Source organism: Ursus maritimus, unplaced genomic scaffold (genome assembly GCF_017311325.1).
Source record: "Ursus maritimus isolate PB19 unplaced genomic scaffold, ASM1731132v1 scaffold_4, whole genome shotgun sequence".
Classification (NCBI taxonomy): domain Eukaryota; kingdom Metazoa; phylum Chordata; class Mammalia; order Carnivora; family Ursidae; genus Ursus; species Ursus maritimus.
This window is the reverse complement of record NW_024426552.1, coordinates 38,748,807-38,892,985: the sequence shown is the minus strand read 5'-3', so window position 1 is coordinate 38,892,985 and position 144,179 is coordinate 38,748,807. Positions and strand designations below refer to the sequence as shown.

The 144,179-nt window shown below is 34.6% G+C and overlaps 1 protein-coding gene across 1 annotated transcript; it reads right to left on the bottom strand.

Annotated features, from left to right (window-relative positions):
• Window positions 1-103,257: 103,257 nt before the first annotated feature.
• LOC103675617 (casein kinase 2 subunit alpha' interacting protein) lies at window positions 103,258-105,423 on the bottom strand. The gene has a single exon (XM_040621713.1). It carries the CDS (start codon window positions 105,421-105,423, stop codon window positions 103,258-103,260), a length of 2,166 nt encoding a protein of 721 aa, XP_040477647.1.
• Between the last annotated feature and the right edge of the window lie 38,756 nt (window positions 105,424-144,179).

Genomic DNA, 144,179 nt, shown 5'->3' with positions numbered 1-144,179 from the left:
AGTAATGAACAATTTACAACAGATTTACATGAGGTTGTCATACTGGTGAGTTTTCATGACTACACAATTAAAAACACTTGGCATTTTTGTGCTGATTCATTCGATCACCATTCCAGCACCTGCTTTGTGCCAGGTGCTCTCTTATATTCTAGAAATTTTGCAGTGGAAAAACAAAAACAAAAACACCCTTCCTGTTTCCCGCCCTTGTGGGACTTAGAGAATCTGAGTGAATGAGGATAGTGAATGTACGATTAAGGCAAATAATGATTGAATTAAGTGTTCTGTGAAGAAAAAGTACATGGTACGAGGAGAAAAAGTAATAGGGTTGCTAATGTGAAAGTCACCCTTCAGCTGAGACAATGACTAGGAGTTGTCCAAGGCAATGAGAAGCAAGAGTGTTCCTGCCAAAAGGGACAACACGTGCAAAGGGCCTGAAGCAAGAAGGACTGTGACTTGACTGGGAAATTGAAAGATGGACCGTGTTATTGAAATAGTTAAGTATCAAGTAATAGAAGTAGTATGAGATAGAGTAAGAGCGAAGTTTCCAACACTAAATGTCTTGCTTCCAAAATCATCTTCCACATTTGTATTTCTTAGTGCCTCCTGATATCACAGCCTCTAAGAAATCATTAATCAGTGTACACATATATAAAGTTCATCTTCCCAAAACACCTACTATCGTTTACCCAAGCATTTTCAAGTATTTCCTCACCCTCTCCTCTGAGCATGAATGGTATCCATTTCCCGGAGGACAAAATCCTCCACAAAATTCAGGCCAGACCCAGCATCAAACACAGAAGCCCTCCGATTCCTTATCCCTCTCCCCAGGCGTCCAATTGCCTTTTCGCTCTCTCAGTCTCTTATCCTACATAAATTGTTAAACTCCAGGTGGCTTAATCTTTCCTTCCTTACAGAAAAATGATGTGGTTTAGAGCAGGAAAGATAATTAACACATTTATCAGAAATAATTGATTCCTAGAAGCCAGAAGTCAATCCAGAAATCTCTACATTCAGAGATTAGGATGTCGCTGACAAATAGAAGCAACTATGTAATTAATTTAAGTTTATGCCTCAAAACCTCTTCCCACAAAATCTCTGGAAGCACCAAGCTTAGTTGTTCGACAATGTAGTGTACTGCTTAACCGTCCATTCCTCCTATCTCCAGACCCCTTGTTCACTCCTCAGGAGTAAGCTTCCCTAGTAACCTGTTCTCAACTCCGTTCTTCCCCTCTGCTCTTTCTTTTGAACTGACCATACCAACAAAATTTACTCCATTGCATCTTTTTAAAAAATATTTTTATTTATTTATTTGACAGAGAGACACAGCGAGAGAGGGAACACAAGCAGGGGGAGTGGGAGAGGGAGAAGCAGGCTTCTGGCTGAGCGAGCACCCCGATCTGGGGCTCCATGCCAGAACCCTGGAATTATGAGCTGAGCTAAAGGCAGTCATTTAACTGACTGACCCAGGTGCCCCTAATCCATTGCATCTTAAACTTCCCATTCCCTGGTTAACAAACAATCTGCTTCCTCGCCCTCAGAACATTCTATCTACCTACTGGTCTTCAGTCAAACCTGGCTCTTCAGTGAAGATACAACTTTGTATTCTCAAGTCCAAATTGCTTGTTCTCTGGATGCCTCTCCCCTCAGGGTGAGAATGACGTCAACCCCAAGATGGAGAGATCCATATTCCTCCACCTTCACGTATATAAACCTTTGCATCCTCTTAGCTGACCCAACCTCTATTCAGACACCATCAGGTATCAGGTTCTCTGCACTTTGCTCAAAGATTTCCTCACCCCAAACCCTGCGGTCGTCATAGGTTATTTACTGTCCAGCAGGTTGCTAGGTTTGACATTCTAACCTCTAGCTCTTCCACTTGCTCAACCTTATTGGCTTTCACCCTTTGCCCCGTGTATCAACCCTTCTGTGAGCCACTTCTTTTTTCATTCAGCTTGGGTCCCATGACCCATAGCTTCAACTATTCTTTTTTTAATATCCACAACTTCCTGCACCCATTGTCTTTCTGTCAACCTGTCAAGAAAACCCCAACTCTTGATGCATTCATCTTCACCCAGCTTGCTGGATAGAGATGGAGAACTTGACAGCTGTTCAGAGTATCCACATCAACAATGGCTATTCTATGATCTTTCTCTGATCTGCTTATATCCTCATTTTCCAGTGGGATCATTCCAAGTTCCCCTGTTTTCACATAAACCCCAACTCCATCAACTCCTCCATTTCAGCAGATAACTTTGGTTTCTGCTTCAGAACAAAGTTCAAGCCAACAGGAAAGACCTGACAAATCTACATCTTTACCTGCATCTGCACCTGCCATTTCCTTTTGTTCCAGTTGCAGTAGAATCTCTAGGGCTCATTCTCCCTTCGTCTCCTACACTCTCCACAGTCTTTTCCCTGCATCTTCAAACCTCACTGCTCACACTTGAAAGATCTTCCTTCTATTCACGTTTCCCATTAGGCTTCCCCTCGATTTCTCCCTTCCCCTTTACACAAAAGTATTGAAAACTTTAATTTGCTGACTGTCTTCAATCCTTACCATATTATTTATTCCTAAATCACGGCATCCTTATTCTTACCTGCACAGCCCCCAACTCCTTAAAACTGCTGTCTCAAAATTCACCTGATTCTCTTGCCCCACAATCAGTGGAAACTTCTTAGGCTTTAACTGACTTCTCTCTCGGAGGCACTTGACTCTCCTCTCTAAGCTCCTCATTTTTTATTTCTATGACATGATACTATCCTGCCTTCTTTAAATTTTTGTCTTTTTAAGTAACTGATTAATCTTACAAAAATATGTCCTCATTTACTATACCTTGTAAATCAAATAACTATCTGTATATCAGTATTCAAGATGTCAACATTCGATAAATATTTATATCACTGTTTACATTTTTTAATAGCTATTTCATTCTTAACTTTCTTATTTCTATTTTCTTTAATTTGGTATACTTATCTCTAGCCTCATGTATCTAACACTTATGATATGTATTTTTCAGTCATCCTTTTTGCTCTTTAAGCCTGTTTCCCTTCTGACACATCCTGCAGGCTGTAAGAACCAGTATATTCATTGATACTTATAGTAAATATTCACTATTTTCAATAGTGTTTTCTCTTTGGTGCAAGAGTTAATCATAAAGATACTTCTTATGTTTCCTAGACAATAAGAGGGGTAACTATTTTTATTTTTGTGCCTGAAATCTAATTTGATTTCAAACGTTCTCTTGCTTTCTTCCTATTGCTTTATTCACTTCTTTTCAAGTTGATTTGTGGCTCCTTCTTCATTCCTGATTTTCATGTATTCCTTCTTTGCAAACTTTAGTACTTGGCCTGCTTTTGTCTATCTGTAGACTTGCCCCCAAGCAGTATACTCATTTCTGCAGCTCGAATAAATATTTTCAAATGAATGAGTCTTTGAAATGTTCAACATTGGGATGACTTTAAAAAAAATCCTGACAACATAACATTTTAGTGACAACATAACATTTTAGTTGTTGAGCTGTTATTTATTCAAGAATTCAAATATTGAAATACAACATTAATTTTAATCCTTACTTTGATGACACACTTTTTAAAAACAGCCTAATAATTTCCTTAACTATTCAAAATATGCCACCCTAAGTAAAATGGCAAAATTAATATCTGCATTTAATAATAAGCTACTGTTATAAGAAACAATTTGGCTATAACTTTTTGAAATAATATTGTACGATTACTCCTGGTTACATAAATGGAGACTTCGATATTTTTATCAGCAGGCAATACAAAATTTTCAAGACCCAATGGTATTTTTTCTATTTTCTCATATTTTTTGCCTGATCTACAAAGTGCAAGATCGTGATAACTTTGAACTATGCCACACAGCTCAGGAATGAAAAGAACAAACTTGGCATATAAGCTAGATATTAGATACTCTTTCTCAAAATGTTGTCCAGGGAAACTTCACATCATCGGGGGTAATTTTAAAAAAATACATATTCCTGGATGCCAATCTGAACAAATACGACAGAAATAGCTGGGGATGAGGTCCACAATTCTGCATTTTATAAACACTACAGTTATTCTTATGCATTTTTGAGAAGTGTTATAATAAATAAATTATTATCTGGTGAGACAACTGTGCTTGTTTACAATGTATCAGAATATCCACTATTAAGTTCTCAATTTCTTTATAAAAGCTCTTTTTATATTGTAAGGATAAAATGCATACATTTACCACTAGGAGTAGATTTCTACGACTTAAAGTATAATGACAACTTTCTACACAAGATGGAATATTATAGAGAAACCCTGGCATTACAAGTGACTTAATTCTGAGAGTTTAGAGTTAGTTTCAATGTTATACAGCAGTGCTTCCCAAACTCTATGTGCATAGAAATCAGCTGTGGAATTTGGCAATCTGCAGATTTAAAAGGAGCAAAATAGGGATGAGATTCTGCATTTCCAACAAGCTCCCAGGTGAGGTCACATTTGAATAACAAGGTTATAAAAAACAAACAGCTTATGGCAAAAAAAAAAAATTAAACTCACCTCTTCTAATACTCTTGGCCTTCCTCTTAAAAATATTTAAAAACTCTTTCAATTCCATAAGATCAAAAAAATAGGATCTTTGATTAAAGAAAAAAATGGAAATGAGGTGTTTTGAAGTTCTTGTTGATTTTGAAAATCTCAATTACAACATCTTACTTCTACCAAAAGATACCCTTTCTCTACTTATGATATAAAGTCCTTTAAGCACTAAGCAGTGAATATTAGTATATCACTAGGAGCAAATACTTCAGGAATGAGAACACATAACACAGAATTGCTTTAGATAATTTTTCCTAGAATGAATAATACTTTCTGATAGTGTAATTAGAAAAAATGCATAGAAATAGTTAATAACTATTTTAGGACTCAAAGATTTAATACTTTTTTTTTAAAGTAAATCCCAAAAAGCTATCTCAATGCCTAATGAGAATTACCTCTTCAAAATCAAATGTAAGCTAAAAACATAAATATTGAGCAGTTTGGGAGTTTGAATTTTGTCCCAAAGGAACAAAAGTGCATAGCATATGGGAACGTTCAGATTGAAGGCTAGTGCAGGCTATTTGGGAAAGACGAAATCCCAGAGTTTCCAACTACAGTAGCTGGGGCTTGGTTTGGAGTAACCAGAGGAATTGGCTATTATTCAGACTAACGACACTTTTAAAGGGTAAAGACCCAGAAAACCCAGTAATGCTGACTCATAAGCATACATTTGTTCTAGGCTTCTAAGAAAATTAGGCATGCAACTCCCATTAACATTAACAGAAGACAGAAGTTCTATATCTAATTTCCTTCTCAGCGGGCTGGAAACAAACCCCATAATTTGGAGGATTTGCAGCTTTAAGCAAGCTACATTGTGATCAAGAATTGCATATGATGAAATGGAAATGATGGAAAAAATGCCTTATCCTTAATTTTAAATGACCTTGTGTTTCACAAAGCATCTCAGGCACAAATTAAAATAAAGAACAGTTGTACTGCAGAGGGGCCTTTATTCTTAGACATGAGAGTTATGGCCCCAGTGCCCTGATCTATTAAAAGTGGTGAGTTCAGCTTCTTGAAATGCCACTTTGAAAATCCGTTTTGTCTGAATTGTACAATTTCATCAGTAAAGCAGCTCAATCTGGGTTTACAATGTAGAGTGGAATATAATGATTAAACAAAGAATTGCAATGCTTTCCTTAAAAGCGAAAAGAGAAATGCCACATGTATATAAAAATGCTAATGATTTACTCCTAATGTTGTTATTTAAATAACATCTGTGGGGCTATCTTTGTTGAGTTGCATCATGATACAGAAGAGTTTCCCTTCCTTTTTGACACAGATGCCAACCATTACAGACGCATGGGAGTTGATGGAAAATCGTGCTAAGGCAAAAGACAGTATTAGTCTATACAATCACATGATTCAAGAAACAAGCAAACAAGTAAAAATGCCACTGCAAAAAAAAAAAAAGGTTTAAGATACTTGTTTCCTTAAATTCTTTGTTTAAAAACAAACAAACAGAAGACAACTCACCAGTTTGAAGGACGGTATGGAAATTGGAGTTCAGTGCCAACTACTTCAGGTAGAGGAACAAAGTGGCATAACTTACATCTTGCAACTTCACTAAAATGCTTTTCTGAGCACAAAAGGAGTTTCAACATAAAATATTAAAATACAGGGGCACCTGGGTGGCTCAGTCGGTTAAGCACCCCACTCTTGGTTTCAGCTCAGATCATGATCTCCCAGTCATGGGATCTAGCCCGCCCCCGCCCCCCCCCATGCTCAGTGGGGAGTCTGCTTCAGATTCTTTCTCTCCCTCTCCCTATCCCTCCAGATCTCTCTTTTTCTCTCTCTCTCTCAAATAAATAAGTAAATAAAATCTTTACGAATATATTAAAATACAAAAAAGGGATGTTTCAGGAAAGCAGTAGTAAAATGTGTCAACTACTGAGATTTTTGCCAAATTCAGGAGGCTTTTGTCACTCATCATCGCCACGGATTTCTTATCTCCTTTTCCACTTATTCATCACTCTTACGATGGCTCGATACTCTTTATGTCTCTGCATGTAGACCCTCCCTTTTTGTGTGTGTGTTGCTTTTGCTCCCTTAAGAAGTGATATATATAACCTTTGAGAAAGTTCATGAATGATGTAGCTGTCGTTATTAGGAACAGATCGGGAATTCTGCACGTGCTGATTCCATTCCTCCCACACTCTAATTGTGCAAGTACTCCGACATGATGTTTTTGGATTCTAATTACAAGAATTTCCCAAGTCATTATCTCTTTCTTCATTTCTTTCTGCCTCAATATTATAATCCACCAAAAAAATAGACTGACTTTTTAAAACAGTACTTCGATTAAGACATCGGCTTTCTCAGGAAGCTTCTATTACTGGCCACTTGCTAACAGCATAACATATACTAAATAACTTGGCTCTCGTTTTATTTCATAATGGGATCGTCTCTACACATCCCATGCTTCAGGCAAGGCAGACTATTCCTGCAAAAAAAAAAAAAAAAGGTTTTCCATATGGCTTTCCTTCGACAGTGCTCTTCCTTCTGCCTGCATTATCCAAAGCCTTTCAGTGCCGTGTCCCTCAGCTTGGTAGGACCTCTCTCAACTCTCCTAGCACTCAATTGTGACTTCCATTTCAAAGCGTTTTTCTCTTGTATTATGAGTGTTGGTTAACGGCTTTATTCTTCCTATTAGAGTCTAAGTTTATGAAGACAGAGGTATATGCTAAGTATCAATATTTCCTGAAGTTTCTAGCCCAAAGTCTGGTAACTAGTAGACACTCAGTAAAGATATGCTGCAAGGTAAATATGTGAGGTGATCCTCAACTTCATTGTGGGAATCCTTCTTCAGTGTAAACATACATCAAATCATCCCATTGTACACCTCACATATAAAGGTATGACAATTTTATCTGTCAAATATACCTTGATTTAAAAAAAAAGATACGGTGTATTTTAAGTGTGCTTTTTAATTTTTAAATAAGTCTAAATATTTAAATGTCATTTATTACAAAGTTTTGTGTGAAAATCTAAAAGATTCATTTGGAAAATCATCACTGCATTCAGTGTCTAGAAGAACGCTAGGCATATAGGAGACATATAATTAAAATGTATTAAATGAATGAATAAACATATGATTAAATCCACGTAATTCTCATTATTCTTTTTTTTTAATCTCACAATTTGTACCTTGTACTTCTAAATATATAATTCTGTCCAGTCTGATTGAAAATCTAAGTACCTAGAGCCTTTTCCCAGATAGATAAAAATTTAAATAGTATGGAAAAACAAGGGTTGAGAATATTTAGATGAAAAGTATTTTCATTACTATATGGATGATTTGTTAGTATTATTCATAACACTGGTGATGATTTTGATAACTATTGATCACCATTCCTGAATTTAATTTTTAATTGAAATAGTTTTGTCAGAGTGCTCAGTAAAGAACATTAATTTTAAAGAAAATGCAAAGAGGTTTTTTAAATCTTCTTAGATGGTCTAAGAATGCCAAATTATAAGATATATAACTTTTTAGGGGAGAAAATGCCTATTGTGTGAACTGTTTTATGTAATACATCTGGGATAAATGTCTGTTGGGTGGGATGAAATTTCCTACAGCTCCTCGCAGCACACACAAGCTGGCACCTTGCCACGGGGACCCTGCAGATATTCTTAAGAAGACCCATGGCTAGAAGCAGTCAAGACAGAGATTTTGTATCACCCCTTTCATGCTTTGAAATGCAGTAGATTTATCAAAACCCTTAGATAGAGCCACAAAAGAACTTCATGTTATTTTACTAGAGTCACAGAAAAAGAACCTAAAAATAAAATTCCCTCGCTATTCCTGGGGTGTGAGCACTTCATGTAGCTTTGTGATTTGACATCACATGAAATTCCAGGGAAGGCTGTGCAGGCAGGGAGGACGCCGGGGTCAAGGAGCAGTGGGATCCGAACCTGTGCTTGACTTACTTTGATGATCTTATTTGTTATATCAAATGGAGCAGAAAAAAGGCTCTCCAAATGAGCATAAGAAGCTACTCTTGGTTTTAATTCACTCCCTTTGATTTCCCTCAGCCGCACAGATTAGAGATGGGTCTTTCTTTTCGCCTGGTGTGTCTCGCTGTGGATGCACTAGGAGAAAGAAAGAGCCAGCTTTAAAGGATTCTTTGTCCAGCATGGTCTCTTTAACCACTGAAACATCTTCCGGAATGAAGTGCCACGGTGTTTGATGGTGGCTGAACTAGAAATCACTTTCCGTCAATCAAATGCAAACCCAGGAACTGGCCGCACATTATGAAAACCCGAAAAAATGATAGAGAAGGGGGGAAAATCTCCACATTAAAAATTCAGTTTTGAAGTACCTTACTCCATTCATTTACATAAATATGAAATGAAGTGTCAAATGGAAGAAATCATTAAAACAGTTCAACTGAAAGAAATAGGCTCAGGATTGTTATAAGACGGTGGGCTCCAGCTCCCCGGGCACACGTCTTCCATAAAGGCTCGCGGCCCGTACACGCATCGGTTGATAACGGCAAGGCCGATGTTTCCAAATCAGCGGCCATTGTCAGCGCACAAGAGCGAATGTGTTCTAACCATATGTAAACATGGGACAATCACTCTGTGTACAACAAGTGCATCTAACACCATGTATATGGCACTAATAGACCCCGAGAGCTGTGCTACAGACAGATAACGCAGCTCCCAGATCATTGGAGGCTCTAATTCTCCCCTTATGCCTCACAGCGCTTTCCAAAAGTGTGTTATCTTCAAGTAACACACCCTTGGCTTGTGCCTTATTGCTTAATTATAATCCCGAAAACGTCAGATCAGAATAATTGCCATTACCCATTGTAGGCTTTCTGACTTAACCTAAGTGAGCATTTGAAAAATATGTTCAAAGTTTTGTTGACCTTGGAGGGAGAGATTCCTTTACTCATTCCTATAATTACATTGTGGGCAGAAAATGCCTGGGGAGAGAAGCAGAGAATCAAGGAGTTGGATATTTCTATGCTTTGTTTTTAATACAGTCCAGCTTCATAACTTTACCTGCATTCCAGAGTGCACGCTCTCCACTCCATCGGTGTGAAGCCACGAGTGCATACTGCTAACACTCACTTAGCAGAAGCAGACTTCGCCTTTCACCGGCAGATCACAAGACTCTGAGTTAACTCCACAGATTGGATCTCTAAGATGCACTTTTGTCCTCATCCATACATACCATTCGTTTGTACCAAGACGGGGTTGGTACACGCTGCAGTAAGTGTAAGAGCCTTCCCTACCAACCACCATAATGAGTAAAACATCTCTCAGTGCCTTGGCTTAGTAGTATTAAAGATCCATTTTGCCCAATGCAAGAGCTTCCCAACTAGATTCCCTACTACAAGGAATCCTCTCTGCAATCCTTCCTACAATCATTATCAGAATAATCTTAGATACAGCTCTGTGTCATTTACATTCTGGAAAAAAAAATGTTTAAAAAAGCCTTCTGAGGCTGCCAATTCCTTTTAGAATAAATATCTAAACTCCAATCTAGAATTAAAAGCTCTAAACTATAGGACCTCAATCTATTTCTTTAAATCATTTTCCAGTTCATACCCCTCCCTCATGTCAGGATTAAACTAAACTTAAAAACTTGCTGTACTCACCCTATGCTTTCCAACGGCCATACTTGCCTTCTGTGCTGTTTCCACTTGCATGAATTTGTTCTCCGCCTTGCTCTGAGTTCACATTTCTTTTCCTTTTTTCATTGTTTAATCCAGTTTCATCTATTCCTAAAATTCCTCTCTGATTCAGTCTCTACCTCCACTTTGTCAGACACTCTACTGGATGTTCACATGAGAAAACAAGCTCAAAAAACGCTAACATTTACCAGGTCTTGAGAGAAGTGCTGTGACAGAGGCAGCCCTGGGGGCAATAGGTGCCCAGATGCGGGTTACCTAACTCAGTCTGTGTGGTCAAGGAAAGCTTCCTGGAGGAGGTGGCCTTTAAGCAACAATTGGAGGAAGAGTATAAGTTTGGTCAGGGAAAGGAGAGGGAAGGACTTTCCAGGTAGAGGGGATGGTGAGCCCTGCTGGACCCAGAGTCTCTCCATACTCAGCGCCTTGGCCCTGCTCAAGAACTGTCTGTCTCTTACTCGGGCTCCTTCAACAGACTCCCTGCTTCCCCTCCACTTGCTGCATAACTCCCAGAGAGCGTTTCACAGAGATTGACTGTAATTGCTTTCTGCTCTGGTCCTATGGATCATTTCAATCTTCCCCTGCCCCATTGGGCACATTCACTATTATTCCATCTGAATCGCATGCCTTTACTGTCATTTTTTCGTTAATTCCATGCAGTCCCTTCCTTGTACTTCACAAAGCAGATTTAGTTGATCCCACCTCTGTGATCTTATGCAAGTTGTACATCCTTTTATCGTAACACTTGCTATTTTTGTAGCCAATGGGAATATTTCCTTCAAGCACTTCCAGTGTATATGAGGTTGTCCTTTCCGATGTTGCCTGGCTCACAAATGCTAGCAGCCACCTTTCAAACTCTGCTAAGAAAAGTCAATTCAATGAGTTTTATTTTATTGATTTAATTTTTATCATGACATAGTAGCTAAAAAGATATAGTTATCACTTAAACTCTTCATGAATTTAGGGGGAAAAATGACCTGACCTGTATTGTAAGCTACTATATTCCAGGCACTGTATTCAACATGTGACAATGGTATCTCCAATTCTCTCCTCTGTCTCTCTGTCTCTCTCTCCCTCTCCCTCTCCCTCTTTCTCTTTCTGTCTTTCACACACACACACACACACACACACACCATCACCATCACCATCACCATCACCATCACCACCACCACCATCCCAATGACAACAACAAAGACAAAGGCAAAGCGGGCATTTTTCTACAGATAAGGCATAGAAATCATGAACCTTTTTTTCAGAGGCACAGCTTGTAAGAGGTAAAGCCATGCACAAGCCCAGGTCTTTTGGTGCCCAAGGACTTTGCCTTTGCCTGAGAGTACACACCATATTAAAGGTTGTGGGATTTTGTGCTATATTTTATCATGTCTCCGTGCTTCTTATTGTATCTTACTTTTCTTAAATTAAAAATTATCCAATCTTCTTACCATAGACAGTAATTCTCCCAAGCCATTCATATTACAAAAGGGAGAATGAAGACTATACTTTGGGTTCGTCAGTTGTATCATGAAATCCATCATCTTCTTTCTCATAAAATTTCTGAATACTTGAGATATTCTGCTTTATATTATAATGTGGGATAGATTTTAATCCTCCTAATTTAACTTTGAAGGGCAACTTGTCCCCAACTCAACAATCATGGTCTCTGTTAGACTGGGTTACACTAGTCTATATGAAGTAAACTCTAAATTTCAAAGGCTTAAAAAAATAGAAATTTATCTCTTGCTCACCAAGGAATAACATGAGTGCTCCTACTGTTGGGGAAGTGGTGAATCTCTGCACTATAGAACCATTTGGGTTGAAAGATGATTAACTTATAATGACCTAAATAATTCCCCATAAGACATTTAAAACTTTTATGTATACATACATATATGCACACACAATTATACATACATGTAATTTATTTTTCTAATGTTTCACATTTTATTTTTATTATAAACCAATTACGAACAAAAATATGTGTTATAGACTATATTAATCAGGCCAAATTTATATAACATTTATTTAAAATGCCCCAATGCATATGTGTGTGTATGTGTGTGTGTATGTGTGTGTATATATATAAAACACTGTTTTTATTTGTTTCCTGATTGTGCCATTTAGTAGATTTGAAACTGGTGGCAAGTGCATGGATCTATCTGAACATTCTTTCCTCATCTGCAAAATTGTGAGGACAATACCACCTTTTTAGGGTAGTGATGAGCATTACGTGACATAACGCTCTGCATAGAAGCTAGAAGAGTCAATGTTCTATAACGGCTATTTTTTTTTTGTTTCATAATTATCAATATCATTATAATTTTAAAACCTCAAGTATTATAGTAATTTCATATCAGGAGAACTTAAGAACCATTAAAGGATGCAGTTACAGCACACCTTAAATTGGGTTGTTTTCTGTGTTCTGCAATAACAAGTACTAATCCTTGATATCATAACACTCACCAAGAATTCTGTTCAGCAGTTTCCTACCTTAGGTCATTTAACCCTTTGAGAGCATTGTGAGGAGATATTATGCGCATCATATAGATCTGAAAACCAAACTCCAGACTAATTTGTAATAATTAGTAATAATTCTTATTACTAGAATAATCAAATTATTTATAAGAATTATATACACTTACCAAATGGTAGGTCATTAATTTACAACCATGTGTACCTGAGTTTAATGTTTTCTGTACTTTCTCTTATTTGACTATAATTATACCTATTTCTTATATTCCTTTCATGTATAATTCTATATTTAGAAATGCCAATTAACAAAAATTTCTCCAAGGAAAATTTTTATATCTACAACATTCATAAATTATAATATGTTGGTGCGCAGATTCTATTTCATATATTTTCATGTATGCAAACAATGCATATACTACTAAGTGACTCATAAATATTTTTACTGAAGGATTATGTAAATGAAAACCAAATGAATGAGAATATCCTAAATTAGTAATGGGGCAAGAGGTAAAGATAAAATTTTATATCTTTATCCCTAATGTTTCATTATTTCCTAATAATTATAACTGATAGGAATAAATCCTTGACAGCCTGATTTAAATAGAAACCACACACATGATCAAGCTTTGCTAAGATATAAACATTATTAAGGGTAATCTATAGATAGATAAGATAGATGATAGATACATAGATAGATAGACATATATCTTATATAAATATATCTTATATCTATAGCTATAGCTATAGATATTTACCTTCCTCAAGAGCCAGAGAAATGATTGTGAGTCCAGGTAGCCCAAATCTCTATGCATGACGATATCTGAAATAAGACTTTTACTAAAGATGCTATCAAGTTTCCTGAATAAGAAATGTAAGGAAAAGAAAGAACAATAACAAATGCTAGAGTGTATACAGAATAATTTCCGATGGCAGCTTCTGGTTTCTCCTAAAGATATAGTAGTTACACTTAGTTTACTAAGGCCCAATCTGGCTTTTTCCTCTAGTTTCGGCAGATTTTCCATTCAGTCCTATGCTGTTGTGTCCCTTTACGGCCTTTACTTGCTACTGTCAACCCCAGAGAGGCGCCTGTCTCTCTAATGTGAGTACTCCAAGTTGAATCCATGTGCTTTCCCTCCATATGTTTGCATTCTATTGTGTGATGGAGATACTCTACTCATGTGGGTGGAAACATCACTCTCTAATTCAGAGCAGAACACTAAAGAATTTCCATTTGTGGGGCAGAAGTGTGGGTCTTCATCAACATACTCCCTCCTTTCTGCTGGAGAGAGGTTTGGAGTGCATTTTTATTTAATGATCTATTGCCCAAGGAACATCAAATCGCATAAAGCCTCCTTGACTGGAACGTCTCAGACCTTATGAGGGTCCAGTATTTGCTCTACTATTTAGCTCTGCTGATATTCTGCTAAGTATCAGCCTCCTACTAGGAAACTTACAGGAACAACTTATCAACAAATGGTAGTGACCTTCATGGAAAGGTACTAGATTATACCCAAATCAGAAATGTCTCCTTGAATACTCTTGATAAGCCATAAAAATGATCTGCTAGGTTTTAGCAAAACAAGACTCAAAGACATAGCAAATTTATCATTTTGAAATTTTATTGTAACATATTCATCTGTAACATGCTATAAGGAATATGTGAAAACTATTACTGGGTTATTATTTTATAAAAGAAAAATGTCCATCAATTTGACTTTATTTGTGAATATGTTGAAATTTCTCCTAGCTAGCTAAAACATAAATAAATTCTCTTTAATTTAGCTGTGTTGGGAATCTTAACTGAGCACTGATCACTCATTTTCTCATTTTTTGCTCATAAACAAGCTATTCAGGCTTTCAGGGTGCCGTTGTTCTGCAGTACCCATACTTTGGATTTGGCCTGCTTTAACAAATATTCAAAATGATGGCATGCTTGTAAAAATTACTATTCTTTACAAGGAAGTAAAAACTAGATGAAGGTACAATATTTTTCGCTAATTATGGGGATGTATTCATTAATTTTTTTCTACTTGAGAGCATTTCTATCATTTTGCTTCTTTTCATATAAACTCCAAAAAAAAAAAAAAAACCATGTGGGAAGTTAACTGAAATAGAACTGAAGTGCTGAGTGTATGAAATTATATGACTATGGGCAATATAGCCCTAAATAACACACAAGCAAATACAGCAAGAAATTTTTTAAAATATATCTCTGTGCTCTAACACAAAAGTTCCACTTCATTTTCACTACTGTTTGAAGATTATTATTCTATGGAAAAAGAAAAGTCCCCTTTTTTCTTAAAACCCAGATATTTTTATTATTCTTACTACATCATGTTTCTTCTCAAAGAAAAACCTGTAGAAAGTAAACACTATTCTATGGACTCCAGAGATTATGTAATGGTACACCTTCATTTGATAAGAAAACTGAAAAAGGTAATTGGTGTCTCCTACCTCAGGGCTTTGGCACTTCCTGTTCCTCCGACCTGGAACATTCTTCCCTTTACTTCTGTGTAGATCTTGACTTGTCACTTTTGGATCTTGGCTCAAACATCCTTAGAGAGGTCTGCTATGACCACAGTATAAAACAGTACCATTCCCTATCCATCTCCTCAATTTCTCTATCCCGTGATCTTGCCTTTTTGTCTTCTTTGCAGGTGACATATGTGTCACCTTTTTATTCATTCATTTTCTGACTCCCCGTACTAAATGGTTAACTCCATTAAAAATAAGATTTTTTTTTTTTACTGCTGCGTCCTCAGTGCCTAACACACAACCTATCCAACAGTAGACTGCAATAAATATTTGTTAAAAATAATAACTGGATAAATAAATAAGTTTAAAATGTTATAATTGTGTATACCATGTTTACTAAGAATCCTTCAGAGTATAAGTTATTGGTTGTGTTTTCTTTACTAACTCTATTGCATGGTCGTTTCCCTCCGTACTCTGTATACACATATAGCCATGAATTAATTCTAACTTTTCTAAATTACCAAGTATATAACTTCAGTGTTCATACCTATATCTCAACACAGAATGTTTGTTCTACCACCCCCCATCCCAATTCCAACTTCAGACACTCTAATCATCTTTCAAAGCTCAGATTAAAACACATTCCCTTTAATTTTCCCAGTCAGAATTAATCAATTGTTTGCTCTCCATTGCTACTGCTATATTCCTGTTAAAATTCTTACTTAAGTTTTTGCAACCCTCTGTCCCCAGCTAGATACTAGAATTCAAACTCTTGGTTAGTAAAGAAGTTCATTGATTTCTCAGTACCACGGGTACAATGCATTGCATTTTTAAGATATTTAAAATATTTTGTGGTAGAAAAAAAAGAACAAATAAATCTAATTTAATGTTTTCATTAAATGTTCATAATAATATTTAGGGTCAAAGAGGTTGTTGCTAAAATCATTGCAAATTCTATTTTATTAATTTGATCTACACTTAAAAACATGAGTCCAATTGAAATTGACCAACTTAGGTAGAATAAAAAATAAACTTACAAAGTTGTATCTTCCCTCCAAAAAAATTCTACCCATGCATGAATCTGAGGGAAGCATGTTTATAGACAGAATGGTGCCTACTTTAAACAGGAAAAATATACCATCTGCAGAAATTGACATCCTGATGTTTTTGTCTCTGTAATAATTCACGTGTGTTTTAAAATGTTGAAACTATTACGTGTAGCCCTTAGTTTGCCGTCGCATGTGTTCAATAACATAGATGCTCAATATCTAGGCCAATGAATACATGTTGAGTGTATGTCTAGCCCGATATATATCTATCTCCTGGTGATAATGAGGAAGCCTCAAGAAAGCAGCTGAAATGGTTTCCTTTTCATCCAAGACTTCTCTGTTTCTAAAGCTGCTTCCTGATGGGTGGACAGTCAAGAAGTACCAGCACTGCCAACATCCTGACACAGCGGCAGCTCCTGCTCTTTGTGGCCATTTCTTAACGCTGGTGGGGAACAGCACCTATTGACACGGGAATCTATTTAAAAGCAAGGTTCCTGACAACTAAACTTCAAGAAGGCAGAGCCTTTAAAAATGCACACAGGCACATTTTGTTGACAGCAGGCACTATTGACTTTTCCCGCTGAACAATCCCAGGCCAAGGGCTCAGTAAAGGCACGAAGAGCCTTGGGGGAGAAGAGTCACTGGTTTTTCTTAGAAACTACCGGCCGTCAGTCAGTTTGGCATCATTTGGGGCAGCAGGTGCTCCACAAGATAAAAAGAAAGATCATTAGAGAATTTTTTTCCCCTTTTTTTGACAATTCATTGATGGTGGCACCTAGTTGCGATGAAAGTTCAGTTTACCTTGACAAGGTAGCTTTTTCTCCAGGCTATTAACCCAATCATTGGCCTGTGACAGATTAGGGAAAGGGAAAATATAGAAATCTCACTTTCCTGTCTTTAGTCTTTTTTTTTTCTTGTACAGCAAGCTATAGCTGGGTAGATAAAACCATGACTGCATTACAATACAGCTTTCCAAAACCAATTACTATGTAAGTGTTTTACTTCTGTGGTGTTTTTAAAATTTGTCCCTTTTGACATCTCGGATCTATAGGAAGATCGTACTTTGCATGATGCTGCTATGCGCATTGTCTGAGGTGGATGACCTGGTTGTAGGTAAGGTCAGTAGATTAAATGCATGGAACTTTGTGTTACCATATTGGACATAATTTATCAACAGGAAAAAGTGATAATATGCAATGTCACTATTTCAGAACTTGAATTCTCATTCTGTAGTGGTAATAAAAGTGTCTGGATTAGCGTCTAAAATGGTCTCTGTCTGCAGAGAGGTCAAAGTAAAATTTATGAAGGATGCTAAAAGTGATAGAATGTCAAATGTTACTACTACCGGAAACAGTGGAGAACCATGGATGCATTTGTTATTTACATAAATATTATGTATTAAAAAATAAAACAGATGATGAGGGCATTTGGTTTAAGCAATGAATTAATTTTAAGTCAAAGCTGTCACTATCACAGCTGAAGAAAAGAGAAAGACTATAAAATGCTCTCGTTAAAAGTGGATTAACAAGGGAGAAAAAGGCAAGGAACCATATGTAACAAGCAAAATCAAGACAGATTAGATTTAAAGCCAAACTTGTCTTCATTTAATTATAATAATATGTATATAATTGTGAATATGTAATTAGAATAAAATAATTCACTACAAATTGCTAAATTTAAAATGCTGATAAATACTACAAACAACACAAAACCAAACATAGCATGATATTCTGAATAATTAATTTCCTAATACTTTTTTCTACACTTTTGGGCCATATTGTCCTTGGTTATCTCTTCGTATGACAGTAATTTTGTAATGTCTGTTTCTATAGAGAGAATAGAAAAATAGGAGAGTGTTTCCTCTTGCAGAGTTGATCAGAATTTGTTCTTTGGATTTGATACTTTGGACGCAATTCCTCCAGCTTCACAGCCCATTGGTAATGACCTGCCTGGAGTTGATCTGGCCTGATGGGATGCATAAAACATAGAGCTTCCCACACAGTCCTTGGTGTTTGTCATACTGCTGCAAGGTTGTGCTTAAAGCACAGGGACCCTGCATAATTTCCATCCTAAAAGGAAATGAATGCATGGTGTATTTTCAATTATTTATACTGCATTGTCAGGAATATTCTTCACAGGAAGTACCTTTGCAGGCAGCCACGGGTACCAAATTCTTCCTGAATTGTCTGATGAATGAGATGAATTTTTAATAGACCAGTTTTGGTTTCTGTGTCTGTGCTGGGAATGTTGAAGAAGTGGCAGGATGTCTGGTTTCCCAAAGATGAGGTTGAGGAAATCCAGAGGTCAGGTTGAGAAGCTGGACTTACTATGGTGGCAGTGGACTGGTCAGGAAGTTGTTTTGTTTTTTTAAACAGCTTTATTGAAATATAATTCACATACCACAGAGCACACCCATTTAAAGTGTACAGTTCACTATTTTTGTTGTTATATTCAGCATTATGAATCATCATCACAACTGAGTTTTAAAACATTTCCATCCCCACCCCACCCCCAAAATAACTCATACCATTTAGCCCTCACTCCTATCTTCCCTACCTCCAGCCCATGACAATTACTAATCTACTCTCCATCTTGGGGATTTGCTTATCCAGGACATTTTATATTAATGGAATTATATTCTTTTGTGTCTGCTTTCTTCCAATCAGCATAACGTGTTCAAGGTTCATCCAGGTTGTAACATGTGTTAATACTTTGCTCCTTTTTATTGTTGAGTAATATTTCATTATATGGATATACTATGTTTCATTTATCCATTTATAGTTATTGGACATTTGGGTGGTGTCTAGGAAAAATATTTTTTTTCCTTTACTATAAATACTCAGAATGCCTCATCTCTGATCACCAAATGTGTGAGGGTCTTTTTCACACCAAGAAATTCTCTACGACACCAGCTGGGTATTGTGCAATTCAACTCAATTCTGACACTAACCAGAGTTAGTGTCAATCCCCTAGGTTAAGGGTTGACAGCTTGATAAGACAGCTTGTGTCCCGTCCACCCCCACCCCCACTTCAGACAAGTACAAATCCAGGTTGTCACTTGTGCTTCATTTGGCTATAAATGGGGGTTCCCATGGCCCCCTCCTTAGGTTCAATAAATTTGTTAGAACAGGTCACAGAACTCAAGAAAACAGTTACTTATGTTTACTGGCTCAGCCTATGATAAAAGATACAGATGAACAGCCAGATGAAGATATACATGGGGCAAGGTCCGAAGTGTCCCAAACACAGGAGCTTAAGTTGACAGTGAACTTATACCTCCCGCCCTGGTACCTAGATATGTTCACTAACCCTGAAGCTCTCCAAACCCATACTATGGGGGCCTTTATAGAGGTTTCATTGAGTAGATGTGATCAATCAGTAGCTCAATCTCCATCCCCTCTCTGCTTTCCAAAGGTTAGGGATTGGAGCTGAAATTTCCAAGCTTCTAATCATGGCCTGGTCTTTCTGGGTAGTAGTCCCCTTTCAGGAGCCATCAAGGATCCCACCCAGAGTCACTTTATTAGAACAAAAGACATTTCTATTACCCAGGAAATTCCAAGGGATTTAAGAGGCTATATCAAGAACCGGGGTCAAAGACCAACTAGCAGAGCAAAAGATGCTCCTAGCGCTCTTATCACTTAGAAAACTATGAGTTTTAGGAACCCTATGCCAGGAGCCAGAGGTAGAGACCAATATATATTTTCTATTTCACAGATGGTTTCCCCTTTTTGGCTATTATGACTTTTTATGGATGTGCATTTTCATTTCTCTTACGTATGTATCGAGGAGAACTGTTATTTCACATGGAAACTCTATATTTAACATTTTGAGACACCACCAGACTCTTTTCCAAAGCGGCATCACCATTTTATATTCCCACCAGCCGCATATGAGGATTCTGATTTTTCCACGTTCTCACTAACACCTGTTATTACCTGTCACTTTTTTAATAGTCATTCTGGAGGGTGATTTTATATATAATATACGTAATATTTTTTTTTCTAATCTGTCACTCACCTACTAATTTTCTCAATGGTGTCTTTGATGAGCAGAAATTGCCATTTTGAAAAAGTCCAGTTTATCAATTTTGTCTTCAATAATTACTTTTGTTGACCTAATAAATTACTGCAATTGTAAATTGTACTTCTAAAACTTTGTTTTTATTTTATTTACCAGTAAAAATTTTTGTAGCTTTTCTAAATTCATTAGTAATTATATTTTTGTAGATTCCAAAGATTTTCTATGTAAACAATCGTAATAACCACCAAAATAGATGATTTTACAATTTTTCTCGATTTTATGCCTCATGATATATTTTCTTCCACATGAGCTTGTAATTCCCACAAGATTTTTATTATTATTTTGGATAATCAATTATTTATATAAGATACATAATACATGTATACACATGTATATATACATATTATTAAAGTACATGTGGTATATACCTATTAAATACATATTAAATATTATATATATATGAATGCATTTTATATTTACCCTTTTTGGTGTGCTGCATTCCTTGCTAGAGATGTGGGCATTAATCTAGTATCATTCTCTGTCACCCTTAAGAACTTTTCTTATAATTCATTTTAGCGAAGAGCCTAAATAATTTACTATCTAGCCCTTTACAGAAAACATTTGTCAACCCCTGCTCTAAAACTTAGCCTTCAGCTTTCCCAACACCAATAGATCTGTTTTCCATTGTGCTTCTTAGGTGGCTGAAATTTCTTTTGACTTTTCATCTTCCACTTACCCTAGGCTTCGCTGGGCTAGTGCATTGCATATGATGAGAGCCCTGTGTAACTCAGAATGTGAAATGAATTTCTCTTAACTCCACAGTCTTGCCCCAACCTCTGTGCACTACAGATCGCCCATGAAAAAGTTTAGTCAGAGACAGAGTTGCTTTAGGGTTGGAGCCTCTTGGGATTTTAATCTAATCTTTTAACACCTCATACCAGTGTTAAAAGTTTTTAAATGTTCTGCTAGATTCTCTTTTCCTTCTGACATTCTGCCAGAGATGACAACAGCCATGATTTTCCTCTCTCATCAGAAAGATTCATCTTTTTTCAAGAATTTAGTGCATTCTCGTCCCTTTGTATGCTCAGATATTTTAAGGTTTTAAACAAACAATAATTATAATTTTATGGCTCATCTAGTCTGATCTTATTGTCAACGTGTGAGCAGTAGTCTCTTGTGACTTGCTATATCGTAATCAAAAGCAGAAGTCCCCAAAGTTTTATTTTTAAAAGTATTGAATTACCATCCATTTAAAATGCATAACATCGGGTTATACTATTTAAATTCTTCTTAAGACTAGAAATCTAGTTTTCACTTGTGTTCAATTGTTTTAGTCAAATTCTTATGCTAAAAACTATACATTATTGTTCTAATTATATGAGGGGCATTTTTTTCTTTCAGTGCTTATTTTTTCTGTTCTGCAACACAAGGGCCCAACTGTGGTTCTCAATCCATTCATTTTATTCACATGTACATAAACATACACATGTACATACAAGTTTTTGTTTGCATGATTGATATGGAGAAACTTTATTAAGGAGAAGTGGAATCTTTATTTTGTGGTAATGTCAACTCTTACTAGTTAAATATTAGCTATTTATAAATGAGAGTTTGACATTAGTAATTACCACTGTAATTAACAAGTCACTAGTTTTGGGGGGGGGGGGAAAGGTCTACTTGGGATACCTGGTAAACTGATTAACAAAGCTTCAGTAGATTGTGAATTCCTGATGGATGTTACTGACTCAGAGCTTTTTTGTTTAGACACAGGATGTTGACTTAAATAGGAATACATAACTATCTTACTGTATAAAAATGTGGTGGCAGAATAATGGTTCCCCAAAGGTGTTCAAGCCTTGCAGAGAGGACAAAGGTTAAAGAACTTGAGATGGGGAGAGTATCCTGGATTATCCAAGTGGATCCAACCTAATTAATTACATGGATCCTTAAAACTGGAAAACCTATCATAGCTGTGGTCAGAGAGAGGAAGAAGTAACTATCAAAGGATGGTCAAAGAAAGATGATTATGAAGAATGATCAGAGATGCCATGTTCCTGGCTTTGAAGATAGAAGAAGGATGCCAGAAGCCAAGGAATGTGGATGGCCTCTAGAACCTGAAAAAAATCAAGGAAACAGATTCTCTCTTAGAGACCCCAGAAGAGAACACACCCTTGCCAACACCTTGATTTTAGCTCATTGAGACTTGTTGAACTTCTAACCTATAGAATTTTAAGGTAATAAATTTGTTTTAAGTCATTAAAGTCATGATAATTTGTTATATCAGCAATAGGAAACTAATATATTAAAGAGGTGTTTTAAAATAAATCACCAGCATTGTAAAAATAAGGATTGTTCATAGTAGGATTGCTTCTCAAGCTGAAAAATCAGACAACACAAATGGCCAATAATAAGGGATTACTTAAATATAATGCAATAGCCAAATTACTGAATAATAATCATTAAAATGGTTATACAATTATATGTATATATTTTTAAAAACTAGGAGAAATACTGTGAAATTTTAAAAAAATGAGTTCAACTCATTATGCTTAGTTCGACCATTTGGGGTTTTTTTTCCTTTCCATCACACTTCATGTATTTTTATGGGTGTGTTGTTTCCCTGATGATTACAGAGGTAATATTGAAGTTAACATGAAAAATGAGAAAGTTGTGTAGTTGATAATTATTATAGAGAAATTAACAAATAGAATCCAGATGTTCGTACCACATTTTAATCTATTTATCACCTACTAAACAAAGTAATCAATTAAGTTGTTCTAATGGTGTATTTTCATGGAAAGAAGTGTTAGATTATTTCTTAATTCAATTCTGTGCTAATAGCATCAACTTGCTTGAAAGACAGAATTTGATATTGGTTTATAGGATGGGCAGGTTTAGATACATTGAATGATTGCTCTCAGGATTTACTTTCATTTTTTCTGCTATCATAAGACTTTGCTATATTACTAAATCTAAATTCACACATCTTGTGAATTTAGTACATTTGTTGGAGACAAATGGAAAACTTGCAGTATATTTATTCAACAATATATGAGAGGGTAAAGTTTATCTTGCTTGCTCCAGAGTTGTTAAATAGTAGAATGTCTACAGCGTCTCTACCATAATGCTTCAGTTGTTAGAGGGATAGAAGTATGTCAAATAATGAGAAAAATAATGTAGAACTTTTTGCATATAACTTAAAATACATCTTTAAAAAATTATTTCTGAGAGTGAGAATTACGGAGTTTTAGCACTTTTTCCTGTACTAACTCAATTTTGAAACTCTGGCTTCAAATAGACTGAAATCCACTGGTGGCCAAAGAAAAATGTTATATGTTTCCTTTTAATTACTGGCATTACAAAATAGCATAGTGAGAGAAAAATTAAATAGGTGCTTAATTGATATTACTCTAATGTTTGACTTCCCTTTTCCACCTTGGTCTCTCTAATAAACTAGCCCGAAAGACCTATAACTAGTCTGATTATGTTAGACAACATTCTGATAAGTATTTTCTTGTTACATCACAGATTCTAGCATATATTATACCTACTGTCCAATACTATTAGGGACCTAAGTATTTTTAAAGACTTTTTAAATTGTCATTGTTATTCAAGAACTGACAACAGCCTAGATCAGGGGTTGGCAAGCTATGGCCTGCATGCCAAATCTAGCCATAAAAGTTTTATTGGAATACAGCCATCCTCAATCATTTACTCATTTTTTATGGCTGTTTTTGCCTATGATGATAGAGTTGAGAGTTTTGACTGAGAGTCCACGGCCTGCAAAAACTTTAAAATATTTACTATTTGGCCTTTTATAGAAAAAGGTTTGCTAAACCCTGGTTTAGATGCAAAATAAAAATAAATGTTGTAAAAGTCTCTTCCCAATAGACTCCCATCAATTTAAACAAATGAAGAGAGCTAAGCGAATAATGAGTGGAAAGTTTTCATTAGGAAAAGTCATTAAGTAGCTCAATAGTAAATTGTACTTAGTTTAAGAAATCATTGGATGATTGACTATTAATAGATTTTGCTGGAATAACTTTTTCAAAATACTTAAATTATATATTTAAGAAATAGAGTTAAGTGGTGTTAGTTACAATCATGCTGCAATGAGAATTAAAATCTGTCACTCGGTAAATATTTAGTATCATGGTGATTATTTTTCTCTGTTTAGAGAGTTGTTTTCAAAAGCACGTACTACCATTTTCTACCCTAACTAAATAAGTGTGTGGTTAGCTTAATGCATATTGACTTATTTAAGAAGAAATCAAATATCCAAAGTCAGTTGCCTACATAAGTGGATTATTTTAGTTACTTCTCTTTGGACTATATCCCTCTTTTTGTCCCCCAATGTAAGAATAGGATATGTTTTAGGTCTAGTCTCGAAATAATAACATAATGAACCCATCAAAATTAATTGATGTCTATTTACTCACATAAAGCTTAGAAATATATTTGTTTACCTTCACTTCATTTTATTTTTCAGATACACTAATGAATATTTGGGTTAAGTAAATTTTCATTTTACTGCTTCCCTACAGTAAGTTCCTATCTATCTATATTTCTTTAGAACTTGACTAGATTTAGTACCATCTTCCAGCTGATAAATATCTACTAATTATATTAGTTTCCTCACTTACGAAGATATTAAGAAAGATCAGATTTAACTTTGATCCCAATGAAAATATGCTTGACAATTATGAATACACATTCATCTATTATTACAATTCAACTAATTTTTCATCCATTCAGCAGCCTCTGTGCAATTAATTTGAAATACCAGCGAAACAGTATAAAACACTGCTAAATCATGTTTTACAGGGGCGCCTGGGTAGCGCAGTCGTTAAGCGTCTGCCTTCCGCTCAGGGCGTGATCCTGGAGTTCTGGGATGGAGTCCCACATCGGGCTCCTCAGCTGGGAGCCTGCTCCTTCTCCCTCTCCCCTGCTGTGTTCCCTCTCTCGAGGGCTGTCTCTCTGTCACATAAATAAATAAAATCTTTAAAAAAAAAAAAAAAGACAAAAAGCTTTAAAAAAAATATCATGTTTTACACCTAAAAATTCTTTTAGAAACCAAATTTGACCATGTTAAAACAAAAATCAGATGAATTTACATTTATAATTGTAAGTATAATACTTTTTACCTTCTCTTATTTTGAAAGTACGTGAATACATACATTTTCTGCTGTGTGATGGTTAATATACTAAATACAGTTTTTTTCTTTAAATAGATTTAGATATCTTTCTCTTTTCCCTAGTTATGATTCTGAGTCTCGTCTGTAAAACATAGAATGTAATATTTAACCTAAGTTGTTGAACATATTAAAATAATATGTATAAAAGCAATTTATCAACTGTAAAGCAAGAAGAAAAAATTATTAGTTGACATTTTTATGACCATCATAGTTATATTTTGTCCATCATGGCAACCAGAATTTATAACACAGAAGTTGCTAAATTCGAATACTAGAATTTATTAGGATTAAGTTTATTATTATTTATATAATTGCTTTAATTGAAGAAGGTTTTTGTTCTTAATTATAAAGTATCAACATGAAAGAGGATAAACAATTTTGCTTAATATCTACCATGCTAGGCATTATGTTTGGTGCATTATTCAAGAAATATAAATATACTTGGGACACCTGAGTGGCTCAGTTAGTTAAGCATCTGACTCTTGGTTTCAGCTCAGATCATGATCTCACGGGTTGTGAAACTGATCTCTATGTCAGGCTCCAAGATCAGTGGGGAGTCTGCTTAAGTCTCTCTCTCTCTCTCCTTCTGCCCTCCCCCTAGTCACACTTGCTCTCTTTCTCTCTAAATATAAATAAAAATCTTAAAAAAATAAATATCTTCATTTCTTATTAGCTTATGACCATACAATTAATGCCATAGTAACCATTAAATCTAATGCTATAAATCCTTGTCATGCAGGACCTCAAGCCCCATGAAAAATGCTCCTTCAAGTTCCCAATAGATATTTTGGAAATATCCAAGGACCGTCTTTGTTATTTTTATAAATTATCCTTGGTCCTATCTAACATGAGAAAAATCATTGCCATCTCTACTGAGCTAAGATTCTGCTGAGCAAAGGTTCTGCACACCTGGAAATCTACAACTATAACTGTACTTTAAGGTACAGATTTGCCAATACCAGTGGGGTGGAAAGCCCTGTCATTAGCCTTCCATGACCATTAATGCACTTGACCCTCATAGCACACAAGATAAAAAAGAAGCCTCTTATACAAGTCTTGACCTAGGGAAACTTCTGGGTTACATGTAGGTCCTGTCATACCAGATGACATAGAGTGGCACTAAGATGGCTCAGACCAGATTCAAGTGTGAGCCTTTTAACAGCAACTGGAACCTCTACATCCTTCTGACCTATTGACCTTCTAGCTTAGTCTAGCTCATTATAAGAGAATTATTTCTTGTGACTGTGAAGGTCTGGGACATTCCATACCATATAAAAACATTTCCTTACCAACTTCTTAGCCCCACATCAGTCCACCAACATGTGCATGTATGTCTTAATCAACTCTATGAGAGAACCCCCCTTTCCTTCTTTTACAAGCATAAACATATTCTGAGCCACCATGTAAATCATGAAAAAGAAAGAATTGATCTCTGCTTAAGAGGCTTAGAGAGAGCTTTAGGGAAGAGTATTATCTAAGCAAACATACCAAATGTATCTGTATCTCAAATCTCATTTAAGTGTGCCTTTTCCAATTTTATTATCCTAATAGACTTATTGCTAGGTCTACTATACTTAATATTTTAAAGATAATGAAATTGAAGGTCGGAAAACTGTAAATCATGTGTTCATAGTTACATCATATGAGAATTAAGATTCTAAGGCCTATGTAAGTTCCAAGCCTGTGTTTACTTTTATTATATTAGAAAATTAGAACATTATATGTACCATTCATACATGTTACATAAATACATACATATAACATTGGACACATATCATTATTATTACTAGATAATTTAGGGAGCACTGAGATTGTTTGCTCCCTCTCCCCTGATATTCCTGAGTGTTTTGGAGAGAGAGAGTGTGTGTATTTATCTATTTCCATGGCTGTGTGTGCTCATTTGCAGCAAAGTGAGATGAGAGAGGGAGAGGGTGCCAAGGAAGAGATGCTAATCCTTCAGGGAAGAAGAGAGAGCATACAGAATGACACAAAGTGGCTCACTGCTATTCTTAGTACCTCTGACCCTCTTCCCACAGCCTAATTACATTATGCAGGAGTTCAAGTTAATGTCTGAACGCTTCTTCTCTGAAAGCTTTAATCTGAAAGCATGTTACCATGCTACATGCACCTAGCATCAACAATTGATTTTTTTAAAGGTGCCTGGTCTATTTTTAAATGCACTATGTGTATTATAATAAAATTTCTCCTGAAATATGAATTTTCCCTAAAATCAAATTCCTAAAAGAGCAAATAATAAAGAATAAAGTGCCTGAGACATGCTCGAATTCAAAGGAGCTATCAGGTTATTAGCAAGACTTATACAAATATCTTTGTTGAATCCTCAGCAGCACAATACAAACTTGCACAGGGCTCACATGATGTCTTGATGTGCAGGACCCGTGTTATAAGCTGCTAAGGAGGTATGTTGCATGTGGGTCAGGGGCAGTATTTGTCATAATATTATGCCACATGTTTTTCAATAGTCAAGTGCTAGAGACTGACTCCACATATCTAGGCCTTGACAAGCTCAGAATCCAAGCATTCCAGTGGATAATGTGATTCCCATGGACAAATCATATAAACCCTTCTTCCTTTCAAATCTTTAGCAAGTAGACTCCATCACTCAGAGAACCAGTGACCTCTGGGTCAAAATTGGCAACAGTGCTGTCAAACCTATTAACATATTACCATCATTTTTTTCCTTTCAAGAGGCTCGGTTTTAAAGAACACTCTTTCACCTTTGGACAGCTCTTTCTCCCAGTGGTCTTCAATCTTACAATTCCTACAATTATACATGACCTTAGAAATATGAAAGGAAATTTATCTGTCCCCAAGATATTTTTCCTATGTATGCTGCTTCATTAAAAATAAAATAGAACACGAAACAATAAAAAAAATAAAAATGGCTACCAGTAATTACAAACAATATTGATTTTGTTATACTGATCAGAAAAAAAAGAAGAGAAAAGACCAAAAAAATCATGTCTATAGTCAAAAGAAATCATAAGTTTTTAATTTGTATATGCTTTATTTGTTGTTTAAAGACAAATGTCCTTTCAAATAAAAAATAAATGCCACTCTCTTGTGGTTTTTCTAAAACACATTTTTTTAAAAGAATTTTTATTTATTCATTTGACAGAGATAGAGACAGCCAGCGAGAGAGGGAACACAAGCAGGGGAAGTGGGAGAGGAAGAAGCAGGCTCCCAGTGGAGGACCCTGATGTGGGGCTCGATCCCAGAACGCTGGGATCACACCCTGAGCCGAAGGCAGACGCTTAACAACTGAGCCACCCAGGCACCCCTGTGGTTTTTCTAATCTTGTATTCCTTCGTTTTTTACGAAAGGAGGATATTGGTGATATAATATACTTTAAAGTAGTAAATTCAAATCACCTAAGAACCTGTTGAAATGCTGTGCTGGTGTGAGGTCTGATAATTTGCATGATGTCACACTCTTGGTCCAAGGATCATACTTTAAGTATGAAGTCCTAATCAATAGTATAGAAATCGCACTTGCTCCAGACAAACAATATCTGTCAGACCATAAATATATGTAATTGAGATATCTAGTTAACAAAGTACTTCTTAATCAAGGAATACAAAACATAAAATCTTACGTTGGTGAACAGTTTCATTATATCATGGATTTGTGAAAAGAGTAGTGAAAACTCTACCCTGTTTAATTCACTCATTCATTTAATAAATCCTCATATAATATGTATATAATTACATAATGCTTATATAATATAGTCCTTACATAAACCTTCATAATAATTTATGCATATGTCAGGCCCTTTTCAATATCCTTTATGGTTATGAACCTCTTTTCTTCCTTATAATAACCCTATGTGGTAGGCACTATTTTTATCCTCACTTCACCAATGAAGAAACTAAAATATAGAGTGGTCAAGTGACTTAACATCACAGCCTATTAACTATAGCATCTCATGCCACACGCCACTAAAAATATTTCTAGATTTTCTTTATAGACTGAAAATTCCACTATGCTAAAATATTCTTACATCACTAACTAAAAGTCATATTCAACTGTTTTTTATTTAGTACCTAATATGTGCCTAGTAATGTGCTAGTTTTTCCCCCTCTTAATTTTAATAACCTTGTGAAATATATAGTGTTATCACTAGTTTGCAGATAAAGCCAAAAAGACCAAAATGGGTACAGTGATGATGTAAGTTATAAGTCATTGGCAGCACCACATTCATGTCTACAGAATTCATGCAGACTTCATTTTTTAATGTATGTTATGTTGCCCCTAAGTAAAAATCACTCAAAAATTCTAGCAAATAATATAAAAAATAATAGAGTTTCTCCTGGAAAAAGTGAAATTTTAAATATAATTATGATTTAAAATTTTGTATCTTACAGAATTTAATTAAGTTGATATTTTAACTTATACTAGTTAAACAAGTACATACGTCAATGTCCAATAATTAATTCATTGATGCTTTTCTTAAAAGACAAAAATTATTTTCTGTTACTTATAAAAGATTTTTAAAATAACTTGAAGATAAAGATATTTCAAATTATTAATAAAGTGGTTTGTAAATACCTCAACTACTTTTAAGTTTAACGAAACTAAGCCATGTGGAGTTTAATGGATGTTTTCTTTTTTAGGGCACTATTTTGAAAGCTCTTGGTATTTAGTTACTAAAATCTGGTCATATATAGCCGAATTGCTTACTAGTGATTTAATTATCAAAGCTTTCTGAGAATTTTGAGTGGGAAGAGACACTAGGAAAAAGCAACTATTGAAAACATGACTGGTTGTAATAGAAATAAAATTGTATTCATACACACACAAGGTAAGAGGGGACAAAATCCTGGGGAGGCCAGAGTCATTAATGGATCAGCCAGAATGGGAGGTACAGCTGCTAGATGTCTTTTACACTGGGATGGTATTACTGGGGACAAACCAATCTGCAACTGTCAGTCAAAGACATCACCTTCACACTCACCTTTTACATCCTCCTCATAATGGCATGCTTGCCCGTGGATAGGTACCAGGAGTGACACCTGACTTAAAAGGTTAATCCACATTCTAAAATAAATGTCTCATACTGATGTTATAAACACTGAATGGTTTCAGGTGTTACTTTTCCCTTTTTTATACTTTATTCCCCAAAAATAAAGCTGGATTTTTTTTTAAAGATTTTATTTATTTATTTGACAGAGAGAGACAGCCAGCGAGAGAGGGAACACAAGCAGGGGGAGTGGGAGAGGAAGAAGCGGGCTCCTAGTGGAGAAGCCTGATGTGGACTCGATCCCAGAACGCTGGGATCACGCCCTGAGCCGAAGGCAGATGCTTAAGGACTGCGCCACCCAGGCGCCCCAAGCTGGATTTTTATCTCATTCATTCATTTCCTTTCCTCCTCTCTCCTCCCTGTCCTTGCCACTTCTTTTTCTTTTCCCTTTTCTTCTCTTTCACCTTCCCTCAGGTTCCGGGGAAGGGCACAGGATTAGACAAAGACAAGAGGACACCCAAGTAGACTTATAATTTTAAAGCTTCTGCAAACAGATGAACTGTGTATATTTTCCCAACATTTCTGGGTGGGTCTTAAGAACAATTGATTTTATCTATATATAAATTAAAACCCTTTTTATTTTATGTAGTCCTTATACAGGTTGTCTCCCTATGTCCTGGCTCCTCCCAAACAAAGCTTCCCTTCTTAAGAACAGTGACAATTGATACAGATTCACCTATTCTATTAAAGAGCTCGAGAGGGAACTGACTAACAAAACACACAATTTTGTTTTTTAAAAAAAATTCTCTTAGTGTCTATATGTTCTCAGCCTACAGGCAGCAAGCTTCTGCTATCTCTTTCTCCTCCAGCACTCAGCCTCTGGGCTCCCCATTCCTCTTTTTGTATCTCACCTGCTCTGAAACTTCTCAATCCTTTCATCTTTTTGTCCCCACCTAATCTCTAAGCTTATATGTATGTGCCTAGCACTTAATATTGTTTTTAGGTATAAGAAAGCCAGTAGAGAAGAATGAAGCTATAGAAAATAACACTGACATAAATTCCTTCAAACCATCTGGAGTATGTATTTAGGAAGTGGGAGGGGGGAGATGGAGACATTCTAGCACCCCAAGTCTTCAAATCTTAAGAGGAGTGGTGGAATATTCTAGGTCAGATTGATTTCTTTAGCAATAATCCTTTTGAGAACTGTGTACAAGACTATTTCTGTAATTACTGTACCTATTGGATTAAACGAATAAGTATGTATATAAATAGATGTTACATTTCTTAAACTGCTTTGTAATTAGCAAGATGAACTCCCTTCTAGTGGCATCAGTGAGTCCTATTCTTATGTCAAATGTTCTTGGATTTCTGCTACTTTTTGAGGGAGACCTGAGAAAAAGGGAAAGTACTCTATCACCTTTCAATGTTTGCTCTTCTTTTAGAAAGTTTTATTTATTTAAGTAGTCTCTACACCCAACACAGGGCTTGAACTTATGACCCTGAGATCAAGAGTTGTACACTTTTCCAACTGAGCCAGCCAGGTGCCCCTCAATGATTGCTCTTTTTTTTTTTTTTTTTACAAGAAAGACTCTGTTTGCAAATCCTAGTAAGCACTTTAAGCAATTTTTTTTGGTTATAGTCTCCAGTTTGTTGATGTGTGGTAGAGGTATGGGGCACTGGAGGGACAGAGTCACCAATTATCTAATTATATAGGCAAAGTATGGCTCCTGCTATTGTTTAAATTCATATTTTAACCATACATTCTTACCAATTTAATTTCAAATTGTGAATTTTCTGGCCATGAATTTTGCTCATTTACATATTGTGGCATTAATAATTTTTTTATCTAAGTGAATAAAATATTGTATTTGATGAGTAAATTTAACCTCTCTTTCATAGTACTTGCTACTGGTCTATGTTCTCATCCATTGATTGTATTTGTTTTGATTCTTTTTTCAATATACAAGCTTTTATGATTTTATAGAATCAACTCATATCTTCACTTTGTGAATAATTCTATCATTTCTAAGTTAACATAGAAAATCAATTTAGGCTTTAAAAAATAATATTGATAAATACTCCATTGTGTTATGAGGAATAAGTGAGATTGTGTACATGTGCCCTGTATCAGTGAATTGCTTACCTCTACATACACACTTCATTGTTCTGCTTTGTGAAACTTGAGCCAGACTCTGCAAACATTTCTCCTTCGTAAGCTGACACAGGGCTAAGTGTTGTCAATAGAAGGAGTAGAGGGACCCCATAGGAGAAAGTCTTTTCTGTCTTCTGTTGTGCTTCCTCTTTTCTTGCTCCTATGTCATAGATGCCAGCAGTAAATGTACCAGAAACCGGTGGTTATCACCCTCCAGCAAGTTTTTTACCAGTCATTGTCCCTGGTTCCAACAAATGTTTTATTGACCTTTTGTTGTCCATTTTGTTTACAGTTAGAGGTGGTCAGAAGTAGAGTTCTACATTGATTCATTGGCAGTTATTAACTGTCTGGCTGAATGACCTGAGACTTAGAAGAAACAGCATTAGAATACTGGTAACAAGGAAGTCAAGAAAACATATGTGGATAGAAATCTCAGACTGGACACAATCTATGAAGATACGTTTGCCTATGTGGTAAATGCACCAAAGGGCATCTACCTCAGAGGGAGCTCTTAGTAATCAGGTAGAAAAATAACAAGTTTCATGGGTGTCCATCAGCCTCTTTCTCCAGCCATCCCAGCACTTGCTCAGTGAACACATAAAGAAAAGTGGCTTTGGGGCCTTGGGCTCAACAACATAGACACCATTACCAAAACTGACCTGGCTAACACTAATGCTCACTAATGACCTGGCACGAGTTAGGCAATGAGATATTCCTCTTTAAGTATCAAGTTGTTAAAGATTTAAAGCTGTGAATGTAAGCAGGTTGGCAAATCTGGAGAAATAAGCTCTAATACTTCCTGCCAGTGGTTGTGTAGGTTGGTGTAATTTTCTGGTGGTCAGTTAGGAAAAGGGGCTCCTTTTCTAATGATCTAAGTATCTTCTTTCTAACTACATACAGAGGCAGATTTACCGTGAAGCTAATTATGTTGAAACTTCACAGCCTCACACTGTCCCGAACCCCTTCCAAGATTGGGAGGGTCCTAAAAAGGTATTAACATGGTCAAATGGTTTTGAAATTTTAAGAAAGAGATATTTTATATTCTTTACTCATTCCATTAAAAATATCCACCACACAAAACTGTATCAGTTAAGGCCTCACAAACTGGACCTGACCTGCAAGTATATTCTTTTTAAAAGAAGAAGAATTAGAAGAAAAGAAAGAAAAGCACAAAGAAAAGAAAAAGAGAAAGAGAAAGAAGAAAGAAAGAAAGAAAGAAAGAAAGAAAGAAAGAAAAGAAAGAAGAGAAAAGAAAAGAAAAGAAAAGAAAAGAAAAGAAAAGAAAAGAAAGAAGGAAGGAAGGAAGGAAGGAAGGAAGGAAGGAAGGAAGGAAGGAAGGAAAGACAGGTGCCTGCATGGCTCAGTTGGTTAAGCATCCCACTCCTTGATTTCAGCCCAGGTCATGATCTCAGGTTGTGAGATCAAACACTGTGTTGGGCTATATGCTGGGTGCAGTGCCTGCTTAAGATTCTCTCTCTCCCTCTCCCATTGCCTCTCCCCACAAAAAAAGGAAAGAAAAGAAAGAAAAAGATTCAGTCAGAAATTCCTCAATGCAATTATGTTTAGTAGATCATTTTAATGCACACTTGAGAAGGTTATAGGGCTTTCTGAAAATACTAAATGTAGTTTTCTTTTGTTTAGCTTATTTTTTATATTGCTTTTACTATATGAGCATTCATTCTTTGATTCATGTGACCCCTTTTTTAAAATTCACTGAGACTGAGCCTACATGGGCTAAGTTTAAAAAAAAATCAATATATAAGAGATAACCAGATATCTTGAATTTATATGAAGATCGTCCTTTTCTATGAAGAAATAGATATAAGATTTCTCTAAAAATCCAGAATGTTAACAGCATCAGTATTCATGGAGTCACATATGATGAGAGCATAAGGATGTTTTGACTTCTTTGAAGAATGACATTAACTACATCCAGAAAAACAGAATTAATTTACCACAAATGAGTTTATGAATACCACGGAAAATCAATCTTGCCATTCTAAATGCCTAGAGAATCTGAAAGTCTTATGGAATGTCAGGCACTACTAATATTGTGAAATAATTTTAATGCTAGCATACAATTTTATAAAATGTTTGATCACATTGTCTTATAAATATTCATAAAAATATCTCTTGAGTTTGTCAAAATATCAGTGGCTTCTTGTTATTTATAGCAGATAATATGAAGCTAAGTTGGAAGTGCCAATGCACTGAAAACTACCCTTTGGGAAAAGCAAGTGAAAACAGCTTTCTTTGGAGGAAGGTTCCTCCATGTTGCAGAGGTCTAGAACCCAGAAGAGTACTGGCTCTTCCCTTATTTCAAGTAGACTTCTTTGGCTGTGGACTGGCTTTGTGAACTCTCTTTTTTTCTTTTTCCTTCTAGCCAGCACTGGATTTTTTTTTAAACTAATTGTACTGGTATAATAATAATAATAATAATAATAATAATGTACATATATTTTTGAATTAATGTTTTCATTTTCTTTGTGTAAATACCCAGAAATTGAATTACTGAATCATATGGTATTTCTATCTTTAATTTTTGAAGAACAACCATGGAAAGGGGATGGGCAAAATAGGTAAAGGGGAGTGGAAGATACAGACCTCCACTTGTGGCATGAATAAGTCACAGAATAAAAAGGACAGCATAGGGAATATAGTCAATGGTCCTGTAATAGTGTGGTACGGTGACGGATGGTAGCTACACTTTCAGTAAGCATAGCATAATGTATAGACTTGTGGCATCACTATGTCATACACCTAAACTAATGTAACATAATGTGTCAACTATATTCAAAATAACAATAATAATAATAGTAATAGGATCAGAGGGAAAGAATGTGATTTACACTAAAACCTATAGCTTTTCAGAAATAGCTTTAATTACAACTATAATATCATACCAATAACAGGCAATGTTCCCATTTTTAAAAAGCATGGATTGTACCCCACAATCCAAGCAGGTGGAAAAATCTTGAAAGATTGAGAGACATGTTCATGAAAGTTAATTTTTAAATCAAACACCTATATTTCACGTATTTTTCTTTGTGCAGTCCAGTTGTATTCAGTATTACATTGGTTTCTAGTACGTGCAATATTCAGGTAGATTTTGTCAACTACCTCAAAATTATCACTCTTATATAATAAATCTATAAATGAATGATATGAAGAAATTAAAGAATCTATAGAGGAAAAAAACTGTATTTTCTAGTATATGCCTTCAATACATGTAACAAATTATCATGAAAGAAAATATTTTTCAAAATATGTCCATATATTTCTAAAGTTCAGTGGAAGTATTTGGTTCTTACAAATTCTGTTTGGTCAAATGTAGCTTTGAATAGAAAAACTTAAGATCATTAAAAAAAAAAAAAGAATGAGTTAAATATTAAGCTGGTGCCTTTACTAGATATGAAATCTGAAGTTTTGGGAATCTCCCCAGACTAAAACCTAGTAACAATTTATATTAAATTACCACAAAATAAATAATAGAAAAGCATAGCATATTATAGGATAAGAACAGTTATATTGAAAAGGATCAGATGAAAATATAATTATCTCCCAGTGAACACACACATACACAAAAGAAATATAAATCCATATCACCTGCCAGATCATTTTTCCTTTTTATGAAACAGGAAATTTAAAACACACAATTTATTTTACCTGTTGAAGTAACGTAAATGAAGGTGGGTTTAGCCCTATGATAACTGCATTCCTCTTTAGATTTACCAAATGGAAAGTAGGCAACCGTTGGGTATATATGCTATCAAATAAAGCTGACATTCAATCAAAATCTTGTAAAATATCATGTGTCATAAGAAGAAAAACATAATGCACCAACTGTAACAGCAAAATAATAAATTATGAGAGTTGGAATGTTTTAGCTTTCCTGAAATAGGAAGGAAATATATATGCAGTTTTAGTATTTGTGGCAAGCTATGTGACTTAATCACTCTAAGAGTTAGTTTCTATAACTGCAAGATGGATTTATTAATATCACCTACCTCATAAGATTATTGTAAAAATACATAAAATACAAATTGCAAAGAACTTAGCTTAGTTAGTGGAACTTAATACACATTTACAAATGTTAATTGTTATTGTTTGATAAATTACTTTGCTCAGAAACAAAGCTATCTCTTTCTGTCCTCACATGCATGATCTTTTTGTGGCTACTGTTGGTCAGGATAAAAATGTATTAAAGATATATCTGATTTTGTTTTCTTTAAAATCAGATAATTAAAAAAAAAAGCCTGAGTCTAATTAGGATATTTCCATTATAAGAACCATATGGAATTGAAATAATCTGTCTTCTTCATTAATCCACATATTTTTTGTTATATACACTCCCTGTGTACTCTTCACTCATTGAAATATATTGAAGAGATTTAGAGTTAATAATTCAATATGAACCTGTCCTGTATGAAGCCAATCCTAACAGGCGTATTTGTCAATTTAGTACAAAAAGCACTATTGAGCACTTACTATCTACAAGCACTCTGTGAAGTATCACATAGCAACATTCCAAAAATTTGATAACACACTCTGTTGGTGAGTGTGTGGGGAATAGGCCATCCTCATTCATTACTAAGGATAAAATGATACAACCTCATGGAGGCCAATTTGACTATATTCATGAAAAATTTAAATGAAAATAACCCTTTGAAAGAGCAATCAGGATTTTTTTTTAATGCTACAGATATTGTAGGATAATGGCATTATTTGTAATAGCAGACATGGAGCATGCTAAATATACATCAGTAAGGGAGATGATACGTAAATTATATTACAACCACGTAATTGAATATAAGGTGTTTGTAAAAGAAAGAAAGAAGAAGAAGAAGAAGAAGAAGAAGAAGAAGAAGAAGAAGGAGAAGAGGAGGAGGAGGAGGGGGGGAGGAGGAAGAGGGGAAGGGCAGGAGGGGAAAGGGAGGAGGGGGAGGAGGAGGAGGAGAAGAAGAAAGGTACATTGGTATAGTAATAGGAAAATCTCTCCAAAGAACAGATTCATTGCTAGCTAGCATGATATTGTGAAAATAAATAAATAAAAATACACAAAAAGTCCACATTTACATTTGCCAATAAATTCAAAAAATTTTTTTGAATAATAATACATAAGATGTAAGAGGAATGATATCAAATGGGAAGGGAGGTAGGAACTAGATCAATGAAAGATCGGCTTTTTACTGTATGCCCTTTTTATATTTTCTGCATTTGGAATAGGGCGAATATCTTACCTTTTCAAAATAAATCTGAAAAGTGACTGCTCTGGCTTCTCCTAGCACCTCCTGGGGAATAAACTGTAAGAGAATAAAGTAGGTTGCAGAGAGACCAGTTAGGATGCTATTGCAGTGGTCCAAATAACAGATGGTAGAGTTGATTCTGGATGTATTTCAAGGAATTCAGAAAGGACTTGGTGATTATTGGATGTAGGTTTTAAAAAAGAGAAAAGGGGAGGAGTTAATATGGCAGAGTAGTAGGAGAACCCTGGGCTTGCCTCATCCCTCGAACACACTTATATCAACATCAAATCATTTGAACAACTAGAAAATCATCTGAGGATTAAGAAAATAATCTGCACAATTGGAGGGAGACAACATGGTGGACGCAGGGTTCAGAGACATTAACTGGGGAAGAGAAAAGCCCAGTGCTGCAGAGGGGAGGGAGCCCTTTTGATGGACAGAAGTCAGGGAGAGAGAAAGAGCAGAAGAGAGAGGTGCTTAGGGTTCACTCAAGATGCTGTGGTGTGGGGATCTCAGGGCTTGCACTGGGAGAGAACTGCTTCCCTCCCTGAAGCACATTTGGAAAAAGGTATATTTCCTCTCCAAGAACAAAAGGCCCACCAGGTGCCATTGAGCAGCCATTCAACAGCAGGGTACAGAGGCACATGCAGAGGACAAAAAACCTGGTCAGAGCTTTATGCTGTGCTTCAACATAGACTGTGGGCACCCACACATGCTTGCAGCTGCTTTTCTGGAACAGAATGGTGCCAGGCATAGCGCTATGAGGCTCTCCTCCCATGGAGGGGAATAGGTCCATGACTTGCCAGGTCCTTTAAGATTTGGAGTTTTGAATCTCAGCCATGGACCAGAGATAAAACATAGGAGAACTGTGGTGCCAGGGTATTCTGACAGCCTGGGCACAGGCACATTGAGGGTGGGGATCTGACCAAAAGCCTGGGATACAGGAGTGGAGATTGTTCACTTTTCTGTGAGGACCTTCTGAAAAGCAGCAGCTCTGAGTTCCCCTGCCCTGGGATGAGAGGACAGAGTGACACCATCTTCCACCACCACCTCCACCCCACTCCCCCACCTCACCCCTGCCCACCAGCATGGTAGGACTTCAGAGAGAAACCCAGCACCTCCAGTGGAGGCTTGAGTTGCTTACACCAAATCCTGCCCCACTGTGCCATAGAGGCATCTTTACAAGAGCAGATCTAAACATGAGCCAACATGGTGGGCCTCTTCCTCAGAAGAATGACACAAGCCCCCCACATGTACCAAGTCTATTGATCATAGAGTGTTCCAAAGTGTTAGCTTCAGTTCTGGTGGAAATAAGATCAGGTTTTCATTTTGTTTTTGTTTTTGTTTTAATTTTTTAAAATTTTTTATTTCTTATATTTTGTTTTTGGTTTTTTATTTACTTATGCTTTGGAATCAGGCTTATAGTTTTTAGTTTGTTTACTTGCTTTTTTGTTCCTTTTCCTTTTCTCTTCTCCTGGATCAGGATTTTTTTTTTTCTAATCAGGCTTACCTAAACAAACAAATCAAAGCACACCTACTTGAAGGTCCAACACTCCTCACTGCAAGCAAGCAGTCTGCAGAGGACTGACCTGTGGGAAAGAACAGCCAAAACACAACAGCAGAGTGCACACAGAATATACCAGAAACATTTCCTGAAACTCCAGACCCTGAATCAGTGTAGGACCCCTTCTTAATATGCTATCACACTCATGAACATAATATGCAAAAGACAAAAACCAAGACATACTGACAAGACAGAGGAATTCTCCCCAAAAGAAAGATCAAGAAGAAATCACAGCCAGGGATTTGCTCAAAACTGATATAAGCAATATATCTGAACAAGTATTTAGAACAAGTCATAAGAATACTAACTGGGCTTGAAAGAAGCATAAAAGACACCGGAGAAATTCTGGCTGCAGAGATAAGAGACCTAAACACTAGTCAGACTGAAATAAAAAATGCTATAACTGAGATGAAAAACCAACTGGACATAATCACAACGAGGATGGAAAAAGCAAAGCAATGAATAGGTGATACAGAAGATAAAATTATGGAAAACAATGAAGCAAAATCAAGAGGGAAAGAAAACCATTACATCATGAATGTATAAGTCTATACTTAGGGAATTCAGCAGTTCCACAAAGTGCAAAAAATCCATATCATAGGAGTCCCAGAAGAAGAAGAGTGGGAAAAAGGGGCAGAACATTTATTTGAACAAATTATAGTTGAGAACTTCCCTAATCTGGGGAAGGAAACAGGTATTCAAGTCCAAGAGGTACTGAGAACTCCCTTAAAAATCAACATGAATAATCAACACCAAGCTATATCATAGTGAAACTTGCAAAATACAAAGATGAAGAGAGAATTCTGAAAGCAGTGGCAGACAAAAGGTCCTTAACCTACAACAGCAGACACACAAAGTTAGCAGCAAATCTATCCACAGAAATTTGGCAGGCCAGAAGACAGTGGCATGAAATATTCAATGTGCTAAGTGGAAAAAATATGCGGCCAAGAATACTGTATCCAGCAAGGCTGTCATTCAGAATAGAAAGAGGGATAAAGAGTTTCCAAGACAAGCAAAAACTAAAGGAGTTTGTGAACACTAAACCGGCTCTGTAAGAACTATTCAAGGGGACCACTTGAACAGGAAAGAGAGACCAAGAGCAACAAAGACTAGAAAGGAACAGAGATAATCTACAGGAACAGTGATCTTGGAGGTAACACACTGGCACCAAATTCATACCTATCAATAATTACTCTGAATGGAAATGGACTAAATGGTCCAATTAAAAGACATAGGGTATCAGAATGGATTTTTAAAAATCCATCAATATGCTGCTTATAAGAGACTCATTTTACACTCAAAGTTGCCTTCATATTGAAAGGGAGGAGGTGGAGAACCATCTCTCATGCTAATAGACATCAAAAGAAAGCTAGAGTAATCATACTCATATCACACAAACTGGATTTTACCAAAGGTTGTAATAAGAGATGAAGATGGGCATTATACTAAAATAAAGGGCTTTATCTAACAGGATTTAATAATTGAAAATATTTATGCCCCCAGCTTGGGAACAGCCAAATATATAAATCAATTGGTAATAAACTTAAACAAACTCATTGATAGTACAATAATAGTAGGAGACCTTAACACCCCACTCACGGTAATGACAGATACATTATCTAAGCAGACGATCAACAAGAAAAACAAGGGCTTTGAATGACACAGTGTACCGGATGGACTTAACAGATATATTCAGAGAATTCCATCCTAAAGCAGCAGAATGCACATTTTTTTCAAGTGTACTTGGAACGTTCTCCAGAATAGATCACATACTGGTTCACAAATCAGGCCTCAACCAGTACAAAAAGATTGAGATCATACCATGCATATTTTCAGACCACAACACTATGAAACTGGAAGTCAACCACAAGAAAAAATTTGGAAAGACCACAAATACATGGAGGTTAAAGAATATCCTACTAAAGAATGAAAGGGTTAACCAGGAAATTAAAGAAGGAATAAATAAATAAATAAATAAATAAATAAACATGGAAGCAAATGAAAATGAAAACATGACAGCCCAAAACCTCTGGGACACAGCAAAGGTGGTCATAGCAGACAAGTATATACCAATACAGGTCTTCCTCAAGAAGCAAGAAAAATCTCAAATATACACCTAACCTTACATCTAAAGGAGTTGGAAAAAGAACAGCAAATAAAGGCTATAACCAGCAAAAGAAGGGAAATAATAAAGATTAGAGCAGAAATAAGTAGTATAGAAATTTAAGGGAAAAAAACAAACAGTAGAACAGATCAACAAAACTAAGACTTTGTTTGTTGAAAGAATTAAGAAAATTTATAAACCCTTTACCAGACTTACCAAAGAGAAAGGAGAAAGGGCTCAAAATAAATAAAATCATTAATGAAAAAGGAGAGATCACAACCAACACTGCAGAAATACAAACAATTATAAGAGAACATTATGAAAAATTATATGCCAACAAATTGGGCAATCTGGAAGAAATGGATAAATTCTTAGAAACATATAAACTACCAAAACTGAAACAGGAAGAAATAGAAAATTTGAACAGACCCATAACCAGTAAATAAATTGAATCCATAATCAAAAATTTCCCAACAAACAAGAGTCCAAGGCAGGGTGGCTTCTCAGGGGAATTCTACCAAACATTTAAAGAAGAATTTTAATACCTATTCTTCTGAAGCTGTTCCAAAAAATTGAAATGGTAGGAAAACTTCCAAACTCATTCTATGAGGCCAGCATTATCTTGATTCCAAAACCAAAGACCCCACCAAAAAGGAGAATTATAGACCAATATCCTTGATGAACATGGATGTGAAAATTCTCAACAAGATACTAGCTAGTTGATTCCAATAGTACGTTAAAAGGATGATTCACCATGATCAAATGAGATTTATTCCTGGGTTGCAGGAGTGGTTCAATATCTGCAAATCAATCAACACGATATGCCACACTAATAAGAGAAAGGATAAGAACCATATGATCCTCTCAATAGATATAGAAAAAGCATTTGACAAAATACAGCACCCTTTCTTGATAAAAACCCTCAAGAAAGTAGGGATAGAAGGAACATACCTCAACATCATAAAGGCCATATATGAAAGACCCTCACCTAATATCATTCTCAATGGAGAAAAACTGAGAGCTCTTCTCCTAACGTCAGGAACATAACAGGGATATCCATTCTCACCACTGTTGTTCAACATATTACTGGAAGTCCTAACCTCAGCAATCAAACAACAAAAAGAAATAAAAGGCATCCAAATCAACAAGGAAGAAGTCAAACTTTCACTCTTTGCAGACAACATGATACTTTATGTAGAAAACCCAAAAGACTTTACCAAAAAAATTGCTAGAACTGATACATGAATATAGCAGTCACAGGATATAAAATCAATGTACAGAAATCTGTAGCATTTCTATATACTAATAATGAGACAAAAGAAAGAGAAATTAAGGAATGGGTCCCATTTACAATTGTATCAAAAACCGTAAGATACCCAAGAATAAACCTAACTAAAGAGGTTAAAGATCTGTACACTGAGAGCTATAGAATATTTATGAAAGAAATTGGAAAAAAAAAAAGAAAAAGAATAAGAAAGAAATGGAAAAATGTTCCATGTTCATTGATTGGAAAAGCAAATATTGTTAAATTATCTATAGTAACAAAAGCAAACTACACATCTACACATTTAATGCAATCCTAATAAAAATAGCAGCAGCTTTTCCACAGAACTAGAACAAACAATCCTACAATTTGTATGGAACCAGAAAAGATCACAAATAGCCACAGTAATGTTGGATAAGCAACATAAAAAGCAAAGCAAAGCAGGGGCATCACAATACCAGACTCGAAGCTATATTAGTATACAGTATTATATACAGTATAGTACTGACACAAAAACAGATAAATAAATCAATAGAATGGATAGAGAACCCAGAAATTGACCCACAACTATATTGTTAACTAATCTTTGACAAAGCAGGAAAGACTATCCAATGGAAAAGAGTGTCTTCAACAAATGGTGTTGGAAAAACACTTTTGTGCACCATAAACAAAAATAAGTTCAAAACGGATGAAAGACCTAAATGTAAGATAAGAAACCATCAAAATCTTAGAGGAGAACACAGGCAGCAACCCCTTTGACCTCAGCCCTAGGAACTTTACTAGAGTTCACTGGAGGCAAGGGAAACAAAGCCAAAAATGAACTATTGGGACTTCATCAAGATAAAAAGCTCTGCACAGCAAAGGAAACAACAAAATTAAAAGGCAACATATGCAATGGGAGAAGATATTTGCAAATGACATATTGGATATAGGGCTAGTGTCCAGAATCTATAAAGAACTCATCAAAATAAACACCCATAAAATCCAGGTAAGAAATGGGGAGAAGACATGAATAGATATTTCTCCTAAGAAGACATACAAATGGCTAACAGGCACATGAAGAAATACTCAACATCACTCATCATCAGGGAAATACAACTCAAAATCACAAATGAGATACCACATCACACCTATCAAAATGGCTAAAATTAACAACTCAGGAAACAACAGATGTTGGCAAGGATGTGGAGAAAGGGGAACGCTTTTACACTGTTGGTGGTAATGCCAACTGGTACAGCCACTCTGGAAAATAGTATGGAGTTTCCTCAAAAAGTTCAAAATAGAACTACCATAAAACCCAGCAATTACATTACTAGGTATTTATCCAAAGGATACAAAAATACTGATTTGAAGGGGCATGTGCACCCTAATGTTTATAGCAGCAATAGCCAAATTATGGAAAGAGCCCAAGTTTCCATCAACTGATGAATGGATGAGGAAGAGATGGTGTGTATATATACAATGGAATATTACTCAGCCATCAAAAAGAATGAAATCTTGCCATTTGCAACAACATGGATGGAACCAGAATGTATTATGCTAAGTGAAACAAGTTAGAGAAAGACAAATATATGATTTCACTCATATATGGAATTTAAGAAACAGATGGACATAGGGGAAGGGAAGGAAAAATAAAATAAGAAAAAATAGGGGGAAACAAACCATCAGAGACTCCATAGTTAGGAGAACAAACAGGGTTGCTGGAAGGAGGTGGGTGAGGGGATGGGGTAAATGGGTGAGGGTATTAAGGTGCGTGAGGGTATTAAGAAGGGCAGTTGTTGAGATGACCACTGGGCATTATATGTAAGTGATGAATCACTAAATTCTACCCCTGAAACCAATACTACACTATATGTTAACTTGAATTGAAATTTATTTTAAAAAAGAGAGAGAGAGAAAGAGAGAAGTAAGGAAGACAAAATGAATGATATCACAGAAGACTACTGGAGAAACAAAATTGTAAGAAAAATGTCAAGAAATTTGTTTTTTTGTACATGTGATGCTAAGAATTTTTTTAAAAATGAAAAGATGGACTAGGTATTTACCCCAGAGATACAAATGTAGTGATCTGAAGGGGCACCTGCATCCCAATGTTTATAGCAACAGTGTCCACAATAGCCTATGGAAAGAGCCCAGATGTCCATCGACAGATGAATGGATAAAGAAGATGTGGTGTGTGTGTGTGTGTGTGTGTGTACTGGAATATTATTCAGCCATCAAAAAAATGAAATCTTGCCATTTGCAGCAATGTGGATGGAACTAGAGGGTATTAGGCAAAGTGAAAGAAGTCAATCAGAGAAAGACAATTATCATATGATTTTACTCATAGGTGGAATTTAAGAAACAAAACAGAGGAGCATAGGGGAAGGGAAGGAAAAATACAACAAGATAAAATCAGAGAGGGAGACAAACCATAAGATGTTCTTAATCATAAGAAACAAACTGGGGGGGGCGCCTGGGTGGCACAGCGGTTAAAGCGTCTGCCTTCGGCTCAGGGCGTGATCCCGGCGTTACGGGATCGAGCCCCACATCAGGCTCCTCCGCTATGAGCCTGCTTCTTCCTCTCCCACTCCCCCTGCTTGTGTTCCCTCTCTCGCTGGCTGTCTCTATCTCTGTCAAATAAATAAATAAAATCTTTAAAAAAAAAAAAAAAGAAACAAACTGGGGGTTGCTGGAGAGGGGGTGGTAATTGGGTGATGGACATTAAGGAGGGCATGTGATGTAATGAACACTGGGTGTTATATAAGACTGATGAATCACTGAACTCTACCTCTGAAACTAATACACTGTATGTTAATTAATTGAATTTAAATTTTAAAAAATGAAAAGATGACATTAGTGTGTAGAAAGAATTAGATAAAATAGAGACTAAACATAGAATAACTGAAGATTATTTTAGTCAATAATTTATTCTTCTTGCATCCTTAACTAGAGGGGTGGAAGTTGCAATGGAAAGGAAAGAATTAAATGAAAGAAAAATACATTTCAAGATATTATAGATATCAAAGTATGTGTATATATATATATACACATACTGTATATAGTATGTGTATAGTATGTATATATATGCTACATATATAGTACTTTTTGCTTACTTGTTTTCACATAATTTGAGGAAAGTATTATATGCTTCCACAGTTTGAATTTGTGTCCGGGATGTTGTTTGTTGGTTGATTTGGAGTTCTAATATACTATAGTATATTCAAATAATTTTAAGTTGAATATCTTTAGATAGGAAAGTACTCTTAAGTTCCCAGGGCCTTTCTTTTTTCATTTTCTTATACAGCTAGTGTTTGTACATGGCTGTCCCCTCCATCCATGGGCATTGAGTTTGTTTGTTTAAGTTTTTATTTGTTCGTTTGAGAGAGAGTGAGAGAGAGCACAAGCAGGGCAGACTGCAAGGAAAAACAGATTCCTCGCTGAGCAGAGAGCCCAATGCCAGGCTCAACCCCAGAACCCTGGGATCATGACCTGAGCTAAAGGCAGATACTTAATAGACTGAGCCACCCAGGTGCCCCAGGCATTTGGTTTTTTACCCCAAGTTACACTCTGCCTTTCCCAAGGATTAGGACACTTTAAAAAGCTAGATGATATATAGATGATAGATAGATAGATAGATAGATAGATAGATGATTAGATAGATAGATAGATAGATAGATAGATAGATAGATATGATAGATGATGATGATAGATAGATGATAGATGATAGATAGATAGATAGATAGATAGATAGATAGATAGATAGATGTATCTGGTTTTTTACCCCAAGTTACACTCTGCCTATACATGATAGTTAGATAGTTTAAAAAGCTAGTTGATAGATAGATGATAGATAGATAGATAGATAGATAGATAGATGATAGATAGATGATAGATAGATAGATAGATGATAGATAGATGATAGATAGATGATAGATAGATAGATGATAGATAGATAGATAGATAGATGATAGATAGATAGATAGATAGATAGATAGATAGATAGATAATAGATAGATGATAGATAGAAAGATGATAGATAGATAGGGTTTCATTCTGAAAATGGATTCTATATGGCAGAATACAAATTTGGCTTTGAGCTTGACAGTTACCACTGCGGGAAGGAATACATGATTCACAATGCCCACAAGATAAAAACAATGAATTGCTATAGAAAAACTAATGAGGAAAATCTAACCCAAGAAATAAGGGGAAAAGAAAAAACAAGTTTTTCCTAAATTACAATATTTAGAGAATTCTCTAATGGGTCTTTATATATATCATCAATAACATTTCTGCCATGAATGTAATAAAACATTTGGATAAGCATAGCTCTTAAGATATATTTCAATGTAGAGATGTGAAAATTCAATTTCCCAATTGAAATTATGTAAAAGCTCAAAATTAAAAGTCATTTTTAAAAAATGATATAACTGTGGACTGGGGCACCTGGGTGGCTCAGTTGGTTAAGTGTCTGCCATCAGCTCAGGTCATGATCCTGGGGTCCTGGGACCGAGCCCGGAGTTGGGCTCTCTGCTCAGTGGGGAGCCTGCTTCTCCCTCTCCTTCTGCCTGCCACTCCCCCTGCTTGTGCTCTCTCTCACTCTCTCTCTCTGTCAAATAAATAAAATCTTTTAAAAAGTTTTAAAAACTGTGTGGACTGGAAATCCTTTAATTGGTCAATAGACATTATTTATTAAAACCACATTTTTATAAAATTTGGTACACCAAATCTTTGAAAAGTACCTGGAAATATTTATTTGCAGATTAAGGGCAGATTTAAGGCTCTTAAAAGGAAGGCATGATAGATGAAAATTAAATGCTGGAGAGAAGAAAGAAACCTGTTCATAAAACTACCAAAGTCCATGTCACCTCTGTAGGAAATGGCTGAGGAAAATAATCTGAGTCTGCTTCACTTTGCTGAAAAATCTAATGGGTAATTAAGGTCCCCAAATTCCAATTAATATAGCTGCATTACTCAAAGAGTTGGCACGATATGATACATTACTATTAATTTTAAGGTATAATGTAAGTAATTTGTTAAAATATAAAGTGCAAAAGCTTGTGAATACTTGATGAAAAGAATGAATTTTTACATAATTCACTGATAAATTTAAGCTAACACTTCAGTAGAGTTTCCTAGTTGAAGTTTTCAAATGGCATATTTCCAGTTCTTCATTCTATCCACCAAACCTTTTGTTTCACCTAAGGCCAAGTCAGTTGCCTTTTATCATAATGTTTACATTATTATTTCTCTTAAAATAGGAGATTCTTATCAATAGTTAGGTTTCTATCAAAAGAGGAAAAACAAGATGGAAGTAGAGAGTGATAAAAATTCAAGAAAAATGAGCCCAGCATATTTTTTAGTTTAATATACATATACTGAAGCATCTTCATTCATTTGCATTGCCTAATTGGTTCCCCCAGACATTTGAAATTGTCGATACCTTTTCCAGGGAAGGGATAGAAGCAGCTAAAAGAATGCCATGTGGCTAGACATTAATGGGTGAGGGTGAGAGCATCAAGAAGGCAAAAGGAAATGCAGATCTCTAGCTTCTAAACCATCATCATAACCAAAATATGCAAAACAAATCAACTGTGACCTAAGATTACACAGGACTTCCAAGGAAGGTTCCAGAGAGAAGGGTAACCTGGACACACTTTCTTATAGAGTCTAAAGCTTTTGGTACGTCCAGAATCAAAATGACCTGCAGGTGCTGAAAACTTGAGCAGCCAGTTAGCAGCTTGCATTAGTCATGGTCCTCTGGAGAAACAGAACAAATGGGATGCATATTTATATACAGAAAGAGACGTATTTTAAGGAATTGGCTCATAGGAATATGGAGTCTGGCAAGTCCAAAATCTGCAGGCTGAGCCCACAGGCTAGAAACCCAGGAAGAGCTGATGTTCTAGTTCAAATCTGAAGGCTGGCTGCTGGGAGAACTTCCTTTTGCTTAGGATAGGTTGGTCTTTGTTCTAGCATGGACTTCAACTAATTGGATGTGACCCACCCACATCATAAAGACCAATCTCCTTTAAATGGCCAAAGTCCACTAATTTGAATGATAATGTCATCCAAAAAAACCTACACAAAAAAATCCAGATATGTTTGACCACATATCTGGGCACCATGGCGCAGCCAAGTTGATGCATAAATTTAGCCATCACATATCTCAACTTAGGGAATTCTGTATCAGTCAACTTTTAAGCTCCAATAAAAAGTCACACATTTTCTTTCTGTAGAATTCATTTACTTTTTATTTTCTCTCTTTTATTTCCTATTTTTTTAGAGGGAGAGAGTGTGCAAGGGGGTGGGGAGGCAGAGAGGGAGAGGGAGAGAGAGAGAATCTTGAGCAGGCTCCATGCCCAGCACAGAACCCAACATGGGGCTCGATATCACAACCCTGAAATCATGATCTGAGCTGAAATTAAGAGTTGGACGCTTAACCAACAGAACCACCCACGTGCCCTCTGCTTTTTGTTTTTACAGGACAATGTGAAGAAAAGTATTCAGCATAGAAAACTGTCAACCATCCAGAAATAGTTAATTTGGACCTCCCCTGAAACCTTGAAGAAATATAGACTTTCATTCATTTATTTAGCTGACTCTGATTTGCAGCGTTAAGTGCTTAGTGAACTATAAAAGATTAAAAATAACATCAACTTATGAATTTATTATTGCTGGTAATATTTACCTTTCTGAGAATATCCAAGAGAATTAGTTATAAATTGTATCTGCATATCTAATTATAATAATAGTTATAGTATGTTTCCCTGGCCCAATTACTAATGTAAAAAATTTTCCAGTGGTTTGAACTTTTGTAGAAACCAGATCAATTTTTATGTGTTTTTGCTTTGGATGTGTTTTGGACATAGCATTTCCTGCAGTGGCTGTTGTATGTTAAAGTTTAATCATGTCTACAAATATTTCTCTTATAAAGTTATGCTATATGGTAATCATTAGTTGTGATAAAATTTAGTTTATGTCACTTGAGCAAAAAAAGTGTTACTTTTTTATATAGATCCAGCATTATGTGCATCTAGCGGACTTCTTGCTTCCAATTTTCAGAAGTATGAGATGTGCTGCAAGAGTTTGTGCCCAGTTACTTTGGGATATAGTATGAAATGCTTCAAAACATCAATATTATTTAGAATGGTAATGTTACTGAAAAGGATGCTATCATTCTTTTCATTTTTAGAAATGACTGAGATTTTTTTTTATTTTAATGTTTTTTTATTATATTATGTTAGTCACCATACAGTACAACCCTGGTTTCTGATGTAAAGTTCGATGATTCATTAGTTGCGTATAACACCCAGTGCACCATGCAATACGTGCCCTCCTTACTACCCATCACCAGCCTATCCCATTCCCCCACCCCCCTCCCCTCTGAAGCCCTCAGTTTGTTTCCCAGAGTCCATAGTCTCTCATGGTTCATTCCCCCTTCTGATAACCCCCCCTTTCTTTATCCCTTTCTTCCCCTACCGATCTTCCTAGTTCTTATGTTCCATAGATGAGAGAAATCATATGATAATTGTCTTTCTCTGCTTGACTTATTTCACTTAGCATTATCTCCTCCAGTGCCGTCCATGTTGCAGCAAATGTTGAGAACGATTTCTTAAATATTATTTTGTATTATATCTTATGGCAAATTCAGTTAACTTTGTGGATAGTAAAACCACATTTTAAAAAATTATTCAGGAAAGAAAGGATATTAAATGAGTAAATTTTATAGCAGGCTAGTGCAAAGGGGATCTCCAAAAGTACTTTAAAGGGTTATTTAATATGCCCACCAGGATGCGATGTATAATTATTAACAGCAGTCTAAAAAAAAGAAGGAAAGAAAGAAAGAAAGAAAGAAAGAAAGAAAGAAAGAAAGAAAGAAAGAAGAAAGAAAGTTCTATTGTCAATTGCTACTTTTGTATGGATTAATTCACATGAAAGGATTTTAAGAAAGTAAATCACTCAACTATTTTCTAATATATTTTCCATATGTTTGCCTCCTTTTAAGATTGTTTTGCTGTGAGCAATTTTATAGGATATTTTGGATTTATGAGCATCACATAAAAATCTTTGAGAGCATGCTAATATAAGGTTTGAGTCTCTAACATATGATCTTTTAAAACAAGAGTTGTTCTCTTTAATATAATAATAAAATTTCTCCTTCTGTTTTTTACTTTAAAAATTAAATCTCTAGGGGAGCCTGGGTGGCTCAGTCGTTAAGCGTCTGCCTTCGGCTCAGGGCGTGATCCCGGCGTTCTGGGATCGAGCCCCACATCAGGCTTCTCCGCTGGGAGCCTGCTTCTTCCTCTCCCACTCCCCCTGCTTGTGTTCCCTCTCTCGCTGGCTGTCTCTCTCTGTCAAAATAAATAAATAAATATCTTTAAAAAAAATAAAATAAATAAAAATTAAATCTCTAAATTAAAACTCAGTTCCTTTTTGTATCTACTTGGCTTCCCCATATTAGAATATTTATGGAAAAATTATTATTAGTCAAGTTATCAATTCAGATCTTCATTATTATATAAGTATTTTGTGGTCTGAGAAGATACAGAAAAAAGTTAGAAATATATACTTCTCCAATTTAGTTGGTTCAGTTATATCCAAAAGAATAAAAATTATACTTCACTTGAGAAACTTTTTTTCAATTTTAATAGACTTTATTTTATTTTATTTTGAAATCTTATTTCTCTTGCTGGTGTGTGGCTGATGACTCATCTTTTTATTCTTTTCAATCAATCAATCAATCATAATTCAATCAATATCCAAAGGCTGAATATCCAAAAATAAGAGATTGGCAAGGTGACAATGTCCTAAGTCTCTTCAAAGACAAAGAAAAAATAACTGCTGTCTGTGAAAGTAATGTTAAAACTCAGCATATTGCAAAATAATAATACTAACCAAATACTAACCAAGTGAATTTCAAATAAAAGAAAAGTTGTTTTCATATTTTATTGCTCAAGTTAGTGGATATTTTAAACTGATTTTCAAACTACGTATCTGTATATTTCTCTCGGTATTAAGATTCCTTTTTAGGTAATTTTTCTTCGAGTCAATTATTTAGTCCATAATTATATTTTTGCAGGTTAACTGTTTAAGGCAGTGATTTGATTAACGAATTTGAATAGCTTTAATATCTGTCATCTTTTGTATCAGTGAGCAGCCCGGTTTGTTCAGGTTAATTAGTATGTATTTTTCTCTTGAAAACTGTATATAATAGTTTTGTTTTTTGAAATTTATCAATAATTTATTAGTAGCTTACATTACAAAGACTTTCAAAGTGTCTTTTAAAAGTGACACTCCTGATGTCAAAATGCTCATTGCTTATATTCCCTGAGCTCTGTCTAATTAAAGATTCTCCATGTGAATCATTCATGTTGTTGGTCCAGTGAAGCCAATGAGAACTAAATAATGACATGGAGATTAACAGTGTAGTGTATTTTGTCATATGCACATTTTTAATTGAATGTTCAAGGTCATATGAATTACCAATTTGAGTAATTTATCTTATTCAAGCGTGGGTTACTAAATATGCATCAAATGCATATGGATGAAGGAACGGAGTTTATTGTAACGCATGTTAAAATTCTCAGTCAGATGAGCACCCAACTCCTGATTTTGGCTCAGTGTATGATCTCAGGGTCATGAGATCAAGCCCTGCATCAGGCTATGCATTGAGCATGGAGCCTGCTCAAGATTCTCTCTCTCCCTCTCCTCCAGCCCCTTCTACTCTCCCCTGCTCATGCTCTCTCTGTCTTCCAAAAAAAAAAAAAAAGAAAAGAAAAGAAAGAAAGAAAGAAAGAAAGAAAGAAAGAAAGAAAGAAAGAAAAGAAAATCCTTTAATAGCTAAGATAATTTCTGGAATATTAAAAATAAAAGCTGACCTGTGTGTCAATTTATCAATATGAAAAAAATCAAAGTTATTAGAGTAGTAGGTATAGGCAGAAGAACAGATAAATAGACTCTTGGAAGAGACAGTAGAACTTATGATTATAGGATACGTGTGGATGGTATATGATAGAAATAGTATCAAAAATCAGAATACGATCTACTAAATGAGAGAAGATATTTGCAAATTACATATGCAAAATATATAAAGGACTTATATGAGTCAACACACAAAAAACAAACAATTCAATTTAAAAATGAGCAGAAGACATGAACAGACATTTCCCCAAAGAAGATAAACAGATGGCCAACAGACAAATGACAAGATGCTCAACATCACTGATCATCAAGGAAATGCATATCAAAACTGCAATGAGGTATCACCATGCACCTGTCAGAATGGCTAGAATCAAAAACATAAAAAACAACAAGTGCTGGCTAGGATGTGGAGATAAAGGAACTCTCATGTGCTGTTGGTGAGAATGTAACTGATACAACCACTATGGAAAACAGTATGGAAGTTCCTCAAAAAATTAAAAATAGACTACCCTATGATCCAGCAATTGGACTACTGGGTATTTACCAAAAAAATACAAAAACAGTTATTCAAAGGGATACATGCACTGCTATGTTTATTGCAGCATTACTTATGATAGCCAAATTATGGAAGCAGCCAAAGTATCCATCAATAGATGAATGGATAAAGAAGATGGAATATTATTCAGATATAAAAAAAGAATGAATTATTGCCATTTGGAACCACATGGATGGAGCTAGAGTATAATGCTAAGCAAAATAACTCAAAGAAAAACAAATACCATATGATTTCACTCATATGTGGAATTTAAGAAACAAAACAAATGAACAAAGGGAAAAAAGAAAGAGAGAGAAACCAAGAAACTGACTCTTAACTATAGAGATGGGGAGGGGGTGGGAGGATGGGTTAAACAGGTGATGGGGATTAAAGAGTATACTGAACATAATGAGCACTGAGTATTGTATAGAATTGTTGAATCACTATATTGTACACCTGAAACTAATATAACATTGTATCTTAATTGTACTGGAATTAAAATAAAACCTTAAATCAGATAAATCATCTAATACAAAGTTGTAGAAAATTGGCTTGTTTTATGGGGGAAAAATAAAAGTTATATCATATACAAAAACAAACTGTAGGTGGGTTAAAGACTTAACCATAAAAGGCAATTTTAAAAAATTATTTGAGAGGGGCTCCTGCGTGGCTGAGTTGGTTGACTGTCTGACTCTTGGTTTTAGCTCAGGTCATGATCTCATCATATTCGATGATGAAAAGCTGAAAGTTTTTCCTCTAAAGTCAAAAATAAGACAAGCGTGTCCACTCTCACCATTTTTATTCAACATAGTACTGGAAGTCCTAGCCAGAACAATTAGGCAAGAAAAAGAAATAAAAGGAATTCAAACTGAAAAAGAAGTAAAAACATCTCTGTTGCTGATGACATGATCTTGTACAGAAAATCCTAGAGATACCACCAAAAAACTATCAGACCTAATAAACGAATTAAGTAAATAAAATCAATATACAGATATCAGTTGCATTTTTAAACCCTAACAAGAACTATTGGAAAGGAAAATTAAGAAAACAACCCCAGTTACAATAGCATCAAAAAGAATAAATACCTAGAAATAAATTTAATCACGGAAGTGAAATACTTGTATACTGAAAACTATAAGATATTGATGAAGGAAATTGAAGAAAACATAAATGAATGAAAAAATATTGTGTTCACAGATTGAAAGAATTACTACGATAACGTATTCATACTGCCCAAAGTAATCCATAGATTCACTGCAATATCTATTAAAATTCCGAGAAAGATAGAAAGGAATATTTTATATATTCAAGTACTATTTATGAGAACATGGATGAAACTGGAGGACATTATGCTAAATCAAATACACCAGACAGAGAAAGACAAATACTGTATGGTTTTATTCATATGTGAAATATACAAAAAAAAGTTAAACTTACAGCAACAGAGTAGAGTACTGATTGCCAGGGGCTGGGAGGTGGGGGAAAATGGGGAAATTTTGGACAAAGAGTATAAATACGTTCCTTTATACGATGAATATGTTCTGAAGATCTAATGTCCAGGATGGTGACTATCATTAATAATTAAAAATGACAGGAAGAAGAAAAGCAAAAGAATCTCAAAGCCACAAATGAAAATATTAATGGATTTCACTACTACAATATGAAAGGTTCTTGTTCAACAATATAGAAAAGTTAAATACAAATATATTTAATATTGATAAATATTCATTTAATGGCAAATGTTTTGAGAATCAACAAGAAAAAGAAATCTAATTAAAAAATGGGAATTCACATACAAAAAGGGAAACCTAAAAAGCAGTAATATATGAAAAGATTCTCAACATCATGTCTAAGCAAAAAAAGAAAAATACTTATTTTTACCATCAGATGCGGAGCATTTTAAAGTGAATTATTTCCAGGGGCTGATGATAACACTCCTTACACACTACAGTCGGCAATGGAAATTGGTCAGATGTCCTGGAGTAGTTTGGAACATGAATTGGATATGAAGAAACACTATAGCCCAGTAAGTCTGTCCCCACATTAGACTTTAAATTTTTTTCTCTGCCTTTATTAAGCAGACCTAGAGAGGATGAATTTTGCTGTGTTATTTTAATAGTGAAGAACTGGAAGTAGGATGGAGAAGTGGTTAGATAAATGTGAAACTTTCATATATAAAAATTTTACTATCTCATAGTAAAATTAGAATAAGCTATGTCTATTCATCAATCTGTAGAAATATGAAAAACTTAATAGTGAAGGAGAAGACAAAGAATATTTAGCATTTATGTGAATTAAATACTCAGGAGTTAGAAATGTATGGGAGGCTAATATGATTAGGGAGGGAGAAATATGAGTTCAAAAGTAAAACAAAATAAAAACACAAAAGGAGTGATGGATTGTTATCAGTGTGTCATAAAGTGTTTCGCATTAATCCCTCTAGAAATATATTGCTCATGTTCTAGTTAGTACCTTATATGTGGGATGATATTTCATATAATGTCATGTGACTTTTAAAAAAATACATTATGGATAGCTTTCTCTATCTGAACATATAGAGCCATGGCATTTTTTTGAGGAGGTATTCATAATAAATTACATAGATGAGTCAAAATTCATTTAGTAAATCCCCTAATGGTAAACATTTAAATTCTTTTCAATTTCTTCCTATTTAAAACAATTGTATTATGAATATTTTTTAATATTTTTGCAAAATTATAAAAAGCTATACTTTGCCTACTCACATGATTTTAACAGTGGAATAAATGCCTAAACACTGATTGCTGAGTTGAGGATTATGTGAATTTTAATTTTGGAAGATATTACCAAACTCTTCCTTAGGTTTTACATTAAACTCAAAAAGACCTTTCCATTTGAAATTTTTAAACAAAATACTTTTTTAAAACACATTTATGGTTTCTTTTTTATATTTAAACCTCTGAACCATCTGGCATTTATCTTAGCATAAAAAGGAAAGTAGGAGTATAGTTTTACTGGGTTAACCAGTTGCCCCAATACTAGGCACTAAAGAAATCAATGTTTTCCCACATGTACTATAAGCCATATCTTTCTATGGATTTCAGTCTCTCATTGATTATCCTTTCCCTTGACAACACAAAACTTACTACAGCTTTATGCTGTGTTTTTAAATGAGGATGTTTTAATTGCCTCTCATAAATATTATTTTGAGTAATTTCCCTTGATATTTTCTCATAGTTGTTTTTCCATATGAATATAATGTAATTTTATCACACTTGAAAAAAATGTTAGTATTTTTTTAAGTGGATCACATTCCACTAATTACTATATGAAAAATTGAAACTCTAAAAATACTGAGTATTTTTATATAAGAACAAGACATATGTTAAATATATTAAGTCTTCTTTTATATCCAGAAACAGTTCTAAAATTTCTTCATATAAACATTTTGAATTTCTTATCAAGTTTATTGCTATGTGTTTTATCCATAAATTACTTCAGTATATGACATTATTCTGACATATTACTAAATTGTTGTTTAAATCACAAAACATGGGGCACCTGGGTGGCTCAGTCGTTAAGCATCTGCCTTTGGCTCAGGATGTGATCCCAGGGTCCTGGGATCAAGCCCTGTAATGGGCTCCCTGCTCCGCTGGGAGGCTGCTTCTTCCTCTCCCACTCCCCCTGCTTGTGTTCCCTCTCTCACTGGCTGTCTCTCTCTCTCTGTCAAATAAGTAAATAAAATCTTAAAAAAATAAAATAAAAAGTAAATCACAAAACATAAACCTCTTTGACATTGGCTGTAGCAACTTCTTACTAGATAATGTCTCCTGAGGCAAGAGAAACAAAAACAAAAATAAACTATTGGGACTTCATCAAAATAAAAAGCTTCTGCATAGCAAAAGAAACAATCAACAAAATCTATGGAATGGGGGAAGATATTTGCAAATGACATATCCAATAAGGGGTTGGTATCCAAAATATGTAAAGAACTTATAAAACTCAACACCCGAAAAACAAATAATCCAACTAAAAAATGTGCAGCACATATGAACAGACATTTTCCAAAGAAGATATACATATGGCTAACAGACACATGAAAAGAGGCTCAATATCACTGATTGTCAGGGAAATACAAATCAAAATTACAAGGAGATATCACCTTCCACCAGTCAGAATGGTTAACATCAACAACACAGGAAACAACAGAAATTGTTGAGGATGCAGAGAAAGGGGAATCCTCTTACACTGTTGGAGGGAATGCAAACTGGTGCAGCCACTCTGGAAAACAACATGGAGGTTCCGCAAAAACTTAAAAATAGAACTACCCTATGATCCAGAAATTGCACTACCAGGTATTTACCAAAAGGACACACAAATACTAATTGAAAGGGATACATGCACCCTGATGTTTGTAACAGCATTATCAACAATAGCATAAGTGTCCATCGACTGATGAATGGATAAAGAAGAGGTGGTGTACACACACACACACACACACACACACACACACACACACAATGGAATATTACTCAGCCATAAAGAATGAAATCTTGCCATTCGCAACAACGTGGTTGGAGATGGAGAGTATTATGCTATGTGAAATAAGTCAGAGAAAGATAAATACCATATGATTCACTCATATGTGGAATTTAAGAAACAAAACAAATGAACATGGGGGGGAAAAGGGGAAGCAAACCAAGAAACAGACTCTTAACTATAGAGAACAAACTGAGGGTTACTAGGGGGGGTTAAACAGGTGAGGAGGATTAAGGAGTGCCCTTGTGATGAGCACCGACTGCTGTGTATAAGTGATGAATCACTAAATTCTACACCTGAAATTAATGTTACACTGTATGTTAACTAACTGGAGTTAAGATTAAAACTTAGAGAAAACAATAAAATCACAAAGCTAACAATTTTTGTATCTTAATTTTGAGAACAAGTAGCTTAGCAAGCACTTATTTCTCTTTAATTTTCCAATCATGAATTATATGCAATAAGAATAATAATTTTGCATTCTCCTTCCTTTTCTCTTATGTATTCTATCTTCCTGTTTACAAAATTTTATTGGCAACAATTTTTAAAACAATGTTAAATAATAATGGTGATAGTGTGCCAGTTACTTGTTACTATACAACAAACCACTGCAAACTTTAGTGACTTAAAAATAACCACCACTTATTTTCTCTCACAAATCTGTGGATTTTCTGGAGTTCACTGGAAAGTTCTGCTGCTCTTTTTTGAGGTTACTCATGGAGTAGTCCTCAGATAGCAGCTGGAGCAAGAGTCATCTGAAAACCTGGTTGGGACACTATCACAGCAAGGCTTCTCCTATTTTCATGTATTCTCAAGGCCTTTCTACTTCTCGTAGTCTTTCAACATATTCTCTTCTGCACTATAATTAGGCTTCTTAAATGGAAGTTCAGAGCTCTCCAAAAGTATAAAAGTGAAAGAAAGAGCAAGATCTTCTTAAGTCTTAAACTTGGAACTAGGGCGGAATTACTTCCACCACCTTCTATTGGCTAAGCAGTCACAGAGACAACACAGATTCAAGGGACAAAGAAATAAAACTTACCTCTTAGTGGAGAAGTGAAGAATATATAGTCATTTTTAATTTCTCACAGTATTCCTTTGACCCATAAATTATTTATAGTCCTCTTCCATGTAAAGTACACTAACACCCTTCCAGGACTCAAACAGATTTCATCCTAAGTTCTAAGTTCAAGAAATCATCTAAATCAGGTATGAATGTGGTTCAGTTTCCTTAGGAGTAATACTCTTTAACTAAAAATCTTAGAATTAAGAAAGTTTTATCTGCATATACTCAGCATTCAATGATAAGATAACCTAAACATACACTTTCATTCAAAAATTGGGCAAAACAAAAGGCACATAGTAGTCACTGGACCATGATAATTCTGAAATTTAAGTAGGTACATGTAACCAATCCCTTGATTAGAGCCTAACCTTACTCCTTGGGAGTGGTCCTCTATCACTAATAGTTCTAATCTCTGGACTCTTGGCTTTATCCTATGAGTTATCCTTTCTTTTTACAAGAAATAGCCCATGTAAGCAACTGGGTAGCTTAGTTTTTCAGTCTGCTTCCTGCTTATAGGAAATTTTTGGTTCAAATGCCTCTTTTGCTTTTGTCTGCTTCAGAGCATACAATTATAATTCCCTTAAAAACTATGCAGGTTTCCTGTGTATCAGTTAAAAGCTACTCACCGGGATCAAAGTAACACCCACATGTCTTTTCAATTCAGGTCCCTATCTACCTTGGACTGAGAATCAAAGGAGTATGGAACAATACCTTTAAGAACTTTAGAATCCTCTAGTCTAGCTAAGAGGGTCTATGAGGCAACATCCTAAATCCTTCTGATACCTTAACAGAGAATCTTACAGCTGTAAGTTTCAATATCGTGATCCTGAAGTCATATATATGTGATTTTTTTCAGTGTCATGGATTTGATCTTTACCTTAGGCTATCTCTTCCATCAAGAGTCTTTTGGTGTTCAAAGAATCTGGGAATAAGAAACAGTTTTATTTTCCAAAAAGCAAACCCTAGGTTTAAAATATTTCTTTTAGGTCTGCTTGAAATCTACTTTTTCTTTATCATATCTAGACAAATGAAATAAATTGTCACTATCGGCATTCTATCCGGAAATCTTCTTATCCCAGTCCACAGATAGGTATGTACATATAAATCAATTCTCATTATTTACAGTAGTTATGTTCAATAAAATCCCCATGAATACTGAATTAGCAAACACTGAATCATTGCCTCTAGAGGAAATACAGGGTCAGGTTCCTATGAGCCTCTAGTCACATTTCCATCAGCAAATCAGTCCATAACTTTGATGTATGTATGTTTCTATTTAAATACACTCTAATATACTTTGTAACGCATTAACATTGACCTTGCAGCCAACAGTTCTATAACTCATTTCTGAACTAAGTTTATCTCATATATATTCACTCCATAAGGCATATTGCATACTTCTTGCACTTGGGACACTAGACGGTATGGGAATACTATGCTTCAGATGGTATAAAAAAATAGTAAAATCACCAAAAAGAAACCCAAAAAAATGTGAAAATTGTGGTACTAAATAGATGACAAAAAGGACACCTGTTTACAGTATGAGAACTGAAACAAGAAGACAATATTGCTTTGTTCAACTTCATCTGGGACCATGCTTGTCCTGGGTGACTCAAAATTTCACTACTCTGGGCAGGTTCATAACTGCAAAAGTGTCATGCTGTTTTATATGTAATATATTAAAATATATGTCTAATTTTTCACATTACATTGGGAGATCCCAATGCCAAACTCTGTAGAACTCATATCGCAGGTTGACTTTTCCCAGTTTGCAATGACAATTGTTTCTTTGTCCCTTCCAGCCTTTACTAACAGTTTCCTTGAGACCCTTCTGACTTCTGCTCATGACCAGGGCCCAAAGCCAATACAACATGTGTTTTTTGTTACAAGAACAACTTCTAAGTACCAATTCTTTTTCAGCTGTTTTTTGAGGAAAATGGTAGAAGTAGACTGTAATGATCTACTTTGAATTATTAAGGCTTAAAACAAAGATTGCTTCTGTATCTTTCATATCTGTGGGTTGCCATGGATAAGCTGGGCAGTTCATCTGCTGGTCTTGCCTCGGGTCTCTCCTGCAATTGTAGTCAGATGGCAACAGTGAGGACTGGAGTCATTTGGAGGCTCCACTGACAGGCTGGATTGGTTGCCCCACGCCGTCTCAAAGCCTTGCCTCCAAGTCTCTCCACTTAATCTCTTTATGTGATTTCTTCAGCAAGGTACTCCTATTCTCACATGACTGCCCTTTGCAGCCCATAAAGTACAAAGCAGAAGTTGTCAGGCCTTTTTTAAGCCTCATATTGGAACGAGAATACTGTCACCTCACAGTCTTCTATTAACTGTTTAAACAGTCGCAAAGCTAGCCCAGAAAAAAAGAAATCAGCTTTATCTCTTCATGGTGAAGTGAAGAAAATGTGTGGTCATCTTTAATTCAACAAAGAGAATATCCCTGCTTTATTTCTCACTTCAGTTGAAATTTTTGCATTTCAGCATTAAGCAGGATGCTTTCTTTGTTTCTTTGAGTTAAAGAAGTCTTTTTTTTCTTTTAATCATGTTAAGAGTTATTTGAAAAGAATTATCACATTTTTTATATGATCTTAGTATCTATTAAGGTAATAATATCTTTTCTCTTTTGATGTATTAGTATGGCAAATTTATAAATGGATGCCCTTAATCTGAACCATCCTTGCATTTCTGGAGTAAAACTCTTATGATTAATAAATAAAATTCTTTGGTGTATCATGGATTTTAAAATTCTTTAGTTAAGATTTGTACATCAGTAATTGAACATGAGGTCACTCATCCTGTAATTGTGCAGTGGGTATGTGTGATCTTTCTCAAGTTTTGGTAGCACTGTTATTCTAGCTTTGTGCAAAGTATTTTGGAAGATTTCCTCTTTTTTTTCCCTCTAATCTCAAAGAATTTAAATTACATTCTGATTATTCCTGGGAATTGTGAAAGAGATCATCTGTGAACCCATCTGGGCCTGCCTAGTAGTTTCTACATACTTAACTGTCAAAAATTTCGTTTCATTCCATAGTTATTTCTCTATTGACATTTTTTTTTAATTTGCACTGGATTGATTTGTTCATTTTTATGAAAATATAAATATAAACATGAAAGTCTATTAAAATCTTTATAGGAATGAGCAAAATCCTTCCAATTTCTGTCTTAATAAATCTACCCATTCTAAACCATAATTTTATATATTTTGGCATTCTCCCAATTTTTATTAGATTAGGAAACAGTTTATCTATAGGAGAATCTCATCATTTGTGATTTTATAAGGTAAAAATCTGGAACAGAAAATTTTATCCTGGAAATATCTTTTGGGAATGTTTCACTAGAAGCCTAATATATCATTTCTCAATAAATTCAAGAGAGCCAAATTTTCCTCAAGCTTTGGAAGAAATTTCTGTTTCTTTGAGTACAAGATGAATATTGGCTTATATTTGAAGGCCATGCTGTATGAAAAGTAAGTACATTTAAATCCTAGAATCATCACATGCAGTGGACCAAGATGCTTATATTACGAAAGGTAGGAGGGAGGTGTGATTAAGTTAAAAATTCTTCTAACCAACACATGCTCACTTCAAGGCATATTCATGGTTAAGAATGGAGAAATGGAAACTGGAAACCTTGAAGTTTTCAGAATTACAAAAAAGTTTTAGCCTAAGATACAAAGAGAAGATTGCTCATTCTGGATATTTTTTCTCATTTTGGCTCAAATTCCATGCATTTGGCACATATCCTTCATAGTATGGGATCTGAGGTTATGGATATTCCTTTGTTTCATTGAAGACCACGTTTTTTCTCTGTTACTTTTGTTTGTCTTCTGTCGTTTTCTATGAGTTTTAGGAGACAAAAATCAAATTAAAATGCTTTATTCCTTCACATTTAAAGTTAAGCTTATCATTCAATTTTATTATTTTTTTAATAGTATCTAATATTTGTTTTATCAGAAAGTATAATGTATTAGTAAACTCAATCTGTTGTATTATAATAGCCCCTTATTGTCCTAATCATTAATTTTTTAACTGCTCTTTTACATTTGAATTTTAAAATTCAACTTGTATCAACATTAGAATATCTGCAATTCAATGAAATTTTGGCTTTTAAAATGTTGGTATATCAAAATAATGAATAAAGCAAATTTCAGCTTTATTGTTTTATTTCAAAAATATTAACAATATTTAAAGCATTTAATGCAAGACTTGCTAAAACAAGCATGATGATTTAACGACATTAATTAAATAAGAAAAATATGAGAAACCCAGAGTTCAAATACGTACATCTGTTCTCAAGTCTATAATCAAGCCAAAATCTATTGCTGGTTTTATTTAAATTACTATGGTACAAACTCTTCCTTCTGTCATGTGCAGTCACCCTAACTTAGTTTTCCAATTAATTTCTATATCTACTCATGTTTATAATGAGGACAAGGACTTGAATATAAATGAGGAGGATTTTTAAAAATATTTCCTTAAAAGTAAATATATTTTTCATATAACATTTTCCCTTAATTTCTTAGAATACTTTTCATTTCAGCTCTTTATGTGTAAATGAGAACTTAGCTTGGGCCAAAATCTATGCTCATTTGCTGTAAATACAATGTAGAGCAAGATGAATCCAGTCTGTCGCTCTAAGGAAATTAAAATATAGTAAGAAAGTTATAATAAACTAAACTTAAAATTATAATATAGTTTGATAAATGCTATAATGGAGGAAGTACAGTTTCTAAGATATACAGAAAGAGCTTCTCACCCAGAGACAATAAAAAATAAGGAATAGTTTATGAACAGATTATCTTTGCATAAAGGAGCTATGTTAGTTTTCTTTGTATATAGTCCTAACCTTAGTGCAATCTTTGGCCTGCCTGGGCAAAGCTTGTACTTTAATTATGCAATCTGATTAATTGCGAACTTACTAAGTAGTAAACTATTTCTATTTTTCCCATTAGTTTTGTACATTAAAACAACTGTTTCCTCACAAAATGAACTTAATGTAAAGAGATAAAGCACTGGCATCAGCCAAGTTGAATGACGAAACCACAACATTATTAAATAATGACATCACCGTTTCTCCAAATGGGATCCCAATTTTAAGGTCCATGTCTGTACTTATGGAAGTCCACTAGGTTTTTTTTGTTTTGTTTTGTTTGTTTTTTTATACTGAAAAAAAAAAAAACACAAACCCTGATGTATGTTTTAATGATAAGACTTTATAGACTAACTCCAACATCAAATTTCTGGCTTTCTATTTCTGGACCTTTTGCAAAATTAGTTCTGGTGTTTTGATTAATGGAAAAGAAGAAAATTAATTCAATTTTTTAAAAATCTAGGGAGAGGTATTTTCAAAATATAAGGTCTCTGTGGTAAAATAATGGATGGAATAATAAATAATAAAATAATAACTCTTAATTTACATTCTAATTCAGTTTAACAATCAGATTAACATTTTTTGAATTGTCTTGATTGGAAAAACAATAATTTCTATAGACCTAGATACTAGAAATAAACCTCTGACCCACATATATCTTTTCTCTTTAAGACTATACTTCCCAGGAGCACTGGGAAGTATAACTGAGCCTGGGTGAATCAGTTGGTTAATCTTCTGATTCTTGGTTTCGGTCCAGGTCATGAGCTCAGGGTCATGAGCTCAAACCCTGCTAAGGGCTCCATGCTCAGCACATAGTCTGCTTGAAATTCTCCCTCTACCTTCCCCTATTCCCCTCCCGCTGCTTGGCGCTCAGTCTCTCTCAAAAATAAATAAATAAAATCTCAAAATTTTAAAAAAAGACTGTACTTTCCAGTGAGAGGAAATATAGTTAAAAATATTGTAATAGTGTTGCATGGTGACAGGTGGTAGCTACACTTGTGATGAGTATAGCATAAGCTATAGAGATGTTGAATCACTATGTCATACACCTAACACTAATGTAATTTTGTGTGTCAACTACACTCAGATTTTAAAAAATTAAATATAAGTAAATGAGTAATATAGCACATATTATGTACCATGGTGATGTTCTAAGTGTATTATAAATATTAACTTAACCTCCTCAACAATTCAAGAGGGGAATGAAGAAATGAAGTTACTTTTCTGAGATCCCAGAGCTAGTACGTAATCAAGCTGGAATTTAAAGCTGGCAATATGGTTATAGCTGTAGAAGAGAATTTAAGATAATTAAGATAGAAGAGAATTTAATATATTTAAATGTTGGTTGTAAGAAGTTAGTATAAAAGGTGTGGTTGTAGAGGCTGAAGAGAGAGGACATATATAATGGAGTGAGGATGCATAGTTGCAATCCGTACCTCCTTTCTCCTTCTTTTTAAAAAGAACTTCAATTATATTCCAGTAGGTGATTTTGTTTCCCAGGCTTCCTTTTCTTAGCCACGACCATATGATTATGTTTCTTAAGGAGTAGAATGTGGAGTAAGAAGTTGGCTTAAAGTTGGAAGTTGACTCAGTTGGAAGGAAGAGCAATTTTATCTTCCCATCTGGCTCCTCCTTCTGGCCTTCAATGTAGACATAATAGCTAGAACTCTAGTAGCCACATTGGATCAGAAGGTGGCCCTGAGGAATGACCTGGAAAAATAGGATCCTGGATCTGCAATGATATCTTGGAGCTGCCACACTGCCCTACACTTCCTAACTCTAGAAATAATTTAGATGAGAACAAAATGTATTTCTTGTCTTAGCCATTATTTTAGTATTTTTCTGTTAAATGCAGTATTTTTCTGTTAAATTGTCATCTAACCAAGAAAGCATGGTGTCCAAAAGCCAGTGAAAGAGATTACCTTAAAAGTGAGGGAAATGCTAAGTACTTTCTTAGAGATGAAGTTAAGTAGCTAACTGAAATGTGCTTATTGGTTAATTAGAGTAGGCCATTGATGAACTTAACAAAAAAAGTTTCATGACCAATGGAGTTTAAAGTAAAGATAATAGCAAATTGAGAAGAAATAGAAAATGAGAAAATGGAGACAATTTGAGTATATAATGTGGTAAAAGTTTGTCTCAGAAGAGGAGTATAATGATAGGGACAGCAAATGGAGGAAGCATAGCACTAAAAAATATCGATGTTTTTTGGTTTGTTGGTTTTGTTTTGTAGTAATAAGGAAATAAATTAGAACATGTTTAACTTACATTCTGAATTAAAATCCTGTGTATTTTCTTTTGGCATGGGAGAGTTCTATCTATCCATCTACCTGTCTATCTACCTAGCTATCTATTTATCCAGAGAGAGAGAAACATCTTTTAAATGGTGTGAATTTTTATTTATGTATGATGCCATAAGTGAAATTTCTAAATAAAGTAAATCAACTTAAGGCAGTTATAAAATACGTACATAATGGGGATGTAATGTACAGCATAGGGAATATAATTATAGTATTGTCATAACATTGTATGGTGAGAGATGGTAACTAGACTTACCATGGAGATCATTTCATAGTGTATAAAAATACCAAACCACTATGATGTACACCTGAAACTAATAGGAAATTTTAAGTCACTTATACTTCAACAAAAAAATCAATTTAAGGATCTCTCGAGTTAAATAAATGAACATAAAAACTAAACAGAGACAACTGCCACACCTTCTAGCACAGAATATAAAGTAAGTTTACACCTGCAAAGCCTTTCTTTATAAACTTTTGATAGTTATTGCTAATTATATCAGAATATTTTAAATAATAAATATATTCAGCTTTATGATCAGAGTCATTTTAAAGTTTCACTTGGCTTCCAGCTTTGAAATGAGAGTCATCCTAAGAGAATATTTTAGTAGTGAAATATCTGAAATTGAAACTGAGACCTTCATGGTGAATTTGAGAAAGAAGATTTCAGGAAGATTTCTATGGCAAATTGTTTATGTGCCAATAAATTCTGTAATAGACATTTTCACCAGTCTGCTAAAGTTTCATCCAAGAAAAATGGTGTAAGGAATGAATTTATCTCATGTTCTGTTCCCTCTCAAAACAGTAATTATATTTATATTTTAAAAACCTACAATTTATACCATATGCTTCTCAGAACATCCTTATACCTAAGGCCCTGGAAAAGTATAAAACCCTTATTGAGGAGAGACAAGGAATCTACACATGAAGCAATCTGCAGAATTAAATGTATATATTTATATTTTGAAATTATGTGAAAAATACATTAACCGTTACACAGTAAGGCCATAATGGGTGCATCCAGGGGGTGATGATAAACAGAAACATGATTTTCCATACTTAAACATTATGACTGAAATGCTTTAAAGTATGAAATAGTTTGGGAGGAAAGAAGTCACTTTTCCTTATCACTGATTCTACCAACTTTCAATTAACCAACCCTTCAGTAAAGTTGCTGGAGGCTCCCCTAACCCCGGAGGATCACCCATGCACATGCAGGCGTGGATGTGAGGCATCAGGCCTCTTGTTTGTTAGGGCCTATCTCATTACACTCACTAAATAAAATTAAAAAGGACAAAGAATACATCAACAGTGATTTCCAAATTGAAATATAATTTCAATGTTTCTGACATCCACATATACTTCCACTTTCAAATAAGATTACTCCAAAAAAAAAGTTTCAGTATGAAGAAATATTTTATGTGAAATTTTGTGTCATGGATTTTTCCAAAAGGCATTTTTGCCTAAACTCTAAAACTATTACATGAAAGTAGAAATTTCTCTTTTTTTACTTTATTAAAATTATTATTATCTTAAAATTACACCCAATTATCACCAACATGTAAGAACTGGTCACATTAGATTTCTAAGTAGATATGTATTTATACATTCATATTAATTGATTTATGTACATTTTTGTCACTTATCATCTACTATCAGGATAAAGACTACTTGAAGGCAGGAACTCTTTCTTTTTACGATTTAAATCCCCAGTGCCTAGAACAGTGCACACCTGATGCTTTTTGACCTTGTTCCTTTCGCTGAACATTGTCTCGAACATCATTCAGTCCCATAGAAAATACTTTTACTTGACCACATGCCACTTCATTAGACTAGCTACCTAATAATGGACAACTAGGTTGATAAGACAAACAATGCTGCAATGAATCTACTGACACCATACACACACACACACACACGTGTGTGTGTGTTCATATATATGTATATATACATATAAGTTTGTTGTTGTTCATGATGTGTGTGAGTATAACTGTTAGATAAATTCCTAGAGTGGACTTGCTGAATTGAAGGGCATGTGTATTATTATGTTGATATATTTTGCTAAATTATACTCTCAAGAGATTGTTCCAATTTAAAGTCTCTACAACAATGTATGAGAATGAGTGCTTTCTTTCTTTTTTTTTTTTAAGATTTTATTTATTTGTCAGAGAGAGAGAGAGCACAAGCAAGGGGAGCAGCAGGCAGAGCAGGCAAGGGAGAAGCAGCTCCCCACTGAGCAGGGAGCCAGATGCAGGACTCAATCCCAGGACCCTGGGATCATAACCTGAGCTGAGGGCAGATGCTTAACTGACTGAGCCATCCAGGCATCCCAAGAATGAGTGTTTTCAAAGAGTCTCATCAATATAGCATGGGTAAAATTGTGGTATTTTAATCTATCATGACTGGGTTTGAGCAGATTTTTCCACATATAAGAATCAATGTATTTTCTTTTGCTAAATTGTCCTTTACACATAATTTTTTCAGAAGCTTCTTAATGGATACTATTATAAAAGTGAATAAAATAGCTCATGTGTTTTACTTTGACTAGATTTCAGTCTTTTTCTATACCCCCACAATTTTAATTTTTGCACACTCATATTTGTCACTTTTTTCTTGTATAACTGCTCAAGTTACTTCTGTGTTTGGAGGCTATTCCACTTCAAAACCATAAAAAGCATCATATCTTTTCCATTATTTTACGGCTTCATTTTTTTCTTTTACTATAATTGTGGGTCATCTGAAATTTCGCCTAGTAGGAGATTATGTTAGAATTCAAGCCCCCCCCCCAATACAGGTAGCCCCTAATCCCAGTTCTATTTATTGAATGATACTTCTTTTCCAATTAGTGTGGAACTCTATTTTCATTATGAACTAAACAATTAGGTTCAATACCTGGATTCTCTTTTTGTTCTATTTTATTTTTGGTGTCTACATATACTAAGATGACCATAGTTATAAAATATTTTTCAGTTTCTCACAAAATTAGTCCTCTCCCATTAAACTTTTTTAAAACATTTTCCCAATGATATTTGCAATTTTGAACTTAAGAAACAACTTGGCTATATTAAAAAATATCTTGTTGATATTTTCTTTAGATATATTTAAATATATATATTAATTTAGATATAATCAACATTATAACTTTAAAACATTCTGCAAGAATAAAATATGCCTTTCTATAAAATAACTTTTTATCCCTCCATATTATCTTAACTCTAAATTTTGACCTTTACTTAAGTGTATTTTTACCTTTTTTTTGTTTTTATAAGTGAGATCATTTGTTCTATTATATTTTTGAATTTCTTCTCATTGGTAGATGAGGTTATTGATTTCTATATATTAATTTTCTATTCAATAAACTACTATATTCTCCAATTCTGTTTTTCAGTTGATTCATATATTTTTCTTTTCCCTTTTTTCATATTTTAAAAAATGAAGATATTTTAAAATACATTTTAAAAGATGAGCCGAATTTCAGTACATTTATAGTGTACACATATCAGTTTTAATCTTATTATGTTTGCTTATATAAATCTTTCTTCTCTTTTTGATATATCCTTTCATGTCCATTTGGACCTTACATAATGCCTAACTGTTAATTCTCAAACATTTCTCAAAATATTCACACAGTATGACACAATTAATAAATCACTAAAAATAGTTAGATGACTCCAAACATTTGAGAATTGACTACAAACTTAATTCATTACACTCCTTATAAGCCTAATACGTATACTTCTCTTAAATGCTTTAAAATACTTACAATGCAGATAAAATCATCATGTACAATTAGTATGATAACAAATGTTATAAAATCGCTAATATGTGGGATTACATTAATGTCTTCATTGTATGTTTTTATTTTTATTATTTTTTTATTACAAATTTTCTGTAGCATGCTCTGCTGTTTGATAGCATTTTACTTACAGTAGAACTTCTTTCATGATTGGAGTCAATCCTCTCAAACTCTGCCATTGCTTTATCAACTAAGTATATGTAATATTCTAAACTGTTTGTTGTCATTTCAACAATCTTCACAGCATCTTCACCAGGATAGATTCCATCTCAAGAAACCACTTTTTTTGCTGATCCATAAGAAGCAACACTTCATCTGTTTCAGTGTTATCATGAGATTGTAGAAATTCAGTCACATCCTCAGGTTCCACATCTAATTGTAGTTTTCTTGCTATTTCCACCACATCTGCAGTTATTTCTACCATTGAAGTTGTGAACCCAAAGTCATCCATGAGGATTAGAATCAACTTCTTCCAACTCCTATTAAATTAGATATATTTACATCTTCCTATGATCATGAATGTTCTTAATAGCATCTAGAATGATGAATCCTTTCAGGTAGGTTTTCAAATTTACTTTGCCCAGATACATGGAAGGAATAACTATCTATGGCAACCATAGCCTTATAAAATGTATTTCTTAACATAATAAGACTTGAAATTTGAAATTACCCTTTGATCTATAAACTGCAGAATGTGTGTTGTGTTAGTAATCATGAAAACATTGATCTTGTACATCTCCACCAGAGCTCTTGTGGTGCCCCAAAGCAATTACAACAGTAACATCAAAAAGCACTAATAGAGATCACTATAACAAACATAATAATGAAAAAGTTTGAGACATTGTGAGAATTACCAAAATGTGACACAGAGACATGAAATGAGCAAATATCATTGGAAAAATAGCACAAATTGAGTTACTTGATGCAGGGTTGCCATAAATTTTTCAATTTGTAAAATATATCTGTGAAGCACAATAAAATGAGGTATGCCTGTGTTTAACAAAATCCCTACTGAATATCCCTAGAGTTAATGGATTAATTCAATTAATACTTGACTCAGTGTATGAATGCAAAAGTTTTTATCTAATTATTTTCCTACATTTAGGCTGTTTCTAGTATTTCTCTGTTGCTTAAAAATGTGTTAAGTTCTATTAAAAACTAGAATGGATTTGTAAAAATTAGACATGCTCCCATATTTTTTACTTTCCTTTCTGTTTCTTTAATTTTATTTTCCCTTTATTATTGCCTGTGTTAACTATGAAGCACAATAAAGAACAGTAAAGAAAAAAAGGTGCCTGTACATAACCAAAGATGCAAGATTTGTTTGTGATTTCCATGATGATTCCATCCAGTCTGGTACCCACTTGGACAGTCCTTTTGATAGACTAAATAAGATAGACTAAATAAGAACTGTCTAAATGTTTGAATTTATTAACCAAACTTACACACATTTTTGTGACTTTGATCCTATTATTTCTGTCTGGGGTTTGATCTGTAGCAGTTGAATACAAACTTTTAACAATTCCTTTACCAAACCCAGATTTTTTCCCTCTGATCAACCATTTTAAGACCTATGAGATTGACACACTTATGGTTTTGTTTTGGTAAGTTGTTCAAGAAATAACTTCATTATTCTGAATCCATAAAAATTTTAGGTGGTAATTTCTTCTAAAATTCAATGTTAACATCTCGCTTTTTATATTTTAGTCTTTAGTGATATTTGAATTGTTTTGCATATTTATGATGTAAGGCAGAAATCTAATTTTATTTTTTCCCATATGGAGAGCCAATTAAACAGTAACATTTATTAACAAGTTCATTACTTAACAACTAATCTGTTTGGAATCTCTATCATTTGCTAAGTTTTCATAAATATATTGATCTGTTCTCTTGTGCATATCCCTGAAATAATACTAAACTAAATAATATTACTAAATTAATAAACACTAAATTAAACACTAATACTAAACACAGTTAAAGTACTATTCTTTAGAACTATAACTTTAAAATAAATATTGATAAGTACGCCTGGGAGGCTCAGTGGGTTAAGCGACTGACTTCATCTCAGGTCATGGTCTCAGGATTCTGGGATCCAGCCCCGTGTCATGCTCCAAGCTCAGTGGGAAGTCTGTCCCTCTCCCTCTTCCTCTGCCCCTGTCCCCCACTCACACATGCATGTCCATGTTCTCTTTCTCTCTCTTTCTCAAAGTCTTTTAAAAATAAATAAAATAAATATTGATATTTCATAAATGATAACCCTACAATATCTTTTCTTCAAAATTGTTTTAGTTATTGTTGACCCTAATTCTTTGATATAAATTTATTAAGTTCATCAGTTCCTATAAAATCCTCAAATTAAATTGAATTTCTAGATCCATGTCTTCAAAACTAATATCTATATGAAATGCTTGTAATGTTTCATCAATTTGTATAATGTTTTAGATATTTTAGATATCTTAGATATTTTTAATGAAATTAAGGTCCCCTTTATTTCTAGTTTGCTAGGAATATATATCATAAATTTTCTCCATGATTTCAATTTTTTTTTCTTTCAGCCTATTGGTTCATATTTTAGTTCTGTATCTTTTATTTCATGATTCTTGTTCTATTTCATGGATGTTATTCCTTCAGTCACCACCTTGAATTCTAAACATTCTTATTCTAAAGATTTTTTCAAATTGCTCATTTTTTAATCCTTTCTAGAGTGAATTCATATTTTTATGATTGGTTTTTACTCATTTTTTATAAGATTTATTCACATGTTTTAGAATTATGTTGGCATACTCATCTAGACTAGCATAATTTTAGCTTTTCTCTGACCTGGTTAAAATTGCATTTTGCTGTAAATGAAGAAAACAGTACCTTAAACAACTGAAGGGTTTGTTTTTCCCACATAAGGTGTACAGAGACAAGATGGCATCACCAGTATAAAGCCCAAGGATGTCATCAAAAAAGCTGGTTCTGTCTTCATGCTCTGTTATCCATAATGTGCAGTTTCGTCGTTATCGTCTCAATACAACAGCTGCAACTCGAGATATCATGTTACATTTCCACAGAGAAATAACAGGGATGGCCCAAGGATTTTCCTTTAACAAGATTATGTTTGGGCCAAAGAGTCCTTATCCAAAACTAACATTTCCACATCAATGACTAGAAAGGTATCATAATCTAGCTTTAAAGGAATCTGAGAATTAAAATATTTTATTTACATAATTAGTAGAAAAGAAAGCTAAGGAGGAAAGTTTGGGAGTGGCTGTTTAAGAACCCAGCCTATAATCTGTCTTTTTATCTCTTTTCTGTGGTTCCTCGTTTCACTGACTGGATTCATTGCCTTACTCACATGAAGCAGTATTCTTTCCCATTACCCTGTTTTAGCCACCTAGAACTATTTCTAGATCCAGAGCTCAGTAGGTTGTGGTTCAGCCCTCTTAACCACTTCTCTTATCTATTTTTGATCCAGGAGAAGGTTTTTATATTTTGGGAAATTGATATTACAATTTGTATAATTTTTTTATTTTATCTATCCTTTTAATGGGTTTGGAGTGATGAGAAGGGTTGTTGGAACATGTTCTTATTGTCCTAGCTTGACTAGAATCACCCTTTATTTTTTTTAGATAATTTAGTCTTATATAATACATTCAAAAACAGTATACCCTTTTATCCAGCTTTCCCTTATGTAAATAACATACAAAATCATAAAGTAATGATCATAAATAATAAATTTACCTTGAGGAAATACCAATACATAATTTCTTTCCTTCTTCTTTCCTTTCTTTCTTTTGCTTTTCTTTTTTCATTTTTTCTGGTGTTTTTTTGTTTTTTGTTTTTTTTAGGAGAGAGAGAGAGAGAGAGAAAGATAAGGGGGCAGAGGGAGATGGAGAGAATCCTGAGCAGGCTCTGTGCCCAGCACAGAACCCAACGCAAGGCTCAATCTCACCACCCTGAGATCATGACCTGAGCCGATTATCAAGAGTTGAATACTTAGTTAACTAAGCCACCCAGGCGCCCCAAACTACAGAATTTCCTTGAATTTCAACTTTTCCTCACTAATGTCCTTTTATCATTCCAGGATTCAGCTCAAGATTTCACATTGCCTTGTTATATCTCTTAAGTCTCCTTAAACTTTAACAGTTTTTCAGTCTTTCCTTGTCTTTGACAAGGAGACTTGTCAGTTATATTGTAGAATGGTTCTCAGATTGGGCTTGTCTGGTGTTTTCTCATTTTTAGACTGAAGTCATGCATTATTAGGAAATATACCACAGAGGTGATGTGTTCCCTTCGGTGCACCATCTCTAGACACACAATGTCCATGGGCATTAGTGGTATTAGTAGTCATGTCAACCTTAATCACACAGTTAAAGTGGTATCTGAATTATTCCCTATAAAGTTACTATTCCCCCTCCCTTACTAATAACTGAATATTGAGGGATAATTCTAAACTATACAAATATCATTTTTCTGTTTAATTCTGCCCCCTAATTTTAACAGCTATCAGTGATTCTTGTCTGCAGTAATTCTGGTGTTCTAGTGGTGGTTTTCTATTTCCCTTATTCTATCTACATTTATTAATTGAAATTCTCTATCAGGAAGAGCTGTCCCTACTCCCCATTTGTTTATTCAGTTATTTATATCTGTAGTGATTCTTCTTCTTTTTTTTAAATTTAAGGTTGAATTCAAGACAATAGTTATTCTGTTGCACAAGTTGTTTCCATTTTGGGCATTGATAGCTCTTCCACATGGGATCTTGCACCCTTCTCTCCCTCTCTCTCTCCTTCTCTCTAGCATCCTTACTTTCTGGAACCGCAAAAGGTTGCAGTTTCACCTTGCACTTTTCCTGCCTCAGTCCTGGAGTCCTTCTAGGTCTCCAAGAAGCCTTGTGTAATTTCACCTGAGAAAGGTATTTAGATACCAGGTTATAGGTGCTAAAGATGCCAATTTTTACTCGGGTGTCACTGCTTCTACTCCCTGCTAGTGGATAGAGCTAGAAACTATATTTCTGTAGATTAATCCATGCACACGCACACTCACACACACATGCACATACCTGTAGCTATCTCTGTATCTATTTGTATACACAATTTTTAAAAACAGTCTGTATTAATTGCTCTGACTACAGTCCAGCACCACAAAATTTATTACAGCCTTCTTCCTCATTTTCAATTTTTTTCTCAGACCATGAAAAACCTGGCTCTCATTATCTACTTCTTGTTTTAATCTTAGTATACATTTATAGTAGTTTCATATTTGCCAACATATATCCTTGTGAGAAACAAATTTACCAATTAGAGTACGGTATTTGTGTACAATGTCCAGTAGCCTTAGAGTATTCACTCAAAACAATTCCAAAGTTACGTGTCAACCTCTTTCTTCCCCATTCCCTTCAGTGTGATGATGTAATTCATTTTTAATACAGTTAGATTCATTTGTGGCAAGTGGTATTCCACCATCACCCCCATATCATGGCGGTTCGTTTGTTTCTTTTGAAATGTATTCAACACAATCGACTCTTTATGATGTGAAATTCTACAGACTTTTGACAAATGAATAGAATTAGGTATCTAAAACCACAGTATCATTCAGAATAGTTCTAATACTTCCCAAATTCTTTCCCTTTGTAGGACCCCACTGCCCCGACCCTCATCCCCCGGCAACCTTTTGTCTGTTTTCTACATCTATAGTTTTGTCTCTACCAGAGGTAAATGAAGTCAGCTAAATGAAGTCATAAAATATGTAGTCTGTGGTTTGGCAAAATGCATTTAAGATTTATTTGCATTATTGTATAAATCAATATTTTATTTCTTTATATACTGAGTAGTATTCTACTGTAAAGATGGAGCACAGTTTCTTTACCCATACATCGATTGAATGACATCTGGGTTGTACCTATTATTTGGAGGATATAAATAAAGGTATTCAATTCATATACAGATTCTGTGTGAACATAACTTTTCAGGTATCTTATGCATATACCCAAAAGTGGGATGACTGGATATGTGATAGTTCTAGGTTTAAATATATAAGAAACTGCCAAACTGTTTTTCCAAAATAGCTATACCATTAGCTTCCCCTCCAGCATTGTAGTGGAATTCTAGGTTCTTCACATCTTAGCCAGAGATTAGTATTACCAATTTTCCTTTTTGTTGTTGCTTTTAGTTTTAGCAATGTCAACAAATGTGTAGAGATATACCGTGAGTTTGGACTTTGATCTGCTATTCACTGGTTTTATGACTTTGAGTAGGTTATGTAATCTCCCTCTTTCAGTCTTCTGAACTGTCAGGAATGATTAATACTAATGCCTACCTCATAGACTTTTGCAAATTAAATGAGATAACAAACATAAAGTCCTTAATATTGCCTGATACCTATGCCTCAAAAAATTTCTTCACTTCCTTTTTCCTCGTAATGTCTTTACATTTACTCTCAAAGTCGTCACGTTTGCCAAACATTTAATCTTGAATTAAACGAACATTTTCAGGTAAATAAAATGATTTGTGCCTAAACTCACAGGTTTTGTACACTTTGCTGCATTTGAAATTGTTGTGTTCTTCTTGCTTAACATCACTATCAGTGATAGCATCTCTGCCTCTTTCTAAAGTGTTATCTTTTTTTGCCTCTCACTCAAATTCTAAGTTCCATCCAAGTCCGACTCTGCATCTCCAATACTGACGTATTTCAAGCTGAGATTGTGCATTTCTCTAAAATATTCTTATTTACTCTCAAAATTAATGAAAATCATCTCAGAATTACTTTGAGAACTTTTTAAAAATAGATATGCTTACTCCTGATTCCTTATGGTAGTCCCTGGTGATCAGTGTAGACACTTAAAAAAAAAAATAACCATTTGATCCAATGCCCCTCACTTACTTCCCTTTCAAATAGTTTTTCAAACCATGATTTAGGATGTGAATGTCTTAATAAACACTATTGCATTCTAATTCTTTTCATGTCTAAACATAAGATGCAGTGACCTTTTTTTCTCAAAACTATTTTATGCTAGCTTTAGCAATTCTGGGAGATATATTTTCAAGCTGCTTTTTAAAATTCCCAAATGACCTGGAAATTATTTTATGACTTTCCATGTGAGTTTGAAATGTATTAATAGAGGTCCCATAGTATTTTCTGATGGCCTTTAATTAATCTGATACTGAGAAAATTAAAAGGAAGAAAATGTTTAGTATCATCTTTAATCTCTTGGAGCAACCCACAAAGCTACAGGATAATTTAATATTTTTACTTTTTCTTTAAGAAAGATACATCTAAGGACAAACAGGAGTGTAAGTCCCTTGATTGGATAGTTTTTCTAAGAAGCCTGAATCACTTAATTTACTCAATAGAAGTGCTTCTAAATTGTCAGAAAACAAAATTAGTCCTGAGTAAAGTTTTTAAAATAATCTTTAAAAAATAACCCTATACTTCATGATTTAAATATAGAATTGTAAGCTTATTAATACTCCACAAATTAATCTGGAAGAAGAGACTGCTCTTTATTGAGATGGGGAAGACTTGTAAGTTTGGGATTAAAGTGGAGATGTAAGAACAGAGATAAGGAGTTTGGCTTGCAGTTGGTTACGTTTGAAATGACTATTATCGATGGAGACACTGAGTAAGTAGATTGGAGTTATAATATCTGGACTGGATGTTCAAGTTCAAGAAATATCATCCTATATGTAGTACTAAAACCACTCTGTGAAAATGAGTAGAGAAAGAAAAGAGGTCCAAGGACTGAATCTTGGGGCAATATACTATTCAGATCCAGGGTTCTGATGACGAAAGGAACAACTGCACTGTGAAGGAGAGAAAGAAAACCAGGAGTATGTGATGCTATGAATCCAAGCAAGAATGTGTTTCAGGGAAGAAACATTAATAAATTTACTAAGGAAGTGCCACTGAAAATTCAACTTAATTGAAGATCAAGAATTGTATTTAGCAGGGTGACTGGGTAGCTCGGTCAATTAAGTGACTGACTCTTGATTTCAACTTAGGTCATGATCTCAACTCAGGTCATAATCTCAGGGTTGTGAGATCAAGCACCAAGTGGATTGAACATAGAGTCTGCTTGAGATTCTCTCTCCCTCTCTCTTGCCCCTCTCCCTGCTCATGCTCTAAAAAATAAATAAATACATACATACATACATAAAATCTTTTTTAAAAATTGCATTTAGCAATACAAAAGGGCTATAATGACCCAGACAGTAGTGAATTTGGCATGGCAGTGTAGGCAAAACCATGACTAGAGGTGGTATATAAAAGAACTTAAAAGAAGTATTTAGAGCTATCATAACTTTTCTGAATGGGTAAATGGATAAGTAAGATGGGCAGTAGCTGTAATAGAAAATACATTATTTTGTTTGCTAATAGGAGAAAAATTGGGAAAGGGGAGAATTGCTCATGTAGGGGACATTTGGTAGATAATTGTCCTTTTGTAGCTAAAAGAACATAGAATTAAGTGTAAAAAGGGAAGAGGCCTTAGGTCATGGCACAGAACATTCAGACAGAACACAGTGCTTTTTTGAGAGTGAGATGGCCAAAGAGAGGGAAAGGTATCAAATAGTTATCTAGGAGAGGAGAAAAGATGATGGATTTTGGACAGCATTAAAAGCTCATTTGGGGTTTAATGTGAGGCTTATCAGCACATTAGTTTTTCTCAAGCCACATTCACCTGCAGAGATGAAACTCTGGAGTAGGTGGAGGATTGAATTTAACAAAGATTGGGGTTTTGTCAGAAAAATACAAAAAAGAAAAGATGTGGCAAGAGATGAGGGTATATGTAATCATTTTTATAATGATAGATCCTAAAATTTAAGCCAGTTTAGGAAGGCATCAAGAAGGCAAAGGACACTGAATTGTTTTTAAGAACAGTAGATTGTGTCCCCCAAATACTGTTGGAGTAAGAGCACTAAAGAAAATGAGTGAAATGTTGGAAATTGAGACTTTAGAGTGTTTAATGATGAAAAGATCTAGATTCTGGCCATGATTTTGAGAGGGAAAGCTACAGGTGGAATGAAGACATCACGGGAATGAGAACTTCAGGGTATCATGAGTTTTAACAAGAGTATTGAAGAGGATATAAGTAAGCTAGGATCCAAATGAAACTGACACTACATTCAGAAAATGACTGGGAAAAAAAGGAAAAGAAAGAGTGAGATAATTGAGGATATGGCTGGATGACATGACATTGAAACCTGGGATGGGGGTTAGGAATTAAAGAGAGAGGATGGTTTGGAAACCCCAATAAGAATCAAAAGTGAAACTCTTCTACATCAGAAAGAGTGATATACGAGTGAAATTCTCCTATTTCAAAAAGAGTGATATAAGACATAAGTAACTTGAGGGATGCAGTGTCCTCAGAAGAGACCTAGATTTCAACCATTTAGACTACCAGGAAGGGAATGGTCAGAGAAGAGCTGAGTATGTGGTTTAGGAAATTGTTCTGAAGACTAACCATACCGTAGGGCTCAGAGGAAGGATTTTGGTATTCGGGTGGGGGTAAGGAAGAAGGCTAAAAAGGCAGTGGCACACAGGAGGAGCATGTTGGCCAAGGGTGATGATGACCAGAGTTATGGATTTTTCTCAATGACTGACTGAAAAAGCAAATGAGATGAATCCTTACAGAATCAAAGCAATACAGTGAGATAATATGCCTGTTATATGTACAATATAACTCCACTTGTTTCTCAGATTTATTTATTTATTTATTTATTTATTTATTTGAGAGAGTGTGCACGAGTGGGGTGGTGAGGCAGAGGGAGAGGGAGAGAGAGCCTTAAGCAGACTCCTCACTGAGCGTGGAGCCCCACCAGGGGCTTGATCTCTCAATCCTGAGAACACAACCTGAGCCGAAACCAAGAGTTGGAAGCTTTACTTGCTGCACTACCCTGGAACCCCCCATATATTTTTAAAAACAAATGCAACATGTCTGCATTTGTATAGACAAAATATGGAACAATATATTATAATCTTCTAAGAACTATTTTTAAGAGGGAAACATAATGTTGGATTTCTATAGTATATGTTTAGTTATTGTCTGAATTTTTATAAGCATTCGCTACTTAAACAATCAAAATTTATAAAACTGTAATAGGACTACATAACACCAAAGTTGTACATTGTGATGCCAGTTATGTTTTAAAAAATGCGGGAGAATAGAATGATAGCAGTGACCAATTTGGAATGATATACCAAATTAATAGCAGTTATCTCTCCAGACTGGCATCACAAGACAGATATTAAATTTGCTAACATTTGAATTTTTTTGACAATCATTTTTAATGAGAAAAAAGTAGGGAGACAGAGACAGGGAGAGAAAGAGAAAAAAAACCCAGTTCTTCTGCTTACACATCTCATAAAATTTTTATCAGAATTCACTCAAACATATTTGTTAACTACCAAACGCATGCCATTATATTCCTCTTAGGCATCAGGAAACAGTAGTTTTCAAGACATTCAACCCTTGTCTATATTCTGGACTATCACTATCCAATAGAGATATAAGTAAGCCACACATGTAATTTTAAATTTTCTAGTAGAAATACTAAAAAATAAAAAGAAACTAGTAAAATTAACAATAATATATTTTATTTAGCATCGTATATCCAAAATATTATCATTTCAAGATGTAATCACTATAAATATTATTGAGTCATTTTATAGTTTTTGTGCCATCTTCTTTGAAATTTGATATATGTTACCCTTAAAGCACATTTCTATTAGGATATTAAATGTTCATCAAATATATTTGATCTGCATTTAGAGTTGCTAAACATACAGTTAAAAAAATACATTTATATACACAAGTTAACCTAAATTTATTTCAATGGTTTCAAATAACTGAGTCAATTTCCAAAATTCATTTTGCTTTTTTACTTGTATCTAAATTAATACAACTGGTTCATCATTTATGGAAGATTTTTTTTTTTTAATTTGGAGCAAAAGCATACTGGTTTCAAAACTATCTCTGTTGAAGTTAAATACATTTATTAATTCTTATGTCAACCCAGTCTCAGTGTTCTTCAAATTTTTCTTTTGTATTTTGAGGACAATTTACATAATGCTGCCAATTACAATTAAAATCTGCGTATCAATTTGTGTTGGAAAATGTGCAGTAATTACTACTGACATATTATGAAGAATTTCATTTCAAAATAAATTCATGTACCTGTTTATCTAGATCACAAATAAGCTTTCCTATCTTTGATGCTACAAATTTTGCTTGCTCATATGGAATGTTATAGCAATGAAATATGTAAATCACACTGCTTTTTTTTTTGTCTTATTGAATATTTGGCAAGCATCCCTTTCATTTCAAAAAAATTTGAATTAACAATACAGTAAATCTTTAGAGCATTCATCCACAACTCAACAAGGGGAATTGGCAAAGAACACAAGATCATTAAATTCATTCTCTCCTCTCTCTCAATAACTTCCATAAACTGGCTGTAATTCATAGCACTTGCATGCATATATTGAATGATTTTAACAACTGTGTACATTATATTTTTAACATAATTGTCTCAAAAACTGAGCACAGATAGTTTTAATATATATTAAAGAGTGGAATGAAACAATAAAGGAAACATCAGTTTTATTCCAATCAGTATGGAATTTTGACCTAACATAACTAGCTGGAGCACCATACATCAGGATAGAAATTAATTTTTCCATAATCTAGCTCAATTTTGTCTTTAGCAGATGGAAAAGATTCAAAAATAAGCTACAATTTCTGTTCTACACAACTAAATGATATTTCTTTGTCGATTCAAATGTCCTCTGAGGAAAAAGCTACCCCAAGTACAGATTGGATGGTATGTCTCATATGATGCATGACTATACATCTAAAGAAAAGTGTTTGCAATTTTTCACATTTTGAGTAAGTGCTTTTTCATATTGTTAAAAAGGTATTATATTCCAAGAGTTTTTATTTGGTGGCTTCACTGAAGATATTTCATCCTAGTACTATGTCAGTTTGAGTCTTTCCTCATAATTTTGTAACAGAGTTTCTGAAACTGAAATATTTTTTGTATCCCTCCATATAAAAATGGGGGGTTTTTTGGTACAAGAATCCAAGCCTATTTAGAGCCTACCAAACCTACAAGTTCAAATTCTGTTTAAAAAAACAACTAAATAGGGGTGCCTGGGTGGCTCAGTTGGTTATCTGACTCTTGGTTTTGGGTCAGGTTCTGATCTCATAGGTTGTGAGATCCAGCCCTGAATCAGGCTCTGTGCTCAGAAGGGAGTCTGCTTCAAGATTCTCTCCCTCTGCCCCTCGCCTCAATCGCACATTCTCATTCTCTCTATCTCTCATTAATAAATAAATCCTGAAAAAGAAGTCTTACTCAGGGATGCCTGGGTGGTGCAGTTAGTTAAGCCTCTCATTCTTGGTTTCAGCTCAGGTTGTGATCTCAAGTCATGAGATCTAGCCCTGCATTGGGCTCCAAAGCAGAGTCTGCATGGGATTCTCTCTCCCTATATCCCTCCTACTGTGCTCTCTCTCCCTCTAAAATAAATAAATCTTCAAAAAAAAATTCTACTCATACTGCTTTAAATTGGACAAATTTTCTGTATTCTCAGTTTATCTTTTAAATTATTTGAAAGAAATATCCTCAATACTATCCTTATAACAGTTGTCCATAAAAAAAAGTTGTCCATAAAATTTTAATATCACATATAATATCTCAGAGGATATATCACAGAATCTTTGCTTTCCTTCTAAAAATTACAAAAATGTTGCAATATTTTAAAGCACATCAATTACACTTTCCAACTTAGATATTCATGGCCAATATTTTATTATTCTTTTATTTTTTTAATGGTCAATATTTTAAATTCACCTTATGTTAATGCCAAAGTAATCATTAGGATGTTTTTGTGTGCTTGTTTATTTTTAAAGATTTATTTATGTATTTATTTTAGAGAAAGAGAGAGAGAGTGCATATGTACGAGCATAGGTAGGGCCAGAGGGAGAAAATCTTCAAGCAGACTCCCCACTGAGCAAAGAGCCCAACTTGAGGCTCACTCTCCTGACTCACGAGATCATGACCTGAGCAGAAACCAAAGCCCCCATGCAATCCTGTTTGTTTGTTTTTTTAATAAAGTCTATACTGATTTAAAAAATAACTCCTGTTAAAAATAGTTTTTAAATATTTGTTAGACATGTAATTACACTTTCTGGCAATTAAATGTGTTGACACTTTTTTGACTGTTGATAGAAAACTTATTTTCTGGGGCGCCTGGGTTCAGTTGGTTAAGCATCTCCTTCAACTCGGGTCATGATCCCAGGGTCCTGGGATCAAGCCCAGCATCAGAATCCCCACTCAGCAGAGTCTGCTTCTCCCTCTGCCCATTCCCCTGCTTGTCCTTGCTCTCTCTCTGTTTCTATCTCTTGCTCTCTCTCAATTAAATAAATAAAATTTTAAAAATAAAAATAATAAAAAAGAAAATGTATTTGCTGAAATATTTCCTAATATTATCTACCATATTATATTTAATTTTAACACGATGAATAAATTGTTGTATTGCTCTGATGCAGCATACTACAATTGCCACTCATCATAAATTTTAGACAAACCTTCCACCCTCTTTTTTATTACTATTTTAGATGTAGTGCAAACTTCCACATCTCCACTTCATTCTGCACAGTAGCATGTTTTCATTTTAAATTTAAAATATGTCCATAGTTATTTGTAAACTAAAAATGTTTTATTTACACTAATCAAAACTTTCACAAGAATTACAATTTAATTACCAATTACAAGTTACATTAGCATTACTTTAGCTCATGCCATCCATATAAAATACTCAAGTAAACACATTACAATATTACAACAGTACGTAAAAAAAATCATTTGAAATGAATGAATCCACTGATATCAACTAGCTTTGTGATGTACATATGTATAATAATGGAAATAATGTGCAGGCCCCAACATGCACACTGTAATAAAACAGTAATATCTTAAAGTGATGGAATAGTTAGAGGAAATGTAGTCTTACCAAAACTTTAAATTCTGTTTATTTGGAAAAACATTTTATACTGCTTCAGTTTTTAAACTTTAAAGTATGGTACAAACTACATTTCAAGTGCTCAATACTTACATGTGACTAATAGCCACTATACTGGAGAGTGCACACTGTTCTAGACATTTGAAAAAACATTTCCTTTACCATTTTATAAACTCCAGTATTAGATGAAGCCCTTATTTCTTCTTCAGTACAATTGGGATCATAATATGCTTCAAATTTCATAAGAATATTATGCAACTCTAGGAAAGATGGCACATTGGAAGTGTTAATCAAAAATAATGTTAGTTATCTTTTAAATCTCCAAACAATTTGAAATTTTTTAGATGATTTTTCATGTCCAAGATAGTGATATGATCCACTCAGAATTACAAGCTTTATACTAAATATATATAAGTATTTTATATGTGATCAATTTGAAAATTGATCAGACCAATATCCCTGATGAACACAGATGCAAAATTTCTCACCAAGACACTAGCCAAAAGGATTATTCACCATGACCAAGTGGGATTTATTCCTGGGCTACAAGGTTGGTTCAACATCTGCAAATCAATCAATGTGATACACTACATAAATAAAAGAAAGGACAAGAAACATATGATTCTCTCAATAGATGCAGAAAAAGCATTTGACAAAATACAGCATCCTTTCTTGATTAAAATCCTTCACAGTGGAGGGGTAGAGGAAACATACCTCAATATCATAAAACCCAAATACGAAAAGCCCACAGCAAATATCATTCTCAATGGGGAAAAACTGACAGCTTTTCCCCAAAGGCCAGGAACACAGAAAAGATGTCCACTATCATCATTGCTGTTCAAAATAGTACTAGAAGTCCTAGCCTCAGCAATCAGACAACAAAAAGAAATAAAAGGCATCCGAATGGGCAAAGAAGTCAAACTCTCATTCTTCGCAGATGATATGATACTCTATGTGGAACACCTGAAAGACTCAACCCCAAAAGGGCTAGAACTCGTACAGGAATTCAGTGGCAGGATATAAAATCAATGCACAGAAATCAGTTGCATTTCTATACACTAACAGTGAGACAGAAGAAAGAGAAATTAAGAAGTCGATCCCATTTACCACTGCACCCAAAACCATAAGATACCTAAGAATAAACCTAACCAAAGAGGCAAAGGATCTGTACTCAGAAAAGTACAGAATGCTCATGAAAGAAACTGAGGAAGACACAAAGAAATGGAAAAAGGTTCCATGCTCATGGATTGGAAGAACAAATATTGTTAAAATGTCTAGACTACCTAGAGCAATCAATACATTCAATGCAATCCCTATCAAAATACCATCCACTTTTTTCACAGAGCTGGAACAAATAATCCTAAAATTTGTATGGAACCCAAAAAGACCCCGAATAGCCAGAGGAATGTTGAAAAAGAAAACCAAAGCTGGTGGCATCACAATTCTGGACATCAAGCTATATTACAGAGCTGTAATCATCATGACTATCTGGTACTAGCACAAAAACAGACACATAGATCAACAGAACAGAATAGAGACCTCAGAAATGGATCCTCAACTCAATGGTCAACTAATCTTCAACAAAGCAGGAAAGAATACCCAATGGAAAAAAATAATATCTTCAACAAACGGTGTTGGGAAAATTGGACAGCCACATGCAGAAGAATGAAACTGGACCATTTTCTTACACCATACACAAAAATAGACTCTGAATGGATGAAAGACCTAAATGTGAGATAGGAATCATCAAAATCCCAGAGGAGAACACAGGCAGCAACCTCTGTGACCTCAGCCGCAGCAACTTCTTGCTAGACACATCTCCAAAGGCAAGGAAAACAAATGCAAAATGAACTATTGGGACTTCATCAAGATAAAAAGCTTTTCCACAGCAAAGGAAACAGTTGACAAAACCAAAAGACAACCGACAGAATGGGAGAAGATATTTGCAAATGTCTTATCAGGTAAAGGGTTAGTATCCAAAATCTAAAAAGAACTTATCAAATTCAACACCCAAAGAACAAATAATTCAATTCGACAAATAATCCAATCAAGAAATGGGCAAAAGGGGCGCCTGGGTGGCTCAGGGCGTGATCCCAGCATTCTGGGATCGAGCCCCACATCAGGCTCCTCTGCTAGGAGCCTGCTTCTTCCTCTCCCACTGCCCCTGCTTGTGTTCCCTCTCTCGCTGGCTGTCTCTGACAAATAAAAAAATAAAATCTTAAAAAAAAAAAAAAGAAAGAAATGGGCAAAAGACATGGACAGAGAGACATTTCTCCAAAGAAGACATACAAATGGCCAACACACACATGAAAAAATGCTCAACAACACTTGGCATCAAGGAAATACAAATCAAAACCACAATGAGATATCACATCACACCTGTCAGAATGGCTAAAATTAACAAGTCAGGAAATGACAGATGTTGGTGAGGATGGAGAAAAAGGGGAACCCAATCTTACACTATTAGTGGGAATGCAAGCTGGTGCAGCCACTCTGGAAAATAGTATGGAGGTTCCTCAAAAAGTTAAAATTGCACTACTATGGATTTACCCCAAAGATATAAATGTAGTAATCCAAAGGGGCACCTGCACCCCAATGTTTATAGTAGCAATGTCCACAATAGCCAAACTATGGACAGCACCCAGATGTCCATCTACAGATGAATTGATAAAGATGTGGTATATTTATACAATGGAATACTATGCAGCCATCAAAAAATGAAATCTTGCCATTTACAACATGGAAGGAACTAGAAGGTATTACACCAAGCGAAATAAGTCAATCAGAGAAAGACAATTATCATATGATCTCACTCATAGGTGGAATTTAAGAAACACAAGTGAGGATCATAGGGGAAGAGAGGAAAAAATAAAACAAGACGAAATCAGAGAGGGAGACAAATCATAAGAGACTCTTAATCATAGGAAACAAACTGAGGGTTGCTGGAGGGGAAGGGGTGAGGGGATGGTGATGGACATTAAGGAGGGCACATGATATAATGAACACTGGGTATTATATAGGACTGATGAGTCATTAACCTCTACCTTTGAAACTAATAATACACTATATTGTGTATGCTAATACAAATTTTAAAAAATTTCCTCAAAAAAATGACAATACAAAATATAATCCCCCAAACCAGTGGGTTCTATTATTATTATTGAAAGTAATTAAATACAATACTTTTTTTCTCTAGTGGATAGTCAAAGAAATTACAACTGCTAGGAGAGATGAAGTCTAATTTAAAGTTTAGTAATTAATAAGAGTACCAAGTATCACATACTATGATTCCCCTCATATTACAGTTCTCCATAGCTTTCTGTTATGAATAATATGGTATGGACTCAACATTTTAAAAATCATTTTCAATTTATTACATATCTATTTCATCTTATACTTTTCACTTGATTGAGAAGTGAGTGGTTATACTTCAGCTCATTTTCATATTCTAAAGTACTGCAATTCACACTTCTTTATCAGTGTTACCTTTCAAACACTTCTCACTTTGTAGTGTAAGCCTGGCACAAATCTCAGAATGTGATTCTGACACACCATTTCCTCACTGTAGGAAGAAGTGTTGGGAAGTCATTTTCTACAAGCAACAAAAATAGTTCTATGTCCATCCCTCTATACTTACTGTCTAGAACCAAATAGTTATATAAATACTTATTAGCAAGGCATTTCCTAAAGGCAAAACCTTATACAATTTAAAGAAGAGTGAAGAAAATATGCTGAAGGGGTTTAGACTTTAGGGCACTTACAATCTCAAGGGTTAATTGGAAATTGTAAGTAAATTGAAAGGATCTGTACATAAATGTAATCAAAGAACCCATGCCAGAGGCATAAGAATGCTAAGAACCAACCACTGGTTTAGGGTACAAGCAGGGGTGTTGATATATTGTTAACAGAGATGAGCTCACATAATAGATAGGATATTAACAGAGGTCGGTATGGATGTTGAATGTTCTAAATGACCCAAGCAGCAGGAAGCAAGCTCTGAGAGGCAGAAAATATTGGGTATATTTAAGAAATCGCAAGAGGCAAAGATTACATGGAATTGAAATGCATTATGGTTGTAGTACCTTGGGAAAAAGGAAGGTAATGAAAAAGAGTTCGACATGGACAGAATAGTGAAGGACCTTATGTGACAGCCTGAAGAGTCTGGACTTTGCTCAGTGAGCAACAAGCAGACTTGACCTAAGTGGCAATGATTAAAATGGAATACAGATTTAATTGACAGAAGGGAAACCATCAAGGAATCCCATAACTGATGTTTTGAGTATGGACCTCAGGCCATTATTATCCTCAAGTATCAAAAATGTTTATGTTACCAACTATAGCTATTAAAGCACAGTGTGGATGCATAAATGTGAAGAAGGAGGAGGAGGAGGAGGAGAAGGAAAGGAGGAAGAAGAGGAGGAAGAAGAAAGGGAAGAAGAAGGAGGAGGAGGAGGAGGAAGAATAATGGGAGGAGGAGGCAGAGGAGGAGGAAAAGGAGGAGGAGGAAAAGAAGAGGAAAAAGGAGAATTTCAACAAAATAATAATAAAGGTAGGAATGAAACTATTCATTTCAGGGTTACTGTGTGCCAGATGCTCACCATATATCATCCCTCTTTGATGAGGGAACAGATTTTCACAATCATTAACTAACTTGCCAAAGCTGTGCAGTTAGTGACAGACCTTGAGTCTGAGTATGCCTGAGCCCAAGAGTGTGGAACACATGATCATTATCCCTGAGTGTTAAAGCAGTATTTTATTTATTCAACCTGGAAGAGAAATACGTATTTAGACCAAAGAGATAATACAGTTCTATTTCTTTTTTTCCTGAAAGAGTTTAAGGTATAGTTGAGATGATGTTCCAGAGGTTGCAGTTTCCTTAGGAAATGCCTTCTGTAAAATGGACACTCGAGGTCATGTGGATAAATGAAGGAATGAGCCTGGTTCCACCTTCATTCTAATTGTTTTCAGCACCTCACGTTTCATGAATTTAAATAACGTAAAAAATAAATGGCGGTGTACATGGTTCTTATTATATGTACACAGGATCAGTTAATGTGACATGACAATTAATTATGTTTAATGTCACTATATAGTTATTTCAGGTGTTTGGAATCCTGCGAACAAAAGCATCATGAAAGGAAGTCTTATTCTAGGGAACATACACTTTAACTCTTGCTTTACAGATGTATAAACAGAGATTAAAAGAGGCTAATAGAGACTATGTTACTTGCTGATGATCCTATAGTTTGTTAATGTGAAAACCACATCCGGTGCCTCATATAAGAAATTCACCAATTCACTGGTTCTTTCTCTGTGTGTTTGAGGGCAGGGAGGGGAAGAGGCTGTGGTTGCTGGGAAGGGACTGGAAAAGTGAACTGTAACAGAAGATAAATTGATGAATTTTCCCAGAAAAGGAAAGAAGCCAATGAAAGAGGTTTAAAGAAGAGGTTTTTTGTTGTTGTTTTCCTTTTTTTTTCTTTTCCTTTTTTTTTTTTAAGAGTCTATTTGACAAAGAACTTACATGGATTTTTTCAGATTAGGAGAAAAAGAAGAACGAGGAGGAGGAAAAGGAAAAGCAGGATGAGAGAGAAGAAGGAGAAAGAGGAGGATCTGGAAAAAAAGAAAAATGGCACCTTATTGCAATAAAATTTAATAATTTGAATATTGATTTTTGAAGAAGGACTGCCAATCCAGCTGGCACAGAAGCAAAATTTAGCTGACAGCACCAAGGAGGAGATGAGAGGGAAATGGAGAATCTGGCCACCAGCCTGTCCCAAACTTCATTCCATTCTCATGAAATGTTCTCCCTTATTTCTTTCCTGAAATGCCAGGCACCCAACTCCCTGTCTTCTCCCTTAGTGATTCATTTTCTTCATCTGTATTAAGCTAAAAATAGGTAAAATATCATTTACAAGTTAATAAAATTAATTTTATAAGCATTTATAGATTAAGAAGCAGCACACTTAAGAAAGAGATTACCTGCTTAACCTACTGGTTTATCCTTTCAATTTTTTAAGTTATTGAAGGTAAAACTCAACACTCAAAACTAAGGCCAAACAACTATTACTACTGCACATATTGTAAATGGAGGGGGAACAATATCTATCAGGGATTTTCTTGTTTTTTTTTTTTAAGATTTTTAAAATTTATTTAATAGAGAAAGACAGCACAAGCAGGGGTAGTGGGAAAGGGAGAAGCGGACTCCCCACTGAGCAAGAAGCCTGACACAGGGCTTGATCCAAGGACCCTGGGATCATGACTTGAGCTGAAGGCAAATGCTTAAGCAACTGAGCCACCCAGGAATCCCTAGTGGGGATTTTCTTAATGATATGTCCTGTCTTTACTTCAGAGACAAATGTCACTTATCAAAAAAGCTTTCTCAAACCAAACTATCAAGAACAGGAGTTAGCAAACTATGCACCAGGGGCCAAATCTGATCTGCCACACTTTTTTTTGTAAAGTTTTATTGGAACACAGATGAACCCATTTATTATATGTCTATGGCTGCTTTCATGCTACTCTGCATTGGAGATCCATAGGGGAAAATGGTTATGTATATTATTAAGGTTTTGATATTATTGTGAAGTTATTCTCCAGATATATCATACCACTTTACATCAACTGGTTTGCTACAGCAGCTCTTTTTCCAGTACCAACTCAGAGGCAGAAAACAAGGCACTTGAGCTCACACAAAGGAACAGATTGTTAAGTGAGATTTAAACTATCAGAGACCTTGCCTTACCAAAGTTTACCTAAATATTAAAAAAAAAAAAAATACAGGTTGTCAAGGGCAAAGACAAAGTAGAGAGAAGACCTGGACATTCCAGAATGTTCCTATACTCTTCTACCCTCAATATGTGATCTCCATTATAGAAGAATAACACGTGAGGTTTGCAAGAGATATTTTGTAAGGTACCACATCTATACATCAGACTTGTAGGAAGTCAGACCACTGTCTCTAGTAATAATCCTTACATAGTGGAGAACATTTAAGTTATGAAATATCACTGTCTTATGCCCAGGAAGTTGTATAGCTTTTTTGGCATTCTCTAGTGAATCATGCATTATGATTTCATAGATTTACTGTAAGTAATGATTAAACAGGGATATTTTGCTAAAGGCATTCTACAAATAAGGACTACTCATAGCAAAGGAAATTCTATCTGATAAGGAGATTACATTGAGTTACCTGACATTTTTCTCCCTAGGCTTGGGAGGGGATCTCTTTCCCCAAGAAGAATTAATGGATCATGAATCTCAGGCAAGCAGCTTTAGATCCTTTTCCTCAGTACTTAAAAGGAATATCTGGTGAATGAGTGACTAAAAGGTAGATAAGTAGAGTCCTTATAAACCCCCTCCAAATTTGTCCCAATTCTGAAAACCAAAGGATCTATTAATTAGAAAAATAAACAGATGTTTCTTTAATGCATTTTGGTATAGTTTTATGTGGCTAGAGCATTTCTGCTACAAAATACACACATACAGAAAACTACTGTTGGAAGAGTAATGACAAAAAGAGAAGCAGGGAGGAAGGAAGCTTCTCTTATTAAAGAGAAATAGAAAATAAAAAGTATGGAGTCAGAAATGTACAGTGTACACTGGATCCTGAGCAACTAGTTTCTCCAAGACAGGTTTCAGAGAAAGGAAGAGATGTGCTAGCAATGCCTGTGAGAACAGTGGTTTTTATGTCTTTCAATTTTGTGACATATCAAATAACAATAAATCTTGATAAATATTTCATGTTCAAAAGTATTAAAAAGATTTTTAAATGGCTCTGTAAATATTCTGTAAAACATATTAAAGAAAAAAATCAATCTGAAAACTTAGAGCCATTGAGAAATATATCTTGGTGATGCTGATTTTTTCTTTTTTAATTAATGGAAGGATACTAAAAAATATAAGAGTAAAATTAAAAGTCCAGATGGGGCAGTCAGGAACACAAATGCTAAGACAGAATTACTGATGTGCAAAACAACTCAAGATCATTTCCAGAATTCAGAGTGAAAAAAAAATGATGCAATGAAATGAAAGATACTAAAAACAGAGAACAGAACTCCAACACATAATTAACTAGTGCTCATAAAAAAAAGATAACACAACAGATTACAAAAAGCAATTTTCAAAGTTATAGAAGACAAATTAACAGAGAACTATGTATACATATTGAAAAAGCTACTGCATTCTAAAAGCACTTGCTGGCAACATTTTAAAATTAAAATGACAGAAAAAAAATGATTATGAATCCAGGCAGAGAGAAAGTGCTCTATAAAATATCAAATATCAGAGTAATCTAAATTACAAATTACCAGGAAATCTATGTAGAAATTTTTAAGATTAACAGAAGAACCAAACAAAAAATTGTTACTTAACAAAATATGGGATACAAATTGTTTAAAAGGGTGAAACATAGGAAAATCTATTAATTAATTTAGAATTCTATAACAAAACTGTCAAGACAGTATAAGAAAATTTTAGACAGGTCATACTGACAGACTAAATATACAGATGATGACCCTGTATAAACATAAACTCTGATCTATAACTTGCACTTAGCAGCCCAAGAAATCAACTCATTATCTGTAGTAACCAGCCTAGGAAGCATGCCCACTATTAATATATCAGACTTGTAAGAAGTCAGACCACTATCTCTAGTCACAATCCAGGAAGCCAAACAATAATGCCTGAAACCATTGGCCCAAAATGGCCAGGACATGATTAAATAAGTAACAGCTTCACTAACATTTGTCCCCACTTCCAATCCAACTTAGGGCCAGAGAAAGCCAATTGTGCACTTAACCAATCACATAGGGTGCCCTTCTTCCAGTAAGCCTGCCCACACTTCCCTGTACCAACAGTTTCCATGTAGGGCATACCTGAATCCTTCTCTTTTTTTTTCTGCTATAAACCTTTCTGGGGGCACGTGGGTGGCTCAGTTCGTTAAGGCTCTGACTCTTGATTTCAGCTCCAGTCATGATCTCAAGGTCATGAGATCAAGCCCCACATTGGGCTCCAAGCTGGTTGTGGAGCTTGCTTAAGATTCTCTCTTTCCCTCTCCCTTTGCCCCTCTCCCTCACTCACACTCTCTCTCAAAAAAATAAAAAAAATAAATTTAAAAAATGTTTCCTACTGTTCTGCTTGCCTTTAAATGTCTGCAAATATGAGTAGTGATGGCTGACCCCTTGCTATAACAAGCTCTGAATAAACAGCCTTCACTTGTTCTCATTTGGTTGGTCTTCATTTATTTCTATAATACTTTTGAATATAGATTTATAATTACACAGTCTGTTTTAAAAACCTGAATGTGTTAGGGCATAATCACAACATATTATGACCAACAAGGAATTACTGATAGTGTCAAGATCATTTAATATCAAGCCAACTGAAAGAGCAGGTTTGGAATATGCATATAAAGAATTTCTACAAATTAAAAAAAAAGAGTGCTCAATAGAACAATGAGCAATGCTTATGAAAGGCAAATCATAAATAAGGAAATCCAGGAGGTCAATAAACATGTAAAGATGTTTAAGGTAGCTAGCAATAAGAGAGGTAAAAATTTAAAATACAGTACAAGGAGATCATTTTATTAATATGAACCACATTATTAGTATAAGCCAAGAATTAAAAAGTCTGAAAATTATGTATTGCTGGTGAGACTATGGAACAGTGCAAACTTTCATGCATTACTTGTGGGCATATATAATAGTAAAATTACCTTAAGGAGCAATTTAGTAATATCCAGTAAATTTTAAAATGTTTTAACATTATAACCCTATACTGTTCAATGTGGCTACTGAGTGCTTGAAATGTGACTAGTCTGAGTTCTGATGTGCTGTTAAGTGTTAAATTCAACAGATTTTAAAGACAGATATATATGTGTATGCACACACATTTATATATCTCACACTAATATTTGTCATATTAATTTAAGGTTTATCGAAATTGACACTATTAACATTTTAGACTGGGTAATTCTTTGTCAAAGGTTATCCTTTGCATTGTATGATTTTTAGCTGCATCCCTGGCCTCTACCTAGTCATGACCTAGAACCCCTAAAACATCCACCCAGACAGTCAAAAATGTCTGCAGAGGCGCCCGGGTGGCTCAGTTAGTTAAGCATCTGACTCTTGACTTCAGTTCAGGTCATGATCTCAGGGTTGTGGGAAAGAGTCCAGGCTGGGGCTCTGTACTCAGAATGGAGCCTGCTGGAGATTCTCTCTCCCTCTCCCTCTACCCTTCCCCCTGCACTCAATAAATAAATTAATTAATTAGTTAATTATTTAAATCTTAAAAAAAAATGTCTACAGACATTGCCAAATATCCCCTTGGAGGCAAATCAACCTTGGTTGAGAACAAGTCTTAATTACATGTTGAAATGGTAAGCTTTTAGATACATGGTGTTAAAGAAAATATACTATCAAAATGAATTTTACCTATTTCTTTTTACTTCCTAATGTGGTTACAAGAAAATTTAAAATTATATATGACTCACATTATGTCTTTATTGGACAACAGTGTTACAATTATCAATTCCACTCTAAGTAAGACAGTGTTTTCCAAATGCTTAATGTACATAAAACTTATCTGAGATTTTATATAATTCAGACTATGGTTTAGCGTATTTGAGATAGGGTGAGATTTTGCATTCCTAACAAGATCTGAGGTTACACTGATGCTGTAAATCCACGGATCAAATATTTCACAGCATGACTCTTTCAAATACCTACAAGTGCAAAATAGGACACGAAAAAGAATATGCATGGTACTATAGTTAATAATACTGTATGGCATATTTGAAAGTTGCTAAGAGAATAAATCTTAAGTTTTCATCACAAGAAAGAAAAATTTTGTAACTATGTATAGGGACAGATGTTAACTAGACTTACTGCAGTGGTAGTCTTTCAATATGTACAAACATTGAATCCTTATGTTGTTTATCTTAACTAATACATTATACATCAATTCCACGTCTGTTAAATTTTTTAAACAATGTCAATGCATATATGTGCATTGATGTGCAGTGTGTGTGACAATAAAAATGTAAATTAACTATTCAACTAAAAAATAATAAATTGTAATAAATTCACATTATGCAGTTATACAGTATATATATCTATGTATATATGTATAATATACATATATGTATACACATACACACACACACACACAAAGCCCTGGAAATGAAATGACCTATCTATAAAGTATTTTATAACAAGGATAAATCTTAAAAACAGTCCAGATCAAAAATTACACATTTCAAAAAAAACATATACGAAGCTTTAAAACATCCAGAAAAATAGATTTTTATGGTTCTTTAAATATTTAAGAAATTTTTAAAAAGTAGACAAGTGACTTACAGCAAATTTATGACAGTGATTGCTCCTCGGAAGTACAAGATAGGATTGAGATCCTGGATGGTTATATGCAATGGGACTAGCATTTATATCAAAATGTTTTACTTCTTTAACATATGAAATAAATGTAACCAAAGAAGATGATTTGATAAAGCTGGAGAGTGGTTAAAAACTTTCACCAACATATTATCTGCCTTTCTCTATAGGTTTGAAATATTTCATAATTAAAATAAACAAATGCACAAATAAATAAAAGAATGGTGTAAGAAGTCTGGCAATGACCTTCCTGGAAACCTATAAACTACCAAGACTGAAACAGGAAGAAATTGATTTTTTAAACAGACCGATTAATTATGAAGAATTTGAAGCAGTGATCAAAAACCTCCCCAAAAACAAGAGTTCAGGGCCTGATGGGTTCCCCAGGGAATTTTACCAAACATTCAAAGAACTAATACCTATTCTCCTGAAGCTGTTTCAAAAAATAGAAACAGAAGGAAAACTACCAAACTCATTCTATGAGGCCGGTATTACTTTGACCCCCAAACCAGGCAAAGACCCCATCAAAAAGAAGAATTATACACCAATATCCCTAATGAATATGGACGCCAAAATTCTCAACAAGATCCTAGCTAATAGGATCCAACAGTACATTAAAAGGATTATCCATCATGACCAAGTGGGATTCATCCCTGGGATGCAAGGGTGGTTCAATATTCGCAAATCAATCAGTGTGATAGATCATATCAACAAGAAAAGAGTCAAGAACCACATGATCCTCTCAACTGATGCAGAAAAAGCATTTGACAAAATACAGAATCCTTTCCTGATTAAAACCCTTCAGAGTGTAGGGATAGAGGGTACATTCCTCAATCTCATAAAAACCATCTATGAAAAGCCTACAGCAAATATCATTCTCAATGGGGAAAAGCTGAAAGCCTTTCCCTTAAGATCAGGAACACGACAAGGATGCCCACTCTTACCATTATTATTCAACATAGTACTAGAAGTCCTTGCAACAGCAATCAGACGACAAAAAGGGATCAAAGGTATCCAAATCAGCAGAGAAGAAGTTAAACTGTCCTTCTTCGCAGATAACATGATACTCTATATGGAAAACCCAAAAGAATCCACCCCCCAAACTACTAGAAGTTATAGAGCAATTCAGTAATGTGGCGGGATACAAAATCAATGCTTAGAAATCATTTACGTCTCTATACACGAACAATGAGACTGAAGTAAGAGAAATTAGGGAATCCATTCCATTTACAATAGCACCAAAAATCATACATTATCTCGGAATTAACCAGTGACGTAAAGGACCTATATTCTAGAAACTAAAAATCACTCTTGAAAGACGTTGAAGAAGACACAAAAAATGGAAAAATATTCCATGCTCACGGATCGGAAGAATTAACATAGTTAAAATGTCTATGCTATCCAGAGCAATCTACACTTTCAATGCCACCCCAATCAAAATACCAATGACGTTTTTCAAAGAACTGGAACAAACAGCCCTTAAATTTGTGTGGAAACAGAAAAGGCCCCAAATCGCCAAGGAATTGTTGAAAAGGAAAAACAAAGCTGAGAGCATCACTTTGCTGGATTTCAAGCTATACTATAAAGCTGTGATCACAAAGACAGCATGGTACTCACACAAAAACAGACACATACACCAATGGAACAGAACAGAGAACTCAGAAATGGACCCTCGACTCTTTGGGCAACTAATCTTTGACAAAGCAGGAAAAAACATCCAGTGGAAAAAAGACAGTCTCTTCAATAAATGGTGCTGGGAAAATTGGGCAGCTATATGCAAAAGAATGAAACTTGACCACTCTCTCACACCATACAAAAAGATAAAATCCAAATGGATGAAAGAGTACGATGTGAGACAGGAATCCATCAAAATCCTAGAGGAGAACATAGGCTGCAACCTCTTTGACATTGGCCAAGCAACTTTTTTCATGACACATCTCCAAAGGCAAGAGAAACAAAAGAAAAAATGAACTTGTGGGACTTCATGAAGATAAAAAGCTTCTGCACAGCCAAGGAAACAGTCAAAAAACTAAGAGGCAGCCCACGGAATGGGAGAAGATATTTGCAAATGACAGTACAGATAAAAGATTAGTATCCAAGATCTACGAAGAACTTCTCAAACTCAATACATGTGAAACAAATAATCAAATGAAAAAATGGGCAGAAGATATGAACAGACACTTTTCCAATGAAGACATACAAATGGCTAACAGAAACATGAAAAAAAATGTTCAAAATTATTAGCCATCAGGGAAATTCAAATCAAAACCACATTGAGATACCACCTTACGCGTTAGAATGGCAAAAATTGACAAGGCAGGAAACAACAAATGTTGGTGAGAATGTGGAGAAAGGGGATCCCTCTTACACTGTTGGTGGGAATGCAAGTTGGTACAGCCACTTTGGAAAACAGTGTGGAGGTCCCTTTAAAAGTTAAAAATTTAGCTACCCTATGATCCAGCCATTGCACTACTGGGTATTTACCCCATAGATACAGACGTAGTGAAGAGAAGGGCCATATGCACCCAATGTTCATAGCAGCATTGTCCACAATAGCTAAATCGTGGAAGGAGCCGAGATGCCCTTCAACAGATGACTGGATTAAGAAGATGTGGTCCATATATACAATGGAATATTACTCAGCTATCAGAAAGAACGAGTTCTCAACATTTGCTGCAACATGGATGGGACTGGAGGAGATTATGCTAAGTGAAATAAGTAAAGCAGAGAAAGACAATTATCATATGGTTTCACTCATTTATGGAACATAAGGAATAGCAGAGAGATCAGTAGGAGAAGGAAGGGAAGAATGAAGGGGGGCTTAACAGAAGGGGGAATGAACCATGAAAGACTATGGACTCTGGGAAACAAACTGAGGGCTTCAGAGGGGAGGGGGGTGGGGGATTGGGATAGGCCTGTGATGGGTATTAAGGAAGGCACATATTGCGCGGTGCATTGGGTGTTATATGCAAGTAATGAATCATGGAACATTACATCAAATCTAGGGATGAACTGTATGGTGACTAACATAACATAATAAAAATTTATTTTAAAAAAAGAAGCCTGGAAATGAATATTGAAATAGAAAATATGGAATTTTTAAAATATTTTAACAGACTTTAAAACTCAATGGAAATTTATTGCTCCTGAAAAAACTATGTATCTCATAGAAATAAGTATTTCTTGTGAACTTGTAAAGCCACAAATTGATACCAAAAGGTGGACAAGAGTACAACAGCAAAATTGTGTGCTAGATAATTAATCTAAAATAGAGAAGATAAAGCAAGTTTCATTTTTCATTTTTAAAACATTTGTTTTAAGTTGATTATAAAAGGAATTCATATTCATTAAAGATTTAGAAAAGATTAAAAATCTACTTATTTCCTAAACATTCCATTATAACTATTTTCTAGTATTAAACACTTTTCTTCATCATTTTGGTGTTTACTTCCAGTCACTTCATCTTTCTCATACGTATGAAATAGATTTTGCACGAATACAAAGACACACATATACATATATGCATAATTTCAATGTTTTACAAGGAGCATGTGATGTCATATAATGCAAGTATATTTTCACTTAAATCAAAAACGTTATATTATCTCTCTTTTCATTGGTCTCTCATTGAAAATGTCCTGTTTGAAATTTAAATACAGTAGTTTAGCTATCTCCTCTTTGTTCATCTTTGTTCTTCCAACCCATGCTCAGGATCACTATCAACGCCTAACTATTCTCAACAAGATATTTTCCTGAAGAAAGTAGTTCTATTCCTGAAATGAATGTAGATGCAATATTAGAAATAACAATTTTTTTCACTAGGAAAAATATCACATGTATGAATCATAGTGTATTTAAACACTTCTATAAAAGAAAATCTAGATTTTTCCCCCAATCCCTCACTATTGTAAAGAAACACAAAGCTTACTTGTTTATATAACTCTATGTAGTCATGATGATTTCTTTAAGATAATTTTGAAGAAAGATGACCATAGGGCAAACAGTTATGTATGTTATTTCCTCCCCCAAGTTATATATATTATTAAGATTTTGATACTACTGTCAAGTTATCAACCAGATGTGTCATTCCACTTTACATCAATTGCTTGGATCAAAATGAGACAACTCATAGGATCCACCTTCTACTTTCCAACTCTACTATGATCCATTCTCATGTCTAGCCCTTTCAATTTAAGGAGAAAGGCATTAATGAGATGCAAGTAATATCTTTTTCCATTACTTTTCAGATCATCTCTTTTTTCAAATGTAGTGAATTTTGAGACTTATGTTTTTGAAATCTGGTCTCATCTATACAAGATTTGGCAGAAATTTCTTGGCCTTTCCAGCATGACACATGTTATTCCTTATTTAAAATTTTTATTGGTGTCTTAATAGAAGCTGGGAGAGAAACAGGGTTGGATAACCACTGTTTATGAATTTTCCCCATAAGTTTGATGCAGTTTTATTTTCAAATTAGAAAATACTGGTTGAAGAATTCCTTTGAAGAAATCTTGAAAGTAGACACTGTTATAATTAAGAACAAAATAACTGCCAATACATTAGAAAAGTTAAAAGCAACTAAGTCATAGCCCAAAAAAGAAAAAAAAGGAAAGAAGTGAAAAGAAACTACAATGAGGTATAAAGTTTAGAAAATAAGCTAAGAAATGGAAAATTAAACATGTAAATTATATCAATAAATAAGTCATTTGAACTCCTTAGTTTAACTTAATTCCATAAATATTTATTGAATACTTAAAATGTGCCAGGTACCACTACATCCTGAGGAGTTAGTGGTAAACAAGATTGACACAGGACCCCCCACTCCTGAAACTTAGTCTAGTGGAGAGCATATTAAACATGTAATTACAAAGTGATGTGTGTCACAAAAAAAGAAGTTCAGGGTGCATAAAGCATATGTCAAGGGTTTTCTACATGGGTTGGAGAAAGCCATGAATACATTATCACATACATAAGTTTTTCCTCATCATCACTGATCAGATACATTAGCCAACATCACATTTAATACTGAAATACTAGAAAGAATCACTGTTAACATAAGAAATAAGACAAGGATGACTGCTGTCATCAATAACAGTTTTATACATATTCTCACCAAGACAAAAGGTACAGAGAACAATTCAATCTTAAGGGAAAGAAGCAAACTGATGAAATGTTGCTTATTTCAGAGAATTAAAAGAAGATGAAGAGCTTCAATAGCATTATTCAATATCAACACTGTTTTAAGGCATGCACTCTATGCCAAGGACTAGGTTTAAAAAAAAAAAAAACATAGTGAGCAGGAGTTTTCAGTATAGTAAGTGAAAACAGACAAGAAATGATTACTTTATAATGGGTTAAGAGCAGTACAAAGAGTTAACACAGTTTTATGATAATAGGAAAGCCAACTAACCCCTTCATAAATGCATCAGGAAGAGGCTTTCCAGAAGTTTCAAGACAAAACAGAGCCCTGTAGGATAAAAAATGTATAGATGGGAAGATATTTCTGGACAGCAAAATTTTCTATTTAAAAGTGTAGGATGTGAGGCCAGCAAAATAAAAGCAAAAATAAACTATTGGGACTATACCAAAATAAAAAGTTTCTGCACAGCGAATGAAAAAAAAATCAACAAAATTAAAAGGTAACCTACTGAACAGGAGAGAATATTCACAAATGACATTTCTGACAAAGGGTTAGTATCCAAAATATAAAAGAACTGATACAAGTCAATATCCAAAAAACAAATAATCCAATTGAAAATGGGCAGACGACATGAACAGGCATTTCTCCAAAGAAGACATACAACTGCCTGACAGACACATGAAAAGATGCTCAACATTACTCATCATCAGAAAAATGCAAATCAAAACTACAATGAGATATTACCTCACACTTGTCAGAATGGGTAAAATAGAAAACACAAGAAACAACAAGTGCTGGGGAGGATGTGGAGAAAGGGGAACTCTAGTGCACTGTTGGGAATGTGAACTGGTGCAACCACTGTAGAAAACAGTATGGAGTTTCCTCAAAAAATTAAAAATTGAACTATCCTATGATCCAGTAATCACACTACTGGGTATTTACCCAAAAAATACAAAAACAGTGATTCAAAGGAAGATATGCACCCCTATGTTTACTGCAGCAATATCTGCAATAGCAAAAATATGGAAGCAGCCAAAGTGTCCATCAACAGATGAATGGATAAAGAAGATATATACCACATTGTGTGTGTGTGTATATACATATACATATAATAATATTTCATTGTGTGTGTATATACGTATATATACATATATATATATACGTATATACACACACACACACAATGAAATATTATTCAGCCATAAAGACTGAAATCTTGCCATTTGCAACAACATGGATAGAGTTAGGGAATATAATGCTAAGTGAAATAAGTCAGTGAGAGAAAGGCAAATACCATATGATTTCACTCATATGTGGAATTTAAGATACAAAACAAATAAGCAAAGGAAAAGAAAAAGAGAAAGAGATAAACCAAGAAATAGACTCTTAACTATAAAGAACAAACTGATGGTTACCAGAGTCGAGGGAGTGAGGGGATGAAGGAAATAGGGGATGGGAATTAAAGAGTACACTTAACATAATGGGGGAAAAAAGAGATTGAATAAAATGATAAACAAAAAAAGTGTAGGATGTAACAGAGACCTTGGCACATTCTGTGCATTTTAAAGCAATTAGTATGGCTGTAGCATCCAGTAGGAGACTGGAGAAGAACAAGAAATAAGTTTTGAGAGGCTATCATATATAGTTCAATTACACAAAAAATTTAGAATTTCCCAAGAAAACACTGGGCAATGATGAAAGGATTCTAAGCAGTGGAATGGCATTATCAAATTTCTGTTTCAAATGCATTCAAAAGATAGAAGTGCATGTTTAGAAGTAAGGGCAGTAATCCAGGTGACAAACGGTTGTGATCACAACTAGGATAATGGTCATGGGGTTGGAGGAAAAAGCTGGATTCTAGAGATAATAGGCCACAGAACTCATGGACTTAGAGAGGGGCTGGCAATGAGAAAAAGTCAAACATGACTCCAGGATGAACGGTGCTACATCCATTTAAATAGGAACACCAGGGGGCAAGGATTGTAAATGTAATGATCCAAATTGTAAATGTAAAGATAATTCTGGTTTCATCACGTTGAGTTTGAGATGACTGTGCAATATTCAACTTGGAAATGTCCAGTATACAGTCAGAAAGATATTAGTGGAGCAGAATTTTGAGTCATCAGTGCATGCAAGAGATACTAATTCTAGTCCTTGGGGATTGAGATGATCACTTAAGGTGAGTAGATAAGACAATTAACTCCCTTCTCTTCCCACTACCAGTAGACCCAGTGGAACAAAAACATTTTTGAAACATTTTTATTAACCCATTTTGGATGTATAGATAGAAGTGATAAACAGGTACTTCAGAGCCTATAATTTAAATATTGGCACAGAGCCTATAATTTAAATAGTGGCACAGGCAATAGGTAGGGTTATTTGTACTAGTTAGTTCTTCTCTCCTGAGATTTGTTAACTAAGGTTGAATAAATCATTGGATTTCAGAGTGTGGGATCTTAGCATAGAAGAACTTTCCCTAGAAACACATAACTAGAAAGAGATTCACATAACTAGAGAAAAGATTCCTCTTTATATACATTCTTACCTGTTGAACATGATCTGAATTTTCTTTAGAGACAGGGAAACAGATTAGCATAAATTGGCTTAAGGATACTGTCATTACTATGTTTTATGAGGAAGGAGAATAACAATGAGCTAGATACTGTTCAGGACAAGACAGATGAGGTATTTCTGGTTTATGGCCAATTATGATTAATTCATGTAACAATGATTCTACAATGGCTACTATAAGCCGGGCATTTGGTTAAAAACCTGGGATTCAGTTTTGCCTTCTAGGAGATCATAGTCTATTATTTAACTAGAAAATAGACTTAAGAGTTTTAGTTCCCCTTAGCTAGGTGCTTCATCGGCTAAAATATACAGTCACAGTTATTGCTGAGAATTTTAATAAGCATAATAGGAAATCAATCTCTAGTTTCAAAGAACTAAGAGGTCAATTGCTTTCAAAGAAACAAAAAGTTAATTTAATCAATATTTCTCTCATTTTGAAACTGTCTGGAAAAATTTGAACAGTATTTTTGGCCCCTTTGTCCCTTTTACTGTGGTGCTATTCCTCATAGGCCTTGTTTTGGGAGGTCGTGATTGACTTTGTTGTGGTTTTCCAGGAAGTGGCTGGTGATTTTTATTACATATAAACTCAAGCCAGGAGACCCCTGGAGGCAACCGGTGGTAACTAAGTACCTTAGTGAATACACAACCCGAGAGAGTAGATGTGGTAGACTCTTTGGAAGGAGGGGTTAAGGAAGGTGGAGTTGAAGAGGAGGAAGAAGATGATGAAGAGGAGGAGGAGGAGGATGTGGAGGAGGAGGAGGATTGAGGCGGGGACTGTGGCTGAAAATTACTACTTTTCTTAACATAAAGCAGCCAGTCAATAGCCTGGGGTTGTTGGCTTACAACTTTGTTTTCAGGGGCTACTGTCAGCCATTTGTTCATATTTAGCTCCTGTGTGATATCAGGTTCAGATGGAGAGAAAATTTGGATCTTCTCCATTCCTTCAAGGTTGTCTTCAGGGGCTTCATCAGGTTGATTTTCTTTCACAGGGGATGGGAGACAAGATGAGACAGAAGTCTCTGGTAGGGAAAGGAGAAAAACTAATTTCACGTCCATTTCTCCCTCAGAACCAAGTTCAGGTGTTGGTATGACAAACAGTGTTGCACTGCGAGGATCTTTCCTTCCTGTAAGATGGTTACACTGAGATTTTACGCAGGAAGCACAAGCTAAGCAAACCATGTAATTTGATGAAAGGCGGGGACCAGGATGAGGATTAGGCCTTCCCCTCATCCTTCGAAAGAGAATCTGCCTACAGAGATCCCTCTGGATTCTGGTCTTGGAGACAGAATTGACAATTTTATTTACAACATCATCAGGGACAGTTCCACCTCTAACAATGCAGGGGTAAATATAATTTAAGCTCCATGGAATTTCTTTATTTGATTCTGTTTTGGCAGAAAGATCAAAGCTGCTTTTACTTTGGAATCTGGAGCCCAATGTTGAAGCAGCTATATTTCTGATGAAGTGTTTGGAGCTTGATAATGACTGACCTGAGACATTTGGTTTAGAATGGGGTGAAGATAAATCTGTGGCTTTCTGTTTGTCATTTGGTGAAGAGGTGTTCTGAAACTTGGAGTGACAAACTGGTGAGCTCAGGGTCCTGAAGTCACGGTTTAGTGTAAGCACCGTCTGAGATTTGGATGAGAACAATGGCAAACTCTGAGTCTGATGGACAGAATGTGCTAAAGGTGATTTCCTCAGTTTTGAGGGGGACAATGGTAAGCTCAGAACACAGGAACTAGAATTCAATGCAGGTGCTGTCTGAGGTCTAGAGTCAGGTAATGGTGAGCTCAGAGCCATTTGATTGGATTCCAATGAACATGATGACAGAAGCATGTCATTTATTTGAGGTGTAGAACTGAGTGACGGTGAGCTCAAAGATCTTTGACTGTGCTCTAATAAAGATGTCCAAAGGCTATCCAATGAAGATGCTTTCTGAGGCTTGGATTGTGGTAATGTTGAGCTGAGCGCTCTTTGATTAGGTCCCAAAGAAGATGATGTCCGGAGGATGTCCACGGAAGGTGTTTCTTGATGTTTGGGGGGGAGTAATGAACTTGATACTCTTTGATTAGACTTCTGTGAAGGTGACGTCCAGCAAAAGTCTGGTGAAGATGTAGTCTGAGGTTTGGGAAGGGGTAATTGTGAGCTCGAATTTGTTTGGCTTGACCCCAACGATGAAGATGTCTTATTAAGTTCAAGTGAAGATGTTGTCTGAGGTTTATGGTGTATCACAGGTGAGCTCAGGGCTCTCCGATTAGGCCACAGTGAAGTTCTCTGGTGGAGGTCTAGTGAAGGTGTGGCCTGACGTTTGGATTGGGATACTGGTGCTTTCAGAGCCCTGTTATAGAAGCCCTGTGAAATTGTGTCCTGAGACTTGGCAGAGGACAACACTGAGCAGCTCTGCACCATCTGCTTAGAGCTAACTGGAGGTGCTGCAAGGCGATTACTATGGGACTGCACTCCAGCCACAGGCTGGTTATTAGGTTGATTTAATTTTTCCCCTGAGTGTTGATGTGTTAATGAATTGGTTGTGGCCATTTGGTAAGAGTGTTCTAATGGCACAAAGTGTTGATCATAATATGCCAACGGTACCATCTTGTGCTAGTGGTAGAGGTCTTTTTGAAAGCAGCTGGCTTGTGGGATATTTGCGAGTCTTTTAGATGGATTCATTGGACAATGAATATTTTAAAATAAATAGTCCTTGGTAGTTTCTAACTTCTATCTTGTTTCCTTACTGTTAATTCCCAAATATTATAGAGTGTCTCAAAATTCAGATATAGATGAAGTTGAAAAAATTATCACCATTTGAGATTCTCTGCTATCTTCTCTTTCATTACCTAGAGGCTTTTTTTTTTTTCCTCTTGAGGAAATAATGCCTGTTAATAAAATAGTGAAGAGAGTTCAGAAGAGATCCTGATAGGGATATTAATTTTCTCAAACAATTTGTTGTAGTGACTAGAGCATGGGCTTTATGTTAAACCCTAGCCATTTACTCTGTGTGTAACTTTTGAAATAAACTTTCTAAACCCCATTTATCTATCTGTAAAATAGATAAATATTTAATTTATTGAGCTAAAAACTAACTAAGATACAAAGTGTGTAACATTGTCTAGGATATAATAAAAGTTAATAGCCATTTCTGGTACTTTTTTGATAACAGCTTTAGTAAAACAAACAAAAAAACAAACAAAATAATCTATGATAAGTTTGTTGCATGAAATAAGAGAATCTTAGAGAAAAGTGAAAAGGAAGTTCTGAAATGTTGGTTTTCAGTTTAGATTCAATTACCTATTATTCTAGTTGAAAGTCTATTGCATACTTTAATCCTGTTCTTATTTGTCACAATTGTAGCTTTTGAAACTGTGACTACTACCTTTTAAAACTAATGTCTTTGTTCATGTGCCTTATTTCTTCTATTCTGGTTCTCTCTATTCATTCTCTCATTTCTCTCTAGGACTTCACTAAATTATTTTCTTTTCCTCCCACCTCAGTGTAGTCCTCAGTGTTATATCACCAGTTCTCATCTCTTTTTATTTTATTCCTATGTAATCACAATAGTTATGTTTAGGATTTAAAAATGAGCTATAGAAAGAAGGCTCACAAAAAAACACAAACATATAGCTGGCCAAAAGTGAAGAAAGCTCAGAAAAGATAGATGCGCTGCCTTTTAAAAGACAACACATATGATATAACATGACATTATCTTAGCGCATTTTCATGGCTTGGGGTTTGTTCTTCTGGTTTTAAGGTTAAGACACATGACATGACAAAAAACTGAGAGTGATTGCAACAGACCGTGGGATCAGCCAATTAACTCATTGGTCCTAAGGCCCTTGAAGATGGGAACTATCAAAATTGGGTTTCATGATTTTTCCTATCTTCCATGACTTACCAACCCAATTTCTGATGGACAAATTTATTTTTCATTTATGTCAACTCATCCAATTTGTTAACTATCAATTCTATTGCTACTAGAAGAAGGTCTTCCCTTACATCAAGGTGTCTTTCATATATTTACTCTATTTAAAAACATATCTTATTGATATCTTAATTCACTTGTTTTCAAGTCTTGAGTCATTCTTTGTGGAATTCTCCAAGTACCAACAAAATTATTTACACACCAATGAGTTCCTAAGCTTTTGTCTCTAGTGCCGGTTTTCTCTTTAGCTTCAAAATTATATTCTAACCAATCATCAGATTTCTCTATCCCAAAGTCCCAAAGACAATTCAAATATAAAACACATGAAACTCAATAAAGTTATTTCTCCTTCTAGAGAAATCTTTTTCTATATCTTCTATCTCAGTGCCAAAGCCTAGTTATCTAATTCAGAATCTTTGAAATCATCCTGGACAGCTTCAACCTCTAAAACCATTTAGATACCAATACTGGCTGATTTTACCTCTTCCACATCTTAATTTACCTTTTCCTATCCAACGCCACTATTCCAGTTTATACTGTAGGCATATCTCGTGTAAACAAATATATTATTAAGTTAACTTCTATATCTTTCCCTCATGACCTCACTCCCTCTCTTCCATCTTCTTCTCTTCCAGACATTCAAGAACAAATTCTTGCTGGTGAGGCACAGCTGCTGCTCACCCAGGGATTTCCTTCATTTTGCTTATGTATGCATGAGTAATAAGCACTGAAGTTATCTGTGGTTGCTGGATTTTGTGTGATGTGATTCAACACCCAATTTTTTAAAGAGGGAGAAAATAGTACACTCCATTGTGTACTGTGTGGTACCCTAACAAGCTTATGGATGGTAATAGAGAATAACTTCATAACCTTGAGGTATGCGAAGATTTCTTAAGCAGAACATAAAAAGAAATAACCATTAAAAATTGATAAATTAAAACCAAGAACTCCCAATCATCAAAATACACCATATTTAGAAGGATTAAAGGCAAATCAAAGAATATTTACCAAATATTTGAAATTGAAAGTTGAAAATATTACCAAACATATTTACAATACTTAATATCTGAAAAGATATGGATATTATCATGGAAATATTACATACATAACTTCTGCATGTTGCTTAGAAAAAAATGCAATTAGAATGATGCAAAATACACGGACAAACACTTCACAAATGAGGATATCCAAATGCATATATGAAAAAAAGCTCATTAGAGACCCATGAAATGCACATTTAAAGCAGAGAGATATTATAATACAATATCAGAATATGACTGAAGCAAAATAAAATAAAATGAAATAAAAACAGACAAAACCAAGAACTGGTGACTATGTAAATTAATTAGTATATTACACACACATGCACACACACATATATATTATATTTCACTCCCAGGTATAATCCAACAGGCATGTAATGAATGAATATTTGCACCAAATACATGCACTAGGATGTTCAGTGGAACATTAATCATAATAGCTCCAAACTCAAATTAATTATCAATTAGTAGCAGAACACATAAATAAGTTATGATATATTCATTCAATGAAATACCAAAAAAAATGAAACTAACAGAAAGTCTAGCACCATGCAACTACATGGATGAATCTCACATACAAAATGTTGAAAGAAATTAATAATATGCACCGAAAATACTTCATAATTCTACATATGAAAGTATAAAATAAGATCATAGTAACTATGGCCTTAAAAGTCAAGCTAACACATTTGGGGAGGTAGAGATTAGGAGAAAACAAAAACTTCTAGGGTGGTGGTAATATTCTGTTTCTTGACCTGGAAGATGATTGTACGGGTGAACTCATTTTGTGATAATTGAGCTCTAACACTTACACTATGTGTATTTTTGTATGTTTCTTAACTTCAATAAAAAGTTTAAAAATACATAACTTGATGTTAATTTGAAAAGACACATCTGAAACAAAATTGCACTGAAAGGTGAAACATTAAAGGATGAACCAAGATCTGGCACACAGATGTAATGAAAACTTGGAAAAAAAAAAAGAAGAAGAATGTAATGTGGAAATCCTGCTATTATATGTAGAGGAATAAAGAAATTCAAAACAAATGGAACTAACAAAAATCTATTTAAGACGAAAAACAGAGAAAAATAACATTTCTGAATGTTTTCCACTTTCAGACTTACTCAGCAAATGGCACTCCCATTTCAAAGGATGTGTTTTGCTAAAGCATATAAATATTAAAAGTACTCAAGAAGTGGTGGAAATTTGAGTGAAGCTATAACTACAGAAGAAAATGAATACCACTTAAAAAATGAACCCACATATAGTCTTTGTGCCCAAATTCTTTTTATAGATGAGTTCTTTCAAACTTGAAGAGATTTACATACTTATATAAACCTTTTCAGAATATGATAAATATAGAAATAGTCTAAATTAGTCCTATGAAACTGCTGTACATGATTCTGATATTAAACCATGACAAAAATAGCTCAAAGTTAAAAGAAAAATAATAAAATGACAGTTATTCCATATGCAAAATTCCTAAATAGAATAAAACATTTAATTTAGTATTATAATAAAATAACACTCAACTATCACTAACTTGATCTTATTCACACAATGTAATGATTTATTTGTAAAGATTATAATTTGTCATGTTCATAATTCAAAATAAATCCTAAGAGATGCTCAAAAATTCACTTTATAAAATCCAACATCCGCTCCTCATAAAACCCAGTAAACTACCAAGAAAAAACTAGTTATTTAATGAAAACAAACCTCAATCTGAAAGTAAAATGAAATTGTTTAGTTGATACTGAAATATGAGCTAATCTCATCATAGGCAGGTAATAGACAAGCATATCCTTCATGTAGTCACTACTACAATTTAATATTGTTTGGGAAGATCTGGCCAATGTAACAATGAAGAAAACAGAAAAAAAAAAAGAAATATAACTATTAAAAAGCCAGAAATTAAATTATCTCTCTATGCATATTGTGTGTTTAAAAACCCAACTTAAAGAAAACCTGACAGAATCAATAATATATTAAAATTCAGAAAGTTCAGTGAAATCATTTACTAAGTCAATATATATGAATCAAGAATTTTACTCAATATCAACATTTATCAGGTTATAGGATCACCTTAGATACTTTATATATAATTTGCTCTCACATTTCAATAAAAATAAAAACAACCTATTATAAAAATGAGCAATTACTTGAAAATTTTACAAATAGAACTGCCTAGTAGTCAAAGAAAGCCAACAGTTTACTGTGTCTGTTTCTTTTATATCTTTCAATTCTTTTTCCAATGCACAGATGCTCCTTGCTCCTTCATTCTACTTCTTTTTTTCAAAACATATTTCTAGTAAGTAGAAAAATTATCATTGGAAGTTGCAGTAAGTTTTTCATTAATGGATAGAAATAAGCAGGAAATCAGTAAGATTTTGTACTTAAGATTTAAAAAACACTATAAATTAACTTGACCTAATTGATATTCATAGAACGTTTCACTCCAAAAACACTCTTCTCATGTGTACATGGAATATTCACCAAAACATATTATCGATCATACGACAAATTTCAATAAATTCAAATGGGTTTGAATCAACATAGTTTATTCTTGGATTTGACAATGAAAATTATAAATTAGTAACAAAAATATCTGAAAATGTAGCCAAACATTTAGTATAAAATAATATACTTCTAAATAATCCATGGATCAAAGAACACAAAGAGAAAGTACTTTGCAATAAATGAAAATAAAACTAGAATGTATAAAAACATGTAGGATGTTGCTAAAGCAGAACTTAGGAGGGGGGAGATATCTGTAACAGTCAATAATTATAGTAGAAAAGAAGAAAACTTTCAAACCAAGGATGTTAGTTTGCTTGTTGAGCAAAGAGAAAAAGAACACATTAAGCCAAAATGAAGACAAAAAATAATTGATAGAGATTAGAAGGGAAATTAATAATACAGAAACCAGAAAATCAAGGATGCCAAAATCTGTTTGAGATCAATAAAATTGAAAACATTTAGTCAGACGTGTCCGGAAGGAAACAAACAGAGAGAGAGAAATAAATTAAAAATATCAGGAATGAGAGAGGTGATATTACACCAACTCTATAGATATTGAAAAGTAAGGTAATATTATGAATATTATGCCAATATATTAGACAACTCAGATGAAAGAGATATATTTCTTGAAAGACACAAACTGCCAAAGCTCACTCAAAAGCAAATTTAAAAACTACAGATCTCTAGGGGCCCCTGGGTGGCTCAGTTGGTTAAGCATCTGACTCTTGATTTTGGCTCAGGTCATGATCCCAGCGTTATGAGATAGAGCCCCGGGTTCCTGGGTTCCACACACAGTAGGGGGTCTGCTTAAGATTCTCTCTCTCCCTCTCCCTTTGCCCTTCCCCCTGCTCGCTCTCTCTCCCTCTCATATAAATAAATCTTAAAAAAAAAAAGCAACAATAGTCAAAATAGTCTCTATACAAGTAAATCAAGGGAACAAAATAGGAAGTTCAGAAATACACTCACACATATATGGACAGCTGATTTTTTTTAGAATGCGCAAAAACAATTCAGTGGAGAAAAATCCTTTCAAATGATGCTGTGATCATTGGAAATACAGATACAAAAAAAAAAAAAAAACCATGAAGTCTGACCCATACCTCAAAATATATACAAAACTCAATTCATAATGGCATTACAGATCTAACATAATACCTACATCTACAAATATTCTGTAAGAAAATAGAGGAGAAAATCTTTGTGACTTTGAATTGGGTGTAGATTTTTAGATGTGACACCAAAAGCACAACCAGTAAAAGAACAAATGAATACACTGAACTTCACCAAAATTAAAAATTTCTGCTCTTCACAAGATACTTTTGGGGAAAAGTTATAAACTTAGGGAAAATATGTGCAAACCATGTATCTGACAAAGGACATGTTATCAAGAGTATATAGATAACTCTCAAAACATAATAAGAATACAAGTGACCCAATAAAAAAAATGGGCAAAATATTTGGACAGCTCTCCAAAGATGATATATGAATGGGAGGGAAATAAACACATGAAAAGATATTCAACATCATTAGTGATTAGGAAATGGAAACTGAAATCACGAGAGATACAACTAAATTTAGGGTTGCTAAAATTTTTTAAACTTCACCTAAGTGTTGACAAGAATGTGGAAAAAATAGAACTCTGATACACCGCTGGTGGGAATTTAAAATAGCCCAAGAAGTTTGGAAAATAGGTTGACCATTTCTTAGAAAGCTAAATATCACATGCATCATATGATCCGGCCACTCCACTCTTAGTATTTACCCAAAAGAAAAGAAAGCACACACCTATATAAAGACGTGCAGAAATATGTTCATTGCAGCTTTAAGTAATAGTCCAAAACAAAATAATCCAATGTCCATCAGCAGATGAATGAATCAACACTATGCAGTAGTCCCATATAACGGAACACCACTACTACTGCAGCAGCCCCTGGCCAAGAGCTTATGCTAAGGATATAACAGGAAAACATGCTTGTGACCCTGCAGGCTTTAGCATAAACGTCAGAGCATGAGCAGTTGGGAACGCCCGGCTTGCTCAGGGTGGAACGCCGCCGTTCCCTAAATCCCCTCAGATAATGAGCGGCCAGGAACGCCTGGTCCGCTAAAGGACAGAACACTGCCCCAACCGAAACCTGATTGCTCTTGACAATAGCCCACGGGGTCCACAGAAACATGTTTAAGAACAGGCCTCACTTGCTGAACGTTACATCATCTACTCCTGTGACCTTCCCCATGATGTACTACTTACTACTCACTAGGATCACGAGACTCCCCTTGATTGTCTTTGATTGTTTACTGCCAATAAATAGGCGAGGCTGCAGCTTTTCGGGCCCATCACATGCTTTGCGGTCGTCCCCTGCACCCACGCTTTCTTTCGCAGCTAACCTGTCTGTGCCTCATCCTTCTCCCGATCGCGCCTCAGCTCCATGGGCGGTGTCACCGCATACTACTAATCTCAGGAATCCCATCTTCAGTTGAGAATTTAGGAGTAAAATTATTACAAATTGATACACCAACACACACACACACACACACACACACACACACAAACCCTAATGTAAAACAGAGTCTCACAAACCAACCTCATTTAATATCTCAAATGTAAGACCTCTGAAAAAAAACAGTACAATGTGGTAAATGCTTTGTGTTCTCAATAAACCATCAAAATAGAAATAGATGCATGCTCCAAGTTTAAAAGAAATCAAAGAGGCCTCCAGGAAACCCATACAATAAAAATATAAATGCACAGATGCCTTAAAAATTGGTGAAGAATGGTTTAGCATTTTATAAATATTCAGTATTCTTATTGTACATACAGATTAATTTTCCAGCAATGTCACATTAATAGTCAGAATATGCAATATCTCTTTTTTTTTTATTTTAGTCTAGAGTAACCTAGCATTATTTGTTTTAATCTGTTTGTTTGGTTTGTTTAAACCAAATAGTCTCCTGCCTGCCAAACTCAACATCTAAAATACGCTTAGGCCTATATTACTTTTTCAATTCAAAGGATTTGAATTTAGAGAATTTCTTAGAAGTTAATTCTTCATGTGCTAGAGTCAAAGTGAGGATTGATCACTCTAAGAAGATAATCCTCTTTTGGGGCCAAATACATAAGATGCACTGACTCAGGTATACAGACTTCAGAAGAAACCTCTGCCATCCTAGGCTTATCTCTAGCCTGACATAAGTATTTGACATGAATACCTGACATTTCTACTTTGTCGAGCTCAGACATTCAGCTCTCATCTCTTCCCAAATACAAACCCACGAGAAATCTCTCAGATTCATACTCCAGGGTTACATTCTCTGAACGCTATTACACCTGCATATACATGCACAGTCATCTATACACATTCCTGATTGTGAATGGGCCTCTTCCCAAGAGAAGTTTCATGAAAACTAAAAATATGGCTCTTTCAATGATTCTTAGAAAAGAAACTTGAGCTACTGTCATGCTAGGCAATCTTGTAGGCTATATACTATTTACATTCTCTGTGAGGAAAAGTAATACTGAAAGGACTATGTTCTAATGCACAGAAAAATAAGTATTATTCCTAGGTTACCATTTCCAGAGAGAGCGCTACAATTCTCTATTCAAAGTACGAGCTTTGAGAAAATTCTGCCTTTTCTCACCTGCAATCAAGTCATCACCCAAATACAGGGAGCTGTTAGTGGAGTGGACTTTAAGCAACTCTGACATGAGTTCTGCAGAAATCTACCCATCGCCATGCAGCTGTATTCAATGCTGTCTATCCTCTCTATTCTCATCTCCTAGATAAGTTCAAGAACCATGGACTTGGTAAGTAGAGTTAAGTCAGCCCATTCTAGACACATTTTCCATAATATGATTGTAAAAATCCATTAATTTTTATGCTTGTGATTGTTTTGGTTTTAATTTCAGGAAAATTAATCATTTAAATATTCTGGTAATAAATGTAATATATATTTATCATTGAAAACTAAGAAAAGAATAAGATCAAGAAAATAAAAATCATCCATAATCCCATTATCCAGAGTTATTGTGTGTATATCATTCCAATGTTTCTATAGATATGCATTTTTATACAAATATGAGGTATGTATCATTTTTTTTTGTTTCGTTAGTGAAATAACAGATATTTTCATGTCTTTAAATATGCTTCTCAAATATAATCTTAATTGATGTCCATAAGTGCATTATTGTATTTCCATTATCTAAAAGCGAGGCTTTGAAGAACATTATCCTAACCAATATTTTTGTATATCTCTGCTTCTTTTAGATTACTTTCTAGAACTAGAAGTTTAAGATAAAATTTTGTGTTTTCAGACTTGAAAATATTTTGCTAAATTTGCCTCCAGGAAATTTGTAAAAATTAAAAAAAAATTCCCATCAGTAATAGATAAGTGACATTAAGCTACTTCATAAACTCTGGCTCCAGAACATTTAAGATATTTTTCTCTTTGCTGGCCTCTACTCCATGACCACTTGTTTTAGTATCTATATGTTAAGTATCAGCTAAATTTTGGCTATCTATATTTCTCTATTTGTTAAGTCCTTGGTCCCTTTATATACCCATGATTCAGTGTGTTCATCTTTGTGTTTTTGAGAATAAGTGTTCTTTATATATTATGCATTTTATATATAATATACATAGTATAATTAATATACTATATTATATATATTTATATAGTATATATTGTAACATATAATTAATATATTTATATATAATACATTATATATTATAATGCCTACCTTTTATCACAAATACTGCAAATATTTCCCCTACACTGTTTGCCATAAAAAACTTATATTCGCTCTGATCCACCCAATATGATAATTTCATTCAAGATTTATATAAGTTTTTACTCTTGACATGTGTGAGAACATAAACACAAGTTTCAACAAAGTTAGTACGTACAACAAATCCACAAGATGCCGAATACTAAACAGAAAGTGATGTCTTATGATATCAAACTGATTAATTATAAAGATCATCAAGTTGTTCAACATAAAAGCACAATTTAAAAGTTTTGAGGTTCCTTCCATGTTACTTTCAAGTAACAGAAGCGTGTGTGTGTGTGTGTGTGTGTGTGTGTGTGTGTGTGTGCTGTCAAATCAAGAATGTTTTACACTTTCATAGTCATGGCTTTAAGAGATGAGTGAACTTCTCTGTCAGATGGGAAGTCCAGTAAGGCTTCAAAGAAGAGACATATGAATTGGTTTTTTTGAAAGACCATTTCACCATTGACATTCAAGGGAAGGTCATCTTATAAAAAGGCACAAAAGTGTAAAAGAACCTAAAACGTTCAGGAACAGCGAGAAATTCAGTGGCAGTAACACAGATCACTGGAACAGGAGGGGCAGGTGATGACTGCTGGGAAGATGGGGATGGAAGCAGATGAAGAAGGGCCCTGTATGTAGTTCTAAAAAATACAGATCTTATCCTGGGGGTGACTGATGAGCAGGGGAAACCATCAACTGAGAAGTGAGACCATTAAGATAAACATGAACAATCAGACTGTAAACTCCCTAGGTAGGAACCAAGTAGCACAGCGTCTTGCTAATTGGCTACTTGTTGCTAATACAAAGTTTATTGACATTAGTGTGTTTTATTAGAAGGTATCTGTTTTAAAAGTCAATTGTGTAATTTGGTATTAAGTTCATGGCATTATTGGCCTATCAATTTTATTTTAAAACCAATATAGCCTTTGAGATTGAGGTTTTGAGATATCTCTTCAAAGCCAATAAATCATCTGTAAATCAATTGCCCTTAACATAATATTTCTAACAAAATGATTAAATGGAACTACATGTTGGAATACACTATATTCTCTGGGCTAAAATATACGTAAACACTTCTTCTTTTTTAATGTAGTCACAGTTTAACAGTATACCAGACAATCCAAACATCTTGACTATACAAAAAAATTCAAACTATCAATGATAATGAAACAATGGGTCAAGTTTTCATTTGATCAAACGTTTGTGCAAGCAACTTTCTTCCTGGAAATGGTCACTAGGTTTAAAACAGCAGTGATAGTATCGTAAGGGAAATGTGATATAGAGATCTCTAGAAAGCAGCTGTGCAAACAAAGGGAAGGACCTTATGGAAAACCATGACACATTAAGAGACCTGTTGATTACATTGCATGTCTAATTCAAGATATTTTGCTTATACAAAATCAAGGACATAGCCTCCAATGGATAATCTAGTAGGTTATACATTGCCTTCATATTGCTTGATTTGTGTTTCTCACTTAACAGAACACCCCTTTCTGTCTGAATCTAAAATGATTAGATTTCAGTAATGCAGATTTTGTTCCAAATGCATTAAACTAGTTAACGCATATACATAACATTTCTATATCTTCATGTATTTGACGATAACCTAATGCTAATCATTTTAAGATAAGAATGAGATAGGATATTTTAAAATATATTTGGCAAATAGCAATTTAATCTTTTCTAAATTCAAGAGATTAGTTTTCTCATCATGACAACAAATCAAAATACAGTCATGATGACAGGTAACACTAACTACTCTGTAATTTACTACATATAACACTGCATAACCTTTTCCTTATGGGAAAATAAGCTTATAGAGCTTTTTGAAATAAACTACTATTAATGTCTTCGCCTAAATTTTCACTAGTTTAGATCATTTTTTAAAAGGTTCTACATTTAAAAGATGAATCTAATTCTTCTATGCCTTTGATTTTATGATTAAAGGATTTTTGTCTGGGCTCCAGTGCTGTTCTTTTTTCAGTATTTCTTCAAATAATTCCAGAGGAAAACAAACTCATTATAAACAAATATAACTTTTGATTCAAGTTCATATCTTTTTTAAAATATACAAATTTTAAAATTCTTCCTAAAAGAGATGATCCTGCAGTACTTTCTACTGAAAACATTATCTGTGATACTACAAAAGGAATTTTGTTATATATTTTTCCTAAAACATTACATTGGAAGTATAAACAAAAAAATGGAAATTTCTATTTAGACCTTTGATATCACATATATCTCAAGCCAAGATGATTCCACTACTCCTTTACTATTTTTCTATCCCTCTATTTCCAAATATTTCTATTCATAGAAAACTAGGGAATGGCAAATGAAGTATTACCAAAATGATTACAGTGAAATTAATAATAGACTGCATTAATGCAGTTCTTGGTATATGCATTAACTCTTTTACTGCTCTACAACAACCCTTTTCTGTACATATTAATATTAACTCTATTTTTGTGAAGAATGGCCTGGCCCAGTACACCACACACACTAGGTTTGACCTCATGATTGTTCTCTTCAAAGGTGGATAAGAAAATATCCTTTCAGTCTTTCTCTCTGGATATAGAAGGACATTTGATTTCTGTTTCTCTATCTTTAGAAGATAAATAACCTTCAGAATTATGATCTCCTCTGCCTCTCCCTTGACTGCTGCCAGCATCTGTTTTCAGTCATCCTCTACATACCTTCCAAGACTTTTCTCTTCATCTTCCTGACCTTTTCTCTCTGACCCACATCTATGCACCTCTTTTCTCAATTTGCACTCATTTTTCCTAACTCCTACTTCTAAACCCTTCTTCTATGTCCTATCAAGCTCATTGTTTTTATATGCTTCCTTACTTATAATACTATCAAAAATTGCTATGTCAACAGTTTTAAGCATTTGAGGTAAAATCCAGATGTTTATATCAAACGCAGTGCCAAACACCAGACATTTAATATAAACAATATGTTTACAAACCCCCTTTGTACTGAATAAATATTTTTAACTCATATAACTAGCCACAGCATTGAATGTGTATGAGAAACAAAAAGCATTAAAAATCATTAAATTTTAAAAATCATTTTATATTATTTTTACAACTTATTTAGGATAGATTTACCTAAAGTGTGTAATTTGCATTTTAGTATATTGTTTAAAAAAGCAAACTTTTATGTATTTATCTTTTTACACCAGTTGAAGGATTGGTTATGAAAGTAATTAGATTAGAATAAAAGTTTATGTTATAAAAAAATGCAGCAAAAACTTCTCAATTTTTAATTAACTAATCATAATATATGATTATTGATTGTACCCAGGTTTCTGTGTATTAAGAAATATAACAAGACTTTTAAAGAAGTCGTAATCAGGAAAAAAAAATATGCAACAGGGTTTAAACAATTTTCATATTTTTGATAAGACAGTTTAAAAAAAATCTTGGTCACCTAGCATAATACTAGACCCACCCATGTTGTCACAGATAAATATCGTATCATTTCACTAATATGTGGAGCCTAAAAACAAAACAAACAACAAACAGACTTAAATATAAAGAACAAACTGGTGGTTGCCACAGGGGAGAGAGACAGGGAGATGGACAAAACAGATGAAGGGGATTAAGAGGTACAAACTTTCAACTCTAAAATAAATAGTCACAGAGGTGAAAAGTACAGCGTACGGAATGTAGTCAATGATATTGTAATAATATATGGTGATAGATAGTACATTTACCGTGGTGAGTACTGAGTAATACATAGATTGTTGAATCAATACGATGTACATCTGAAACTAATATAATATTGTATGTCAATTATACTACAATGATTTTTTTTTTAAGTCTAGGTGAAGTAAACTAAAATTATAGCACCAACCATGTTGTTTTCTAGTTCTATGATCTTGGATAAATTATCTAAATTCTGTAAGCCTTAGTTTTCTCATCTGTAAAATAAAGACAATAGTAGTGCTTATCCAATGTTTGCTGAGGAATAAATGAGAAAATATAGTTAAAGTGCCTGATAGAATGTCTAGTGAAGCATATATGATGAATAAATTGTCGTTCTTATTATTATAAAATAATTAACACTGCTTCATTATATAGTGGAAACTCAAATTATACAGATACCTCTCCCATAACCTATTACAATTGACGTGTATTTGGGTGTTCTTGCCTATGGGAACCCATGATGTTTCCATTAGTTATGTAATTATAAGGAAATAAAATATTGAGATATATTGTGAATACTCAATAAAGATCTCAGAAGCCAAATGTAAATTAACAGGACCGTGTGTGTGTGTGTGTGCGCACGTGTGTGCATGTGAGTGTGCGCGTGCGCATGTGTGTGTGTGCACACGCAATGGGCGTATCCTGTATACGAGATATGTATGTCCTAATCTAGCACAGCAAGCGTAGAAGAGATAGATGGATTTTGACCTTCCAATTCTGGTGCCGGCTTTTTTGTCTAGCTATTTAATTTTTAAATTTTCCCAAGAACTATAGAACTTTTTAAAACCTCACAAATTAAAACAAAAAGATTTGCCTAAGCCTTGTTTCTGCTTTTAAGTAAGATGGTCTTTTGAAAACCGACATCACTACATTTTATAAAGATGATATACAAGAAGCTGAACTCTGGTTGTAGAAAACTCCTATGTAAAAACATAGCTGCATACCAGCATTTCATTCTGATTGGTGTACTTGAAGCATACATTTGGATAAAAATATAAAGTCCACGTATAGACAATCAGTTAACAACACATGAAAAAGAAAGAACTTACATAGAAATCAAAACTATTTACCTAGATGAAGCGGAATAACTTCACTAAGTATAAGACAATTCTATTTAACTAAGGAGAAAAACTGTGTTCTCCATCTAAAAGATTATCTTCTAATTTATATCAGACTTTTAAAATGTATCAGAATGTTCAACAAAATATCACACTATTGAAACTAAAGAATTTGACAAGAAAACACTTCTACTGTTTAAGGACTTAACCCAGCTTAGAATCAATCATGGAAATGCACCATATAACTTTTTTATTGCTTTTTTTCCTGGTATAACAGCTGAAAGAAGAAATAACCTCAAAATCAGTTAATGTAGGAAACCAAGAAATATATTCCATTTAATCCCCCAAGTTTTTAAATTTTTCTTCCCACAGTAATAAAATATCCCACTCTGCAGAAGTTAAATTATTTAAGTGGAAATGTGGAGTAGGCAAGTTTCAGACACACCTAAGTCTTCCAACCCAAACCATCAATAACAACAAACCTTAATCAGTTTCTTGACAATAGATAAAAAATTGAGCAGGGATATCTTTCAAAAGAAAAATGGGTTTACACCTTTCTTATGTTGTGTGGTTAGTTAATAGAAGTTCCTTTTGCTAATATAATGTACTGCTCCTTCCCTAAAGGACTCATAAACTTCTCTAGGAAACACCTAGTTAAATTGGCATTTATTAAATTGTCCTACCCTCTTAATTCACCTTTGAACACTTGAAACAGGTTATTAAATGAGGCAGCCAAAGTTCCTTTTTGCACCTGCAAATAACAACTGAATCTACAATTAAGGATCATTTCCTCTTTTTTGAAATTCAAATAGTGGCATTAAAACAATATAATATTTTTTATCTGCATCTGGTCAGGTTATTTCCTGGCATTTGGGATGAGGTAACAGGATGACTATATAAAAATGTTATATAAAGATGCTGAGATAATCTCTAGGTGACTTCAGTATTGCAGGCAACTTCTACAAGTTAGAGTATACAGTATAAAAACAGACCACACACCTCTGAAGTCACTTTAGGGGGGATTTTTAGTTTCTACATGAAAGGAACAAAAAAATCAAAATTAAGTCAAATACTAATATTTAAATTGGATCAAACACATTTTTGAAATATATTTTACTAGAATCCCTTATCCAGAAAGATCCAAAATATTTAATGCAATTTATCCTTTCCCAGATATGTGCCATTCTCTCATGCCCACTGCCATACACATATTCCCAGAGCAGTACCTATGTCTTATCCACCAGAGTTCTAGACTTTTCAAAAGCTTCTCCCACACAACTCCTCTTTGAAACCTGAAGATTCTGTTCAATATCTGTATTAATCTACTTTGTGTTACTAACTATTCCATTTTTATTGCTACTGAACTCTTTTCAAGCTATTCTGAAAAGTATCTCATCCTTAACTCCAACTATTAGTTTTGGGTTTTTTTTAAAGATTTTATTTATTTGACAGAGATAGAGACAGCCAGTGAGAGAGGGAACACAAGCAGGGGGAGTGGGAGAGGAAGAAGCAGTCTCATAGCAGAAGAGCCTGATGTGGGGCTCGATCCCAGATCGCCAGGATCACGCCCTGAGCCGAAGGCAGACGCTTAACCACTGTGCCACCCAGGCACCCCCAACTATTAGTTTTCTAAATTTTATCATTTTACCAGAAGGGTTCTTTGTCACTACATTTCTTGCATTCCTATTCCCCTGAATTTGAAATCCAAAATGCAAAACACGTGGTAAAGTACTGACAACATAATCAGTTTGCAATACTGCTATACATTTTGTGGCACAATACATATTTTACACCTTTCACAAATTTTAAAGATCGAAGAAATCTCAACTGTTTACTTCAAACTTGTCATCTATGGATGAGGAAACTGAATTCAAAGAGATTAAATGATTTACCAAGATCATCTAGCTAGTTAATGAAACCAGGATTTCCCAAGACTGTGCTAAATTATAGTTACTCTGTTACCTCTCCAAACTGTCCCAGTTTGGAAAACAAATCATAAGGCCACTCTAGTTAATGTAAACTGGAGGTCAGCCTCAGTTTAAAACTTTTTTTCCTCATCTCCCCCAAAACAAAAAAATTGTTAAAGCACTGGATCCTGGTGCACATGCAATTATTGGTAGTGCTAAATCTGAGTTATAAAAGTACTAAACTAAAATGAAATCAACCTGTAAAAAATGTAAAAACTATTACAGAACAATGTGTGCTACCAAATTATTTTTTATTTTTTTAAACTCTAAGTTTATTCCATAGACCTCGAAATAAGTTAAAAAAAATTAATCAGCAACATACGGTGCACAGTTCCAAAGTGTCTGTATTCAACTTATTGATAAGACATCATGTTACTCAACAGATACACAGTAATAGTGGTTTCAACAGGGCAGTGGATAGAAAGTCAAAGAAAAGTGGGACATGTAAGATTCTTAGAAACTGGAGGAGGTTGAAGGATAGAGAGGGTGGCTATTAGAAAAGATTTCATGGGATTGATGCCGTATCTGAACAGGCCTTGAAGTGGGCACAATTTCAAAGGCCAGAATGTTGGACAGGGAGTCAGAGCAGGGGGAAAGCATGAACACTGCTTAGGGAATATGAAATCATTGAGGCAGGTGGAGGAAGAAATGAGGGAGTTGTGAGATGGGAGTTTGAGGGCAATACAAAGCAATGCGAATGTACAGACAATCATTTTATGTAAATTAGTAGCTAGAGGGAAGCTGGTAAAAATTTCAGAGAAACTGACAATAAATACATCTTTGTGATAATCTGATGGCAGTTTATAGATTTACAGTAGAAATTATTTTAGACAGCTGTTGCTGAAACATTTAGCTGTGAAGTAGAGAGAGAAATGCTATGCCAGAATCAATAAGAACATGAATTTAGAAATTAGTTAGATCTGGGTTTAAAATCACATTGAGTGATTTTAATACTTTTCTTATCCTTTATAAATTCCTTTCCAGATTCCACCTTTGAAATCTAGGAAAGATTAATAGGGAAGTTGGTGTTGTCATGAGGATAAGAGAAGTCAACATATTTAGCTCAGGACCTGGAAAATATTAAGGACTTAATAACTGTTAAATGTTATTAAAATCAGCATTATTAAAGAAGCAAACAATGATGGTAGCCCACTTTTAACACTTGTCTGAGATAGATGAGTAATAAGTCAATTCTTTATAATAGTAATTGAACTTTATTTGGTTTTTATGTTAAGATTCTTAAAACATTTTAGGATTTCTGATATTAGGAAATTATTTTGACTTAGAAAAAATTGCAAATTTATAATTTTGCTAATATATAGTCTGTATACAATATAAGATAATATTAAAGGTATTTAAGAACAGTTTTATAATAATATTATGATTGAAGATTTCCCTCTTGGCCATAATCGTGAAGGTACTGCACAATTTTTTAGTTCCTGCTAAACTCCAGTTGAACTTGAAATATAGTAGCTTCCATTTAACTGAGGGCAGTATGCCATGAATTCTGAAACATCTGCCACTAATTGAGCAAGACCATTAATGGGATTTGAATTTGTTCTGTTAATGGCCTTCCAATAAGATAAATTCTTAGGTACCCGCAAAGCAGCCTGTGCTCTTGAAGAGATAGACAGATAGCAGGCGGAGACTGTGGTACCATTAGCATTATTTTATTCAGACGCCAAATAGAAAAATGGAAAATTAAACGAGTGTAAAAAAACTAAACTTGGCATTTACTTACAATTTTGAAAGAGAATAGTTATGGCCTGATAATAAAAAGGCACCAATCATTTTTTGCTCTAATTAATAGTACATTTATTACATCAAGCAGATTTCAAATAAATAAGGACTAGTTAGAGTTTTACCTTCAAACACATTGGACTTCATTACAACCTTGAGTAAATTTTTTCCTGATCATAAACACTACGAATCTTGACTGGAAGACAGTGTTACTCATGCTTTTGTACTAAAAATTCTAAAAACACACACATACACACAATTACAAACAGATTTGCTCCCAAATTTTAAATACTGAACATTTTATGAAGTTTGTATGCCAAGAACTCTAGTTTGTTTTCTTGTTGTTGCAAGGCAATAGGTAACTATCCAGCAAGCTGACACATCAAAATTCCATGTGTTGTCGGGACCGTATGAGGATTTTCCTTCTCCCTGAATGATCCGATGGCACTTGCAGGAGATATAGTTCATCAGCGTCAAACAGCCCAATGTTGCTTTAATTATTTTAATTGTGAACTGATGTAGTATTTCTTTCCTTTTAAAAGTTTGTACATTCTTGTATTTTATAATTAAATTTAGATTTTGTTTAAATTTCATGAGAGGATTACGTTTAATGAAAAAGCCATCCTGTTAACATGATATAACTCAACCATCAGTTTGACTATGAAAAGTGGCCAGAAGTGCTTTCTGGATCAAAAGATGTTTTTTAAGGAAAAAAAAAAAAAGCTCATTTATACCCTTTCTCAATTCATATCAGCTTCTCTAAATCCTAAAGGTATCCTGGTGGTATGTCACTCGACCTCTCTATTTTGGAATCTCCCTTAATGATCCTGACTTTTTAAATTTCATTTAATCCAGCATTTCAGTGCAGAATAACCAATTAACCTTTCATTCTTTCAAATGTTACCACTTAAAATTCACAAGCTATTTGGCATCTGGTAATGCATATTATACAAAGTGATAAAGTGTTTACAAGGTTTAAATATAATGTGTTCCACCTTGCTCATTGGGGTAAAGTGATTCAGGTTTTAAGGAATATTGTGCAGTAAACACAACTGTCTTTCTTCTTTCCTCTTTCATTTCCTTCTTTTTCCTCCTATTTGATTCTCTCTCCTCTCTCTCTTCACCCTTTCCTTGATGTATACATCATATGCATATTAAAATTTATCTCAAAAAGTCTTCTATTAGGGGCGCCTGGGTGGCACAGCGGTTAAGCGTCTGCCTTCGGCTCAGGGCGTGATCCTGTCGTTATGGGATCGAGCCCCACATCAGGCTCTTCCGCTATGAGCCTGCTTCTTTCTCTCCCACTCCCCCTGCTTGTGTTCCCTCTCTCGCTGGCTGTCTGTATCTCTGTCGAATAAATGAATAAAATCTTTAAAAAAAAAAAAGTCTTCTATTAATTACAAGTTTCAAGATGTTCTGCTGATTCAGACCTACAATTTTTAAGAACCAGATTTTTTTCATTTCATGATTTGGGTAAGAGAATATCCACAGTAAGTTACTACGAAGCCTTGCCACATGACAAAGAAATTTCAACTGTGTTTTTAGTACTGTATGTGCTTTGAGAATGCTCAGTTAGGATATTTTTTAAAGCAACAAGCAAGAGAAAATTCAACTTTTCTGGTTAACAAATGAATAGTTCATAGAGCATTAAATCCTGAAGGGTAATGGACTCTGAGTGGGGGTAATATCCACTTCTTTGGAAACCTATGAATTGGCTCTGTCTTTCTCCCTGTATTGGCTTATCATCATTTCAGTAGCCAGATGATTTTATGTTATATATTCTTAGCATCTCATCTGGACACATGAAAACATTCAGAGAACGTCAAGACACAGTTTTTCTCTTCTCTTTCTTGAGAATCATTACATTCTTTCAAAAGCACACCAGTGAACTTCGTCTCTCATCTCATCAGCCAGAATCAAATCCCTTGTCCATTCCTAAATGAGTTTCTGGCAAGAAAGCTGGGATTACTAAAATAGACTTCCATATTCAACTTGGAGCCCTTGGAGTTGAAAACAAAATATGCTGTGGCACTTGGCCGGAGAGAGGGATGGATGGATACCTCACCAATATTGGGAATATTCAACAAAATTCATTAAGAAGTAGGAAGCGAGGTAGAATGGATACTATAGGCAAACAACAGATCCTGCTTGGAATTCTGCTTTCTGAGGTGATCCTTCCCATTAACTTCCATGGGCCGTAATATCTGCTATGGCCACACCTAAGATGGGGACTCAAGAGCTCTGACAGTCCTTTTCCTCTTAGGCGGAGTCTAGTGACACAGAATTCACCTTAAGGATTGAACTTTTGAGACGATCATCAGTCAGCTTTGGGGTTTCTTTGGCAACACAGAAATCCATAAATATCTTAGCAGGTTTTGGTCTTCCCCTAATTCCATGACCTAGTATCTGTGTTCAAAGTGATTGTCATAGTTTTGAATCTTTAAATTTCTGTGCCCTGTCAGACCCAAGTTTATGCAAGGGCTCCTCTCCCTGAGTCTCTGCCCTGAAGCAACTGTAAAAAGTAGCTATGGGGAAGGATCCATCACCTGTCACATGCTTTTGCCTTACAACTGTTTTCGTCCACAGCAACTCTGATAGTTGTTTTTTTGCCCCCCAAAGAAGAGAATGATGAAGAGAAAATGTCTGGTAGAAACCTGGGAATTTAGGACTGTTTTTCCTTCAGCTAATGCTATCTCCATCTTTACCTAACCTAACTTTAGCTTGGAGAATTCAGTTTTCCCTTCTGATAGGTTATGCTGTACTACAAAGAAAAAATTAAATTTAATTAAAAACTAAATCATCATTACCTTTTATTGGTAAGATTTCAAGATAGTTTATTTTTTACTTTACTGGTTTTTGCCCCAAATGAGTTTGTATGTATTTTGAAAATATTTATTCTTTATATATTAAATTTCAGAGAAATGATAGATAGGTTTCATATTTTCTCTTCCCTCCTATGTGTATTATATATGTAATTTAATTAATTTGCATTAAACAGAAATCAACTGACATATGAAATTAGATAAATTACTAAACCTTAGATAAATATTTTTCTTGGTAATAAAAATCCTTTCTGAAAGCCGTCTCCTAAATTTGAAAACTGAGAAAATATTAAATGTTTGGGGTCACTAGTGTGTGATTTTTTTAAGGTATATGTTTTGTAATGACCATAGCTTTATTATCATAAAATATATCATAAAAATTTAGAAGCATCTCAATTATATAAAAAAATAAGCTATTTTTAATAAAAATACAAAAATTTTAAAGAAACTGTAAGATAAGTGTTGTATTATACTTAAAATATCCTACAAAAACACTACATCATGGAGAAATGATTACAGACCTTATCTATTCAAACTCTAAAGATATTTTACATCAATTATAGTGTGTATTGTCCCTCCTGAATCATTTAATCAATACATAATTGCTTTATTTTTCTAAAAGCATGCCACATACTTATTTGCTTCACTTCAGGAACATTTTTTAGAACTTTATCTTTCCCAAAATACCAAATGATTTTCATTTTTCTTACTAGTAGAAAACACATGTCTACAACTCATCAGGAATTTCTAGGGCCTATTCGTAAAATTTGTGTAGTTTCCTAACTTTATTCAAAAACCTCAGACTTCATATTATGAGCTGGACCAATTCATTATAAGTTTGTTGCGTTTGCTGTTATCTTGGAATTTTATGTATTATATTCTTGAATAATTTCCACTAATTCTTTTAGCCCAATCATTTATTTTTCTCAAATTATTTTGTGCACTTTTAAATAATTTTTCTAAAACTTGAAGTCCTAGCTTTATCTCCTACTATTCAATATTACTGAAATGAGTTCTAAATAGACTTCCAAATAAAGTCACTCCTCTATTTAGAAATAAAGCTCATAATTTTTCTGGGAGCATTTGGATTTTCACTGAATCCCTGGAAGTCTGAAATGTTACTATGATATGGCTAAGATATATGGGGGGGGGGTGAGTATGATTGTATGCATGTGAGGTTTTTTTCCCTGCTTTCAAGTCATTGCTATTTAGTTTCTTCGGTTGCTCCTTTCCATTAGACTGGCTCTTCTAAAAATTGAAAAATTCTCTTATATTTAGTCCCCTCAATGGCTTTATTCTGTCCCGAAATTCTTACTAGTCTAATATTGGAGTCTCTATATTCATGTCTCCTACTCTATTCTCCTTTTCTATGTCTTTGTCCCTCCTCTGTATGCTGGTATGTTTTCTCAAATTTATTCATTTCTCTTCTTGATAATTAATAAACATTTTAGCCTTTCTATTGGATGTGACTCCTCAGCAATTTCCATTGTTGTTTTTTTTTAACTTAATTTTTAGGAGCACTACCTTGTTATATGAGAGATATATATGTACACATACATATCACAGCCTTTTCTTGTTTGTACATGCAATATCCTCTCAAACTTCTCTTACAGGATAGTTAGAAGGTTCAGTTCTGAGCAGGAAGGAGTTTCTCTAATTCTCTACTACAAAATCAGCCTAGCATATAAAATAGAATATCAAGATGTCAAACTGCCACCTATGGTATAAAAATTTTTAAGAAAATGCACCTAGGAAGGAAAGAGTTTAGAGGCTTAATTAGAAAAATGTCAAGCTCTAAAGAGTTTGATGAATTTAAAAGCCTTCCTTAAGACCTACTAAAAAATGACAAACTTTAGCCCAGCTGTTCCATCTGAAACCAAAAGGGAAAGAAAACATCGTCTTGTTCAGAGAGCCAGCTATTTAGCTAGACGGAATATCAGATAATTTGGAGGTTTGCAAATGATGAATTATCTGCCCTAGATTAAAGTTAGCGTAAGCCAAGTCACAGTAATAAAGTACAGCAAGAGATAAGATTAGGAAAGGAAAGCCGGTAAAGTAGGAAAGGGAACCCTCACCTGGCATTTCCCAGGTATTTCCTATTGCTTCCTCAAACATGTCCTGCAGGGCACTGTCTACTTAAGAAAGTAAATTACATCAAAATGAAGACTCGCCTCTCAAGACAGAGCTTAGAGACACATCTCTCCGTTTCACTGCCCAAGCTCATTGTATCAATAGGCAGAAGCTAAGGGACATGAGGATAAGCAAAGTGCCGAAGCTCATGCTTCAAACTTTCTAGGTGATGACTAAATTTGAGGAGCGTATCTGGACAGAGCTCCTGGTTATTAACCACTGGCCCGTGGAAAAAAAGAATGCAAATAAAGAGCCTACTAAGGGGCGCCTGGGTGGCTCAGTCATTAAGCATCTGCCTTTGGCTCAGGGCGTGATCCCAGCGTTCTGGGATCAAGCCCCCCATCGGGCTCCTCTGCTGGGAGCCTGCTTCTTCCTCTCCCACTCCCCTGCTTGCGTTCCCTCTCTCTCTGGCTGTCTCTCTGTTAAAGAAATAAAATCTTAAAAAAAAAAAAAAAGAGCCTACTGAGACTGTTAAAAGAACTGTTACCAATGAACCCCAAATCTAAAATGCAGGGCCTATATTTGCAAACCTTTAACAGATGCTCTGACCAAAGGGAAGTAAAGTATGCCACACTTATGACTACAGAAGAGCTAATTATCTTATAAATTGCTTAAATGCACACAAATATTACAGCAGTTCCCCCACCCCCTTATCTGCAGTTTTCCTTTCCACAGTTTCAGTTACCTTTGGTCACCCACAGTCTAGGAGCAGATGACCCTCCTTCTGACATATAGCCAGAAGGTCAATAGCCTCATGTTATGTCACAATGGCGGTCTTAACATCATTCCTCTCACTCCATTTCTTGAGTAGGCATCTTATCATCTCACATCATCACAAAAAGAAGGGTGAGTACAACACAGTAAGACATTCCGAGAGAGATCAGTTTTACTACAGCATATTGTTACAATCGTGCTATTTTATTATTAGTTATTGTTGTTAACTCCTACTATGCCTAAGTTATAAATTAAACTTTATCATAGATATGTATATATAGGAAAAACCATAAAATATATAGGGTTTGGTACTATCTGTGGTTTCAGGCATCCACTGCGGGTCTTGAAATGTATTCTCCACAGACAAGGGGGGGAGGTGTTGTTAGACAATTATCATCTACCAGCTAATTTAGAAAAATACAGATAAGAAAATGGAAACAAGCTAGGAACATCTAGTCTAATCATTCTGTTTTAGAGATGAGGCTGCTAAGTCTCATTTGATTATGTTCTTTGCCAAACATTATATAGCTCTTTGCTGGGATATGCAGCCTTCAAAACCTACTTGTTTGATTTCCAATGTGATTTTATACCATATTATTTCCAATAAATCCTTGATCTATCCCCTCCTTACCTATATGGATAGTGTATAATGAACATGAGGACTTTGGGATCTTGTAACAGTACAAATTCTGGTTCACGAAGTCTGGAGGAGGGTCTGAGAATCTGCGTTTTTATCTAGCCCTTATTACTCTTGATGCCGTTGTCCCTGGACTACATATTAAGTAGCAAGACTGTGGAGTGTTCATTCTTCCTAGTACTTCCACAGACACTAGTACTTGACATGGACACTTAAAAAGTCGTTTTAACTCTGCCCACTGGGGCAACATTTAGTACATTTATGATGTCTAACAAATATACAGTGATCTTAATTCAAAAACAGCATAAGCAAGTTTTACAATATTCATGATTTTCTTAGTTTTGCATAAATATCAAGAAACATTTTAGTAATTCTTTTGTGTTTTTGTTTAAGAAAGGACTCTTTCACTTAAAAATAGGTGTCTGTTATGTGAAAATATTTAGAATGTTTATTATGAAACTTCAGCTCATATATTCTTAGTACCCTTGCAGCAACTAGCAAGTTGCCCACACACTATGTGTGCAGAATAAATGAATATTTAGTGAATGCATCACTTCCTTCTAAAGATTTTGGCTTCTTCATGGAGTAAAATCAAGACCATCATATTTGCTTAACTAGTGATGTACTATATGTTGGCTAATTGAACAGAATAATAATAAAACTGACTTTATTTAAAAAATAATAAATAAATAAATAAATAAATAAATAAATAAATAAATTTGCTTGCCACCTTATTACAACATGTAGCATAACAAGGGAAATGCAAGTCTGAAGACTGGGAACTTAGGTGGGAGTTCTACCAAATAATCTTGGTGGAAAGGCAAACTCTTTTGAGTATCTAAACAATCATCTGTAAAATGCAAATAATAATAATGATTTGAATATTAGATGTCATAAGGAATATGTCAGTGTATTATAAAACTGAAAGTGTTAAACAAATGCTTATTACGTAACTACTACTTCCACTGTTAGTACTACTACTGGTACTAGCATTACTGCCATTTTGTAACAATTAAGTAACTTTATGTCTGTCACCTAGACCACTTAACACAGATAACATTATTATAAAAAGAAGATATTTTTTACAGTCAAGTTTGTGTATTATTATAAAAAGAACACAAAACTCAGTTCAGGAGATGGAGTCGATTTCAGTTTATATTTAGGATAGGATAATGGTGATATAAGTGGCCGAATCTAATTCCAAAAATTAAAATTTAAAGGTTCAAAGTATAACACATTAATTACATCTATGTATTTTTATTATTTATTGAGGTTTGGAACTATCTTAATATTTGGAAATAAAGAAGAGCATATCTTGGTTTACTTTTAATCCATCTTGATGCAAAAAAAGAAAAAAGCAGCATTGATTAGTTAGAATATTAAATGCCACAGAGAGCTAATTACATTTGATTTAAACAGCATTTACAAAGTATTTCTGAAAGCAAATAAACTTTGTCATGTATGTTTTAATACAGCTATTGCTAACCTGCAGAAAATGTGATTTTTTATTATGATTATGTGGTATATAATTCTTCTTAGGTATGATTCTGGAAATAACTGAAGTAACATCTCTGAAGAGAAATGTTAATGATGTGCTTCTCTGTGTAAAGATTTTTTCAAAGGTTTCTGCTCTCTCTTTAGATTTATTCTAAAAAGTAATTAAAACTATAACACACATTCACAACTCAATAATCTGCATTTATGTCTACCTCTTTAGGTATTCATTCTTTAAGCTGGAAACATTTTCAATTCTCCATCTCTTGTATAACTTGTTCCTTGAAAGCGTACATCATTACACTTCTTTAAGTTTATGTTACAGGATTTTCACATGCAGAAAAAAAGTTTTGTTAAAGATTATGGCTGGAAATAAGTAATTCATGACGGTATAACTGGTAAACTAGTAAACATTACTTTTTCATACACTAAAATCCAGGAAGCCATGGTCCAATAATTGCACGTTCCTTAACTGAGAAGAGTTCACATATAAATATCAACACTTGATGAGTGACTTTTAAAGACACAGGCATCTATCCATGTAAAAGCCAATGACAGAAATTTGCATACTTTGGGACAATGATATTAAGTAAATGATGGAAGTTCGCCCAGTGATGTTCTGACACACCACTATATTGTTATTCTTTAAAGCACTTATCATTAAAGTTGAAATTTTTAGTGTTTTTTTTTTTTTAAATGTGTCCGTCAAGTACAATGTCCTTTTTGAGTTGCCCTTAGAAGCCTTCGGGAAGAGTAAAATATTAACTTTGTACAAGATCATATTATATCAGACAGTGAAGTCATCTCCCTAACAGAAGACCTTAATTCAGGCTCATCAACAGTGTACAGAAAGCTCACCAAGGTTATTCCTATGGACTATGCCACATGAACATGTAGTCCAAAATGTTATGGCAATTTAGACAGAAAAAGATATTTCAGAGCATAACCTTCTTGCAAGGATTATGAACTCAGCAAACAGACATCCATTTAACTAAACATGAAAGTAATTCCATAGCAAAAGTTAGGCCTGGAACTAAGTTTGGAAGTAGTGACAAGTAAGAGCTGAAATTCTCTGCATAGCAGATGAGTAAGAATTTAAAGGAAGAGTTAAGCACATACATCAGAGTTGAAATAAGGGGAGAAGAGCCATCACAATGGTGACAGCAGCCAGGCCCATGCACATTAATAAAGCCCTATATTAAAAAGCCAAAGAGATGTCGACCACAAAGATTCTAATACAGGATTTTAAGTTTCCTTATTTGGTTTTTTTTTACCCGTGAATTATGTATGTAATACTTTTCCCTGAGAATACAAATTCTCTACAATAAATAAAATCCTAATACATGAAAAATTCATTTTACGGTTAATTTGGCCAAGGAAAGAATGAATAGGCAGAATATAAGGCATAAAGTAAAAATTCCAAAATAGTAGCAAAAACCAAGAATTTGGTGGAGGTGGAAAATAAAAATCAATGACAAGAGAACCCTTAAAATGTTCATGGGATGTCCAACAGGGAAACGAAAATTTCTCTTAAGTTTATGTGGAATATAAGTGGTGTGCTGACCTAACAAAATTTTGAGTCCAACCCCCATTTCAAATTTTGAGAACTAGAAAGTCCCTCCCAGAATTAACTTAACGTTTTATTGTGACAGATAAATAGGAATCCATAAAAATAAATCTCTCCAACACTAGCTGTGCTGTAAATAAACAAAAAAATAAATGGCATTCAGATTGCAAGGGAAACAGAAAACTGTCTTTACTCACCGAAGATAGAAACCTGTACATAGATATCCCAAGGAATTCATAATAAACTACTATAACTAATAAGCTTAGTGAGTATACAGGATATAAGATCAATATAAAAATCAATCCTATTTCTATATTCTAGCAATGATCAGAAAATGAAATCAAGAAACAATTCTTTTAGCAATTGCATCAAAAAAGAATAAAGCATGTAGAGATCAATTCAACAGGAAATGGGTAAAAATTGTACACTGAGAAGTACAAAGCTTCAAGACTAAAATAAATGAGGACATATTTTATGCTCATGGATTGAAAGACTCAATATCTATTATCTTCAAGACGGCAATTCCCTCCAATTGATCTATCAGTTCAATGCAGTCTCTATAAAAACAACTCGTTCTTATTTCCCATTGTAAATTTAAAGTCAAAATCTATAGAGAGAGTTTTTCTCTCCCCTGGTTTTTTCTTCTCCATTCTAAAGCGAGGGTCTCTCTCAGTGCCCCGTGAAATCTGGGCTCCTTCTATAGCAGCTACAGCTGACTTTGCTGCCTCCCCTCCTCAAAGATTATTCTAACAAAAGTGTTCTCACTTAACATGTCCAAAGTTTAAGGGGTCAAATGGACACATAAAATTATTTTATTACTAGATGTATAAAATTCTTTTATTACTATTATTTCTCACAACTGAGAAAACATAAATATTCTAGAGAATCACACACGTCTACTACACAAGCTTATGCATCCCTCACGCACTATGATTTCTGAAGACAAGAGAGTCTTCCCAGCACTGAGTTGTCTATTATAATCTACAAGTATATCACCATGACTAGTCAGACACTAGAACAATTTAAAGGTATCCAGGAGGAAGAGTGAGGAACAAGGATGGGAAGGAAGCTGGGTAGTAGGGGGAAAAAAAGAGAGAGAGAAAACTTTAAAACGATCAATTGCAGCTTCACCAAGATGCTGGTAAGGTTAAAATTCACTTAAGAGAAATATCCCAGTAAGAGGGTAATTGTGACACTACCTTCTACATTCTGGGGAAAACATTCACCCTTTATGTAAGTAAACTGCCTCTTTTCTAAGAGTCGGATGTAAAACATAATGTCTTTAGGGAACAGCAAAGAGTGCCAGGTAAAGAGAGCACTGAAACTTGGTCAGGTTTTCTTCATTTCTTAGGTGTCTAAGATCCCTTACCTATAAAATGGGATTCTCCTGGGCTGTAAGGACCCATTCTGTTGCCAGGGTCCATTTTATCTCCTCCTTGCTGCCGAACATAGTTCCCTGATCTGCCATATAAATTCTCGAGTCTGTGCCATGAGATGAAAGAATCTTCTACTTTCTTGAAACCTAAATATTACTGTATTACAACTTGTAAAGAGGCCAAATCAATAGGGAGGAGACAAAGGGGTACCTGTCGGTCTCTCTTTTTCCTGATCTTTTACATAGAGAGGCACTTTCTATAACCTGACTATACAAACATCAATCATGTTGTTATGTTTATATTTTCTGTGAATGTTACAGTATCTACTGCATAGGGACAATGAACGAAAAAGTAAATATATGAAGATGTTCATCAATCTATCAATGTATCAATAGTTTTAGGATTACTCAGCTTGGGGCACAAAACCAAAAATCTAAACATAACACATAAAAAACCCTAAAAACAATTTTTTTTTAAACTGTGAGTTGCACCCTAGGATGTATTCAATGTTTAGAGAATATCACAGACTACTCCTCAAGCCTCTTCATGTGTTGGAAGGAGGAGAGGTTAAATGGATTATTTCAAAATAAAATTTTCTTGTTTAATAGCTATTTTTTTCAGAAAAGTAAAACATTAGTGTGAAATCTCATTCTTATTTCCAGTGCAAAAGAATCAAGAGAGAAAGTATCATAAAAGGAAAATATTACAGGAAATAAGTCTATGTCAAAGTGTTGTAATGGTGATAGAATTTATTTCTATAAAAGAGAAACATACGGAGGTGAGACAAGGAACCCCTGCTCACCATGGCTTCTTGTAATTTGTTAAAACATTTTGTTTTCATTAGAAGAATGAAAATAAACACATATTATCCGAGACTGTTCTGTCAGAAAAGGTGAGAACATAGTCATATGTGCCTCCTCTTATCTGATATCATTTTGTAATAAACTACAGAAGACCCCAAAATAGAAAACTAAGATATTATCCACAATTATTTTAGACCACAAGTATTAGACTTAAGTTTAATTATCCCATTTCTAGGATTCTTCTATGGTTGATATATTGAAGATTAAAGAGAAAATTGCTTTCTAAATGTTTGAATCTGTCCAACCAGTAATTATTAAGTATCTACTTGAGTATGAGGCAGTAAGTGCTAGACACAAATAACAAGCAGTAAACGACAGACATGACCACCTGCCATCGTGGAGTTTACTCTGAACGGATTATCTGGTTCTACTAGTCAGAACTAAATCCATTTCTGTCCTAGCGGTGCAAAGATAGATGGAACTTGAGTTGTATTATTTTTTGTTTTGTTGTTTTCCAAAATTACTTTAAATGGATTTAAGTCATTATAAATGCTGCTTATAGAAAAAAGGCCTAATAAAAGTTGTTTGTCAAAGCTTGTACAGATGGTCCCTAACTTACAATGGTTTGACTTAAAATTGTTGACTTTACAATGGTGCAAAAGTGATATACATTCAGGAGAATATACTGAAAATATTTCCAATTTTGAATTTTGGTCTTTTCCTAGATTAGTGATATGCAATAAAATAGTCCCCCAGTGATGTGGGGTCAGGGCCAGCAGCAGCAAGCTACAGCTCCCAGTCAGCCACACGATCACAAGGGTAAACAGCCAATACACCTACAACCACTCTGTACCCAGACAACCATTTTGCTTTTCACTTTCAGTAGAGTATTCAGTAAGTTACAAGAGATATTCAATGCTTTTTATAAAATAGGCTTTGCGTTAATGATTTTGCCCAACAATAGTCTCATGTAAGTGTTCTGAGCACATTTAAATCAGGCTAGACTAAGATGTTCAACAGGTTAGGTGTATTAAATGCATTTTCAACTCATAATATTGTCACCTCACGAATGGTTTATTGGGACACAATGCCATCATAAGTTGGAAAGATCTTTAATTTGAAAGGAACATAGGTCAGAAATGCTAACTTTTCAAATGTGTGACTGGCAAGACCCTGCAGGGGGCTGTTAGCCTGCTAGGATGCCTTTCTCGCCTGCATTCATTCAACAATGGAGGGAAAAGAAAATAAAGGAGCAATAGCAGACCAAATACATATCGTGTCTTAGATATGTAAAAAAAAATAATAATAATCTAAAACTTCTCTGCAATAGATTAACAATTGCTTTTCTGGGAAAAAATAGTTACTTTGTTCTTTCTGACATAGTGGTTAAGCTAATAATATTTTCAGATGTTTAATTCCAGGACTGTATTCATGTTTTGGTATTGGTTTGTTTTGATTTGTTCTATTTTGTTTTGTTTTTGTAGGATGGCTATTAGGTCATGGATGTGGAAAAATCTTTATTTTTCTTTCTCAGTAAAAAAAATAAAAAAGAAAGAAAGAAAAAAAAATCATTAAAGCCATAAAAGAAAAAGGGAAACTGGGGCACCTGGGTGGCTCAGCCAGTTGAGTGTCTGACTCTTGATTTTGGCTCAGGTCATGGTCTCAGGGTCATGAGATCGAGCCCCACGTCAGGCTCCATGCTCAGCGTGGAGTCTGCAGGAGTTTCTCTCTCTCTCACTCCCTCTCTCTTGGCCCCTCCCCCTTCCTCTGTCATCCTCTCTCTCTCTCTCTCTCAAAATAAATAATATCTTAAAAAAAAAGAAAAGAAAAGGGCAACTAAATTGAAATTGTCTTATAGAAGAGGAGCAGGGAATTAGCTTGGTGTTTGTTTGTTTGTTTTCAGAGAAAATCACCCAAAACATCCATGTTTCAGTTTAAGAACAAAAATTTAAGGATACTTCAATTGGACAAATAAAGATACACATAAAGTAAAAGGGAGGAGGAAAAAAGATGACACAAGGAAAGAGAAATGAAAGAAGAGTCAGATAGATGAACATACAGGAAGATAAAAAGAAAAATGAGTGCTCTGTCCATTAAAGAACCCATGTTGCCAAATATGCAGATACAAGTAGACAGACAAAGTTCCTTATAATATGTCAAAAGCTAACCCAGGGAGAGCCATGTAGAATAAACATACATACGTAGACACATACTCAAACGTACAAAGAAACATTAAGAAAAAACTCTAAAAACTAATACAGAGACATATATGCTGTCAGATACAGAAAGAGACAGATGATTTTGCTAATTGAGGAATTAAATAGCTCATGAATTCTTACATATATGCTATTACATCTAGGCTTTAAATTCTGCCCAAATAATTATTACATTTTTTTCTAAGAAAAACATACAGACCCTTTCAATAAAATTGTTTCTAGGATGGTTTCTGTTCAAAGTTGTCCTCATAAGCAAGCTTACAACACTGCTAGGGGCAAATCCAGATGGCTTTTTGGAGTTGTATATGTTGGTGGAGTTGTTTCTTGACAGGAGGAAAGTGCTGTGTTTCTGTAAAATAAAAATAATTTTAAAGTACTGAAAATATGAAATAAAATCATACTAAAGAGAAGCTTTAATTGTAGCAAGACAACTGTTGCTATATATGGAGGCAGTTCTGCTTTGTGGAATGAGGGTACTAGACAGACTTACAGCAAGGCTCCCTACATATATATAAACTTCAAGGTTGAAAGAAGGAACCAGGACGTGGACACAGTGACTCTGAGTACAATCATAAACAGGGTTTTTTTTACTCATTAAGGAAATCAGTTATGGAAAAATGAAGAACAGTACACAAGCCAATCTAATAGGAAGAAAGTGAAAAAAGGAGCTAAGGCATCTCTCTTCTGAGACAAGAGAGGGAAAAAGGACATGATGAATATAATGAGTTCCAAATGTACCCTGTACAAATTTCCCCTGCATATGATCTCCTTAAATAAATTTCCTTATGTTTAAATTTTGGAGTTTTAATAATTTTTGTTTAAAATACTGTAATCTTTGTGTCCGATGTTTTGTTTATGATTTTTGTGCTCTCCCCCACTCCTATTATATGAGATGGATCCCACATAAATCCCACGTTGCAGATTGGCTGCAAATATTTGTTTCACTGGCCCCTACCAAGTCATGCTGCATTCTTCCTAACTCATCCTTTCCTATCTGTCATATACTCACATATCATAAGCCAAGTAACATACATTTCCTTACAGAGCTCTTACTCTGGGCACTGAATGCACTTAAATATTTACCAGGCTTCTCCAGAATTTTGCACTTCACTCTCCTTCTAAATTATCTATGTCATCTCATGAGAGAATCTACTCATGATTCAACATTTTTTTGGCTGTAAAATTTTATGAATGTTTATCCCCATTCATTTCATAATACATAATGAAAATATAGCTTATTATTATATATACCTTAATCAGTGAACATTTAACTTTTATAAATCTCATTTCAAATGTCTTTCCAAAGAAATGCCTAGTGCTTATCTTTTGTGCAGAAGTGGTAAATAGTTTTAATATCACAGAATAATTCTGAGTCATTAGTCATGGCTGCCTTAAGAGCAACATTGAGGGAGATGATGATGCTTTATGTAGGCTAACTGGCGATCAAGGACAATTACAAATGCCTGCCTGTGGGAATGGCAGAGTGGTAGCACTGGCAAGGCAGACTGGCCAGTCTTATTCGTAAGTGATAGCCAGACATAAGATATATGGGTATAGTATTAAGCTAACCATTTATTAACCAACAACCATATTTTTTGGATGTAAATAAAGCATCACAACCAGTTAGAGACAGTGAGATGTATCTCCACGGAAGCGCCTAATTCAGTGTGGAAGCTGCCAAGTAAAAGTTTTATGTTTATGATGCTCTAAAACAGACTAGTTGTTCCAATTCCTAGCTACACATTAACATCATATAGGGAGATACAAAATATGCCGCTGCCCAAGCCCCATCTCAGACTAATAAAACAAGAATTTTTCTGGGGAGGGCCTGGGAATGATCAGTATTTTTAGAATATTTTCCCAGGTGTTTCTGATGCACTGTGAGTATCAGATAAATGCATGTCTTTTTTCCCTCTGCCTTGATTCTGCATAATGCCTATACAGAGCCTTTTGGATCTCAGAACATCCTTTCAACTGCTCTAAAAGGAACATCAAACAAGACTTGACACTTAAAGCAAAAGATTTCTTGTTGGTGTTTGTTTTATTAAAGGGATTTATAAAAGTTCTCCTTGCTATTGTTTTCTCCACATTCAAGAGAAGAAAGTTGAAAGCACAAAGAAACAATAATAATGAACAAAATGCCTAATTTCAAATAACATTAATCTTAGAATTCTACCTTCCTTTCCCCTCACCCTCCCTCACTGACTACAGCTGATTGTAATGAGTAAAATCTGATTTTATGCCACACTAAATGTTGCTGAAAACTAGGGGATAAAGGTACACTAATGGGCACATGCGTGCACGAGCACGCACACACAGCCCTTAGCTCCCATAGACATGTGGAAGTTGTCAGCAGTAGCATAATGACAGTCCTAATTACCAAAATTACTCTTGTGGGGCGAGTGCTTTAGAATAAGATATCAACAGGCATGCAATATGTTAACTACACCATGGTGTTTTTCCTTTCTTTTAAAATGAAATTCTTAGGATTATTCCACTGGCTTTCATCAAAACACCTCTCGTCATCCCAGTGACATGTACCGTCTCACACATTCCAAAGGAATTACCAATGAATTCTGATTTCATAAGAATTCTAATGCTCTAGAAAATATATATTTTATTATTCAGTTTGGTCAAGAGATTTCCTTACAAGTGCATCTATAAAATCTACTATTGTCATAATTTTTCACATTTTTAAAGTATATAATCACATTTTTACCTATTCCCAAATTCTTTACAGTATCACAAAGATGCTGTGATAAAATATTATAAATTTGAAAACTTTTCACATATTTTCTTTTAGGTCTCCAATAGGGCTAGTCCTTGATCTTTAAGAAAGAATATCATACCCTCTATTACAACATGGATGTATAAATACTTAATTGTTTTAATAAAAGCACTAGAAGTCAAAATATCACAGGGTCTAACACAGGCCTTCATGGATCATAGGAGACGTCTAATAGACAAGAGCTACAGTGTGGAAAGGAACAAGGTCTCTTTTATGTTGCTTCAGGGAGAACCAGGACCAATGCGCAGCAGTTACATGGAAGCAAAGTTGAGATCAGTATAAAATAGAATGAACGATCAGATCTGAATGAAAAATATGCCACCTTGTATAGCATGCCTATTATAGTTGACTCTTGGTACGTCCAATGTGGGATTTCTCCATTTTTAAAAAATAATAGAGCTACAAATGGAAGATGATACAAAGCTGGTAAGTTCTCGACTTGCTCCCTATCCCATGGAGGGAGTATCAAACATTCCTTCTCAGATGCAACACCAAGCACCAGGCCAAGCAGAAGCACTCTTGTTTCTCTGTACAATAGACTACCTTCTGAACTAGGCCAGGAGAGGTAATTAAATATTTGGGTTTTTAAATGCTTACTCTTCCAGTTCCCAGGAAACCTTCTGTTGAGGCCAGATAACCAAGAATAAAGTACACGCTCAAATCTTTATCTCAGAGCGCAGAGGCAGTAAAAAAGCAAGTGTTAAATACCAACAAATGTGGCTATTTATTGTGTAAATAAACTAAATTGCCTCCCTATTTTTCTGTCATCACATTTTCCCTGTGCTTCAATCAGTGAAGTATATAAATGAAGGGCAGGCCTTTTTTAGGTTTTTCTTTTATGTTTAAAAAAAAAAGATATTCTATAATCTGTGTCTAATAATCTTAAATAATGTCACTTAGTTTTGATCCTGTTTGTGAGAAAAAAATATTTGTTTGAGATAAAGGACACTGAATAATTTATGTAATATTTAATAATGCAGTAAACTGGGGAGTATTCAGAAAGACACTTGTGGTGCTCTACATTATTTTCATGCTGTATTATTCCATAGGAGCCCATATACTAAAAACTGTTAGCATGGGCAATTAAAAAGGAGAAATCCTACCTAATTCGCAAATACAGCAAACAAAAAAAGCTGCTTTTATTTTGAATGATAACATTATGGCTTTTTAATCAAGCAATCTGAATTGCCAAGAAATTTTCTTGAAACTAAGTAAATTAATGGGTTAGATTTACAGTTATGTTGTCTTAAACTGACCATTGTTCCCTCCATACCCAGAAGCTGCCTACAAGGAGTAAATGTGCGAAGGGTGATAGACGTCTCGGATTCAACGATATGGTATATAGCAAGTGTCTCAGGAGAAAAGAATTATAATAATCTCCACCCAGCCTCAAAACTATGACAAGGTATTACTGATCTCTGTCTCTTAATTTTAATGCTATCTTGATCTGGTTATCTGAGGTTTGAGAATCTATCCAGTCTCCTTATCTCAGCTACGCACTGAACTCCAGCCTGAGAGTCTACCAGGGCACAATCTGATTCACTAGAAGATGCAAAAGCTATAAACCAAGTGCAAATGCAAGTGGCAGTTTCTCGAATCCCTCGGAGTTCCATTCCTCTGTGGCTGGCTGAAGCCTCCCTCTGTCACCCTACTTCATCCAAGCCTTCTGGAGAGCAATAAGGCTAACCTTGGCTTCTATGTTTCTGAATTTTGGCACAGATTCACATTTAGGCATCTCAGTGGAACTTAAGGTCTAATGGGAAAATGTTAGACTCCGAGGTCATCATACCTGCCGAGGCAGTTCACTTCAGGCTATAAGATAAAGGAAACATTATACCTCCAGGATCTGGAGTTAGGGCTTGTAAAGCAAGCTGTTATGAGCGTGTCCCTTGAAGTCAGATGAACTTTGCAAGGGCTCATGTCCAGAGCACGTCCCTGGTCTGTGAGGACTATGAGACTATGCATGTCAACTGAATAGTTGAAAGTTGAGAGTAGAGGATGTTGGACAAACGTTGGTTTCTCGCTATCTTTCCCACTCCTTCCCCACTTTCATTATTTCACTTAAAAGATAACACTACTCTTATTTAGGTAATATTATTCTCAGTTTACAAATGGGAAAAGGGAAATTCAGAAATGTTAATAAAATTTCCCCAAATTATACCATGATAGACATCAGAATCAGTTTTTACTCAAATCAATCTGATTCTACCACACCACTATATTTCTAATAAAATATGACACCATCCTTATTGTGTTTACTCTGTAGAGTACTTCAAAACAATAGAAAGACACTTCGCACGATGCTAAACTCCTACTATACTGGTATCTTGAGCTCATCTTCCTTATCAATTTTATCTTTTTAATCTAGACTGGGAATTAGAAATCATATTCCATTTTCAAAGAAAAATGTTGTAATGTTGTTGCTGGGTTTTTTTTACATCAGTAAATGGAACGATTGTGAAAAATTTAGAGAAAAAGAAAAAAATTAACACTCTCCATAATTCTACCATTAAATAACTGCTGTTATATGGCCTTCTATGCTTTTACATGGGTATGAATTCAAGTATTTATGTATTTTTTTAATAAAATTAAGATCATACTAAACACTTTTTTGGAGGGTTCATATGACTTTTTCTTTTTTTAAAGATTTTATTTATTTAGAGAGAGCAGGGGCGGGGGGAGCACTAAAGAGCAGAAAGAGAGAGACAATGTCAAGCAGACTCCAAGTTGAGCATAGAGCCCAACACAGGGCTCGATCTCACAATCCTGAGACCATGACCTGAGCTGAAATCAAGAATCAGATGCTCAACTGACTGAGGCACCCAGGCACCCCACATGACTTTTTCTTTTAAAAACTCAACTAAAAATCTTTGAACACAATTTCAATAAATCCATTCTTTCAAGTTGTATAAAAATTACATAATTTATTTACATAATCCCCTCATTGGGTCTCTGTGTTAGTCATTTCTATTTGAATACTGTACTGTCATTTACTATGTGTTTATCATCTTGTTTAATCCTCTTAATTTTACAGTTATTTCATTGAATATCTGTAACTTCACCAAGAGGCAGGCATTTAAAATGCTTTCTATTCTAGGGCACCTGTGTGGCTCAATTGGTTAAGCAACTGCCTTTGGCTCAGGTCACGATCCTGGAGTCCCAGCTTCGAGTCCCAGGCTCAAGTCCTGCATCAGGCTCCCTGCTCAGCAGGGAGTCTACTCCCTCTGATCCTTACCCTTCTCATGCTCTCTCTCTCTCATTCTCTTTCTCTCAAAGAAATAAATAAAATCTTAAAAAAAAATACTTTCTATTCTAAATATGAGGAAACAGAATCCAGAATCTATAACTCTGCCTTTAAAAAATCTTACTTTTAAAAATCTTTGTAGATACTTTATGGATATTTCTGATTTTCTTAGGCTATTCTACTCAAATTTACAAATAGTTTTCTCAATACTTTGTACTTTTACCAACAGATTGGAAGTACCTGTTGCCTTGGACTGTCTTTTTATAATTTTAAAATATTTTACTAAATGAGAGAGAAAATCTCTACCTTGGTATTGTATTTAGGTTCCTGCCTTTGATTATCAGTGATAAACATTTCATAAGTCTACTGGCCATTTGTCTTTATTCCTCTGTTGATAACCTATTTATGTTAACCATTTTTCTTCTAAAAAGGTTCTTTCCTTATTGATTTTAAAATTTTCTTACAAATTAGTTTTATTAGCCATTTGTTATATATGTTGCAAATATTTGTCACTCCTATGTGGGGGGTTTAGGAATATCAATTAATCACATTTCTTATCCCCTATGCAATATATACATAAAAATGTTTATGTATCAAAATTTATTTTGAAAAATGTTAATCCACTGAGAGTTTAAAAAAAAGCATTGAAAACACAGAAAAATCTGAATGATTTACCAGCTGCTAACATTCTATCTCTACTTTCTATGTATCTCTCTTTCTCTCCACGCGTGCGCATGCAAGTGCATGCTTGTGTGCCCCCCCCCACATATACGTCTTTTGTTAAACTTCCCAAAGTAGGTTGCAGACATCATAAAATTTCACCCCTAAATACTTCAG

Coding starts and splice junctions, on each gene's coding strand:
- LOC103675617 (XM_040621713.1), bottom strand. CDS start 105,423: ATGGTACCGTTGGCATATTATGATCAACACTTTGTGCCATTAGAACAC.